This window comes from Artemia sp. Qi Xiang Cuo, chromosome 13 (assembly GCF_049724085.1).
Source record: "Artemia sp. Qi Xiang Cuo chromosome 13, ASM4972408v1, whole genome shotgun sequence".
In the NCBI taxonomy this organism is placed as follows: domain Eukaryota; kingdom Metazoa; phylum Arthropoda; class Branchiopoda; order Anostraca; family Artemiidae; genus Artemia; species Artemia sp. Qi Xiang Cuo.
Window position 1 is genome coordinate 31,930,296 of NC_142806.1, and position 144,179 is coordinate 32,074,474.

Genomic DNA, 144,179 nt, shown 5'->3' on the forward strand with positions numbered 1-144,179 from the left:
CTTTAGACTATTAAAAAGGGCACTAGGCCTTTCGATTTCCAATCGAATGATCACTTATGGAAACGACAACGCTTTCTATAAACACCTTATATGCCCCCAGGGCGTAAATTACAACCCTTACTCTGAGGTCATTCTCAAAGACCTAATTTCCAGAACTTTGTACTACATTGAACAAAATGACTATCTGAAAATTTTGATTGGATGTGTTTGGAGGAATGGTGGGGGTAAGAGGGAGGTTAGTTACGCTCCAATCACTTTCGACTATTACAAATGGCACTAGCCCTCTCGATTTCGAATTGAATGAGCCCCTTTTAAAGTTTTACGACAACTCTATCTCTAAAATCTTATATGCAACCAGGGCATAAACTACAACCTTTGCTCTTGGGGCTCTCAGGGGTTTGTCATCCTTAAATACATAATTTCTAGAACTTTCAACTATGTTGAACAAAATGGCTATCTCTAAACTTTGATTCAATGTTTTTGGGTAAATGGTAGTTGTAAGAGGGGGGTTAATTACTCTCCACTCACTTTCGACTATTAAAAAGGGCAATTTCAATTTCCAATCAAATGAGGCCTTTTTGAAATTTCTATAACAACTTTCGATATAAACTTTTTAATGCCCCCAGGGCATAACTTACAACCCTTGCACTTAGGACTCTGAGGGTGTTATCATCCTAAAACACCTAATTTCCAGAACTTTCAACTACGCTGAAAAGCATGAATATCTCAAAATTTTGATTGGATGTGTTTGGGAAAATGGTGGGCGTCAGTGGGGCGTTAGTCGCTATCAAATCACTTTCAACTATTAAAAAAGGCACTAGCCCTTTGAATTTCCAATTGAATGAGCCCTTTTGAAGTTTCTACGACAACACTTTCAATAAATACTTTATATGCCTCCAGGGCATAGCTTACGACCCTTGCCCTGAGGGCTGTGGGGGGGAGGTGTTGTCATCCTTTAAGACATAATTTTCAGAACTTTCAATTACGTTAAACAAAATAATTATCCAAAAATGTTGATTGGATGTGTTTGGGGAAAAGGTGGGCGTGAGAGGGGGGTAATTGTCCTCAAATCAGTTTCGACTATTAAAAAGAGTACTAGCCCTTTTGAATTTCAAATCGAATGCGCCCTTTTTCAAGTTTCTACGACAAAGATTTCAATGAAAACCTTATATGCCCCCAGGGCATAACTTATAATCCTTGCACTTATGGTTGTGGGGGAGTGTCTGGGGAAAAGTTGGGCGATAGAGGGGAGCTATTGCCCTAAAATCACTTTCGACTATTGAAAAGGGTACTAGCCCTTCGAATTTCAAATCGAATAAGCCCTTTTTCAAGTTTCTATGACAAAGATTTCAGTAAAAACCTTATCTCTATGTGTATCTATGTGTATTATCTCTCTGTGTGTCGTCTCTATGTGTGTATCGTCTCTATGTGTATGTGTCGTCTCTGTGTGTCTGTCGTCTATGTGTGTTTGTCGTCTCTGTGTGTGTGTCGTCTCTCTGTGTGTCTGTCGTCTCTGTGTGTGTGTCATCTTTATGTTTGTGTCATCTCTGTGTGTGTGTTGTCTCTGTTTGTTTATTGTCTGTCTGTACGTGTCATTTCTCTGGGTTTGTCTCCTCTTTGTGTTTATCTCCTGTCAGTGTTTTACGTCTTTGTGTGTGTGTCGTCTGTGTGTGTGTCGTCTCTGTTTGTGTTTCGTCTAGGTGTGTAATGTCTCTGTTTGTGTGTCGTCTGTGTGTGTGTCGTCTCTGTGTGTTTGTCGTCTCTATGTGTGTGTTGTCTCTGTGTGTGTCGTCTCTGGTTTGTGTTAGGTCAGGTTAGGGGGGTTAGTTGCCCTAACATCACTTTCGACTATTAAAAAGGGTACTAGTCCTTTGAATTTCAAATCGAATGAGCCCTTTTTCAATTTTCTACGACAAAGATTTCAATACTTATATGAGTATTGAAATATTTAGATTTCAATACTAAAGATTTCATAACTTATAATCCTTGCCCTGAGGGTTTTGGAGGAGTGTCCTTCTCAAAAATATGTTTTCTATCTGGAAATCAACTACGCTGAACAAAATGGCTATCTCATAATTTTTGTTGGATGTGTTTGGGGAATGATGGGTTTGTGTGTGTGTGGGGGGGGGGGGGGCTAGGCTGTTGCCCTTCAATTACTTTCGACTATTAAAAAGGGCACTAGCCCTTTGAATTTCCAATCGAATAAGCTTTTTTTGAATTTTCTACGACAACGCTTTCTTTAAAAGCCTTATATTCCCCCAGGGTATAACTTAAAACCCTTGCCCTGAGGGCTGTGGGGGAGTGTCCTCCTCAAAAACATATTTTCTGTCTGGAAATCAACTACGTTGAACAAAATGGCTGTCTCAAAACTTTAAGTGGATGTGTTTGAGGATATGATGGGCGTGGGAGGGGCTAGTTGCCCTCCAATCACTTTCGACTATTAAAAAGGGCACTAGCTCTTTGAATTTCCAATCGAATGAGCATTTTTGAAGTTTCTACTACAACGCCTTCTATAAAAACCTTATATGCCCCCAGGGCATAACTTAAAACCCTTGACCTGAGGGTTGTGGGGGAGTGTCCTCCTCAAAAACATATTTTCTATCTGGAAATCAACTACGCTGTACAAAATGGCTATCTAAAAATTTTGATTGGATGTGTTTGGGGAAATGATGGGAGTGGGGGGGGCATGTTGCCCTCCAATCACTTTCATCTATTAAAAAGGGCACTAGCTCTTTGAATTTCCAATTGAATGAGCATTTTTTGAAGTTTCTACGACAAAGCCTTCTATAAAAACCTTTTATGCCCCCAGGGCATAACTTAAAACCCTTGCCCTGAGGTTTTGGGGAAGTGTCCTCCTTAAAACATATTTTCTATCTAGAAATCAACTACGCTGAACAAAATGGCTATCTCAAAATTTTGATTGGATGTGTTTGGGGGAATGATGGGCGTGGGGGGGGGCTAGTTGCCCTCCAATCACTTTCGACTATTAAAAAGGATACAAGCCCTTTGAATTTCCAATCGAATGAGCCTCTTTTGAAGTTTCTACGACAATGCCTTCTATAAAAAACCTTACATGCCCCCAGGGCATAACTTAAAACCCTTGCCCCGAGGGTTGTGGGGGAGTGTCCTCCTCAAAAACTTTTTTCTATCTGGAAATCAAGTACGCTGAACAAAATGGCTATGTCAAAATTTTGATTGGATGTGTTTGGGGGAATGATGGTTGGGGGGGGGTTAGTTGCCCTCCAATCACTTTCGACTATCAAAAAGGGCACTAGCCGCTCCAATTTCCAATCAAATGAGCCCTTTTCAAAGTTTCTACGACAAAGCCTTCTATAAAAAACCTTACATGCCCCCAGGGTATAACTTAAAACCCTTGCCCTGAGGGTTGTGGGGGAGTGTCCTCCTCAAAAACTTTTTTTTCTATCTGGAAATCAAGTATGCTGAACAAAATGGCTATCTCAAAATTTTGATTGGATGTGTTTGTGGGAATGATGGGTGGAGGGGGGGGGTTAGTTGCCCTCCAATCACTTTCGACTATTAAAAAGGGCACTAGCCTCTCCAATTTCCAATCAAATGAGCCCTTTTCAAAGTTTCTACGACAAAGCCTTCTATAAAAATCTTACATGCCCCCGGGGCATAACTTAAAACCCTTGTTCTGAGGGTTGTGGGGGAGTGTCCTTCTCAAAAACTTTTTTCTATCTGGAAATCAACTACGCTGAACATGATGGCTATCTCAAATTTTGATTGGATGTGTTTGGGGGAATGATGGGTATGGGGGGGGGTTGTAGTTGCCCTCCAATCACTTTCGACTATTAAAAAGGGCACTAGCCTCTCCAATTTCCAGTCAAATGAGCCCTTTTCGAAGTTTCTACGACAACTCCTTCGATACAAAGTGCCCGTGTATGAAGAACAAAAAAAATACATTGTACCCACATCGTTCTTTACTTAGGCAGCCCTAGCGCGCTGCCTATGATATGAACTTTTAATTCTACAAAACAATCAAAGGACCCTAAAATCAAAAATCACGAAATTATAGGAGGACTTTAAAAACAACGAAGCAATTATTACTACACTAGGGGATCAACTATCAAAGTTCAGTAGTCCCAGCAAAAATTGCAAAATATTCCAAGAGAGTTTACAAATATCTACTTGTAGTATGGCTACGGATGAAGCTGTGGAGTCCGTGAATGGTTCAGTGACTTCCGGTTTGTTAAATAACTTAGCAGGGGATAATGAAACAAATGTTGTATTGAATAGCAAGGTTATTGAAAAATCGTTACAGGCGATGATATAATTAATATTTTAGAGAAAATTACGAAAGAGAAAGATAAAAGGAAAGGAAATGTAAAAATAAGCAGGAAAGAAAATGCGACCTTTAACCATTTAAATCGTGGTTTCTGCAAGTTTTGCAAGAAGTGCTAGTTTAACATATTGGGATGTTCATTTTGTTTCAGGAAAATATGTTTCAGATTAGTATATTCTGATTATGTTGACCTTTGTTTTTTTCTATCTTGTATTGAAAAGTCGTGTAATTTGCTCATATAGGCTATCATTAGATTTGGAGGGTAGGTTTAAAACCCAACCTTTTTTAGGGTGATTCCAAAAGCATTCACGACCCCTCCTCCCCTAGTTCCGGTTCCATTCGACTTTCAGCCTTATCCCTCTGCATACCAGACGCAGAGCAGTATACTCCAGAAATCCATCCCTCAAAATGTTCCTCCATCCCAGGTACTTACGCCTGTCCAGTCAGCCCGACCCTCAAATCACTTGACTTAATTTGTACAATCCCCAATCCCCTCCTTGCTCATATTTCTCCCAAGAGTTCTTTCGACTCCGGAGTTCTTTCGACTCCGTTCCTCTCCGTGCGTCCAAGAAATCACCAGCTGGTTCTGGACTCCACCCGTAATTTGCCAAATTAAGCCCGATCTCTCCCCTCTAAGACACTCTCCCCTCTACTTCCCTTCCCAGCACCTTCCCGCCTTCCCATCCGCCCCCCTCTATCATGAAGACTCACAATTTGAATTCTTGCCGGATCACCATGAATCCCCTCCCCCATCCCTTACGATTTATCCCACGTGGCTAGCCTACCATTTTAACTCTGCTTTGAGAGTTTTTACTTGCGAAAATTACCCTATAATTAATAGTCCGCCCAAAAAATATCCCCCCATCCCTTGGCCAAAAATTAAAACCCAGTTCAAAAACTACTAAAATTCATAAATAATCACGTTTTCCAAATCGCTTCAAATTTCCCAAACTTTTAATCACAAACACTGAAAGTGTAAATTTTGACATGAGTGCTGAACTCAAGGTGCTATCTGAATTAAATCAAATTAGTGTTATAGCTGTTACAAAAGTAAATTCCATGACCAAAGGTCTCTTCGTTTGTTAAATTATTCAAAGTTTACCAAACTTCGGCCTACAGATCACCCACCTGGAAAAAAGGAGGCGGTGTCCTTTTTTTTACGAAATGCAACCTTTACCCTAAAATTCTTCCCGTCCCTAATTTATCAGAGTATGATGGAATCCTTAGGCTAGCTATCAGGCCTAAAGTACTCCCACGTCCTTACAATATTATTGTACTTCTATTCCTCACCAAATTAAACTGTTGATGCGAAACGTAAATTTATCAAGCATATGCAGACCAGCGCTGATTTTGTTATCTCTAAGTATCCAAATGCCGGATTTTTTTGGTTGGTGATGCCAGAGACCTTAAGATAGATTCGATTTGCTCCTCTTTCAAAGTTAAGCAAATAGTTAAAATGCCAACCACTAGGGGGAAAACCTCTCTAGATGTGATTCATACTAGTATGAATAATTTTTACAGTCCTCTCTCAGCTTTACCTCTATTGGGTGGGACTTATCATCTTTATCTCCTCATGTCCCCCTCTTCTAATTTAAAACATTCCTTCTCAGTAACTTAAGGCTCTTGCCCGCCCTTGCAAATGCTGGCCTTCTTTCTTTTGGAGTATGGCTGAGTACTAAAGATTATTCCGATGTTTATAATTTGCATTACCTTGATGGGAAAATTACTACCTTTCACAAAAGTTAAAGGATAAATATTCAATTTCTTTCCAAAAAAAATGAAAAGTGCTCTAATGACAAAGTATTCATAACCAACCCATAAAAACACTAATTTGAAAATTTTGAATTTTTTTCAGAAATGGTAAACTGGATGAAGCTAATAAACTAAGAAAATCAATTAAAAAGGAAATACGTAAATCTGCTCGATCTTACTACAAGAATAATTTCAAAGAATTGTTTACTAATAAACCAAAAATTGGTATTGCGAGGTAAAAACGTTGTGTGGTAGGAATCTAGACCAGCTTAATTTCAACCTACCTGATGTTACCGCTAATAATCTTAACAGGTTCCTTGCTTCCATCGTCCAGAGTCTTCCGGCATTGTCTTACAAACTACCAACGGATGATCTCTTACCTTCTTTTCCCTCCGTCTCTCCATCCGAAATCGAAAGACGAAATGAAAAACTACGAAAAACAAGTGTCTGCTCGTTAGATATCCTGTTTCCTCTTGTTAGTGGGCTCAGTGACTAGGCGTTCAAACCCTAAGGGGTTCGTCCTGTTTCGCTCATCCCTATATCCTTGTGAGAATGTGGGAAAGCCATAATAACCTGACTAAATTGTAAAAATAGCAAAGTATGACTTTTTGAGTAATTATGAAGGAAACGAAGTATTAATTCGCTTTGTGTAAGGAAAACAAACAACATTACATTTGAATAAGAATACCCTTGATCCATCAAGGGCCATAAAATGCAAATACCAGACCTCCGTTTCAAACTCAAGGGGTCAACGTCAAGAAGTATTACGCGACTTGTATCACATGACAAAAACAGGGTTTTAAATAGAGAAAGTGGAAACTAACCGTTTGACAAAAGACTTATTATTAGGATTACATCAAAACTGGTCTCTGGCCAATGAGAAAAAACAATAACAAAATAAGACGAAACTTAAAATAGGGATTCGGGGACGAAAACTGGGTAGTCTTTTTTCGGATCAAACAAGGAGTAAGTGTTTTACTTTGTAATTACGATAAACTACCACTGTCTGTCTGAATTACCCTTGGAGACAAAAGTTTGAAGATAAAATTACAATAAAAAGAAAACCTCTAAATATTTCTGTCATTTAGAGATAACTTTAATACGTATATGGGAGAAAATAATAACAACTAGTGCTGAAATCTACATTTACTATAAAGTTGGTGATTTTGGGTTTAAGTAGTATTTCCACTTAGACAAGGCTTGAGCTATTTGGACAAAACAGCATTTTAAGGTTAAATAAGCTAAATTAAATTTCTTCCCAGAAATTTAAGCTTTGATTAAACTGAGGGTTCAAAGAGGGAAGGAACCTTAACCAAGAAGAGAACGCTAGGAGAGCCATTTGTGCTTCCCCTTTTCAGCCTCGAGTCCCTTGAGGCTTAGCTTGACTTTATAAAGACCTTTTATCCGAAAATTGGAATTTTTGGACAATAACATTAATTACCCCCCCCCCCCTTTGTGCAATCTTCAGACGTTTATACGAAGAGGAGCACCGTTCCCTTTTTCATCATTCTTTCCATTCGTTAAAACCATACTGCATGTTTATAAACAGGTGACCTTAATGTTTATACAGGTAGGTTAGGGGAAAAGGGAACAATATTGTCGACTTAAGAATTTCCAAACCTTTATGTCCAGATATTTTCAATTAAGAGTTTCCCTGCTAAAGTTAAAGCTTAATAAAGGCTCAAGGAATACACAGCCCTTTTCGAGAAATAATAAGAGAATCTCTTGGTTTGGGTTAATGAAAACTGAATTAAAATCAAGTACGGTTATTCTTAGCTTAGCTCAACAATAGTTTGAATTAAAGGATTTTAATAACCCAGAACTCAAGCCCTGACTAGCTGTTCAAGTGTAACTTTTTAAGTAGAAACATTCGATAGCCTAGAATTAACTTAATCTTTTTCTTTTCGGTAAACATTGGTGGATTGAACAAGTAGATCATTAGACATTAGATTTAGAAGAGGTTTAGAAAGATTCAACATAATCAGAATTAGAATATTTTTCTTTTTATCTTCTTTTGTAATAAAAATCAGTTGTCACTCAATTCTGAGTACCGATTTCTTACCCAATGCCTCAGTTTGTATCACGCTACCAAATATATTAGCCCTGTTAGTAGGGCAACCTTACACCCTCTAAAATATACGAAGGATCCCTTGCAGATAAGCTAAAAGAAAAAAAATCCTACCTCCCACTGACCTCATGCAATTCGGGAACCTCAAATTCACCTCTACTTTCCATCACCTTTTTTTTCTTATTGACTCAATTGGGAAAATTGTCAAAAAACCTAATTGATATCTAAATTTAATTTCCATTGCCCTTCAAAAGGCATTTGACCTTGTTGACCGCAATATACGTACTTTTTGAGAAACTTGCACTGATTTCAATATTGATTTTTTCATGTTTGAATTGGTTGCCTCCTTTATGTCAAGTAGATCACTGGTAGTCAAATATCTGACTCATTATTCCACTCCCTGTCCACAATGGAGTACCCCATGGTACTCTCCTAGGTCCCATCTTTTTTCAGTTATGATTAATTGCCTCATCAAGGAATTTACTGACAGATAAAAATTTGTGGATGACCAAACGGTTGTCGAAACCTGCTACAGAAACTTAATAAGCAACCCTACGAGCATCCTCAATGATATTGGAGACCCCACTGCGTACTGAGGCATGAGAGTAAACCCCTCTAGACCAATGATAATGCAATATGTTTTCTTAAAACCTCAACTCTTTTCCTCAACCCTATCCCCCCAGATATTTCTATGTCTTTATTTGAATTACTTGGGGTCGCAGTTTCTTCTACTTTACAGCGGAATATCCACGTTAAAGATTTTGTCTATGGAACTAATGTTTACATTTTTCTCCTTTAGCTCTTATACAAAATTTAAAGTCCAAACTCCCATTATTTAATGATTTATGCTTCCTTTGTCCATCCACATCTTGAATATGCTTGTCCAGTTTAGGATCCTGGCATATCCCGTAACGAATAAGAAAAAATGAATCCTTTCAAAAAAGAGCCCTGAGAATAAGCTTAAAAGAAGCTAAGGTACCGTACTCGCTCCTTCTAAAATAAAGGCTAGGCTGGACACGCTTGAGCACAAAAGAGGAAAGTTGTGACTCCTTTTTGCAAAAAATGCAATAACAAACCATCGGATGGAAAACATTTTCCCCAAAAGACACTCCCCACCCAGACAGCACCTGCCACGTACTGTTTTGGAACCAATTCCTATCTTGTCTCCCATTTGTTGTTTTACCTCCAGGTATAAAAAATCTTTGTCCCCTTTGTTACTGATAAAATAAACCGCTAATTTTCCTTTTTTATATTCGGTGCTGGTGATACCCAAGTTTTATGTTCGTTTGATTCTCTTGTTCCCTCTCTGTTTTTTAGGTGTCCTCTTTTTAACCTTTTTAACGTATATTTTATTTCAGTTTTTTTTTTAGTTTTATCAGTTTTTAGCTTTTTCAGTTTTTGACATTTTTCAGCTTATTATTTTTGACTATTAAATGGTTTTGTCATTCTGATAGTACCGTGAACATGAGTTACATCTTTTCCCGAAGGTACGACGGAGGACATCTCGTAGGCAAACAAATCCTTGAATAATTTTGCCTAGAGGTGTCTAATCCACTCAGCATCATGGCTTCCGAAGACTCTGGTGCGCCAACGAGTGATATCTAGGACGAAATGAAGTTAGTCCAAAAAAATTAAAACATAGGATCTCTGAAGAGACCATCAAACTGGTAACGAGGGAGCTTTAACTGCGCAATAATAGGACGTCGTCTGCCTTCAAAGACTCAGGAAGCAATGCCACAAATCAGCTTGCTAAGACCACCAGAAATACGAGAGTCAAATGGGAACGGTTATGGAGAAGGTCACAATCAACTCGGATTTAACTTGTCGAATCTCTTTGTTAAAAATAAGAAATATAAAGTTTCGATAAGAAGGAGTGATAGTACCTTCTGGCGCAAAATGATAATATCACAGAAATATGGATGATGAAATGTCAGAAACTGTATAATCCTTCAACATCAGCTAAGATCCTCCTATCTAGCATCCAATAGGAATAATGTTGTCTCAATAGCAATAGGTTTCCTATTGGCTCTCTTAATGGAAGACTGAACTAATCAACATAACTTCTAGGACTATGTCAATGTTGGACCACCAACTTTACAAGTAATCTGGGCAACCAGCATGAAACTCAAGAATCACAAGCTTTCTGGTATTGACTAGATCCCAGCAAAATTTACATAGCAATTGCAAGCGTAGATCCAGACTTCGGGAGCTTGGTACTGCGATTTGAATCAAGAAGCATTCCCCAAAAAATGCAATGACTCAATTGTCATCCCTATGTCCAAGAAGTGTTAAAAAATTGAATACAAATTCTAACGCGTTATATCCCTCATTAGTATAGCTGTTAAGATCTTTGCGATTGGGCTATTTAGTCACTTCAGATAGGAAGACACTCAACAACCTGACCCAATCAAGGTGGATTCAGAGTAGGCATGGAATGCATTGGTCGGCTGTTAACGCTAAGGCAGTTCGTCTAACATAGGGTAAAACATCGTTTAACATTGACAGGGACCTTTATCGACTTTTTCATCGCATCTCATTTGGTAGATTTTTGTGGGATTTGGACGACAATGCTGGAACGTGGATCAATAGCCTGGGTCACTTGCCTGTTAAGGTATACTCCAAAAACACAAGCTAGCATCAAAACAGATTAACTCTCGTCTTCGTTTTATGTTGACTTCGTTGTGAGACACGGTTGCATTCTCTCACCAGAGTTTTTCAACTTCATAACGGACTAGATCTCAAAGAGAGCCATGCAATACTACGTCAGAATTAACATGAGCTTTGGTTCCAACTTTAACAATATGAAATACACAGAAGAAGTCACTATGCTTGGTATTTATTCCCTGGAAATACAAAACATATTCCAGAGAGTATATGTTTCAGCTGTTCTACTAGGGTTGAAGTAGCTGACAATGACAATGACAAGCGATAAATCTCGCTCTTCTCTAGTACTAAATCGCTGCCAGATTGGGCTATTTAAGACCTATAAATTTATTGACTCTATTATAGAAATCAATGGCGGAACACAAACAAACATATAATAGCTTTTAACGTAAATGAATAAATAAATCTTAAAAAGAGTGAAACTTAAATTGAATATGCAAATCAAGCTTGAAATGAACAAAAATCACTACAAACAAGAGTTCGGGTATAGTCTCCTTATCTCACCGTAAAAGTCCAAAACTTACTGCGTCATTGGCGCTTTTACTGAAAACTATGTGCGTCTTGAACAGTCTTGGAAAGTATACACAACATCAAATTGAATATTTGATACATAATGATATTAGTTGTTGAAAGATCCATCAGTTTAAGAATTTATTTCACTTTAATTTTATTATAATTTTCAATAGTGTAAGAACTGTTAAAGAATATATTTGTAATATAATTTGTTTTCAATGAAGCATCAATGACGCAGTAGGCTTCTGGTTTTTATCTACTGTTAAGGAAGGGGGCAGTATCCAAATTCTTGTCTATAGTGAAACTAAATTCACCGTTAACAACTTTAGAAAGAACTAATAAATTAAACTGAATATTTGATGTATAATGATTGAATTGCTGAAAGCTCATCAGTTCAAAATTTTACTATAATTTTAATATTTATTTTCAATATTTAGTACAAAAAGAAAATATTTTTAATAAAATTGGTTTTCAGTGAAGCGCCAATGACGCAGTAGGTTTTAGACTTTTACAGCGAGAGAAGGAGGTGATACTGAAACTCTTGTTTGTAGTGATTTTTGTTCGTTTCAAGCTTGATTTGCATATTCAATCTAAGTTTTACTCGTTTTAAGATTTATTTATTCATTTACATTAATATCTATTGTAAGTATGTTTGCATTGATTGTTTACTTAATTTTTGTTCGTTTTAAATTTCATTTATACTTCAATAGCAAACCATTTTTTTCTTTTTAAGCTTGATTTTTCATTTTCAATCTAAGCATTACTCGCTTTAAGATCTATTTATTCATTTATATTATTATTTGTTGTATATTTTTCCTACGACTGTTTTTTTAATATCTGTTCGTTTTGGGTTTCATTTACTCTTTCATAGTAGTTTCTGGTCATTTTGAGTTTTGAATTTTAACAGGTATTTGTATCTGCTGAGCTTAAGTTTAAAATGGCCTTTACTTTTCTTTGAAAAACCTATTTTTCGGAAAGTTTTTTTTTAATTAATTTGAATAACAAGACAAATCTGTGGTCAGATATTTAACCTGGACACCATTGCTTGCCTCCTCCAACTCTCCTGCCCCGGCTATGTCTTTGCACACCTGATAATTCTTTTATTTCAAAGGCACTTCTTTGCAAAAAAAATCCCGAGCTTAAAAAAAATGCGTGGACGCCAGTCAAAATCCTGGATTATTACCATCAGATCCGATTGGACCTATTGGTAAGTTTAGACGACAAAGCCATCGATCGGAGATCTCCTGGCTTGAAACACCTCCTGGCTCAAAATTGTTGCCTTTTTACTCTTAACCGCACCCAATGGAATGTGATGCTCTACCACCTTCTAGCACCGGGAAGAGCTGCAAAGCTTCTGTCCTGATTTAAGTAAAAGTAAGTAAATAGATTCCCTCCCTGAGAAAAAAGTAAAAATGTGTTCTCCAAATAACAAATCTGTACATTACCACTCAACTAAAAAATAATTTGGATTAAAATGAATCTACTTAATAAAGGTGAACTGTATAAAGTTAATTCATAAAAAATATGTAAATCTGCTTTCTAATACTGAAAAAATAAAAACAAGAATTTATCTCTGCTAAACCAAAACAACAGTAACATAGAATAAAAAAGTTGGTGGGAAAACTCAAACCATGTTGACTCCCATCATACAAGTAAAGCTTATAGATACAGCTGATATTCTGAATAAAATTGTTATCTCCATCGTTCAAAGCCGATTATTTTTTCTGTCTGCTCACTCCTTATTATTTAACTTCTTCCAATTTTTGGGCTATTTTTTCCTTAGACAAGAAGACAAAATTAAGATGATAAAAAGCACAGTATTTGTCTACTGTACGTCCCGAAAGAAGTAGCTAAGGCCTTAGCAGACTACATTTTGAACCTTTGTCCCTGAATTTGAAGAGCTTGCCTTTGCTATTAAATTTGTAAATTCTTAGAAATTAGGTTCTGTTACCCCTGTGAAAAAAGGTGACAAGTAAGCTTTTGTCTCCAAATTGTGTACAAGCTTTTTAGTCGAATGGTAGGAAGTAATAATATTTCTAAGCATAGACCTTAGGCGGTTCAGAAAATGCATTCTGAATTCACCATGTTATTCGCATTATATACACAAAAAGTAATACATTTGAAGACCTATTGTCAAGATTAGAGCAGTGGATTTGCAAAAAAGTTTTGATTTAATTAACCATAATACATTGTTAAAAAAAACTCTTAAATTTATTTCAAGTTAACATTTGTTTAACTAGATTAATTGCGTCTTTCTTTTTCACTAAAACGCAAGTAGTTAAAGCACAAATATACATTTGTTTCCTCTCCCAATCTACAATGATGTACCCTCAAAAGCCCTGCTAGGCCCAAAGTCATTCCTTGCAATGATCAACAACCTTGATATTGATTTTTTGGATTGACAGAATTGCTTAAATGATCTAAATGTCTCAGAGTTAAATCCCACTGTCAAATATTTTATCAGTTTGGAAATTGGCCAAGTGGACATTCTGGACCAGATGTAAAATGAAGGTGTTATTAACGATATGAAAGTCAATCCTGTAAACTGGACTGGAATTAAACTTTTGACGCTCCTAGGCCCAAACGTTCTTGCCACTCCATTTTTGCGAGATTTTAGGGGAAATCCCCAAAAATTCGGAGATAGAGGAAGTATTGAAGAGACCACTAATGAGCAAAAAGTAATGAAAGAGAGAGGTGATACCAAGCTCTTAGCTGCCATTCTTGAGAGACATCTAACAGTTTATAAGTGGCAACATAATTCCTGTGATGTTTTAAAATCACTTTTCTGTGAATAGGTAGCGCCGCGGAGGAGTGAACCTGGCACTTTGACGATAAATCAAATCAGTCCAGTTTTTATTAAGAAAAAAAGTAATCACACATGAATAATTTATTGCGCCCCTAAACCTGGGACTATTGGTAAATTCAGGCCTGTAAAGTTAACAACTTTAAAGATTAATTTCCTTGAGACTCACTCTCCGTTCACTCATGCTATCCCTCTTGATTAGTCAATTAGCAATATAAAATATAGCAAATCCCATCTCTAGGGATCTGAAATGGAATTACTATTTTATTGATGTTTATTAACGTTTTATTCTCAGGTTCTGACAGCTTTCCTCGGCTGTCCAGCAATAGTGTCGCCTAAAAGGATTAAAGTCGAATTAAATTTGTTTTTCTGCTCTCCGAGAATCTAGCTTGGCAGCAGAGCTCACAAAGCAGGAAACTCTCAGCCCAGGCCAAAATGAGATACTAAGCGTGGAATATATTCGTTTTGCCAAGGCCAAAATGATTTATCGGATCTGGAATATTTTCAACAAGCCAAGGCTTAAGGCAATTATTGAACGTGGTAAACTTCAGATCAGCCCAGACAAAAAGGATTTACAGGACTTGGAATATTTTTGACCGAATCAGACCAAAAGAAATAGGCTACATTTTTGACATAGGTTTAAACCCACCACCAAAAAAGTTCCAGGAATTTTTCGGCGAAGGAAAAAAAAATATGAATGTCATGAAACTAAAAGGGAAACTTTGGGCTAAAGAGGGTTCAGAGCACAAGTTAATTCTACCCAAAAGGTGTAAGTATAAGTGCAGAAACTAAATCTTTGACATTCAAATGGCTCAAAATTTCAAAAGCACGGTCATTGTCTCTTCTAAAAGGACTGCACTACAAACAATTGATTCGTCAAAAGGCCCTAATGCAAACTGGAAAAAAGATGAAAAACACAAAAAAAGCTAAGAACGAACTAAATAACATTATTCAGCTAAAAAATATTCAAAAGGGAGAAATTAGTTAAATAATTGTTTTCTGATGGTTACTTTTAGGTAGTCAATCAAACCTCATTTTACCTTATTATTTATATTATGCTGTTGCAATGTGGAGCCACTATTAAGCATCGTTTCCATTCGAAAATTTACGGTTAAACCAGAAAGCAAATCAGCCTAATAAAACCGAGAAAAAGCCGTCTTTTGACATGGCATAGCACATTGGGGTGCTCGACCGTTTGGTTCAATCCGTTAAACCGCTTGTGAAATCTGTATAGATTGATGCTACTAGATGACGCTGGGATAATTAAAAATTCACTCTTTTGTAGAAGCAATACATTTTCACCACATGCTTCTGTTTACTTTTTTCCAGTGTAGAGTTACAAAACAAGGTTAACACTTGCTTTAAGATAGTATAGGACTAATAAATATTTAATTTTTACAAAATGGCTGGTGTTTTTGATATTGAACTACATGAACCAGATGACACTGCTCATCTTACTATTCAGGATGAACTACAATCAGATGAGGATTCAATTGAAGTGGAGGTAAAAATAGACATTTGTCTTTGTGGTTTGTTTAGCCTAATTATAATATCTTTGGGTAAAGTTTTGGATATCTTGTTTGATATGCTAGTCAGAAAATGAATCACAGTAATTGATAAGACCTTGAGGCTGTTGTCAGGTTGACAGTTTAGCATTCTCACTCTCCAGAATGAGAGTGTATAAAACTCAAAAACACTCTGAAATACTCATTTAAATATCATTTATAACACTAAGATTTACTGCCCCCTTAATGACAAGTATAGGCCTATAGCCCTAATTAGGTTAACATAGTGTTGTACAATTAGCCTATCATAGGGCCTAAAATAAAAACTTGGTAAGTAAAATTGGTAAAATAAGGAACTCCCTAGGAAATACAAGACTAAAATTGTTGTTTTAGAGTTGGCTTGTACATACAAGACCAGTAGAGCATTTCTTTTTAAGCACCACTTACAGCTTTTAATGACATTTTTTAATGATTCCAATTTTTCTGTAGCCTACTTAAAAGTTGATGCAACAGGATTGAAAGTCCTTATTTCACTCCAAGCTGTGATTTAAGGTAATATAAGGTAAAAAAGGTGATGCCCCTTAATATAGAGTTTCATCAATTTAGTTAAATGTATAGTTTATCCCTTTGGTAATCTTGGGTAAATATCTACCAAATCATATTGACTTGCACATAAAGTGAATATACCACTTGATGCTTTTTTTATGCTGATTACAAATATAATAATCATTTATATTGGAAATGAATTTCAGCCCCCCCCCCCCTATATATGTAAATTCAGGGTATATATTTCTACATTAGGGTGGGTGGGGGTAAATTTTAAAATTACCTCCAATTTAAATAAGAAAAAAAATTTGCCCCCCCCCCCCCTAATGTACAAAAATACCACCTGAATCTGTATATATAGGAGGGGGCTGAAATTCATTTCCAATAGAAATGATTATTATATTTGTAATCAGCATAAAAAAAGGCATTGAATGGTATATTCCCTTTTTGTAAGTCAATAATATGATTTGGTAGATATTTACCTAATCTTGTGCCTATAGTAATTCCTCAGTAATTGGACAGTGCCTGATTTTGGATAACCATTTTGTAAAAAAATAATTGAATAAAAAAAAAATCAAATTTACCATTATTTGGGAGTAAAATTATGTTAGTCCTTTTTAGTTCAATTCTATTTTAGCTACTTATGGCTATCTTGGAAAGTGGTTAGGTTAGGAAAATGAAACTTCCAGGGATGGGTCTACATGCCAAAGTATGTCCTGGGAAGGTATTTCAAAGTAGCTATTTCCACTTCACCGTGTTCATGTATTGGCAGAACATTTTGACAGCTTTTGTGAGTGTCCTCTTGTAGGGTGCTGGTGCTGACTTACCTTTGGTAAAAAGGGGGTTATTTGGTAGTGTGTTATACTTGTAGATCAGCATCATATCACAACAGCAGTGTCTGAAGACAAGTGATGGCAGCTGTATGTGTTCCAGTCTCTTGTTGTAGGGGAGATCTTGTAGGCCAGCTATGCACTCCATCTCACCATTCACAATCTGCTCAAGGGTTTTTTGCCATTGCTGAGGTCAGACTGATGGGTCTGTAGTTTTTGGCTTTGGAGTCAAGCAACAGTTGGAATATGTTGCACAGTGGTTGTGCAATTTCTTTGGCAAGCTCCTTCAATAGTCTTGGGTGCAAGTTATCAGGACTGGCAGACTTGTTGATGTCTATTGCTTCAAGTTCCTTTTGGATGACAGGGGGGGGGGAGAGTAGAATGAGGAAGAGGGCCATCTGGTTCATTGGTGAAAGTTGACACAAACTGCCTGTTGATGAGTTTGGCAATGTCCTTCAAGTTGGTCACTTCCTTGCTATCATCTGTACTGAGTGCTTTTATTGACCATCTGCTATGGTCCTTACTAGATACATACTTCTAGAACTTCTTTGGGTTATTCTTACTATCATCAGCTAGCTTAGACTTGTAACTTGCATAAAGTTATTTAGTTAGGCTTCTTAGTTTGTTTTGAGCTTTTGCAAACTTTTGGTAGTGTTCTTCTTTCCCTCCTTTATTGTACTTTCTCCAGTACCATCCCTTCCTGTTTCTTTCCTTGCATTTCTCAAGGGTCATGAATGGCAGTATTTTGGGCTTTGGTGTGAGTTTTACTGACATGTGCTTTTTTGTAGTGTAAGTAGCTTGTCCTTTAGGTTAGCCTCATTATTGGTTGATCCTTGAAGTAAAGACCATTATTGGTCTTTATCCTTGAAGTAAAAGTCACCAAACTACACCTTCCAGTACTTTTCTGATTGCCCTGTAATCTACATAAGTTTTCTTTATGTGATCATTTTTTATCTTACAAAATGACAGATTCACTTCTAGGATTAAATGATCACTCTTTCATAGAGGGGGTAAGTAATTTATGTTCTGAAGCTGGTCTTTATCCTGTAAAAACACTAGGTCCAGTAGAGTCTGTCTTTCAAAAAGTCAGCCTCTAGTAGCTTGTTTGACAATCTGGTAGAGATTAAGATTGTGAAGGTACTTTGTGAATAGATTTGTGCTTCTGCTTGTAACTTGACTTGACTTAAAGCTCTTGCTTGGCAGCATCACCAGCATAGAGGGAACCAGACGTCAGTGCTGTCAGTTGTCTTCAGAGTGGCCTGTTTTGAACCAGGGTAGGAGCTTCACTGGGGTCAATGCCCCATGCCATGAGTTGATCATGGATGATATCCACCCATCTCATAATTCTGGTTCCATTTGTAGCAACAGAAGTTTCAGGAGGAGGGCTGCCAACCCTCCCTAGATGCATTTGGTTCTCTGGTGGCTAGCCAGAGGCATATGGATGTTGTTCTTCATGCACCAATTTGCATGGGAACTAACTCTGGATGAGCATCATTACTTCTGCTTGTAAGTATAGGTATATATGGGTATCCCTCTTTCCATATAAGGTCAGGGAAGTTAAAATCACCAGCTATAAGTAGGTTCCCTATGTAATTCATAGTTGCTTTATGCAGCATTGTTGCTATTGTCCACTCAGTTTCTTGGCAATCTGAGGCAGATGGGCTTCTATAAATAAAGCCTACTCTGGTTATTACTCCACTGCCATCATCACACAGGTCTAATCATACAGATTCAACAAATTTTGAGGTACCTGGGAGACATAATGACTGTACACAATAACATAGTCTTGAATAGCACTAACATACCATGCCTGCATTCTGAAGACTGTAGGTTAGACTCAACACCATACCCTGGAATCTTAACAAGGGAATCTTCAAGCCTGTTGCTACTAGACATGGGACAAACCTCAGTCAATAGGACCAGATCATGATTTTTGGAATAAATCACAGATTTCAGCTCATTCAATTTGCTAGGAAGTGGGTCTATGTTAGTAATTAGAGCAGACAAATCAAGACTTACTCATTTTTGGCGTTGCTTACTCTGGTTGTTGGTCCTGTTGCTTGGCTGACCCAAATCCTCATTTGTTCCACTGAAAGTGGTCACTGGTGCTTTTGAGTTAGCAGTGTAGTAGCTTCCAGAGCTTGTTTTGCTTTCCAATGAGCTGTCACTAGTCATGGCTCTTGTTCTTTTTCAGCACAGATGATCTGTCATACTTTGGATTCTAATGACTGCTGAAAGTTAGCACTAAGTGCTTGAACTTCTGCTTGCACAATTTGCTTTGTTTCATCCATGCTACATTTCAAGGAAAGGGCTACTTCCATACTATTCACTTTGTCTTTTATAGGACCTAGCTCAGCTCTAAGTGCATTCTCAGTTTGCACAATGGTATTGGAGAGACTACTCTGAAGGTTTCCTATTGCTTGCATGATCACTGAAGTAATATCTTGGATAGTAGCTGTGGGGGGGATAATTGATTTAGGGGTGGTCTCATTTGATTTACACCAAGCACAGTCCCATTTGAAACCATTTTCTCCTGCATTTTCACAAGAAGTTCATACTCTGCATCGGATATTTTTAGGCAGTGACAACACATCCATTTCCCACACCCATCCCAAATTAATGCTTTAGAGTCTTCTACTAGTTCTAAAGTAGGCCTACCGTATATAACAGGTAACTTTCCACCTTTTTCTTGGGGCTCTCTCTGGGACGTTTTGGTTTTGGTGGCATTTCGGACACAAAGTGTTCCGAGAATTTTTGGGGGATTTTTTAGAAGAAAAACTGGGATTTTATTTTTGAGTTGGTGGCAACCCTGACGGGAGCCAAACACTGTTTTTTTTTTTTTTAAACAGGCTATAACAAGGGTAATTTTGAAGCTTAATATCAGAAAATTAGAATAATGTTAAAGAAATTCAGTTACTTTCTTCAGTGAGGGATTTTCTTCTCTGATCAACTCATTAGTGAAAGGTTTGTAATTATGTGACTGAATCTAGTTGAATTTTGATAGTTTGTTTACTGGTATTTCATTTCACTGTGAATGAATTGCATCACCATCATCATCTGGATTCTTTCAAAACAACTGCTGAAACACAAGGGCTGTTAAACTAGAATAAGAATTTTTTTTGATACTGTGGTCAATAACAACTCATTTGGTAGCAATTTGTTGAAAAACAGGATAAATCTTAGAATAGGGCACTGGAACTTTTGATTTTCAATTGACTGAGCCCCCCACAAAGCTTATTTTACCATCCCTTCTTCACAAAGTGCCTCTGGGAAAAATGGATGAACAAATATTAATACATTGAATCCTTATGGGTCTACCTTTTTTTATAGGTAATGTAATACAATTGCCCCTGACTTAAACAGGAGAGTAGAAATTTCAATTTCCCTTCTAATGAAAATTGTGGAATTATCCAAGGGTAAAATAGGGGGCAATTTTCCAGGGGGGGTATTCTGTGGGGGTATTTTCCTGAGGCAGAAGATAAACACCAGCTTGCAGGGAAAAGACAGCATGAATACACAATTTCTCTGAGATGTGAAATTTAAAATAAAATGAGGATATTGATTCTGCTTTAGCCCTCCACATTGTTGAAAATTCAGATCATGTAGTTCATTTTGATAAGGCAATCCATAAATGGAGACCTTGCTTTAAATAGATACTCCTATTAACCCAATTTGCAATAACTTAAAATTAAAAGATTCAAATAAAAAATTTTTAGTTTAAATTAAGATTATCTGTCCACACCTTTAATGAAAATTAGGTCAGTAGACAAGCTAAGTCAACCACTAAGCAGAGAATTTCTGCCCACTAATTGGTTAATAGTCTTTCATTTATTCTAGCTTTTTTTTTCTTTTTTTATTCAGTCTTCTGCTCAGTTAGAGTTAATTCAAAAGATTACTTCTTTTTTTGAGCACTGAAGATGACTGGGTGAAAATACATGAGAAAATATCTGCCTCTATAATTTTGCTTCTTTTTTGTCTGCTGGCTGACATTATCATCATTTTTCTTTGTGATTTAATTTTTTTTTTCCTTGTTGTCATGTTAATCCTGCTTCTAGCCCTTTCTGTCTTTTCTGACTAGCCCTTTCTGACAGTTCACAGAACTAATGCAATTTTAGGCTAATATACTTTATCATTCTGATAGCAAAAAACCAAAGTCAGATAGACCACCTTTTTAACCAAGCAACACACCTATACACAAAACAAAGTCATATTCAATCTTTTTTCTGACAGCCTCTTCATGCTTTTGTATTCTGAAAATTGCAAGGCATTGTAAATATGCGAATAAATTATGTGAGATACCAGTAAAATACATAATTACATAAAATAGGTAAAATACCAATTTTACAGGGATCTGTAAAATTATGGTAAAATACATAAAATACCTAATTTTACCAGTTGCAACACTAGGCTAGTAGGCCTAAGCTGGCCTATCAGTTTAGCTCTAAAATTCTAGTTTATGAGCTTCTTGCTATCCTGGATAATAGCCTAGTTGATTTGGTAAAATTCTAGACAAGCTACTTTTTGCTATTATGGAAAGGGGTTGGGTTATGAATATGAAACTTTCAGGGACAGATCTACAGACTAAAGTATGTCCTAGGAAGGTACTTTGAAGTATCTATCTCCACCCTTAAAGGGTACTAACGTTGAAAGATCTTTCTGTTATAAGACTGAAACCTCACAGAATACATCTTCTGCTCAAACAAAGTACAATAAATGTATCTTCAGCTTCATAACTTTGCTCAATCCCAATTTACCAGGTTTCAAAGATCTGCAAGTATATTTCCTAAATTGTGAGGGGAAAATCCATTGATAGGGCTTAAAATTCTACTCGAATAAAAGGAATTTTATTTTTAAAACTAAAACCAGAGAAAAAGAAACCAAAAACTGAAAATTAAGGTATAATACTGTTTTGTCAAAATCCTAATAGGTAAACTCTGAGGCAAATTTTTGAGGCTTTGAATTCAGAATAGGGTTAATATAGTAGCCTGGGAATACCCCCAAGATTAGGTTTTTGGCCCTGGATTCATTGCTGAAAGTTCCATTTTTCCTAACATAACCCCTTTCCAAGATAGTAAAAAGTAGCTTGTTCAGAATTTTACCATTGGTTCAGAGGAATAAAGTTTCAGGACTGAATCTAGGGCCAAAAATATATGCTAGGTTAAGTAAAATTACAGAATTATAGCTCTCCAGAAGGAGACATGTTAGAACACCGAGCTTTTTACCAATAGATTCCTTATTGTATGCTCCTTTTCAATATAATAATCATTACCCTGACAATGCACAACATCCCTCTCCCTCATGAACACACATACAGCACTAATAATATGCTTTGTTTGTTCTTGTCCTTTTCATTGATTGATCTGTTGTAAAACTGGTTACCCTGTGATATTTGAGATGTTCAGTTTAGCCTAAGTGCTTATACTTAATATTAGATAAAAATATTATTATAAATTAGTTATAACTACATATAATGATAGAAGGAAACATGTTAATCTTATTAATATAAATATGCTGTGTATAATAAAGTAAGAATTTCATTTGTTTTAGGTGATTTTTTTAGTTTTATTGCCTATATATCTCAACCTAAGTCTACATATGGGACCATCAGGGGGATGAGGATGAATTGCCACAAATGCAACTTCAACGATAAAAAGAGCATAAAATTAGCAATCTAAAAATAAGCCTATCTTTCTCTTTGTTCCAGTATGTCTTCTTCTGGAGAGCTGTTATTCTATAACATTTTGGAAATATACCCCAGGAAGGTATTGCCAAGCTATTATATCTACTTTTTTCTTATTTATAGGGGTTAGAAGATTGCATTTATGACAGGTCCATACTGACAAAGAATTTGGTGAATTCTGACAAATAATATTTTACCTCAATTTTGAGTTTTCGATTTTTTTTTTATCTTACAAACATTTTTTATTATTTCAGTAAAATTTTAAGCCATACCAAGGATATTTTGCAAAGTTATGAGACTCAAAACCTTTTTTTTGTGCATCATTTAAGCAGAAAACCTATTTTATAAGGTTTCACCTTAATGGCACAAATATTTCTATAACATATTTCTATAGAGGTAGGTGTTTCAAAATGTCTTCTTAGGAAATCTTGAAGGCTCTTGATATATGCTTGAGAGTTGCATTCTCCTAAATCAAGATTAAAAAAAAGCCACAAAACTAGAATTTCACCCTGCTCTCCAGAAGCACTAGGGGGATGTAAACCACCCAGGGTGGCACAGAGAGAAGAGAACGAAAAGAGTGGAGGGTTACTTAAAATATATTAAAACCACAGAAGGTTGAGCTCCAATTTGAGAAGACATCAAAACAACCATTTGAAACACTGGTAAAAGATGGTCTAGATTCATAAGTAATTGACAAAAATTAAAATCACCTGCTAATTCCAATACAACTCCAGAGTTCAAAGTTGAATGAAGCAAAGGGCCATTGAATCTTGAGGGCATAAAAGACATTAGATGGTTGCTTATAAATATCTCAGCAGGGATAGCTGCAACTTAGTAATGAGTGAACCATGGCCCATTGTAACCAGGAGTTTTAAAAAAAGACAGTGCACAAGCCCCCCACCTCCTGATGGTCTCACATATTGCTCTAAATAGTATATTTCTCAAATGTTTGCATCTGTGGATGCTTTGTTTTCTGTGTGAACAGGTTTCTTACCTATCAAAATCATTACACTCTAGCCTATATCTGATTGTAAAACAATTTCATATCTGTTGGATATTAAATATTATTTTTAAATGCAGATAACAATGTAAGGAAACATGATAATCTGATTAACTGCTGTATATTCTAAAGTAAGAAATTCATTGTTTTAACATTTTCGTTTAATTTTTTTATGTATCCTAGAGTATATGATGCAAAGAAAAAAAATAAATGAAAGATGAAATCAAATATGCAAGAAAACAAGGGTAGTTTTAACCAGTGGAAAAATCTATTGACAAGGACCTCTGCCAAGTCATCTTCAGTACTACCCTTGTTTTTCTTGCCTATTTGATTTTATTTTTCATTTATTAGTTTTGTTTTCTTCTTTGCTTTATATGTCATGTATAGCCAGTGTGGTCTTAGAATGTATTTATCCTAGGGTATATCTAAGATGATCAAAGGGGGGGGGGTTATTGTCAGAAAAACAACCATGATATTTGGAAAGAGCATAACATAAGAAATCAAATGGTACTACTTCTTTTAACATGTTTTTTAAGAGAATCCCAAATTCTCCACTGTTATGCTTACCTTACCTCCACCACCTCTTGTGGATAAATATATAGATCACTTTATATATTGCCATTATATTTTCAAAATGCTAGCGCTGTTTTGTCTTTGCTGCTGTAAAATGTTGCTGCAAAAGAAACTATAAACCCAGAGTTTTTTCCATTACTTAGCTAAGTAGAATGTGAACTCACTACATTAGGAGTCTTTTTATGTTCATTTCAAATATAGGCCACTAATTGCCTCTTTCAAGAATTTCTAAAGGGGGCTGGTTTGTTAGCTTCAAAAGGGGGGGCATCAAGCTATCTTAAAAAAAAGTTGAAGTAGGCAAATGAAATCTTCAGGAGCAAATTCAGGGCCTAGAATATTCACCAGGAAGGCATTGTCAAGCTTTATATCTACCCTTTCCTTATTTGTAGGGCTAAGAAAATTTCCTAGGCTAGATGGTATCTGTAAGCCTATACCTATCTAAATTTTGACAGAAAAAGCTTCACCTTAATTTTGGGTTTTTAGTCCTTTTTTCATTGGATCTAGTTTCTGAAAACTCAATTTCTCTAATACCAATGCTTTTTTAAGCATTGCTTTTTTCCTATACCTAAGAAATTGATTTAGCCTACAAATATTTAAAACATTATACATAAGTATTGAGCATTGAAACAAGGCTCAAAAACTTCCTTGTGTTTTATTTCAGCAGTAGATCTAAGGTTTTAATTTTATGACAAAAAGATATGTGTATATTAGATAAAGTGAACTGTATATTTATCCCTCCGAAGGGGGGGGGGAAGGAGTGAAGCAATATGCTCATAGGGATGATATAATTAAATATAAATGATTGTTGTAAGGTAGTTGTCAGAATTTCTGGAACTATCATAGGCAGCGCAATAGCACAGCCTAAGTAAAGAGCAATGTTGGCACAATGTATTCTTTATCTTTTAGATCAGGGCACTTTGTATCAAAGGAGTTGTCATAGTAACTTCGAAAAGGGCTCATTTGATCGAAAATTGGAAGGGCTTGTGCCCTTTTTAATAGTTAAAAGCGATTAGAGGAAAACTAACACCCCTCTCACACCCACCATTTCCCCAAACACATCCAATCAAAATTTAGAGATAGTCATTTTGTTTGATGTAGGGATTGGAAATTGAAAGGGCTAGTGCCTTTTTATTAGTCAAAAGTGATTGGAGGGCTACTAACCCCCCTCTCATGCCTACCACTTCCCCAAACACATCCAATCAAAATTTTGAGATAGCGATTTTGTTCAATGTAGTTGGAAGTTCTGAAAATTAGGTCTGATGACAACTCCCCCCCCCCCCCCCCGCCCTAGCGCTTAGGACAAGGGTTATAAGTTATGCCCTGGGGCTATAGGTTTTTATTAGAAAGCATTGCCACAAAATCTTCAGAACGGGCTCATTCGATTGGAAATTGAAAGGGCTAGTGCTATTCTTAATAGTTGAAAGTGATGCGATGGCAACTAACCCCCCTCTCACACCCACTATTTCCCTAAACACATCCAATCAAAAGTTTGAGATAGGCATTTTGTTCAATGTAGTTGAAAGGTCTGGAAATTATTTCTTTGAGGATGATGCTGTCCCCACAGCCCTCAGGGCAAGGGCTGTAAGTTATGCCATTGGGGCACATAAGGTATTTATAGAAAGCACTGTTATAGAAACTTCAAAAAGGGCTCATTCGATTGAAAATTGAAAGGGCTAGTGCCCTTTTTAATAGTCAAAAGTGGTTTGAGGGCAACTAACCCCCCCCCCCTCTCATGCCTACCACTTCCCCAAACACATCCAATCAAAATTTTGAGATAGCCATTTTTTTCAATGTAATTGGAAGTTCTGAAATTAGGTCTCATGACAACTTCCCACCCTAGCCCTTAGGACAAGGGTTATAAATTATGCCCTGGGGTATAGGTTTTTATTAGAAAGCATTGCCACAAAATCTTCAGAACGGGCTCATTCGATTGGAAATTGAAAGGGCTAGTGCTCTTCTTAATAGTTGAAAGTGATGGGAGGGCAACTAACCCCCTTTCACACCCACTATTTCCCTAAACACATCCAATCAGAATTTTGAGATAGGCATTTTGTTCAATGTAGTTGATAGGTCTGGAAATTATGTCTTTAAGGATGACACTCTCCCCACAGCCCTCAGGGCAGGGGCTGTAAGTTCTGCCCTGGGGGCACATAAGGTATTTATAGAAAGCGTTCATAAATACCTTCAAGAAAGTGTTCATAGACACTTCAGAAACGGCTCGTTCGATATTGAAATTGAAACGGCTAGTGCCCTTTTTAATAGTCAAAAGTGATTGGAGGGCAACTAACCCCCGCTCACACCCAACATTTCCCCAAACACATCCAATCAAAATTTTGAGATAGCCATTTTGTTCAACATAGTTGAAAGTTCAGGAAATTATGTCTTTGCGGATTATGCCCCCCTGCCCTGAGGGCAAGGGTCAAAAGTTACGCCCTGGGGGCATATAAGGTTTTTATAGAAAGTATTGTCACAGAAACTTCAAAAAGGGCTAATTCAATTGGAAATTGAAAGGGCTAGTGCCGTTTTTAATATTTGAAAGTGATTGGAGGTCCACTAATACCCCTCTCACATCCACCATTTCCGCTAACACATCCAATCAAAAGTTTGAGTTAGGCATTTCTTTCAATGTAGTTGAAAGGTCTGGAAATTATTTCTTTGAGGATGATGCTGTCCCCACAGCCCTCAGGGGAAGGGCTGTAAGTTATGCCATTGGGACACATAAGGTATTTATAGAAAGCACTGTCATTGAAAGTTCAAAAAGGGCTCATTCGATTGAAAATTGAAAGGACTAGTACCCTTTTTAATAGTCAAAAGTGATTGGAGGGCAACTAACCCCACTCTTACGACCACCATTTCCCCAAACACATCCAATCAAAATTTTGAGTTAGCCATTTTGTTCAACGTAGTTGAAAGGTCTGGAGAGAGGTCTGGAGGTCTTTGAGGATGACAAAGTCTCCACAGTGTAAGTTATGCCCTGGGGGCATATAAGATTTTTATAGAAAGTGTTGTAATAAAAACTTAAAAAAGGGTTCATTCAAGCAGAAATTGAGAGGGCTGTTGCCCTTTTAATAGTTAAAAGTAATCAGAGGGAGAATCCCTCCTCCCACACCCATCATTTCTTCAAACATTCCTGATCAACTTTTTAATATGGCCATTTTGTTCAACGTAATTGAAAGGTCTGGAAATTATGTCTTTGAGGATGGCAAATCCCCCCCCCCCCCATAACCCTCAGGACAAGGGTCATAAATTATGCTCTTGGGGCATAGAAGGTTTTATAGAAAGTTTTGCTGTAGAAGCTTCAAAAAGAGCTCATTCGATTCGAAATTGAGAGAACTAGTGTCTTTTTTAAAAGACCAAAGTGGTCAGAGGGTAATTGATCCCCCCCCCCTACTCACACATCCATCATTTCCCCAAAGACTTCCAATCAAAATTTTAAGATAGCCATTTTGTTCAACATATTTGAAAAAGTCTGTTAATTAAGTCTTTGAGGATAAAAAATCCCTCCAGCTCTCAGGGCAAGAGTTGTAAGTTATGCCCTGGGAGTATATAAGGTTTTTATAGAAATCGTGATCATATAAACTTCAGAGGGAGCTCATTGGATTGGTAATCAGACGCTCTAGTGCTCTTTTTAATAGTCAAAGTGATCAGAGGGCAGCTACCCCCTCCACACACACACACGTCGTATTATTCCAAAACGCATCTAATAGAATTTTGGGATAGCCATTCTAATCAAAATAGTCTAAATATCATATTACAAGGCGTTTGGGGAAAAACCCCAGAGATTAGGGGCAAGGGTTGCAAGTTATGCCCCGGGGTATTTAAGGTTTTTATGGAAGGGATGGTTGTTGGACTTTAGAAGAGGCTCATTTGGTTAAAAATTGGAAGTTCCAGTTCCTTTTTAACTGTCAAAAGTGATGGACGGCATTTAGCCCCCCCCCCCCTTTCAAAAGCCTTCCTTTCACCAAACGAATCTGATTAAAATTATGAGATAGCGATTTTTTTTTTCAAAATAGTCCAAAGAACATATAATAATGTCTCTACGGATGACACAACCCCCCAGTGCCCTGGGGATAGGGTTGTAAGTTATGAGGGCATATAAGGTTTTTATTGAATGAACAGTCGTATAAACACCAGATGGGGCTTATTTGATCTGAAATTGGAAGTTATAGTGTCCTTTTTAAGAGTCAAAGTGATTTGAAATCAAACAGCCCCCCTCCCCTCCACGCTCAGTATTTACCTTACCACCCCTAATCAAAATTTGAAGATAACAATTTTATTCATTGTAGTTGAAGGTTTCAGAAATTATGTCTGTGAGGAAGACAACTCCCCCCCCTCCTACAGCTCTCAGGGAAAGGGTTGTAAGTTATGCCTTGGGGCATATAAGGTTCTTTTAAAAAGGGTGGTTGTATATGCTTTGGGGGGGGGGAGTCATTGGATTGGTAATCATAAGTTCTAGTGACCTTTTTAAGAGTCAAAGTGATCAGAGTACAGCTACCCCCTCTCAACACACACACAAACATGTCGTATTTTCCTGAGATGTATCCAATAGATATTTTGAGACAGTTCTTTTATTCAAAATAGTCCAAATATCATATAACAGGGCTTTTGAGGTTGATACAAACTGTCAGAGCCTGAGGGCGAGGGTTGTAAGTTATGCCCCTGGGGTATTTAAGATTCTTATGGAAGGGATGGTTTTATAAGCTTTAGAGGTGGCTCATCTGGTTGAAATTGGAAGTTCTGGACCCCTTTTCAGAGTCAATAGTGATGGAGGTCAAGTAGCACCCCACCCAACTATCCCTCTTTTCACTAAATGCATCTGATTGAAATTTTGTGATGGCAATTTTATTTGAAATAGTTCAAAGAACATATAACAATGCTTCCAGGGTTGGCACCCCTCCCCCTAGAGCCCTAGGGCAAGGGCTTTAAGTTATGCCCTGGGGGCATATAAGATTTTTATGGAATGGGTGGCCATATTAAATTCAGATGCATCTCATTTGATTGTAAATTGGAAGTTATAGTGCCCTTTTTAAAAGTCAAAGTGATTTGAGAGATACCCCCCCCCCCCCAAGCTCATCATTTCCCATAACAAATATCCAAACAAAGTTTTGGGACATCGATTTTTCAGTATTGTTGACAGGTTCAGTAATTATGCGTCGCAATAGTTGTAGTAGTATTTTTAGCAATATGCAAATATCACCTTTTTTCAACATCCCCTTCAACACACAATGAAATTTTTAACTTAATACCATCAATCAGTCCTGAAGCATTGGTGGTCAGGGGCTTCCCAAGGGGGGGATTATGCCCCCCCCAACTTTTTTGCATTCGGTAAGTTTTCGCTAAATACGAAAATTTCGGCAGAAATTTTGCAAAATAAGCTGAAATTTAGCAAAATTCTTGATTCCTGCAGAAAATTCGGCATAAATCAGGTAGCCATTCAGTAAAATTTATGAAGATTGCCACACCCCCGCCCCCCAATAAAAGGAGCCTCAGGATGCCCCTGTTGGTGATAGTTCCTATTGACAACCTGTATTGGCATAGTGTGTTTCGATTTATTTCAATACACGAAACTGTTCTTAAGATATTGCTGATATGCCCTTTTGACAATCTGCATACGGATGGCAGGTTGTCATCTGTACAACATAAATATTACCTGAAAATTTCACCTTCATAGGTTGTGGATTTTGAGCTAGCGAGAAGACACTGTTCGTATTGATTTAGTGCTGCTTCTACGGTTACTGTAACTGACGACACTATTGGCATTAAGTTGAAACGTTTAGGGAACGCTTAGGAGAAGTTTCAATTAAACAAGAAACCTCTATATATGCAGGAAATCAAAGGGCATATAAGGACATAGGCAGCGATGCTCTGTCATAGCTAGTAATATCATTGATATTTTAAAGGAGCTAATTTGATAGAAAATTATAAGTTCTAGTGCCCTCTTAAGAGTCAAAAATGATTAGAGGGCAATCAGCCCTCTTTTAGCTCATAAATTTCCTGACATTTCCAATCAAAGTTTTAAGAAAGTCATTTTTTTTTCAGAATAGCTGAATGATCTAGTAGCTATATCTCTAGGATTATTGGGTAGGTCAACCCCCATGGTTATGTAATTTGCCCATTATTCTTAGAAAATAAATGTTGCTTTAAAATTAAATCAAAACACACTGTTTGTATGCTGGTTGCCAATAAGACATCTTAGCAATGTACCAAGAACAACTGAGGGTATTAAATTCATATTTTCTGGGCTACTTCTATTTCTACTTCTGGTCTTAAAATTTTACTAAATCACAAGAATGTAATTGTATCCAGGCTGTGAAAGAGCATAAATTTAATTTTTTGGGAATGGTATTAGGCCTAACTTTTATTTATCAGGTCAACTAGAGGATGTATATGACTTAATTAAACGCTACTATTTATGTCATGATTGACATAGCCTACTATTTATGTCAATAATGATAACTGATGGACTTCATCCACACTGTAAATAGAGTCTTATAGCCGAGTTTTTACTGGTAGGGGATTCCATACGGAGGAACAACAAAAACTGGATTAAAATCTGATCTCATGGTTTTGGTTTTATGAATGAAAATATCCATGTCATTTCTGAGAGAAAAAGGAACACAAGATTCCTTTCGTAGTTTAGAATTTAAAGATATAACTGTTTGAAGAAATTAGGGAGGAGTCTATGAAAATACTTAAAAATGAAACAAGAGGAAAGATAAATGTATGTAGATTGACTGTCCAATAAATTAACGCTGAGCTGGCCTGTCACCTCAGACACTAATTTGATTGCTCTGTTGTATATTTTGAAAACAGGGATGGTAAAAGAAGAGAATGTCGATAGCCATACCGTTGCGCAGTAGTACAGATAAGGTTGAATGAGAGAGTGAAAGAGGATCTTTATTATTGAACCAAGAAAACAATGATGAAGCTTCCAGAGAAATCCAGGGTTTCTGGAGAGCTTAAGTTTGACAAGAGCACAGTGATGCTTGAAAGAAAGATTAGTGTCCAATAAAATGCCCAGGAATCAAACATGTCTGTGAGGCGGACGAGTTATATGACCATGAGTGGTAGAAATAGTTGGAACCAAAGGACAAGAAGTACCTGATCTGGAAAAAATAAGTAGGCTAGATTTAGGGTATGGCGATTTGCATCAAACCAAGCAAAAGCTCTGTCTTGGACAGAATAGATTTTCATGATTTTCAGGGAAGATTCCTCAATTTCTGAACACCCAAGAGTACTGTCATCTGCAAATGTAAAAAGCACTAGGTCTTGAGCTACCTCACGAGGTGGAACAAAATTATGATCACAAATACTGCAGCGACCTCGTTTAGTTTGTCCAGATACAGCAATGAAGAGATCATTGATGGATATAAGGAATAAAACAGGTCCTAGCATAGACCCCAGGAGGGACACCAAAATCAACACGGAATTGATCTTGAAGCTTAGGGTCAATAGTGATAAACCTTTCAGATAAATAAGTTTCAAACCAATGATAACTGTTTCTCTGGAGGCCTATGTGTTCCATTTTAGAGAGTAGGATAGCATGTGATATGCGGTCAAATGCTTTTCTAACATCAAGGAAAATTGCAGCCGGAATTCTACCCCCCCCCCCCCTTGTGAATGAACTTCAGCAAGGCCAAGGCCAAGTATGTTCTATTGAGTTTTTAGGGCGAAAACCAAACTAATAGTAATGGAATTTATATATATATATATATATATATATATATATATATATATATATATATATATATATATATATATATATATGTATATTAGAATATATATCTCGATTAATTAGAATAAATAAAGGATAAAGCAGAGGATAAAAAGTCATAATAAGTTGTTGATGAACTCTTTAAAAGGTCAATATTGGATTCTTCTAAAAACAAAATTCCATAATTACTTCTGCATGTTTCAGACATAACCTTGTCAAAAATTCCTAGGAAAGAAGGAATCAATCCACTTTGCGGACGGTATATTTCCCCAGTGATGGTTTTCTTGTTGTCAATCAAAATTTCAATGAAAATAGACTCAAAATTCCATCCACATGTTTGCACAGATCACTGCACAAAGTAAAATCCAAGTAATCAGAAATTTAAAATGCTAAGCCATCTTTTGTTCTCCAATCTATTTACTGACTCTTAGTTATATATCTGGAAATATCTAAAAGCATATCATTGCCCTCCACTTCACAGAGTGAAGGGCACAGAGTCCAATACTTTGAGGAGAAGAATTATCTATGAGAGACTTCAAATTATTCAGAGAAGAACAGAGACCTTGAATGTTTAAATGAAGAACTGAGAAATTAATACCAGAATTTACGTTTTCGACCATATCATATCTATAGACACAATCTGCGGTAGAATCACTAGTCAAAATCCATGTTGTGGACTACGCATTCATAAAAGGGCTCCAAGAATTTGGCGAGTAGCCATCCAACTTTGTTGTCATCCTCGGACATTTTTTTCCTTAGGTTGCCTGCATGATGTTTACGTTTAGAATGCCAGAAAAAGAAAGCCGTCCCATGCAATATTTCCATTCAGCAGGTCCCAAGAAGGTGGCTGACGTTGGGTCCTGCTTTTCACTGAGGGATTGATCAGTGGCCGGCACTGATGTAATATTTTTTGCATTTCATGCCATCGGAGCAACATTTGAACCCTTGAAATACCTTAAGATCGTAAGTAACCTGAAAAGTACTTGCAGAACTCGACTTCGTGTATTCATTGTCTGTGCTTTTTACGAAATACACATCAGCGTTGCACAAGAACAGACCGCTTGTGCATGCTCTGCATGCCCAGCAAAAAAAAATCTACTTCACTCTTTTTGCAAAACTTCTGAAACTCAACATTATCATATCTGCTGATAAAATTTCTACCAGTTTGCTTGAGAACTCGTACAATTATTTGCAGCACACTATAGGTAAGCAGGTCGACCTTGCGTTAGATGCTCAGAAACTAACCTTGGCAGAAAGACAAGGGTACCATCAAAGGACAAGGCATTTCAAGGCAGCTGCCAAATACTTGATGAAAAAGAGTTCCATCTTTTCTAATAGCCTTCTCGAAGCGTTTAGGTATGGATCTCATGGGAAGGAAAAGAGCTAGAAGTCTGTCATATATAGCTGTACTTGCTCGAGAAATCCCTGTAGGAGTAAGTGTTGACGATGTTAGAAGTGAATGTATATTGCTACTACTACTAACTACTCACCGTAGCACCAAGCCGCCTGAGGCCAACACAGCTACGCGCGCTCCTCCTCCATCCCAATCTATTCCAAGCCTCCCTTTTTACACCCTCCCACGAAGTTCCCTTTTCCTTTAAATCTTTATTTATGACGTCATCCCACCCCATCTGTTTTCCGTTTAGCCCTAGGCGATTGGCCGAAAAAAACAATCTTCGGCAATCTGTCATCCTTCATCCGCACAACGTGCCCTAGCCATCTCAACCTTTCTTTCATTATAGCCCTAGAGAGTGGTACTGAACCACATTTTTCGTAAAGCCTATTGTTTGAAATACAGTCAGTCAGCCGGGTACCCAGAACAATCTTTAAGCAATTTCTCTGGAAAACATCTAGCAAATCTTCATCCGCTTTACGAAGCGCCCATGCTTCAGAGTCATATTTGACTACTGTCATCACTGTAGCATCTAATATTCTAATCTTGGTCTGCAGACTTATCTTTCTGTTCTTCCAAACTTTTTTTAATTGTGAAAAAATACCCTGAGCCTCGGCTAGTCTACTTTTAACATCTTCACTGATCCCATCCTCTTTACCAATAATACTACCAAGGTAAGTGAAGCTGACCACCTGATCAGTCTTTTCGTTACCCAACGTCACCTTTCCATCTTCACTTATTCCTAGCCTTAGCGACTTAGTCTTCTTAACATTAATTTTCAAACCTATTCTAGCACCATGAACTCGCAAAACCCCTAAAAATCGTTCATTTTGCTCACACTTCCTCTAGGATGCTAAAATCATCAGCATGATCTAAGTCCAGGACACTTTTTCCTCCCCATTTGATTCCGTGGTCTCCCATTGCCTTTGCTGTGCTCTTTAATACAAAGTCCATCAAAATAATCCATATAAAGGGGGATAGAACACAACCCTGCTTAACTCCTGATTTAATACAAAACGAGCTGATAACCTCATTTCCTACCTTAACCGCAGCAGTGTTATTCTCTTACATAGCACTAATCCCTTTAATGTATTTGTTTGGTATACCAGACAAGGATAAAACCTTTGCTAAATCTCTTCTATCAACAGAATCGAACGCTTGCTCATAATCTATAAAACTAAGGACCAAAGGTGTTTGACAACTCAGGCACTTCTCAATTATTAACCTAAGAGTGAAAATTTGGTCGATGCATCCTCTACCTTTTCTAAAACCGCACTGTTCTTCTCTTAAAACTTTGTCTACGGCATCTCTCAGTCTAATAAGTATCATATTACTAAGTAATTTGCTACATACAGAGACCAGACTAATGCCTCAATAATTACTACACTCACTTTTATCACCTTTCTTATAAAGTGGCTTAATTAATGTTTTCCTAAAACCATTTGGTACTTCCCCTTTTTCAAAAATTATATTCATAATTTTCAGTAACTAATTTCTAACCTCAGAGCCACTATATTTAAGAAACTCATTTACTACCCTATCAGCACCCGGAGCCATAGTATTTTTTAATGCTTTTAGTACTGTCATTAATTCCTCCTAGCAAAACAAATCTTCCTTCACATCCAAGGTATCACAAGCTTTTTCATTTTCCTCTATATCTTTTTCAACAACTCTATCTCGGTTTAGCAAATTCTCAAAATATTCTGCCCATCTCTCTTTAATTCTTTCCTTATCGCTAATTGGGGCATCAATTCCTATATTTAACTGGGTCAAGTCCAGATTGACTACTCCCTCTCAATTTATTGACATGCCAGTACAATATTTTACTATTATGCCGTCTAGCTGCATCTTCTAGATCCTTGGCAATTTTATCCAATGGCCTCCGCTTCTCACCTCCTTAGTTCATATTTCAATGCTTTCTCGACTTTCTTTACATTCCTTTTGTTTTCATATGACAGGGGAGGCTCCAGGATTTTTTTAGGGGGGGGCGCAAAATAGGTTGATTCGAAAAATAATTTTTAGGGGGGGGGGTACAAAATAGGTTATTCCGATAAACTTGTAAGTAAATTACACTACTTTGGACTACGCTAGGGGGGGGCGCCCCCGTGCCTCTCTGGATCCACCACTGTCATATGATCTATCACTCAGATAATTCTTGTACACGTCATTTCTCCGTCAAGCTTTTTCACTATATTCTTTGCTGCAGCCCTAGCTTTCTTCTCTATGACACCTTCAGCAACTTCACAAATTGTTTTTCTAAACTTATTCCAACTAAACTTATTATCCTTTTGTTTTCATATGACAGGGGAGGCTCCAGGATTTTTTTTTAGGGGGGAGGCGCAAAATAGGTTGATTCGAAAAATAATTTTTAGGGGGGGGGGTACAAAATAGGTTATTCCGATAAACTTGTAAGTAAATTACACTACTTTGGACTACGCTAGGGGGGGGGCGCCCCCGTGCCTCCCTGGATCCGCCACTGTTATATGATCTATCACTCAGATAATTCTTGTACACGTCATTTCTCCTTTCTATTAAACATAAAGCTTTTTCACTATATTCTTTGCTGCAGCCCTAGCTTTCTTCTCTATGACACCTTCAGCAACTTCACAAATTGTTTTTCTAAACTTATTCCAACCATCTTCCACAATATCAAATTTTAAACTCTTAAGTTTAGTATTCAACTGTTCCTGGAAAGTTTCTCTCAACTTCTTATCCTGGAGTCTAAAAATATCTTAACTTCTCAGGAGGTAGTTACTCTTCCGAAATTTGAGCTTAGGTTAACCCTTGACACTACAAGATGGTGATCTGGTATATTGCTACAAGCCAAGAACTCAGTAGAATCAACACCATCAAACGTTGACCATTATTTGGATCAAATCTTCTCAATGATGGATGATGCTTTTCGTGGGCAAAAGTGTATGCTTTTGTCGAAGCTTGTAAAAGCTGTGTTGACACTGTTGCACAGCAGTGCTTACGTAGAGAGGTTTTTTTGCTTCTTCCATCGGACAGAGCCTCCATATCAGAAAGAGTCCTGAATACGGAGATGTGTGTGATTGACGAATTTAACATATATGTTGGCAAACCCGAAAGATTTCCTACTCCCAAAGAATTGCTGACTTTAGCTAGGTTGGGCTTGTCAAAATGCCAAGACTATGTGGAGAGCAAGGCAAAAGAATAAGCTGCTGAATGAAGCATTCAAGACTAAGAGAAAGAAAGGGAGCTGAATCTAGTTGACATCTCTAGAAAAAAAGAGCTAAATAGACTTGAGGAATCATTGATAGAAAAGTGGGCGCTCTGAAAAAAATACAAAAAAAACAAGCAATTGTTGATGCCTTCTTGAAGGAGGCCACTGATCGCTTACAGAGTGGTGGCGGTTTCAAATGATTCCGTGGACATCGCCTCGGTGTATTCCCTACTAGAGAGTGGCATGAAAACGCAAGAAGATGAAAAAACAAAGCAGATGAAAAAGAGCGGGCAGAAAAGGACATACAAAAGAGGAAGTTGGTCCTGATGAGCAAGTTCATCAATCTCTCAAAGAAGTTGAAGAAGTGAATGAGTTAGCTTGCAAGCTGAAGTCTTATGGATTGCTTTAACTTGCTACTAGTCTTGAAGTTGTTTTTCTATTTTTGTTTTAAGTAAACATAACTGAAAGTTTGAACAGAAAGAAAATGGAAAAATAAAGACAATTGTCCATTTCCAGGGAAAGGCCACAGGTTTCTGATTCATGAGCAAAGGAATGTTTTGACCGTGAACGGCAATCAAAATCTTTCCCACTTTGGTCTCTATTGGTCCCTTTTCTCACCCTTAAAAATCCCTTGACTGGTCGTTAAGTCCCTTTTCTAATGAGCAGGAATCATTCCGAGCCCTGATATAGCCATTACTTGTTGATTAAAGTTGTACCCACAAAAGGATAATTTTAAAAATCATGTGTATACAAACTACAACAAGTTCAGGCAAGATTTAGATTCCAAAGATTGGTCCTTTTTTGAAAATAATAATATAGAGGAAGCTTGGCTCGAAATGAAAAGGGTGTCTGTGCAGACAACTGGAAAACATAAAACAGCCCCTAGGAAACAAAGAACAAGAATGCTCCCTTACATTACACAAGAAGTCAGGCTAGCAATCTGAAAGAAAAAGAAGCTCTTGGGAAGGTATAAGGACATTCCAACACAGACAAATTATGACAATTTTAAACTAATATGAAACAAAGTCTGGTACCTTGCAAGAGAACTTACAAGTAAGTATGAGGAGTCATTTGTATAAGCATCAAAAACCAATCCAAAGAAGTTTTCAAAATATGCCTCAGTTCGAAAGCCAAGTAGACACTTGGTAAAAGAACTCTCAGTTAATAGGGGTATCATAGGCAATCCTGATGATATAGCTGAATCTCTGAACATGTAGTTCAAGTCAGTTTTCTCACCTCCAGGTGATACTCCTCTGCTAGAAAAGCTGGAGTACAATATTGAATAGCCAATGCAAATTATCACCATCATGCCTCCAGATGTAGAACTACAGCTTAAAAGATAGAATCCAAACATGTCTGTTGGTCCTGATTGAGCTCATCGTCAGACCTTGAAAGAGGCCCATTCAGAACTTGCTCTTGCCTTTGCAAAACTGTTCCAAAAGTATCTGGATACCAAACAAATTCCTCAAGATCAGCAAAATGCAAATATTACGCCTGTCCACAAGGGTGAAAGTAGGAACAATGTTACCAATTACCAACCCATTAGCATTACTTCAACAGTTAGTAAAATTCACAAAGGAATCATGAATCCCACAATTATAAAAGTCAATTGGCAAGAAACTGCTCATTGACAGCCAACATTGTTTCATATCTGGATTCTTGGTTGAGACAAATTTTATAAATGTTTATTACTATGTCACCAAGTTGCTAGAACATCCATTTGGTGGTTCTAGAATGGGTGACGCAGTTCCTCACAGGAAGAAAGCAGAGAGTTAAGGTGTTTGAGGACAATGGGTAAGAACTCTTCTCAGATGTTGCAGAAGTTGACAGTGGAGTGCCTCAGGGAACAATCTTGGGTCTGATATTGTTCAAGATTTTTATGAATGATGCTCCAGGAGGTGTAAGAAATAAGATGAACCTTTATGCTGATGGTTCAAACTTATTGGGTCTGCAGAGTTGTTAGTTACAAGAGCTTCTATATAGGAAGACCTTGATTTGCTTTCACTTCGAGCCCGCAAGTGGAAGCTTGAATTTAACATTCGAAAGTGTAAGATGGTGTACTTAGGGGAAAAAGAACATAATGTGGCAGCACCGTATGAGGGGGGGGGGAGGGCTTCAGACAATTGATTGACTCTTCAGCAACTGGGAGAGATTTGGGGATTGTTCTTGATGATGAACTGAAATTCCACAAACACACACAAACAGCAGTTGCCCGAATATCTCAGATCCTTGGCACAATCAAGCACACAGTATGCAACAGATCATATGCAGCATTATGACCAAGCTGTGCAAAGGTCTTGTGCAGTTATTGCTAGAATTTGGGATGTATGTTGCAATGCCCCTGAGCAAGGGTATTCAGCAGACAATACAATCTATCCTAAGACAGGCACCAAAAGCTGTTGATGGATGCAAGAATCTTGATTGAATAAACTGTAGCTCCCAACGCTCTTGTACAGACATAAAAGAGGTGATGCCATAATGACTTATAAGCTTTTGATTGCTGACTCCTCATGTCAAACGCCCTTTGAATTTGATGAATCCTCTAGGACAAGGGGGCATAGCCAGAAGTTGTCCCAGAAGAGGGCCGATACCAGAGTTCATAACTACTACCTCTCCAATTGAGTGGTTGCCCATTGGAACAATCTTCCTGATATTGCTGTCACCACTCCTTCCGTTGATGCCTTTAAGATTGCCATTGACAAGAGATGGCCCATTAAACCAGGGAAGACAGAGTAGGATGTAATCAAGTTAATGGCTCCCCATCATCACTGGCCAGTTACTCCACAGGAGTATTCCTTATTTTGCTGGATAATGCAATTTAAGGTAATAAGATGACTTAATTACTAATGCTTCTAAGTGATGCCTAATAAGGTCTGACAAAATTACAAGGCAATGCTATAATTATGAAAATCTTTCCTGGTTTTATGCAGAGAGTTTTAATTAATCAGATTTTAAGGTTTTGTTTGATTTTTGTCACATTTAAAATCATTATTTAAATAATATATTATCCAACTGTTCTTATTATTTCATAATATTGTGATACTATAAACCATGCCAAAAATGAAAAGCCCATTAACAAAGAGATGCAGTGATTCAAGCAATGGATAAGCATAATATTTAGGGCTAATATACCCCTAATAGCAGTGACGTATTTAAAATTTCCGTTCAGGAGGGGGTACCAGCTAAAGACCACCAGAAGACCAGCAACTAAGTATATTACTATCATAGTCCCCTTTTTGAGCTTATGAAACTTACTAAGAGGGTTGGGAGGGGGAGTATACGTGACGGGTTCTTGTAAACCTCCAGTTAATGGTTTTGAACCATAATTATTACAATGGTACCGTCTTATACTTGCAAGCTTTTCCACTTAAGAAGTTGCACCAAAAGTGCCATTTTTAGTCCATATGGCACTTACGAATGGTAGTAATTGATAAGAAGCACGTATATAAAAGTAATAACTTTGAAATGAGCCATTAAACATCTCTCTACAAAGTTCTGGTAGCCCACTAACCCCAGCTTGTACACTTCAGACATGACACCAAAAGTGCCATTTGGTACTCTCAGATGGTGAAATTTATAGAAATCATGGAGATTTGAGCAATGACATTTACATAAGCTATTAAACATCCCTCTACAATTTTCTGGTAGCATGCCAGTGCCACCACTTAAGAAATGGCACAAAAAGTATAATTTTTAGTGCCATATGGCATTTGCAGATGGTGGAATCTATAAAAGCACGTATATATGAGAAATGGCTTTAAAATAAACTATTAAACATCTCTATGATGTTTCTGGTAACCCGCTAGCCCTGGGAAAAAAGGAGACACATCAGCACTATCGATGCAAAAAAGTGATTTTTCTTGTTGTTCAAGGTGGAGAGTAGTAATCTAGGTGCTGATTTGAGGGGAACATGAAAGGGTACATTCAACCGTACATTCACGCCTACAAGAATATGCTCAAAAGTGTAATAGATATGAAGCGTACAAGAAACTGGTTTTTTGTTATTGATAAGAATTGCACAAGATTGTACCCTTTGACACTATAGTTAGACATGGAAGCATGTTATGAAACAATTGGAGAGATTACGTTCAAAGAGAGTGAGTATCCTCTCACACCTATACTTCCTTGGCACCTTTTCAGAGCATCTACTCGTGGATACCTTTCCAAGCAACGTGATTAAACACGCTTTTACAATCGGAATTGTTTGATTGACATTTGCAAAAAAAGGGGTAATTAGTGATTGGATAATTTTTTAACATGAAATCTCTGAATAAAATATTTTTGAAGGGATGGGATGATGGGTGCGAGGTGTCTTAGAGTACTTATAATGGTGTTATTTGGGGAGATTACGTTCCTTGGCACCTTTTCTGAGCATGTACTAGTGGATACCTTTCCAAGCAACGTGATTAAACATGCTTTTACAATCGGAATTTTTTGATTGACATTTGCAAAAAAGGGATAATTAGTGATTGGATAATTTTTTAACATGAAATCTCTGAATAGAATATTTTTGGAGGGATGGGATGATGGGAGCGAGGTGTCTTAGAGTACTTATAATGGTGTTATTTGGGAAGATTACGTTCCTTGGCACCTTTTCAGAGCATGTAGTCGTGGATACCTTTCCAAGCAACGTGATTAAACACGCTTTTACAATCGGAATTGTTTGATTGACATTTGCAAAAAAGGGGTAATTAGTGCTTGGATAATTTTTTAAATGAAATCTCTGAATAAAATATTTTTGGAGGGATGGGATGATGGGAGCTAGGTGTCTGAGAGTACTTATAATGGTGTTATTTGGGGAGATTACGTTCCTTGGCACCTTTTCAGAGCATGTACTCGTGGATACCTTTCCAAGCAACGCGATTAAACACGCTTTACAATCGGAATTGTTTGATTGACATTTGCAAAAAGGGGTAATTAGTGATTGGATAATTTTTTAACCTGAAATCTCTGAATAAAATATTTTTGGAGGGATGGGATGATGGGAGGGAGGTGTCTTAGAGTACTTATAATGGTGTTATTTGGGGAGGTTACGTTCCTTGGCACCTTTTCAGAGCATGTACTTATGGATTTGCATACTTTATGTTCCTTCCTGTCCTATTTGGGTACTTTACGTTCCTTGACACCTTTCCAGAGCATGTACTTATGGATATGCTTGCCTTATGTTCCTTGACACCTTTTCAGGGTATGTACTTATGGATTTGGGTGGATTATGTTCCTTCCTGTGCTATTTGGTGAGATTGCGTTCCTTGACACTTTTTCAGGGCATGTACTTACGGATTTGGGAGGATTATGTTCCTTTCTATGCTATTCTAAGGGCTTATGTTCCTCCCATGCTATTCTATAGTGCTATGTTCCCTCCCCATACTATTCTAAGGGCTTATGTTTCATCCTATGCTATTCTAATGGTTTATGTTCCCTCCCATGCTATTCTAAGGGCTTATGTTCCCTCCTATGCTACTCTAAGGGATTATGTTCCCTCCTATGCTATTCTAAGGGTTTATGTTCCCTCATGCTCTTCTAAGGGCTTATTTTCCCTCCCATGCTATTCTAAGGGTTATGTTCCCTCCCATGCTATTATAAGGGCTTATGTTCCCTCCTATGCTATTCTAAGGGTTCATGTTCCCTCCCATGCTATTCTAAGGGTTTATGTTCCCTCTCATGCAATTCTATAGCACTATGTTCCTTCCTATGCTATTCTAAGGGTTTGTGTTCCCTCCCATGCTATTCTATAGCGCTATATTCCTTCCTATGTTATTCTATGGGACCTCTACACGTGATTAAACACGTTTTGAAACTACGTGCTATTTGCTTATGTCCCGTTGGTACCTTTCCAAACGAGCGGGGATTCCCCTCCGTTTCCTAAACATTGCAAAATAGCTGGCAAGCACTTTTACATTCAACCATACATTCATGCCTGTGAGATTAGAGTTACACGTGGACATTGCGAAAAAAGCTAGCAAGTATTTTTAAATTCAACCATACATTCACGCCTGTGAGATTAGAGTTACACGTGGACATTGCGAAAAAAGCTGGCAAGCATTTTTACATTCAACCATACATTCACGCCTGTGAGATTAGAGTTACACGTGGACATTGCAAAAAATTTCGGCAAGCATTTTTACATTCAACCATACATTCACGCCTGTGAGATTACAGTTACACGTGGACATTGCGAAAAAAGCTGGCAAGCATTTTTACATTCAACCATACATTCACGCCTGTGAGATTAGAGTTACACGTGGAGATTGCGAAAATAGCTGGCAAGCATTTTTACATTCAACCATACATTCACGCCTGTGAGATTAGAGTTACTCGTGGACATTGCGAAAAAATCTGGCAAGCATTTTTACATTCAACCATACATTCACGCCTGTGAGATTAGGGTTACACGTGGACATTGCGAAAAAAGCTGGCAAGCATTTTTACATTCAACCATACATTCACGCCTACAAGAAAATGAAATAATTTAGGTCGTATGATCAATTTAATTTTTTTTAACGCAGTAGTTTTTTAGTAAGGACACTCGATATCCTAAAAGTGTTTGATTCAAACTTTTACCTTGAGAATCGATGTTGTTAGCAGAATTTCAAAAGGATCGTTTATGAGTGCTAGCGTATCTGATGAAAAAATTTAGGTCGTATGATAAATTTAATTTATTTTTTTAACGCAGTAGTTTTTTAGTAAGGACACTCGATATCCTAAAAGTGTCTGTTTCAAACTTTTACCTTGAACATTGATGTTGTTAGCAGAATTTCAAAAGGATCGTTTATGAGTGCTGACCTGTCTTTGATGAAGTAATTCATGTCGCATGATAATTTTTTTTTTAATGCAGTAGTTTTTCAGAAAGGACACTCGTTATCCTAAAAGTGTTTGATTCAAACTTTTACCTTGAGAATCGATGTTGATAGCATAATTTCAAAAGGATTATTTACGAGTGCTGGCGTATCTGATGAAAAAATTTAGGTCGTATGATAAATTTAATTTATTTTTTTAACGCAGTAGTTTTGTAGTAAGGACACTCGATATCCTAAAAGTGTCTGTTTCAAACTTTTACCTTGAACATTGATGTTGTTAGCAGAATTTCAAAAGGATCGTTTATGAGTGCTGACCTTTTTTTGATGAACTAATTCATGTCGTATGATAATTTTTTTTAATGCAGTAGTTTTTCAGTAAGGACACTCGATATCTTAAAAGTGTTTGATTCAAACTTTTACCTTGAGAATCGATGTTGTTAGCAGAATTTCAAAAGGATCGTTTATTAGTGCTGGCGTATCTGATGAAAAAATTTAGGTCGTATGATAAATTTAATTTATTTTTTTAACGCAGTAGTTTTGTAGTAAGGACACTCGATATCCTAAAAGTGTCTGTTTCAAACTTTTACCTTGAACATTGATGTTGTTAGCAGAATTTCAAAAGGATCGTTTATGAGTGCTGACCTTTTTTTGATGAACTAATTCATGTCCCATGATAATTTTTTTTTAATGCAGTAGTTTTTCAGTAATGACACTCGATATCCTAAAAGTGTTTGATTCAAAATTTTACCTTGAGAATCGATGTTGTTAGCAGAATTTCAAAAGGATCGTTTATGAGTGCTGGCGTATTTGATGAAGTAATTTAGGTAGTATGAAAAATTTAATTTTTTTTTTAATGCAATAGTTTTTCAGTAAGGACACTCGATATGCTAAAAGTGTTTGATCCCAACTTTTACCTTGAGCATCGATGTTGTTAGCAGAATTTCAAAAGGATCGTTTATGAGTGCTGGCGTATCTGATGAAATAATTTAGGTCGTATGATAATTTTTTTTTTTTTAATGTAGTAGTTTTTCAGTAAGGGCACTCGATATCCTAAAAGTGTTTGTGTGTGTGTGTGTGTCTGTGTCTGTGTCTGTGTCTGTGTCTGTGTCTGTGTGTGTGTCTGTGTCTCTGTCTGTCTCTTTGTCTGTGTCTGTGTTTGTATGTGTGTGTGTGTGTATGTGTCTATGTGTGTGTCTTTGTGTTTGTGTGTGTGTGTCTGTCTATGTCTATCTGTTTGTGTGTCTGTGTGTGTGTGTTTGTGAGCGTGTGTGTATGTGTGTGTCTTTGTGTCTATTTCTGTATGTGTGTTTGTTAATGTATGTATATGTCTGTTTGTTTATATGTGTGTGTTTGTGTGTTGTTTTCTTCGTGGTTGTGTGTTTGTGTTTTGGTTTGTTTTTGTGTGAGGGTGTGGGTTGTTGGGTGGGTGTGTGTGGGTGGGTATGATGGTTTGTCTGTGTTTGTCTGTGTGTGTCTGTATCTGTCTGTGTGTCTGTATGTGTGTGTGTGTGTATGTGTGTGTGTGTGTGTGTCAGAGTCTGTCTGATTGTGTCTGTGTGGGTCTGTGTGTGTCTGTGTGTGTCTGTGTGTGTCTGTGTGTGTCTGTGTGTGTCTGTGTGTGTCTGTGGGTGTCTGGGTGTGTCTGTGTGTGTCTGTGTGTCTCTGTGTGTGTCTGTGTGTGTCTGAGTGTGTATGTGTGTGTCTTTGTGTGTCTGTTTGTGTCTGTGTGTGTCTTTGAGTGTATTTGTGTGTCTGTGTGTGTCTTTGTGGCTCTGTGTGTGTCTCTCTGTGTGTCTGTGTGTCTCTGTCTCTGTGTCTCTGTGTCTCTGTGTCTGTCTGTCTGTGTGTCTGTGTGTCTCTGTGTCTGTGTTTCTGGGTGTCTGTCATTGTGTGGGTGTGGCAGACTGGGGGTGTGTGTGTCTCTGCGTCTGTGAGTCTGTCTGTCTCTGTGTCTCTCAGTGTCTGCCGCTGGGTGTCTCTGTGTGTATCACTCTGTGTGTCGGTCTGTCTGTGTGTCTGTCTGTATGTGTCTCTATGAATCTCTGTGTGTGAATAGAACCCTTAGACACACACTTAGAGTGGCGTGCCACTCTAAGTGAACCTAGATCAAGCCAACTTTTTGGATATCTCTCTCACTATGACTCTGTTTGTGTGTCGTGACTTGTGGCGCGCCACTCTATGTGAACCTAGATCAACCCAACTTTTTGGATATCTCTCTCACTATGACTCTGTTTGTGTGTCGTGTCTGTGCCTGTTTCGTCTCAATGTGTGTGTCATCTCTGTGGGTGTGTCGTCTCTGTTTTTGTGTCTTCTCTGTATGTTTGTCGTCTCTGTGTGCGTGTGTGTGGTCTCTGTGTATGTGTCGTCTCTGTGTGTGTGTCGTCTCTGTGTCTGTGTTGTCTCTATGTGTGTGTCGTCTCTGTGTGTTTGTCCTCTCTGTGTGTGAGTCGTCTCTGTGTGTGTGTGTCCTCTCTGTGTGTGTGTCATCTCTGTGCGTGTGTCTTCTCTCTCTGTGTGTGTCGTCTCTGTGTGCGTGTCGTCTCTGTGCGTGTGTCGTCGGTATGGGTGTGTAGTCTCTGTGTGTGTTTCGTATCTGTGTGTGTGTTGTCTCTGTGTGTGTGTATCGTCTTTGTGCGTGTGTCGTCTCTCTGTGTGTTTCGTCTCTGTGTGTGTGTCATCTCTGTGTGTGTGTGTCGTCTTTGTGTGTGTGTGTCTTCTCTGCGTGTATGTCTTCTCTCTGTGTGTGTGTGTTGTTTCAGTGTGTGTGTCGTCGCTGCGTATGTGTCGTCTTTGTGTGTATGTTGTCTGTGTGTGTGTGTGTGTTGTCTGTGTGTGTGTGTGTGTGTATGTGTGTGTGTGTCTGTGTGTGTGTGTGTGTGTGAACATAGATGCTCAAGGTAAAAGTTTGAATCAAACACTTTCAGCATATCGAGTGTCCTTACTGAAAAACTACTGCATTAAAGAAGATAAATTAAATTCATCATACGACCTAAATTATTTCATCAGATACGCCAGCACTCATAAACAATCCTTTTGAAATTCTGCTAACAACATCGATTCTCAAGGTAAAAGTTTGAATCAAATACTTGTAGCATATCGAGTGTCCGTACTGAAAAACTACTGCATTAAAAAAAATTAATTAAATTTATCATACAACCTAAATTATTTCATCAGATACGACAGCACTCATAAACGATCCGTTTGAAATTCTGCTAACAACGTCGATTTTCAAGGTAAAAGTTTGAATCAGTCACTTTTAGGATATCGAGTGTCCTTACTAAAAAACTACTGCATTAAAAAAAAAAATTAAATTTATCATACGACCTAAATTATTTCATTATATACGCCAGTACTCATAAATGATCCTTTTGAAATTCTGCTTACAACATCGATTCTCAAGGTAAAAGTTTGAATCAAATACTTTTAGGATATCGAGTGTCCTTACTGAAAAACTACTGCATTAAAAAAAATTAAATTTATCATACGACCTAAATTATTTCATCAGATATGCCAGCACTCATAAACAATCCTTTTGAAATTCTGCTAACAACGTCGATGCTCAAGGTAAAAGTTTGAATTTAGTCACTTTTTTTGCCTCACCTGGCGTCTGAGACTCAGATGTTGTTGCTGTGACCATGATAGTACTAATCAAAATTAATAAATTGGGTGAAACCTATGAAATTTCTAAATAAGGATATTCAGAATATTAAACAGGAATTCATCTGCAAAGTCATTGTTTACAGTAACTAGAAAATCGAGAAATATTGAAGATTATTTTTATCTTGGAAAGTAGACGAGTTTTGTAAATAAAGCTTTAAAGAATGGATATATAACACAAATTAAAACATAAGAAGGTTTATTTTTATCTCTATACTTCCTCCAATCTATGACACTGCCTTTTCATCAGCTTAGAAAATTTATGTGTTTGGTGAATAGAACCCTTAGAAATGCAATCGAAATGATACTTGTAGCAAGACGTTTTTTGCCTCACCTGGCGTCTGAGACTCAGATGTTGTTTGGGAATTTATTTAGCCGTAAGCTCCCTTAGTTTACATGATGGGGGCTATTTTATATTTATAAATTTCGGTTTAAGATTCTTTTCTTGAGCATAAAACTAATAAAAAAAAATTTTTTTATGATTGTTTGTACTGTTCTTCAATTAATGCAACTGATAAATTCCCGATCTCTTTAATTAAGTTATCAATAGTGACGGACCAGTGCAAATTTTTTTTAATCCCAATTTATATCCTGATTCCATCATGATCTCTTGATCTGGATTCAATTCAGATTTTTGTTTGTTTGTTGTTTTTTTTATTAACAGTTATAAGACTTAAGTAGCAACATTATCTAGTCATGTCGTTATTAGACATGATTCTGGTGCAACAGTTGTCTATAAATCATTTGCTATTTCTGAATTTCAGGCTTAAAAACTAATAAAAAATCAACAAAAACTCAAAAGTTAATACCGTGCCAAGAAGGTATAGTTTCTTTCCATGAGTGGTACAGCTAGGACAACCAACATAGGACTGTGACCTCTCTAAAATATTGTATGTTAGGAATTTTTCCCAGTAAATGTACTTATATGTGTGCTGAAATGGACTGTGCCTCTCGGCTTTACCAAAAATTTTCCTCCTTTTTTGTATTTTACCACTGCAACGGGTTCCAAGTATGATCTAATTGTATTTCAAACAAAAGTTATAGGGCCGCTGGGTGTGGAGCAACTCCACTATCAAATATGAATAATTTGTGTGTCATTCATAAACTTATCTTTTCTAATCTTAGAGCTAGGTATTCAGAAACATTTTTTGGACCAGTCATGGCCAATCCCCAGCTACCTCCCAACAGGTACTTATGGCGCTGTGAATATGTCGTGTTTTTAAGCCTGTATTTCGCCAAATTCTCTGGAGGTCATACTGGCCAGCCTTGGGGAAATTTCTTTGCACCTGTGATACATCTATATTATATTGGAAATAACCATTTCTTGGGAATAAATCTTACCTCATCTTACATCTGCAGCACTTATACAAATCTTTAACTTCCGGAAGGCTGATTGCATCCCCTCCCCGCTCCTTCTTGTATATTCCAAGTGTGTATTGACACATATACCTGCTGATGATTTGTCATGCCTTTAGAAAGCTGTATGGTCTGCTAAAAGAGAACCGACCTTTGACTTATTTATTTTGATAAATTAATTATTTGTATCCCAACAAGGGCCCTCAAAAGTAAGGAATTATGAGAAAAGGACTTGCCATTTCCAGCCTGGGGCTAAAACGAAAGCTTCTTGCTTTAATTTATTTTTTTATAAATTTAAGGCTTCCTTGTGTAAAGTTTAAACATATTTTAGATCCAGTGATTTACTTATAGTAGTGGATTAGTATTGTTAAAAATCTCTAATCACCCAGGCCTTCAGCCTTTGAAGATTAAGACTGTAGCCAACGACTTTTGTAAGACCTGTTTTCAGGAGAGGGAGGAAGCAAATTCAAAAAAATATCAGCATAAATATGCAGAAATTTTTTTAGAAAAATGTACTTGGTACATACAGTGTTTTCGGTTTACATCGCCACTTCACTGGGAATAGATTTTAGTCCCAAAGGGAACATTGGACACCAAAACCTTTGGACCCTTCCATTCTGCCCCCTTCCCTCAAGTCAAGATTTTAGTTACACTTATTGTGAAACAAGATTTTAGTTTCACTCAAGATTTTAGGTTCTCACATACTTGAGAACCCTAGTGTAAAGATTTCAAGCTCCTATGTACAAAAATGTGGAATTTTGCATTTTTTACCAGAAGAAAAATCACGGATCCGTGTTTATATGTTTTTTTTCCCGAACCAGTGATAGTAGAAAATCGGGAGAGGGCTCATTTGATCGGATATAAAAAGTTCTAGTGTCCTTTTTATGTGACTAAAAATATTAGAAAACAGCTAGCATTCATTTTTTCCCAAAGTCACCTGAACAAAATTTTGAGATAACTATTTTGTTCAGCGTAGTCGAAAAATCTAATAACAATGTCTCTAAGGATGACTTGACCCCCCACAGTCCCCGGAAGAAGGGCTACTTCCCATTGTATACATATAATATTGTTTTTGGAGAAGTGTACAGACGTTTTCAGGGCCGATTTTCTGTCAAGAGGGGGGGCACGTGGGAGGATCTTCCATGGAGGAATGTTGTATTGGGAGAAGGGGATTTTCCATTGAGGATGAGCCTAATTTCCCTGTATTATTTAAAACAACGATCAGAAATTAAATTAAAAAACGAGGTTTTTCAACTGAAAGTAAGGAGTAACATTAAAACTTAAAACGAACAGAAATTTGTTTCGCAACCTCCCTCATATAAGCAACAATTTTTGTTCGTTTAAAAGTTTTAATGTTGCTCCTTACTTACAATTGAAGAACCTATTATTTTTGTTTATTTAATATATAAGTAAAGACCAACCCATACGAATGGTAACCGGAACTGTAAAAACAGAATTTAGATAGCAATATATAGGCCACATTATAGGAATATGCGTTTTATCACAGTTCCCAATATGTAAAATGCATATAATTTAATGAGCGACCCCACTCTCTTTGTTAGAAGTCTTACTTCTCCCCCTAATGCTTCAAGGATAAACTCTCCAGCACAAGGAAAATGGTATACAACATTTTTTTATGAATGCTTAAAACGAGAAGAAGTTACATTTTCTTAGAATATATTGTATGAAAAATTTTTCGTCGATCAGATAATGGAAACCATATTGCCTCTTTCATCCCATCGTATGTGAACAAAATAATTCTAAGAAACGGTGACTTTTTCTACCAAGTGGCTAGAACAAACAAGCTAAATATATAGGTATATTCCAGCTATATAACCAATAGCCATCCTTAGCAGTAAAGAAAAAACTAAGTAAAAATCACCGAAATAACTCAGAATTGAAAAGATCAGTAGAATTTTTCCTGAACTTCCTTGAAATGAGGATGTTGGCTCTTTTAGCAGCTTTTTTCGTGCAGATTTAATTGCAATTTCTTATTATGATTCTATTTTTTTCCCTTTTTGCTGAGAATGGCAATGGGTTACGTTGCAGAAATGTTTGTATTGATTTCAGACCTATACTCGCATCACACAAAATTAGTTAAAAATCAGCATTCGTTCAGCGAATAGGTCCAAGCTTGCATTCGAGGGTTTTTAAACATAAGTTTTATTGTGTATCTGAGCATTCATTATGATAATTTAGAAACTTTCTGAAAGGCTGGACATTATGCTTTGATATTAAGCAAGGAACCATATTTTCTATGATTTGAGTTTTGAATTGTGTTGCTAAAGGGCCTAATAGGCAGACCAGTGGTGGATCCAGGCCCCGCTCTCTTCCCTAACGTAAGTGCAGTTTGCTTTTTTCCAGTTTTCATTTACGTTTATATGAATCTGCAAAGTAAAAAGGAAATAAAAAAACACACAAAAAACTAACCAGCAAATATGCTGAGCAAAAAAAAAAAATGATTTAGCAAAATTCTGAGAAAACAGGAAACGGTTTGAAGATTAATCACAAGTTCCTAAGAAGAAATGAAAATAGAAAAATGACAGGGCTTCGATAAAATATAATTTTTTTTAGCTGAGTTATGAATGGTTTTAAAATCGATTTTTTTTTTTTTTTTTTTTTTTTTTTTTTTTTTTTTTTTAATAGTTATGATATGAAAAGCTATATTTTCCTAGGAGAAGCACACTATCACCTTCTCGTTGGGTGGGTGGGCTTCAGATTTCTGCTGGAGTTTCTGAATGTTTTATTGGAAATTTTTGTGTTTTACTGGGACTTTTTTGTTGTGATCATATTGACAGGAATTAAATGCTGATGTGTTGTTGTGTCGATTATGCCTTAGTTCACTGACCAGTGTCAAGATGACTTTCTTCATTTTAAAGGTATGGAGTTCATTTATCTGAATCTGGCTTTTGGGGCAGTTGGTAATCCCTTAAAGGGGCTGGCACTATCCCGTGTCTATGGTGTACTTAATGAGTAATTTCCCCCTCATCATCAGCCAGTCTTGCTAGAGTCATTGTCATGTATAACCTTTTTACTGTATCTATGCATGAATTTCAGCTTCTGCATTAGCGCCGGGAAATCCAGCTCATTAGCGCTGCCAAGCTCCAGAGTAGATTCCCTTTGTCGAATTCTTGTAAATCCCCTCAACCAAGTTTGGCAGACACTCACCCTGGGAATGATCCTGTTCCCAAGTGCTTCTGTAAACGAGGTAAAGAGCAATTCAAACTTTTTGTGAACTTGATGAAGTCTCACACTTGGATTAATTGTGTTATCACACCTAAAGTTCAAAATTTGTATTCTAAATGTTTTCCAAGAAACTTTATAGCGATGTGTTTGGATGATCCTAAGAAGGGTTAATTACCTCAGTGCAGGAAAGAACTGGAAATTCCAGATATTTTGGCGGCTACTTCTGGTTTAGAATAAGTGATTACTTGTCTACTTCTGTTATACCCCTCAATGAAAAATAATGTTTTATTATCATATGGTTCATTTTGTTATAATTTTTGGAATTCTTTTCAATATGTATAGATCCAATCCTAAGAAGAGCATCCAGTGGTGTTTCCTGGCAAGAGGTGTTAAAAACATGAAAAAGTTCTATCTTTAGGCATTAGTTTAGCGTGGAGGAGGGGAGCTGCTTTAAACCAACTTGGGAAAGGACTCCCTTCTTTTGGATAAACAATAGCCGTAGGCTATGATGAAAAGTGCGGTAAACGTAGGGGTTTATGCCCATACCTGTCAAATTTTCTGGGGCTTTGAATTAGCCTTGGAGATTAGAGATAGCTCCCTTCGTCTGTGGGGTATCTTTATGTTTGTTTTTCTGGATGGTTGTCTGCCTCACCGCGCCCTGTTCAGAAATGTCTAATATATTATCTTTTTGTATATTTTTAGGATGTCAGCATGCTCGATCATAGGATCCTATTATGAAACTTTTGTAAAGTAAGTTTTGTTTAGTTTGTTATGTTTTTATTACTCAATTTAATATTGAACGGTATTTAGCTCTACAATTTTTGATGAAAGGAAATGTTTGTCATCTACAAAACAGCAAAAATAAAATGTCAAACCTCATTTTGTCATAAACATGCTTGTCCTTGTTCTTTAGCGAAATATAATTTAAATTTTCTATTACATGGAACGAGATGCTTATCAAACAATGCGTGGTAACGAACTTTAAGTAATGAGCGACGTGGCTCAATGGTAATCGAAACTGTAAGAAACAGAGTCTTGATAACAACGGACACATCAAAAGAATCTAATTGTGATGCTTACTCAAGAAGTTTGATGTCAAGAAGCAAGATCACGGATGCGTGCTTATTTGTTTTTGTTGTTTTTCTGGTTTTTTTTCAGGGGTGGTCGTATCAAAACAGTCATCCTATAAGATCGGAAGAGGGCTCATTTTATCAGAAATCAAAATTTCTAGTGCTCTACTTAAGCGCAAAAATATTGAAGGGCAGCTTGGCTGTCCTCTGTCCAAACTACTACGTATCTACATGTTTCAAGTTTCCTAGAAATCGTAAAATAGTGAATTTGTTTTTCATTTACTAAGCTGGAATAGCTGATGATGATACACAACTTCGGCAATAGACAAATTTTATTTAAAAAAAAAATATCTTCAATTAACAATGAAGATAAACTGCTACTTCGATTAAAAAGAAAGGAGGATTGAACACATAGCTTATCAGAGAGGTTTATTCTTCGTATGGGTCGCCTTCATCCTTGATGACATCTAGGCTTTCGTCGGAAACCGGTAGCTCCTTCCAAAGTCTCCTTCGATTTGCTGGCATCATCGGACACATCTTGTTAACAATTGACTTTTTTCTTGCTTTGAACACCCCTCGGAACAGAGCTGGGCTCGGGAAGCTGCTTGATATTGAATTTTTTCTGAAGAAGCGAGCACTGCTTTTCCTCTCCGTCGAATTCTTGGAGGAATTTCATACCGCGGAACCGCTTTTGAAAGGTAACTGCAACAATTGACTGTAACTTTAGCAGGGATGAATCCTTTTTTCAGGGGTCCTTTTCTTGGATTTCCAATCCCTGAAATCCTTCAACTCAATTGCAGAAACCCCCTTCCTGCAGTTTGCAACACATTCAACAAAGTCGGGGAAGTCATATAGCATTTCCCTTTTTTTCTCATTTTCATTTCAATGTTGTCGTGTATGCTGTCTGCTGCATTGTACGTGTGCACTTTTGTCAGATACTTTAACTTTATCCTCTTGGGCCCTTCTTCTTTGTTGACCATCTTCACAAGAGAAGTATAAAGCGCCCAGTTCTTATTCTGACTTGAACAATTGTCCATCCAGAATATGAATTCCTGGACATCCCTCTCTGCTGTAACTACAGTATAAACAGAATCCACTTTGTTTCCGGCACCCCTGCCCCTCAAAGCTTCGAGCCACAGCGCACAAAAAGAACGGCCTTTTCCTACAGATGCTGCATCATACTGGTCGACACGGGCGAATGTTTCATTGAAGACAACAAGACGACTAAGGAATATTGCTTTCTTGTTCCCCGGCATGTCGGGTAACAGACTCACTTTTTGCAAGTCAACTGCGAATACATTTTCCAGTTTCTCCACTTTCGGCTGCGTCTGCTTCAAATTCTCCATTAACACCTTCATCGCTGCTATTTTCTTTGCTGCTATCATCGTTCTCCCTGAGTTTGTACTTTTCAAACTCAGGAGAAAAATCGCATGCTATCTTTAACGAAATATTCATTTCTTTCAACTGACGTCTGCAAGTTTCGTGCGACACAACGGTACTGGATTCTTAGCAACAAAGTCCTAATGTATCAGATCAACTGTCAAAGAAGATGGCAGATATATGATGTTTGGTGCATTTTTGCGACGGTATTGTGGCATAGAGGGTCAAAAAGAAATGTTATTATTTTTTACATTCTCAACTACTTCTGGTGGTAGCTTGTTGTGAGGACTCTGCCTACGCCTGAAATCCATTATACGCTTGCCAACTAGCCCAGTTTTCATCTTCTTGCTCAGTTCAGTTAGGTAAGAATCCGATTTAAACCCAAAAGTATTCCTGAACAGTTTCTTGCAAACTTCCGTCTTCACTACCATATTGTTATCTTTCTTCGGAAGGTAGTTGTGTCTAGTTTCATTTTTCGGTAGACTTTAACCGATTGAGGGTTACCTTCTACAGTCCGTCTGTTTATGCACTCCAGCCTGACACAACCGGCCAGAAATTTTGTTCTTCATGCATAGCCTTCTTTCCAAAAACTTTCCCAGATTTGTTTTTTTTTGTCACCATGTCAAGCTCCTTACATCTCTTTTTACATGTAATATCACTGTAGTTTTCAATAAAAGGATGCTTGCACTTAGTATTTTCTTTTTTTGTCTCTTCACTTCTGTTTCTTTTTCTTCTCGGGTGCTCTGTATTCACATTTTCTTGTTGTTCAGAATCATTTATTTCATGATTTGTGTTGCCTTTTGCTGACAGAATTCTTGCTTCCGTATTTTTTTGTTCTCGTATGTCTTGACTGTTTCCTTGCAGCTGATCTCTACCAGTACAAGAATCGGCTCTGTTTTCCTCATAACTACTGGCATTCCTCAAATCTTCACTATTATTGATCTGATCATTGGCTACAAGAGTTTAACTCACTCTACTGCATGGCGTGTCAAATGGCACAAATGACTCTAGTTCAGAGACATCATCAGTGAATAATGGTTGCAATTCATGAAACACTAGAAGTTCAGATTCATTAACAGAAGGGTCTTTGTCAACCTGGGTATCTTTGCAAGATCTCGTCTGCTCAGCTGAACTTCTTACACCAGTAGGTTGTCTTACGACTGCATCACTGCCTGCAGCTGCTTGACCAAACCAGAAATAGAAAATACATACTTTGTCTTTTACATCGTCTAATGCAGATATTTTATTGTACTGGATGCATAAATTTTGCGAAAATTCCTACAGGCTGCTGTGAGCCAGCACCTCCAATTGTAAAAACTCGACATCAGTGTTTTCTTGAGTTCTTAGCCTTTTCGAAATTGCCAAAAAATTTCCCGACAGGATTCAAACCTATGCGGCTTGGGATAAAAATGTTGCGCAGGAGGGAAAATATTTTGACATCTGGCGAAATTTATCAGAAATTCTCCAGCTAATGAAAAGAGTAAGACCCGACTGGAGCATAATATAGATGGAATGTAAGATGATTTCAGCTTAGTGCAAAAGCAAGCTCGAATCGCTGAAACCAAAAAACGGAAGAAATCTTTGAGTAACCCACAAAATGTAAACAAATTTTAAGACACAATATTGATACGAAATCCACTATGTAACCGTATCGATTTTAATGAAGTCAATTTACCTTAATATATTTTAGCCTATGCTGTATCAAGTCCAAAGGAGATTTGGTCAAAAGTTTGTGCTTAGAATCATTGGTTACTGCGTTTAGTTTCTATGAAACACAGGGTTCTATTTTATTATTGGCCATTTCCTCTCTTCCGAAAAATATTGTGTTTAAATTTTAAGTTGTTAGAATTCTTACACCAGCCTAAAATTTAGGATGATTTATTGTTGTTGTAATATATTTTATTAACGCTTCTGATAAGGGAATGTATTTGTTTTGGTCCTTAGTTACAAAATTAGCATTTTCTCTCGTCGACTTCTCTGCTTTTCTGTTGTGTGGGGTTGTGTGGGAGGCTAATGACGAAGCACGTGATTAGCCATCAACGGATTTGCTGTTCCTTAAAAATATGGATTTATGCTAAAAAAAAAAAAAAAAAAAAAATACAAAATTTCTTGCTATCAGACACTATATAATTTTTGGGAGCTAATTTGGCTAAGTAGATTCTAAAATGTACGTAGAACAACCTCTAAACTCATGCACTTTAAAACAAAACAAATTATTGTGGAATGTTACTTGTCAGGTGGCTATTTATTAAAATCGGAACCATCAAGGCATCTTTTTTTTATAAAGTTTATGTTTGCCTTTTTTCGGATTTGGATAAATTGACCCCTGAATGGTTCTATTGAATAACATACAATAATCCTATCATAGGATATCATCCAGGACAGAATTTATAATGCTAAAACTACATTTAAAGGATACCATTTTCCTTGAGTAGGGGTGTCTTTTTGATCATACCTATATATAGGTATGAGTAACTCAGTTTTTATGCTATGATGAAGTGAATATATGTATTAATTCTGTATTGTGTACCATTCTGTTAGTGTGATAAAATACTTACAGTGACAGCTTACCTCTTTCTAGTCAACCAGACGTTGAGGCTATTCCTATTTCTGAGCAAAATGTCAATCAAGGGAAAGAGAAGACTGGTCCTCAAGATTTTGAACTGAGAAAGGTTTTAGGCAAAGGAGGCTATGGAAAAGTATTTCAGGTATGTCAATTTTTAATTTATTTTCTAATTTATTTATTTTCGTGCCTAAAACAGTAGAGTCTATCTCGTATTTCCTAATCCTTCAGGAGCACAAAATAATCTTTTGAGTCTTTTTTGGTTATTTTTCTTTTTTTTTTTGCTCAGGAACTGAAATAAGAGAAATAAATTTAAGAAAAATATCCAGTATAGCTGAACAATAAGTTGCCTTCGAGCTAGAACGAATGGGCGCTCGTAAGCTGAACTTGGGGGAGGGGGGAGGGCTTACCTGGTCTAATCGGTACTTCCAATGCTGTATAATAGCAATCTCAAAACAAAAACGTAAAAATATAAGGTAGCATCATTCAGCCAGAAGGGGGCTAGAGCCTCCCATATAGGCACCCATGGCTAAAAGTAACGAAACATTATTCGACACAGTCATTTTTGGTCCCCACTATCTCGCAGGCAGTAAGTATTGTGCAAATGTAATGAGTGAACTAATGCGTAACCAGTGGCGATATCTTTTTGATGTGGGGGTTTCAAGGACGGAAGGAAGGTAACAGATTTTACCACCTGGCTGAAAATATCATCGATCAACATCGAGATATGTAATCGTGATGTAAAATCGTGATCAAATTGATTAACCAAAGTAAACTTGTACAACAATGATGACATTACTTATTTTAACTTGAAACTCTTACTCGCCAAGATTAGGAAATAGGTCCTTCTGTTTCTGCACAAAAGTACCGTACATCGATTGCCACGTCGGGGTTTTCAATGGCACATGTCTTTAGTTCTTGGTAGTTTTTCCAGAGCAAAAAAAGGGTACTGAAGTTCGATTAAACATAACCGTAGATGTTGTTAATGTTGTTTAAAGGGATGGACTTCTAACTCGAAGTAAGAAGACTGTAAATTCAAGCCTGTCTTATGTTGATGAAATCCTGAGCAGGATTGCTGCTAGACTAGGAAAAAAGATTTCCAAACTTCCTAGATAAAAGAAAAACAATCAAAATGGATTTAACTGTTTTGAGAGGTTTAAAATAGGGAATATAAAATAATTTATTTCAATTGTAACTTCTATGAATGTCAACGGAAAAGTGTATGTGCAAATTAAAAATCTAAGAACTGTTCAAAATAAGTTCTGGAAAAAAAAGTTATGTGAACAAATTATCAGGGAGAAAAATGACTTAAAAGAACTAGTGAAAAACCCCTTCGGTTCAAAAGCCTTAATCTGGGGAGATGCTGTTTCTACTGAAGATGTGGAAGAAATAGTTTTGCTAAGGAAAAATATAGTTTTGCTAAGGAAGACTGCGTTTGAAAAAAGTTGAAGCCATCGAAGGATACACGAGCTCTTAAAATTCAGCCCATGGTTTTTTTTATGTTTTTTTTTTTCTCGAATTGCCTTCTAAACTTGATAGATTAATTATTTTTTGAGTTGGTAACATTTTTTTTTTATTCTTGCTTCCTTTTATTTCCTGTTATTATACGTTCACAGGTTTCCTACATTCTGTGTTATGTGAGTTTTTTTTTTGTTTTTTTTTCGTCGGATGATTTGCCCCCAACCATGCAATGCACTCCCTGCCGAAGCCAGTGTCAGGAGGTCGGTACCTGCGGTACGGAGACCATTGGTCACCATGCGAAAAAGTTTAAGTTTGGGTGATTTTTCTGGTGAAATACAGATTCATATGCGAGTATTATACAAGAAGTGAAAATTGTTTTAAGTCTTTTATTAATAAATTGTACACAATGAACTCGTTAAATAGTTTCACTAAATATTTTAAGATTCATAAGGAAAGAAGGCTGAACTTTAATGTATTACATTGGATTCACACTTGATGCGAAAGAAGGATGAGAAAAGAAAAAGAGAGGAAACAAAAGGTGAAAGTAATAACTGTCTTTATGAAAATTAAAGCATCCGGATTCAAATTAGCGATCCGAAAAATATATGTATGTTTGTGAATGAAGCACTATGAAGTCACATATTATGATTCTTGGTAACTAAATCAAAAGACTTCTAGATATACTAGGTGTAATTATTATAATATGCATAAGTACAGGTACACGCTATCCCCCTCCCTTTGTTTGCTACTATGTTTATATAATATAACAGGGTGTTGTTACGTCATAAAGGTTTTTAGGTTTCGAAAGTAATTGAGGTGTGCTGACTCAAGTACCACTGACTGTCGCTTGGACCTTTAGGTAAAGTGACAAAAGGGATTTAGATCGATTCTATAGGAAAATCATAGGGGCAATCCAAGGAGTGGGGAACACAGATTTTATTTTTTAGTCTGTTTATTTGTAATTTGCACAACAAAAAAGGTTTAACTTCTATTTTCTTGCACTGCTAAATTGGATTTTGGTTCAAAGTATGTGGGTTCGAGAATGTGGAATAATTTTCCAGTTGGTGTTAATTGAAGTTCTAGTTGACATTTTCAAATTCAATTTAAATAGGATTTTTCACGGTATTCGTTATATATCTATTTTTTTTATGATGATGGGAGACATGGCATTGAGGATAAATAGTTGCTTTGTATCATTATAATAAGTTTTTTTTTTTTTTTTTTTTATATCCGATGTTTTTCTGATTGTTTGGATTGTAATTAATCATGTTACAAGCCCTCATTGATCTTGTTACAAGCCTGATTTTGTACCTTTTTACATGTTCGCTCATATAGTAGGTATAAGTACCTCGGTTCTAGGCCTTTACCCCTCTCCGCGGAAATACCCCCCCCCCCTCCATGGAAAACGAGGTTTCCAAATTTGAGAATTTTATTTGAATTTTTTTGTTGAAAAGTGCTTAGGAACGGGAAAAAGAGAAATTTACACACCAAAAGTATCTTAAAAACTCAGAAGAAAAAAAAACCGTAAATCCATTTTTGTTGAAAAGACCTCCATATGAACTTCTGCAATTTTTGGTAGTAGCGGGCACGAGATAAAAAAAATGTAGGCGAACAGTCATCAAAATTAAGCTAAAAACAAATGACTGTTTTGAGTTTTTACAGACGAAAGCGTTTTCAAATTCTACGTATTTGTTAGTTTTATCTTCCAAGTGTAAAACTACCACAAATCATCATTAATTGCTAGAACTAAATCATCAATTTAGCTCTGCTAGAATGGAGTCTTGCTTACGGCCTAGAACAATTTGTTAAATTCGACATTTACATTGGCCCTCATGGATCATCCAGACTTCATCTCTTCTTAACTGATCATTCGGCTTCCTTTAGTGTTGAAAGCTATCCTTTTGCCAGCGACCAGGTGGCAGTTATAGCTCGTAGAAATCTCAAAATACCTCCACATTTAAAGCACGAGTGGATCATCAGGCAGTATCACCGCATAGACTGGGATGATCTGCGAAACTTCTAATCGGCAAAGCCGTGGAGTAAATTTTTTTAAAGAAGCTCCACATAAAGCAGCGGCACTTTACGAAACAGCGATTACAGAGGCTATCGGGCAATTCGTCCCATCAAAAACAGTAAAAGTCTCATCTTGGGATAAGCCATGGTTCAATGCTGGTTGTAGAAAGGCAATCAGGGCCAGAAAGAAGGCTCACAAGAAATGGCGTTCAACTGAATCCGACGAGAATCGGGCTGCTTTTATTAGCACTCGAAACGAATCTGTTAAAGCTCTACGTCAAGCTAGAGCCGATTACAAGCACAAGTTTGTAGACAAACTGAAAAGTGTCCCTGCAAAGCGGTGGTGGAGGGTCGTCAAAGAAGCCCTATCGTCATCTAAATCAATATCAATTCCCTCGCTTCATGTTGAAGGGACAGTGATCCAGTCAGGCCAGGAAAAGGCAGATGCTCTTGCACATGCCTTTTCAAAGGTCTCCCAACTTGATGAGGACGGAGTCTCCCCTCCCCCTTTCCGCCACGAACAAATGTAAAATTCACCACCGTTAACATAACTACTAGGAAGGTGCACAGAACGCTAAGCCAGCTGGATGTCACCAAACCTTCAGGACCTGACAAGATTTCCAATCTCATCCTTAAAAGATGTGCCCCTGAACTTGCTGGTCCTCTCGCCTCTCTTTATAGAAAATGCTTTGCAGAGGGATTATTCCTGAAAGACTGGAAAACTGCGCATGTGATCCCTGTTCCAAAGGCAGAGTCTGGCCTTACTAATGAAGGATCATATCGTCCAATAAGTCTGCTGTCCTACATGGGTAAATTTTATGAAATAAGACCCTTTACCAATACCTGAGTCACATCTTTTGTTGGCTGACACGCAATACGTTTTTCACAGAAAACGGTCTACGTTAGACTGTCGGATTACACAGTATCAAGAGTGGTTTTAGCTCCTCTCTCAGGGACACGATTTTCGCCTTCTCTCACAAGACTCATAACGGAGAAGGCGATATTCGCCTTATCCGATATAAGCCTTTGATCATGTATGGCACAAGGGACTTCTTTGTAAACTGAAAGCTTATGGAATTCATGGTCGACTATTTGACGTGCTTGCTGACTTTCTTCGTCAATGATCCTTGCAAGTTGTCCTCGATGGCTTCATATCAAAAGAACACTCTGTTTTATCAGGAGTACCACAAGGAAGTATTCTTGGGCCAACTCTTTTCTTGGTGTTAATAAACGGCCTAGGGAACAACCTTGTGAAAAAACCTCGCCACTTTGCGGATGACACAACAACAAAAACATCAATCGCAAAGACGAAGATCCCAGTGAACCCTACAAGGAGCTCCAAGCTGACCTGATGAAAATTGAGGCATGGGTAGATGCATGGCTTGTAAGTTTTAACACATCGAAAACGAAAGTGCTCCTAATTTTTAAGGCGCGTAAGTCTTCAAAGGAGAGGTAATAAAGAAAGTTGATACACTGCGCCTACTTGGAGTTAATTTCTCTTCGGATCTCTCATGGACTGAGCATCTCAGTAACATTAGATCCTCTTGCATAAGAAGTTAGGAGTTATCCTAAGATGTAAAAGTCTTCTTCCTGATGAATTCTATTCTGCCACTTTTCAGTTCGTGCATCAGACCTGTCATGGAATATGCATGTCCTCTCTTTGCTGGTGCACTAAAAAGTCACATCGCTCCACTCCAACATATTCAAAATAGAGAAGTGCGTGCAGCAACCTCTGGCAACACGAAATTTAAAACCCTACAGCTGATCCAATTCGTTTCGATGTGGCGTCCATGTCGGTTTTCTATATGTACTTGTATAACCCTCCATCAAAGGAGCTGTCGAAGCTCGTTCCTGATAAAGCAAAGCCCTTGCGATCAACTCGCCGAAGTACAGCTCGTCAGGACTACCTTGAGCAGGACTACCGCCAAGAATATCTAAAAACTAGTTTCGCCCGGGGATCGGTTGCCACATGGAATAGATTGTCGACAGAGGTAATCCAAAAAAATCCTTCCCTTGACGCGTTCAAGAAAAGGTATAACAAATACTTCCGTGTTGGAAAATGAAGTAACTATCAGGACTAGCAGCAATTCATTATTTGTGACGGAGCCGTAAAGCCTGTAATAAATATATATATATATATATATATATATATATATATATATATATATATATATATATATATATATATTCTGATATTTAGTCCTTATAGTCTTAATACTTCTTTATTTATTAAAGTAAAAAAAAAGTGAAAGCATTTAAATGTATTTTGTTTTCACTAAATTGCTAATTATGTTCTAGTCTTGAGGAGGCGTGGGGATGTGTCAGAACTACTCATGTTAATGTTTGCTTGTTTTGAGTTTGAATCGGTTAGTTATTGTAATTTCTGTTCGTTTTTGGTTTTATTCATTTATCGATAGTAATTTGTGGTAGTTTTACGCTTTGAAAATTGTTTGAATTTATTTCTTCTCATTTTTGGCTTAGTGAGGCTTTTTACTATTCTTTGACAAACTTGTTTTCTGGAAAAAGATTTTTAAATAAATTCCTGTTCATTTTTTTATTGATATTTTTTTTCTATTAGACTCCATAGTTTTTACTTTGAAGATTATTTAACTTTATTTCTGTTCATTTTTGGCTTAATGAGGCTCTTTACTCTTCTTTAAAAAACTTGTTTCTTATGTTTTGTATTAACAAATACTATCTGTAAGCAATTGAATAAAAAAAAACAAGTTTTTCAACAGAAAGTAAGGAGCAGCATCAGACCTTCAAATGATTAGAAATTATTACGTATATGAAAGGGGTTGCCTCCTCCTCAAGACCTCGCTCTTTACGTTAAAGTTTTTATAAAATTTTAAAACAACGCTTATTATTCTAATTAAACCGTCATTATGTTTCAGGACTTGTTCTTAAAGAATCAGGACAAAAAGTCAAAACTTTAACGTAAAGAGCAAGGTCTTGTGGAAGGGGCAACTCCTTTCATATGCATAATAATTTCTGTTCGTTTGAAGTTTTGATGTTGCTCCTTGGTTACAGTTGACAAAACTTGTTGTTTTTTTTAATTTAATTTCTGATCGTTTTTAAATAACACCGGGAAATCCTGAAATCTGGCAGTTCTGCATGCAAAATGCGTTACAATTATTTTGCATATTATGAAGTAAGGATTGTTTTCTGACTTACAACTGTCCAAACACTTTACCTCCCCCCCCTTTTGTGTGCAAATATTTAGCCCAAATTATATATTTCCCATCTATTCTGTCACTTGTCTTTGTCTTGTTTAACTCTAAGCTGAAAGAATGAAAGAAACTAGCGAAGAAACCGACTTGTTCTCGAATTTTACACAGTGTAAACTTGAGTGAGTGGCGTATAATACACAAGTACCAAAATTTCTTCCTCCTACGGAAAAAAAATCTAATAAAAATCTGAAATTTGATAAGCCACGGGGGGGAGGGGACGCCAGCCACCCAGTACCTCATTTTATAGGTATAAAGTAAGTGCCAGGAAAGAGAAGTAGTATAAAGTAACTGCCCCAAAAGAATCTGGAGTTTGTTATGCTTTCCTCGATGATTTGGTATGTTTTAAGCTTAATTTAAGGGATTTTCTTATCTAGTGTAGGAGCTCCCAATTGACAGAAACACAGAGGAGGGGGTGTATTTTTCAAAATCTACGGGGGGGGGGGGTACAATTTGTTTTTTCTTCGTTTTTTTTCCTGTAAGAGTACCTGAAAAAATATTTTTTTCAAAGAAACTACAAAAAAATATATTGTTCGATATCTTGGGAAAGGGCTATAGTCCCCTTCCCCCAATTAACATGCCTGACACGGTTTCCTAAAAATTACCCGACTAACGGAGCTTACACTTTCAAGTTTGGAAATTTGGGAAATAAGACTGGAATTTCGGTGAAATAATGAGATAGAAAATAGGGATTTTCTTAGCTAGGAGTATCAGAAACATAAAATGGTGACTACATTTGACAACTACTAGCCGTGAATTATTGTTGTTGATCTGTTTAGTCACGAATTGTGACACCCCATAATTGATTTGGTATTATTGGAACACAAATAATTCGATTGTTTTGTGGGGACTTTGTTCTTCTTAAGGATATCCAGCGTATTGAGCTTTAAAATTACAGAAGTAGCTGTTCCATTCAAACACTCTACAAAGTCAGGGACATTAACATATACTGCACAGTTAATCTACGGTCCAGTTATATTTAATTAGATCGAGTTAGATCTACGAAAAAGACCTTGATAATATCTACTATACACATCGAAAATACAATTTTAATGTTTTTTTCATGGAATTTTTTATAGAGAATTCCAGGTCGTCTGTTTTGTCAAATCCTTCCCACACAAAACAAGGAAGATATTTTCGAGATTAAAGTTAAGGCCAGACATAAGAAATATGTGGAATATCGAACTACCAACAAAGAAAGAAAGCAGATTATTGAGTGAAACTATCCACTTATTAAGGCGTAATGATATGGTCACCCCTAACCATAAGACCCGTTTCATTTATGTTAATTTTGCCTTGCAAAAAGTAGATGAAAAGCGAAGAACTTTACCCGGAAATCCTGTGAAGTTGAAAGAAGTCTGGTCGATTTTCAGACGAAACAAATTGAACCAAGAAAAACAGTATTCCAGTCATCTTCTATATCTTTGTTAACGGGATTCAATAACCCTATTGAACTTTTTCGTGTTAGAAGTTCGTTCAAATCCTAATTTATGAATGATCGTTCAATGTTTTTATTTATCGCCATGGAAAGACAGTGTGGTCTTTGAAATTATCTATACGAGTATACTATATACGAGTTTACGAGTATTATTATATCGTATACTATATCGTATAATTATATATATATATATATATATATATATATATATATATATATATATATATATATATATATATATATATATATATATATATATATATATATATATATATTATTAATATAATATAAATAACCTAATGTGTTGTTTTTCATCCTTATTCCTCTTTTCCCATGGATCAGTTTCAAAATGTTAGTTATTATGATTGTTTTTGTATGTTTGAAAGGTAAGGAAACTAACTGGACAAGATTCTGGGCACACGTTTGCGATGAAAGTATTAAAGAAGGCAACAATAGTGAGAAATCAGAAAGATACAGCGCATACGAAGGCAGAAAGGAATATCCTTGAGGCTGTTAAGGTGAGATTTTTGTATTTGTTTGGATTCACGACGGATGCTTTGTGCTTTCTTTGTTCTCCTGCTTTCTAATGAATGATCAAAACTTGTTTCTCTTTGTAATTTAATTAATCTGGTTTTGGTGGTTATTGGAAGACTATATATTTATTTAAAGACAATGCTAGGTTCGAATTAAGTCCCTTTGAATCCATGAAACTTATTAGAAAACAATACTTTGGAAAACCCAAATTGAATGGTCCGACCTACTGGATATTTTCAATATGTCCTTTATCCTAGACCCGATTTTATATCTGTGTCTTTTCCCTTAGCCCCACCTTACACGAATTGATTTATTTCGCAGTCCTCTAAGGATTTGATTGGAAATATAATTGTCATGGTCTGGAAATATTGAAGTTTCTTCAAAAATCCCCCTTCGTTCCAAATAAAGGAATTCAGGTAGATGGATTGAAGCTTTCATTTAAAAAAAGTGCTAGCGTATCTGATAAATAAGCGCTATATGCTTCAGTGATGTATAATAATAAAACAGAGAAACTATCAAGAACAATTATATAAGCCTGGTTCGTCAAATTTGTATGCTAGAAAAGATAACAATGAAGACTTGACTTGACTTGCTTTATTTACTACTAATTACAAAATAAACTATATACAAGCAACCGCCCGGATAAGGCTCAAAAAGCCTGATGAAAGACGGCTGCAATCCTCTAATTCTAAACCTCTCAAAATTCTAATTCTCAGAAAAAAAAAGACATGAAAAAAAAAAAACTTGAACACTCTCTCAAATTAAACAATAATACCAAAAACTATGAAGAAAAGAAAAGAAAAAAACATTAATGATGACAATTATAATAAATTACCTCCCCTCTCCCAATAAATGTTTTTTTTTATTTTTACTTTAAACGACCCAATGTGTTCAGCTTCCCGAACGCCAACTGGGATATCATTCCAAATAGCCGGAGCCAAATACCGAATCCCGAAGCCTGCACGTGTGGTGTCTCGATACTCAACCGTAAAATTTTCCGCCTCTCTAGTCGCATACCTGTGGAGTGAACTATTTACGCGAAAAAATTTGTAAAAACTGGAGGACATACATCATTCCAACATCTATAGGCAAAAATAGCAGCTTGGTAATCGCGAATCTGACCAATATTAAGCACTCTTAATTTTTTAAAACATGACGCAGTATCATTCACATTTTCTATATAATTCCCAAGAAGACGTACTGTTTTATTTTGTAAAATCTGCACTCTTTTGAAATTTGCATAAAAATGGCTAGACGAAATGACACAACCATAAGACATATAAGGCGCAACAATACTATGATACAATAATAAAAGAACATATAATGGTAAAAAATGCTTCAAACGACGCAAAATTCCCAGACCTCTAGCAACTTTAGCTGCAACAAGATCACTATGGTGCTTCCAAGACAAATTACAATCAAGCTGGAAGCCCAAATAACGCACCTCATGCACCTGTGACAAAGGCTTACCATTAAAAAAAATCTCTCCATCAACACTCGGAGGCTTACCAACTCTCCTAAAAATCATAAAATTCGTTTTTTTAACATTCACTGACAAAAGGCTTAAACTTGTAAATACATAAAATGACTTTAAAACCCTATTTACTTTCAACAATAGATCATCAATCATTCGAATAGACATAGTTAAAGCAGTATCATCCGCGAAAGTCGTGATAAAACACTCCGGTAAGTAAAAACGCATTGAATCAACATACACAAGGTACAGAAGTGGTCCCAAGACAGATCCCTGAGGTACACCACACTTCACTTGCTAGGGAGAAGAAAATGCATCATTTAAAACAACTTTAATAGATCTTCCGGTTAAAAAACTATCAAACCATTTCAGATAATTACCACGAACTCCAAGGGACTGTAGACGTTTGAGTAAAATTTTAAAATCCACTGTATCAAACGACTTTCTAAAATCAATAAAAACAGTCAAAGGGATTTCACCACGATCAAAGCATCTATTTACAATATCACAGGGAGAATGCACGGCGTCCGACGTCGAGTGACCTTTCCTAAAGTCGAACTGAGTTTCACTTAACATCCCTGTTTTCGTAAGGTCATATTTTGGAAAGTTGAAAGCTTTTTGAAACCAATTTTTATCAAAATTGGTTTATATTTTATTCCTTTTACAGCATCCATTTATCGTCGACTTAATATATGCCTTTCAAACTGGTGGCAAGCTTTACCTGATCTTGGAGTACTTGAGTGGCGGTGAACTTTTCATGCATCTTGAGAGAGAAGGAATTTTTATGGAAGATACTGCAGGGTAAGTTGTTTTTTCGTTTTTACCACAGGAGTTGATTAAAAATGTCCAAGCCATTTTAGTGATAGATGTTGTGCACTGGGTTGCCACCTGGTGAGGGAAAAAAAATCTCTAGGTTTTAGTAATTTTTTGGTCGATTTATTTATTTTCTTCAATAATCTAGTGATTTATGTCCTGATTTATTGATTCTTTTGTTTAGGTAACATAAAAAACCACTAGAAATAGTGATAAGTTACTAGAGATGGCAACCGTGGTGGTGTAATGCAAAAATAAACCCCTCCGAAAAAGTTTGTAAAAGCAGTTGGTGTTAACGTTTTTCAAGCAGAATAAAAGCCTTGCTGATTTTGGCACTTTTGCATTCACATAAACCTCTTCTTTCCTCTTCTTCTTGCATTCATGTAAGATTCCTCTATGGTCACTGTTACTTTTTATGACAACAGCTGCCTTTCTGATCCTAAATATTCCATGACTTATAGTTTGAACACTGTTTTGTTTTTATAGATTGAGGGACGTGTGTCAAATGTTACTGAAGCGTCTTGTGCAGAAAAATATCTTAAATTGCTAAGCTTATCAATCAATAGGTTTAATAAACGATTATTAGGTTCAAAATACCAAGAAAGATATCCTTTAGAGAGGAGGCAGAGGGTTATCTGCAATGGTAAGCTTTTTGCACCTCAGTTTTTTCTAAATATTTTACCTGTTGTAATAAGAAAAGATGATTATAAAAAATAGGAGAGAGAGAAAGGAAAAAAGACAAAGTTGATAAAAAGAGGGCAAAGGGATCCCTTGACTCTGCAACAGAACTAAGCAAACTATACATACATCAATAGTATAGATGTACACCTAAAAAGGGTAATGAATCTTGGTTCTACGTATATCGTTTTCTTTTGAAAAAGTAGATCAAAGCCGTATCCAGGGTGGCCGGTTTACCCCCCCCCCCCCAAAAAAAAAAAAGAAGAAAAAAAAAATCGTCCGACTCGTAAAATGGGAACAATATGCATTTGTATATAAACACATTTTTTATGCATTTTGTAGTTTTTTTTAACCCCTCCACCTCCCAAACAAAAATCCTGGATACATCCTTCGTCTTGACACGCTGGAAAAACAGTCTCACATCCTATAAAAATATTTCCTTGGTCCGGTATTGTCTGTTATTGTCATAACTTCTCATTGTCTACCCTCTTTCCTGCAGAAACATATATTAGCTGTCTTGTCGTTTAGCTGTCCGTTTTCTGTCTTGTCGTACCCGATTTGGACTGTTACGACAATTCAAGGATCTTAGAACTTACTCGTATTTCTGTATTGTCAAAAGCATGTGTTTCTATGTCAAGGCCGTGTCCAGGGGGTGGGGTTAGGGGGTTCAAACCCCCCTCCCACTCGAATTGTTTGTCCAACTCGTAAAAACGTAACAAAAGTGAATATAAATCAATTTTTGATGTGTTTTTAAGTTTTTTGTCACCCCCCCCTTCTGCAAAAAAACCCCTTTTGCAAACCCTCCCCAAAAAAAATCTTGGAGACGTTTCTGGTCTATGATACCTCTCATTCCGATTTCAAATATTCAATTGTTAGAGGATTAACGCTCCAGCGCTTAACAGACTGAGATAGCGTTTCGACAGTGTATTTAAACTTCGCATAGCTTATAATGCCCAAGGCTTTTTTTACTGGCCAAATTTACAAAGGTCTGAAAGTTTTCGTTTAAGCATCCTTAATGGACTCTTTGATGTTTTCGTAAAAAGAAAGCAAAATTTGACGATTGTTTTTTCTTGTAGAATCTTCTAAGTTTGTTTTAGAAGAAAACCCTTAGAAAGACACCCAATTTGCTTAGGATTGATGCTGGCATTATTTGCAGGTGCAAGCAAATTGGACTGTTGTGTTTGTGTGTGGGGAGGGGGTGGGATAAGACTGAAAAAAATTGCGCCACAGTTTTTTCCAGGATAGGCGTCCTTTGGATTGATCCCACAGGAATCCACCCCCTTGTTTGATGGGATGGTATTACTATATTGATACGTTAAGAATATTTTTCGAATAACAGAGTATCAGCCTTAGCATCTGGGGATTGGCATACAATTTTTGAAACAAAAGAAGAATGCCACTTTCGTAAAATAAGGCAACACTTTCCAACAAGTGACATAATTTGTAATGACTATCATTTATGCATCGATATGGAAACCAACGAGACCGGACTCCTCTCTCAGCAAGAAGATCTAGTCAGTTTTATAATGAAATTTTTGTTTTACATTTGTTTAGAGAAAATTTCATATATATATATATATATATATATATATATATATATATATATATATATATATATATATATATATATATATATATATATATATATATATATATATATATATATATATATATATATATATATATATATATATATATATATATATATATATATATATATATATTAAACTAGATGAATATATAAAAATCTAGTATTAAACTAGATTTCAAAGTGAAAACACCTATGTGAATTGTTTGTATCTCAAAAGGATTAAAGCGACTTTCCATTCTGACGCAATCTGGTACTGCTTATATTTTTTGGACTGACTTAATGCAGCAATTAAGGTTGATGAAAAATCAACCTAAAGGTGGATTTTTGGATATAAATTTGTGATTAATGATTATAAAATATAGACATGGAAGACATCATTTGGAAGGCGGTGTTAAATTTTGTTTCAAGAGCAATGCTAGCCGGAATAAAACATCAATTGATTATTAATCGCGCTGTGGATTTTTTATCCAGATATAATATACTGAGTGCGAAAAAATTGATCCTATAAAAATCTGGCCTATCGGACCCCTTCCGTAAATCGTTAAAGATGAAGAAAATGTCGTGGAGATTGTGAAATTCTTTGCCAAATCAGCTAAAGAAAAGCGTCAACTTCCTACATTCGTCATTTTTGAGCCAACCTAAGAGGTCCCTGCATGTGGAGAAGAGATAAGTGCATGCGTAACTACCTAAGTAAATGATATGTGCCGTCGTTTTGAAGGCTTCATGGAACGACTGAATAAAGGTGACTTAAATATTTTTACTTGAACTAGTTTCCCTACCCAACCAAATGCCCCCATAAAGCTGTCTTACTCTGTAGTTGTTACAAACCCTCCGCCACTGAAAACTCCATCGGAGCGGAAAGCGTTTATAGAATCTGCGTGTGGCGAATCCCTTGATGCTTCTAAGGTTGAGCTCAGACCAGGAAAAAATGGGTGGCGGTTAGCCATTGCGCAGAAGGCTACTGCAGAGAAATTGGCTCATGGGATTATTAATCAAAACCAGGGTTCCAACGCAAAAATCAGAACTCCCTCACACATTGGTATAGTTAAAGGGATTCTCGAGTCTCTTAATGCTGAGGATTTACAAAGATTAATAGCCGGCTGTGAGAAAGCCGAACAATGTGGGAAATCACGCACCTTCAAGCTGTATTTTTCAAGTAGAGATGCTTTTGACACCGCCGCACAAATGACAATTAAAATTGACTTCGAGCGTTTCAAAATACAAGAATTTATTTTTCTCCCGAAACGTTGTTTTAATTGTCATGAATTCGGCCATCTGTCGACACAGTGCAAAAATACCAAGAAATGCGGCCGTTGTGCCAAAAATTACCACGGTGCGACGAAAGAAAGCTCATGCCAGAACCCGATCTGCTGTTTGATTGGTCAAAGTCCCAAACACGCGTGCTGCCAGGCTAACTGCCCGTTCAACAAGACTTTGAAGCCAAAAAGCCAATTTGTTCGAAATGGTTGAGCCCTATATGAAAAAGAGCGTCTTCTCATGGAACGTAAATGGTAGTCTCAGTGCAAAAATCACCGTGGTGGAAAAACTTTGCCTTACTCAAGAAATCATATGCATACAGGAACATTTTCTCTCTGCTGATAATATGAAACTACTGGATATAGTGCCATCACATGCGCTCCACTTTGTAGCCGCTAAAAGGCCCAGAAAACGATGCCGCCCCTCAGGTGAGTATAGTTGCTCGTCTGGATTCTATGGGGCCCCTGTACCAAACAGGTTTTTCTGGTAGGTAATTCTAATCTAGAGGTCAATACATCTTTCAAAGAGGAACGAGTACGCAATACCGGTCCTAGTGTGATTGATTTTTTGGACAATTGCCTTTAGTCAAGACTAGTTTGTTATGAATGTGTCGTTGCCAAAGCTAACTCTCATTGGAAAAAAGGGGTATAAAGCTTTTTGTTTTTGATAAGAATTGCACAATGAATGTATCGTTTGACGTGGGCATTTTTATGAGCCAATCAGAGGTTGTTCAATATACGATAACTTGATTTGCGGTCGGGATTTGAATAAAAGAAACGGTCTCGTTATGTGCGCGCATTTAGATGTAGTCCCAGGCGAAGTACTTTCTTATATAAATATCCCCTTGTTATTTGCTTGTATATAGGACTACCAATGGAATCCTCTTGCATGTATAGCACTCCCATGGCTATTTTCTAGCATGTCTAGGACTTACATGTTAAAATTCTTGCGTGTATAGGAATTACCATGATATTTGCTTGCATGAATAGGAATTCCGTTGTTATTTGCTTGCATGTATAGGAATTCCCAGGTTATTTGCTTGCATGTATAGGAATTCCTATGATATTTGCTTTCATTTATAGGAATTCCCAAGTTAGTGTATTTATTGTTGATTAATTACGAGTTTATGGTCTTTGACTTACATTATGTTACTTTTTATTTTATTGCGTGTATATTAATTCCCATGTTATTTTCTTGAATGTATAGGAAATCATATGTAATATCCATCCAATAATAGGAATACCATTGATATTTGCTTGCGTGAATAGGAATTCCCATGTTATTTGGTTGCGTGTATAGGAATTCCCATGTTATTTGCTTGCATGTATAGGAAATCCCATGTTATTTGCTTGCATGTATAGGAATTGCCACGTTATTTTGCTTGCTTGTATAGGAATTCCCAGGTTATTTGATGGAAGGTATAGGAAAACACATGGTATTTGCTTGATTGTATAGAAAGACAGTAGTAATTTGATATATTTTATAGGAATACTAATGTTATTTGCTTGCGTGTATAGGAATTCCCATTTTATTTGCTTGCATGTATAGTAATTCCCATGTTATTTGCTTGCTTGTATAGGAATTCACATGTTATTTGATTGCATGTATATGAATTCCCTTGTTTTTGCTTTCTTGTATAGGAATTCCCATGTTATTTGCTTGCATGTATAGTAATTCCTATGTTATTTGCTTGCTTGTATAGGAATTCCCATGTTATTTGCTTGCGTGTATAGGAAGTCCCATGTTATTTGCTTACTTGTATAGGAATTCCCATGTTCTTTTTTTGCTTGTATCGGATTTGCATTGTTATTTGCTTGCTTGTATATGAATTTCCTGGTTATTTGCTTGCTTGTATAGGAATTCCCATGTTATTTGCTTGCATGTATATGAATTCCACTGTTATTTGCTTGCGTGTATAGGAATTCCCATGTGATTTGCTTGCATGTATAGGAACTCCCATGTTATTTGCTTGCATGTATATGTATTGCCCCGTTATTTTGCTTGTGTGTATAGGAATACACATTTTATTTGATTGCGTGTATAGGAATTCCCGTGCTATTTGCTTGCATGTCTGTGTGAGCCTCTTTTGGCTGTTTGTGTCTTTTCGGGCATTGTCTCTCTTTGTTGGATGTGGCCGGCTCTCGTCCGTGTGGAGCGTGTGTCACTGGGTGATTTAGTAGTCTTTTTGGTCGGTTTGTGTGTCTATTTGTCCTTTTTGGTTCTGTTTGATCGGTTTGTATATCTGTTTGCTGTGTGTGCCTTTTTTGGGCGGTTTTTTCCTATGCTTTAGTAGGTCTCTTTGTGCGTGTTTTTTGTCTTTGAGCTATTTGTATCTCTTTGGGATGTTTGAGTCTTTTTGGTCTGTGGGTATTTCTTTTGGCTGTGTGTGTCTCTTTGGGGTCGTGTGTGCCTCTTTGGGCTATGTGTGTCTGTTTGGGACGTTTGAATCTGTTGGTCTGTGTGTCAGTATGAGTGTTTTTTTTTTTTTGTCTGTTTTTGTTTCTTTGGGCTTTGTGTGTATCTTTTGGGTGTTCTTATCGTTTGACTGTGTGAGTCTCTTTGATCTGTTTTTTTCTCTTTTAGCTGTTTTAGTATTTTTTGGACTGTGTTTGTCTGTTTGGGCTTCTGTCCCTTTGGGCTGTTTGTGTTTATTTGGGATATGTGTATCTCTTTTGGCTGTTTGAGTCATTTTGGTCTGTGTGTGTGTGTCTCTTTAGGCTGTATGTCTCTTTGGGCAGTTTGAATCTTTTTGGTCTGTGTGAGTTTCTTTTGACTGTTTGTGTCTCTTAGAGGCCATGTGTGTCTCTTTGGGCAATGTGTGTTTCTTTGGTGGGTTTGTATCCTTTTGGTATGTATGTCTCTGTATGGGTGTTTTTTTGTCTCTTTGAGCTGTGTGTGTCTCTTTTTGGTCTTTGTGTATCTCTTCTGTATCTGTTTTATGTCCCTTTAGCCTGGCTGTGTCTCTTTGGGCAGTGTGTTTCTCTTTAGGCTGTATATCTCTTTGTGCAGTTTGAATCTTTATGGTCTGTGTGTGCCTCTTTTGGCTGTTTGTGTCGTTTTGGGCTTTGTGTCTCTCTTTTTGATGTGTTCGTATCTTTGGGACGTGTACGTATCTTTGATCTGTATGTGTATATTTGGGCTGTGGGTTTCTATTTGTGATGTGTGTGTCTATTTAGGCTGTGTGTTTGTCTCGTTGGTGTGTGTGTTTTTTTGGGGTGTCTGAGTCTTTTTGGTCTATGTTTGTCTCTTTGGGCTGTTTGTATCTCTTTGAGCTGTGTATGTTTCTTTGGGCCTTGTGTGTCTCTTTGAGCTATGTGTCAATACGTTTAAGCAATAAATATCTTTAAGCTTAACCCGTCTTTATTCTTTAGAATAGTTCTATTGTAAGCATGTAACAAGCTCGTTCCTGAAGTCACCTCTTGGATAGACAATGTAGAAACTTCATTTAAGAAACTGTTAAAAAAATGTAAGTAAGTAACAAATTCTTTCTTGAGGTCACCTTTTGGATACACAATACAGAAATTTCATTAAATAAATTATGAAAAAATTGTAAGTAAATAGCAAATTGTTTCTTGAATTCACCAGATGGATAAACAAAAAGACATTTATTTCAATAAATTATGATAAAATTCTAAGTAAGTAACAAACTCTATCTTGAAGTTAGATCATGGATACACAATACAGAAATTTAATTTAAGAAATTATGAAAAAATTTTAAGCAAGTAACAAATTCTTTCATGAAGTCACCTCGTTGATATGAAAACATTGTTAGTAAGTAGCAAACTCTTTTTTGAACTCACCTGCTGGATAAACAAAAAAAGACATTTCGTTCAAGAAACTATGACAAAATTCCAAGTAAGTAACAAACTCTTTATTGTTTTCATGACTTAGATTCACGATGTCGAAATTAAATTCAAGAAATTGTGAAAAAAAATTCTCAGTCTAAGTAGCAAATTCTTTCTTTAATTAAACTGTTTGATAAAAAAAAAAGACATTTTATTCAAGAAATTATGACAAAATTCTAAGTTAGTAACAAACTTTTTATTGTTTTCACGAATCAGATAAATAATGTAGAAATTAATTTAAAGAAATTATGAAAAATTCACAGTAAGGAACCATTTCTTTCTTGAAGTCAACTCTTGGATACACAGTACGGAAATTTCATTCAAAAAACTTTGAAAATATTTGTAAGTAAGTAACAAACTCTTGATTGATTCAACCTCTTGGATATACAGTACAGATACTTCATTCAAGAAATTATGAAAAAATCGCAAGTAAGTTACTTTTTTTCTCTTTATCACAAACAATTTTCACTTAGCTAAATGATGCGGAAATTTAATTCAATAAATTATGAAAAAATTCTCAGTAAGTAACAATTTCTTTCTTGAAGTCAACTCTTAGATACACAATACGGGAATTTCATTCAAGAAATTATGAAAAAATTGTAACTAAGTAGCAAATTCTTTCTTGAATTCACTTGTTGAATAAACAAAGACATTCCATTCAAGAAATTATGACAAAATTCTAAGTAAGTAACAAACTCTTTATTGTTTTCAAGAGTTAGATATACGACGTAGAAATTAAATTCAAGAAATTATGAAAAAATTCTCAGTCTAAGTAGCAAATTCTTTCTTGAATTCACCTGTTGGATAAACGAAAAAGACATTTCGTTGAAGAAATTATGACAAAATTCTAAGTAAGTAACAAACTCTTTATTGTTTTCACGAGTTAGATAAACGATTTAGAAATTAAATTCAAGAAATTATGAAAAAAGTCTCAGTCTAAGTAGAAAATTCCTTCTGGAATTCACCTGTTTGATAAACAAAAAAGACATTTTGTTCAAGAAATTATGACAAAATTCTTAGTAAGTAACACACTCTTTGTAGTTTTCAGGAGTTAGATAAAAGTTTTAGAAATTAATTCAAAATCTTATGAAAAAAGTCTCATTAAGTAACCATTTTTCTTGAAGTCAACTCTTGGATAAACAGTAGGGAAATTTCATTCAAGAAATTATTAAAATATTTGTAAGTAAGTAACAAACTCTTTATTGATTCCACCTCTTGGATATACAGTACAGATACTTCATTCAAGAAATTATGAAAAAATCGCAAGTAAGTAACTTTTTTCTCTTTATCACAAACAATTTTCACATAGCTACATGATGCAGAAATTTAATTAAAGAAATTATGAAAAAATTCTCATTACGTAACAATTTCATTCTTGAAGTCAACTCTTAGATACACAATACGGTATTTTAGTTCAAGAAATTTTGAAAAAATTGTAACTAAGTAGCAAATTCTTTCTTGAATTCACTTGTTGAATAAACAAAAAGACATTTCATTCAAGAAATTATGACAAAATTCTAAGTAAGTAACAAACTCTTTTTTGTTTTCACGAGTTAGATATACGATGTAGAAATTAAATTCAACGTTACGTGTGTGTACATCCCTCCAACTTACGGAACCTTAAAAAAAAAGAACGTAAGCTATTTTGAAGTTACTTATCTGACCTTATTGATCCCTAAAAAACCAGTCTGGTTGACAACGTGGGGCTTTCGTAATGCTCACTTTTTGCACGGGTTAGGACTACGGGGGGAATCCCCCGCTCGTTTTGAAAGGTGCCAAGGACAATCATACAAATAGTATGCAGTTTAAAAACGTGTTTAATCACGTTTCTTGAATGGAGTGTCTGTACTGTATATTCAAGGGGTGAAATCAATAAAGAGATTGTTACTTACTTACAAATATTTTTTATAATTTCTTGAATGAAATTTAATTATTGTGTTTATCCAAGAGTTGACTTAAATAAATAAATTTTTAATTACTGATAACTTTATAATAATTTCTCGAATTAAATGTATAAATTTCGTATCTAATTTAAATTTTTTTTTTATAAATATAGAAAAAAAAAGCTACTTAATTGACATTTTTTAATAATTTATTGAATGAAGTATCTGTAGTTTATATCAAAGAGGTGAAATTAACAAAAATATTTTGTTACCTACTTAGAATTATTTTCATAATTTATTTAATGAAATTTCAGTATTGTGTATCCAAGAGTTGAATTCAAGAATGAAATGGTTACTTACTCATCATTTTTTAATAATTTCATTAATTTAATTTCTAGATCGTATACCTAGATTGTGAAAACAATAAATTTTGTTAATTAATTATCATTTTGTAATAATTTATTGAACGAAATGTATTTTTTTTTTTTTTTTTGTTTATACAAAAGTTGAATTAAAGTTGGACTTTGATACTTAGACTGAGAATTTTTTCATAATTTAATGAATTTAATTTCTAGTTCGTATATCTAACTCGTTAAAACAATAAAGTTTGTTACTTACTTAGAATTTTTTCATAATTTCTTGAACTAAATTTTTTTTTTGTTTATCCAACCACTCTAAGTGAACCTAGATCAACCCAACTTTTTGGATATCTCTCTCACTATGACTCTGTTTGTGTGTCGTGTCTGTGCATGTCTCGTCTCTATGTGTGTTTGTCATCTCTGTGGGTGTGTTGTCTAAAAAAACCAGTCTGGTTGAAAACGTGGAGTTTTCGTACTGCTCACTTTTTGCAATGTGTAGGAAGCAGTGGGGAATCCCTGCTCATTTGGAAAGGTGCCAAGGACAGGCATGCAAATAGTATGTAGTTTCAAAACGTGTTTAATCACGTTTCTTGAACTAAGTATCTGTACTGTATATTCAAGAGGTGAAATCAATAAAGAGATTGTTACTTACTTACTTACAAATACTTTCATAATTTCTTGAATGAAATTTCCGTATTGTCTATCTAAGAGTTGACTTCAAGAAAGAAATTTTTGATTACTGAGATTTTCTTCGTGATTTCTTGAAATAAATTTCCACAACATGTAGCTAAGTGAAAATTGCTTATGATAAAGAGAAAAAAAAGTTACTTACTTGTAATTTTTTCATAATATTTTGAATGAAGTATCTGTACTGTATATCCAAGAGCTGGAATCAATAAAGAATTTGTTACTTACAAATATTTTCATAATTTCTTGAATAAAATTTACTTACTGTGTATCCAAGAGTTGACTTCAAGAAATAAATTGTTACTTACTGAGAATTTTTTCCTAATTTCTTGAAATTAATTTCTACATCGTTTATCTAACTCGTGAAAACAATAAAAAGTTTGTTACTTACTTAGAATTTTGCCATAATTTCTTGAACGAAATGTCTTTTTGTTTATCCAACAGGTGAATTCAAGAAAGAATTTGCTACTTAGACTGAGAATCTTTTCATAATTTCTTGAATTTAATTTCTACATCATATATCTAACTCGTGAAAACAACAAAGAGTTTGTTACTTACCTAGAATTTTGTCATAATTTCTTGAACGAAATGTCTTTTTGTTTATTAAACAATTGAATTCAAGAAAGAATTTGCTACTTAGTTACAATTTTTTCAAAATTTCTTGAACGAAATTCCCATATTGTGTGTCTAAGAGTTGACTTCAAGAATTAAATTGTTACGTACTGATAATTTTTTCATAATTTCTTGAATTAAATTTCTGCATCATGTAGCTAAGTGAAAATTGTTTGTGATAAAGAGAAAAAAAAGTTACTTACTTGCGATTTTTTCATAATTTCTTGAATGAAGTATCTGTACTGTATATCCAAGAGGTAGAATCAATAAAGTGTTTGTTACTTACTTACAAATATTTTCATAATTTCTTGAATGAAATTTCCGTACTGTGTATCCAAGATTTGACTTCAAGAAAGAAATGGTTACTTACTGAGAATTTTTTCATAATTTCTTGAAATTAATTTCTACAACGTTTATCTAACTCGTGAAAACCATAAAGAGTTTGTTACTTACTTAGAATTTTGTCATAATTTCTTGAACGAAATGTCTTTTTGTTTATCCAACAGGTGAATTCAAGAAAGAATTTTCTACTTAGACTGAGAATTTTTTCATAATTTCTTGAATTTAATTTCTACATCGTATATCTAACTCGTGAAAACAATAAAGAGTTTGTTACTTACTTAGAATTTTTTCATAATTTCTTGAAAGAAATGTATTTGTTTATCCAAAATGTGAATTCAAGAAAGAATTTGCTACTTAGAATGATAATATTTTAATAATTTCTTGAATTTAATTTCTACATCGTATATCTAACTCGTGAAAAAAATAAATAGTTTTTTAATTAATTAGAATATTGTAATAATTTATATAACGAAATTTCTTTTTGTTTATTCAACAAGTGAAATCAAGAAAGAATTTGCTACTTAGTTACAATTTTTTCATAATTTATTGAATGAATGTAACTTATCATGTATATAAGAGTTTAAGACAATTATGAAAGTTTTACTTACTGATAATTTTCTCATAGTTTCCTGAATTTAATTTCTGCATCATGTAGCTAAGTAAGAAGTATTTTTTATAAAGAGAAAAAAAAGGTACTTAATTGAGATTTTTTCACAATTTCTTGAATGAAGAATATGTACTGTATATCCAAGAGGTGGAATCAATAAAGATTTTGTTTCTTACTTACAAATATTTTCATAATTTATTGAATGAAATGTCAGTACTGTGTATCAAAGAGTTGACTTCAAGAAAGAAATTGTTCCTTACTGAGAATTTTTCATAATTTCTTGAAATTAATTTATACATCATTTTTCCGACTCGTGAAAAAAATAAAGAGTTTATTACTTACTTAGAATTTTTTCATAATTTATTGAACGAAATGTCTTTTTTGTTTATCCAAAAGGTGAATTCAAGAGAGAATTTGCTACTTAGACTGAGAATTTTTTAAAAGTTTCTTGAATTTAATTTCTAAATCGTGTATCTAAGTCAAGAAAACAATAAATAGTTTGTTACTTACTTTGAATTTTGTCATAGTTTCTTGAACGAAATGTCTTTTTTTGTTTATCCAGCAGGTGAATTCAAAAAAGAATTTGCTACTTACTAACAATTTTTTCATATCCACGAGGTGACTTCATGAAAGAGTTTGTTACTTGCTTAAAAATTTTTCATAATTTCTTAAATGAAATTTCTGCATTGTTTATCCATGAGGTAACTTCAAGAAAGAGTTTGTTACTTACTTAGAATTTTGTCATAATTTCTTGAACGATATTTATTTTTTTTTATCAATATGGGGAATTCAAGAAATAATTTGATACTTACTTACAATTTTTTCATAATTTATTTAATGAAATTTCTGTATTTTGTATCCAACAGGTGACCTCAAGAAAGAATTTGTTACTTACTTACAATTTTTTCATAGTTTCTTAAATGAAGTTTCTACATTGTGTATCCAAGAGGTGACTTCAGGAACGAGTTTGTTACATGCTTACAATAGAACTATTCTAAAGAATAAAGACGGGTTAAGCTTAAAGATATTTATTGCTTAAACGTATTGACACATAGCTCAAAGAGACACACAAAGCCCAAAGAAACATACACAGCTCAAAGAGACACAAACAGCCCAAAGAGACAAACATAGACCAAAAAGACTCAGACACCCCAAAAAGACACACAGTCCAACGAGACATACACACAGCCTAAATAGACACACACATCACAAAGAGACACCCACAGCTCAAAGAGACACATACAGCTAAAAGAGACGTACACGGCCCAAAGAGAAGCACACATCCAACAGAGAGACACAAAGCCCAAAACGACACAAACAGCCAAAAGAGGCACACACAGACCATAAAGATTCAAACTGCCCAAAGAGATATACAGCCTAAAGAGACACACACTGCCCAAAGAGACACACACAGTCTATAGGGACATACACATAGACCGAAGAGACACACAAAGCCCAAAGAGAGACACACACAGCTCAAAGAGACAAAAAAACACCCAGACAGAGACAGACATACCAAAAAGATACAAACCCTCCAAAGAGACACACATTGCCCAAAGAGACACACATGGCCTCTAAGATACACAAACAACCAAATGAAACACACACAGAACAAAAAAAATCAAACAGGCCAAAGATACATACATCCAAAAGAGACACACACAGACCAAAAAGACTCAAACAGCCCAAAGAGACACACATAACCCAAAGAAACACAAACAGCACATAGACACAGAAGCCAAAATAGAAAAACACTTCCAAAAAAAGATGCAAACAGATAAAAGATAAAAAAACATATCAAAAAGACTAAAACATTCAAAAGAGAAGAACTGCCAAAATAGACGAAAAACGACAAAAGAACCCCAACAAGACAAAAAAAAAAAACTGCTCAAAAATACCCATACATACCAAAATATTCAAATTCCCCAAACAGACAGACATAGCCCAAAGATGCACACATAACCCCAAAGATACACAAACATCAAAAAGAAAGAAACACAGACCAAAATGACTCAAACAGCCCAAAGAGATACACATAGCTCAAAGAAACACAAACAGCCCAAAGAGACAGAAGTCCAAAGAGACAAACACAGCCCAAAAAAGACACAAACAGCCCAAAGAGACACAAACAGATCAAAAAGACTCAAACAGCTCAAAGAGACACACAAACAGACCAAAAAGACTCAAACAGCACAAAGACACGCAAAGCCCACGCAGACACGAGACGCACACAACCAACAAAGAGACACAATGCCCGAAAACACAAAAACATCCAAAAGAGGCTCACACAGACATGCAAGCAAAGAACATGGGAATTCCGATACACGCAAGCAAATAACATGGGAATTCCTATACCCGCAAGCAAAATAACATGGTAATACATATCCATTCACGCAAATAACTTGGGATTTCCTAAACATGCAAGAAAATAAATTGGGACTTCATAGACAAGCACGCAAATAACTTGGGAATTCCTATACATGCAAGCAAATAACATGGGAATTCCTATACACGCAAGCAAATAACATTGGAATTCCTATACAAGCAATCAAATAAACTGTTGATTACTATACACGCAAGAAAATAACTTGGAAATTCCTATACATGCAAGCAAATAACAAGGGAATTCCTATGCACGCAAGCAAATAACATGGGAATTCCTATACACGCAAGCAAATAACATGGGAATTCCTATACAAGCAAGCAAATAACAAGGGGATTCCTATACACGCAATCAAATAACATGTGATTTCATATAAAGGTAATAAAAGAACAATGGATTTCCTATACATGCAAGCAAATAACATGGGAATTCCTATACATGCAAGCAAATAACATGGGAATTCCTATACATGCAAGCACATAAGATTGCACTTAATAATCAAGCAATCAATTAACAAGGTACATCCTAAACACGCCAGCACAGACCTTAGGACTTCCTCTAAACGCTCGCAAATAACATGGGAATTCCTATACATGCAAGCAAATAACAAGGGAATTCCTATACAAGCAAGCAAAAAAGCTGGGAATTCCTATACATGCAAGCAAATAACAAGGGAATTCCTATACATGCAAGCAAATAACATGGGAATTCCTATACACGCAAGCAAATAACATGGGAATTCCTATACAAGCAAGCAAAATAACTTGGCAATTCCTATACATGCAAGCAAATAACCTGGGATTTACTATACATGCAAGCAAATAACATGGGAATTCCTATACACGCAATCAAATAACCTGGGAATTCCTATACATGCAAGCAGATAACATGTGAATTCCTATACACGCAAGCAAATAACATGGGAATTCCTATACATGCAAGCAAATAACAAGGGAATTCCTATACACGCAAGCAAATAACTTGGGAATTCCTATACATGTAAGCAAATAACAAGGGAATTCCTATACACGCAAGCAAATAACATGAGAATTCCTATACACGCAAGCAAATAACATAGGAATTCCTATACATGCAAGCAAATAACATGGGAATTCCTATACATGCAAGCAAATAACAAGGGAATTCCTATGCATGCAACAAATAACATGGGAATTCCTATACCCGCAAGCAAATAACATGGGAATTCCTATACATGCAAGCAAATAACATGGGAATTCCTACACTCGCAAGCAAATAACATGGGAATTCCTATACATGCAAGCAAATAACAAGGGACTATCTATACCTGCAAGCAAATAACATGGGAATTCCTATACACGCAAGCAAATAACATAACCATTTCTTTTATTCAAATCGCAACCACAAATCAAGTTATCGTACGTTGAACAGACTCTGATTGGCTCATAAAAATGTCCACGTCAAACGATACATTAATTGTTCACTTCTTATCAAAAAAAAAAAGTCTTATACCCCTTTTTTCCAATGAGAGTTAGCTTTAGCAACGACACACTCATAACAAACTAGTCTTGACTAAAGGCAATTGTCCAAAAAATCAATCACACTAGGACCGGTAGTGCGTACTCGTTCCTCTTTGAAAGATGTATTGACCTCTAGATTAGAATTACCTACCAGAAAAACCTGTTTGGTACAGGGGCCCCATAGAATCCAGACGAGCAACTATACTCAGGTGGACTTGCTACAATAATAGATAGAAATACTAACTCCGAACTGTTTGCAAAATCTGACCATTTCCTTGCAGTTAAAGTGGGTGATACTGTCATTGTTAATGTATACCTGCCGACAGACTATGGAGACAAAAAGTCTAAAACGAAGTTTTCTCTAGCATGCAGAAAATTTGGTAAATGTTTGAGTAAAATCAGAGCCTCGTACCCCCATTGGTTTTTGTCGAGGGTTTTTAGTTGTGACCTACTAAAAAATGAAAATCCACCTACGGCTCTGCTTCTTAGCCTGATTCCCAATGAAATTGCTATCTTACCGAAATCTGCTGATTTCACACATAAACACCCCTCAGGATAAGTATCAAACCTTGATCATGTGCTTGTTTCCGGTAGTATTGCCAGTTGTGCAGTAAGTGTAAGCGTACTTATGATTTTGTAGTATCTGACCATTTGCCGTTGTCTTCCAGTATTGTGGCTCCATTTAACCGAGCACGGGTAATCCAAGATTCTAAGTGGTCTACTGTGGTAGAATGGAATAAGCTTGATATACCCTAGTACCAGCATTGTATTTATAATATTCTCGCAAAGATAAAATTGCCATTTGAGCTTCTCCAGAACTCGGTTCCGTCTTCAATTAATGAAACTCTTATTAAATTAAATATATATGCGTCACTTATTTCACACGCTTTACTACAAGCAGAAAAGCAGTTTGTCCCTTGCACTAAAGTACGATTCGGATCCTAAGTGAAGGGCTGGTCCCAGAATTCTTTACTTGTGGAGGCTTGGAATAGGGCCAAATTCTGGCTAAGTATCTGGATAAATTGCGACCGTCCCAGAACTGGTATCGTAAACCAGATCCGTTTATCCACCAAACGCCGTTTTTCAAAAGAGCTAGATAAACATAGAGCTACTATTCGTTCCAATTTTTCTGAAATGATTTTTAATAACCCAGGACTTTTGTGGAAAAATTTAACACATAAACAAAAGCCAAACCAGTCATTTTATATCCCTCCCGAACTGTGGGAACAACATTTCTCCAGAGAGTTTTCAGAACCAGACCCACTAATAGAAAATCCCTCCAAAGTTCACTCGAAAAGATACTTTCGATAGGGGACATATCAATGTTTACTGTATCAGTTTTGGATGTTTATAATATAATTCGTAAAATTAAGAAACCTTTTTCAAGAGGTATAGATCACGTTTGCGCCAAACACCTCCTATATGGGACCCCTTTTCTTTTTTCCCACCTTGCCCTACTTTTCCAAATGGTGTTTACAAAAGGAATAGTTCCTGCCTCGTTTTTCAACTGGCCGTCTTACTCCTGTAAACCCCTAAATGAGTGCTCATCATATCGGCCAATAACGAGAGCTACAACTTTTTGTAAAATTTTTAAGAAGTTGATAATACCTGAGCTGGTTGATAAATGACATATGCCCCCACACCAATTTGGGTTCCAGAAAGGAATAGGGTGCGCTCATGCACTGACGGCACTGTCGTCGGTCTTGATTGGCGCTGATAAATCTGGAGAGCCGCTTATTCTAGGGAGCCATGATGTCAGTCGTGCTTTTGAATCGACAATTAACGCGGATATCCACACTGAATTGTATAAACTCGATGTCATTAACAGTATTATTCGTGCTTTGTATGATATGTATAATAATTTAACTGTCATTGTTAATCTGCCTCATGGAATAATTACAAAGATATCCATACTTGTTCGTCGCGGAGTAAGGCAAGGCACCCTTACATCCCCAATTGTGTTTAACAACTGTATTCTCGACGCACAATCTCAAGCAGTTTCTTCCTGTATTTTAGAAGGGATAGATGTGTCTCTTATTGCTTATGCGGACGATGTCTTTAACCCCAGCCGAACAGTACTGGCGTTTGAGAAAAATTTTTCCATTGTGAGTCGAGAGTATTCAAAAATAAATCCTAAATTTATTGCTGAAAAGTTGGAAATGGTACTATTCAACTGGGGCCCGGTTCCCGAAGGATTTAATATTGATCTTAATGGAGTATTCGTTGCTCCTAAATTGGAAATGAATTATCTTAGCCTCCCAACCGGTAACTCCCTTAAAGCAACTAAAAAGCTTCTCATTCGCCATTTCCAGTGCCGGACGTCCAGTGCCTACGGTGGCATAGTTTCCAATAAACTTCGTTTTAATCGCCACCTGCTCGCTAAATTATATAACTCATATGCGCTCCAAAATTTTTTATACCTTGCACCTTTTTGGCGTACCTTTTCGGCAACGGAATTGAAGCACATCCGACGAATTTATTACCGGTATGCTAAATATCTTGTGAGCCTCCCCCCCTGGGCAAGTAATTCTTGGGCCAATAGGAAATACGGTCTAATTGACCCCAATGCTGTCATCGGCAGATGCATTGCAGCTTACAATAGGGGAATAAATGGACACCCATGGTGTTCCATTTTAAAACAATAGGTCTTTCACGTTTACTGTTTTTGTGTTTGTTATATATACTGTATGATTGTTTGGTTTATTATTATGCTTGCGTGCTTGTTCCATAAGTTTTATCTTTGTTTTATTCGTGCTTGTCTATGTGCTTGTTACATTGGCTTTATCTGTCATTTTCTGGTTTATTACTATGCATGTGCATTTAATGAGTTTTAATTTCGTTTTATTTGTCATTATTCGTCTTTTTCTTTTGCTTTTGTTTTTTCTTTTCTTCTTCTTTTTTCTTTTTTTTTATGCTCCGCTCATCATTGTATTTCAACGGGTTATAAACAAATTTATATATATATATATATATATATATATATATATATATATATATATATATATATATATATATATATATATATATATATATATATATATATATATATATATATATATATATATATATATATATATATATATAGCTATCTTGTTTCATATCGGATTCTCTGTTATGTTTTATCATTGCAGATAATCCATTATTTCCACCAGATGGCTTATATATCAAAATCAAATCCAGCAATATTTCTTCTTTTTCAGTTTTCTTCGTTGCCTTTTTATGGACTTATTTGATTTACTTTTTTTTTCTGCAATAGAAGTGACGCAACAATTTAGGAGCTTGATTGTTCGGAATCATGCTTTTTCTTAAGGTTTATTGGGTCTGTGTTTTTTTTTCCATTCATCTCGAGAAGCACCTCGTCAAACATCTTTGGTCCTCAGTTTTATAGATTATGAGCAAGCGTTCAATTCTGTTGATAGAGGAGCTTTAGCGAAGATTTTATCCTTGTATGATATACCAGACACATACATTAAAGTGATTGGTGATAGACACAAGAATAACACTGCCGTGGTTAAGGTAGGAAATGAGGTTAGCAGCTGGTCTCGTATTAAATCAGGAGTTAAGCAGGGTTGTGCTCTATCCGCCTTTATATGGATCGTTTTGATGGACTTCGTCTTAGGAGCACAGGAAAGGCAATGGGAGAAAAGACTGTGGGAGCAGTGGAAATGTTAAAAGTAAAAAGCCAAGCTCAGGATGTTTTTTTTTCCACAGTTAAAAAAAAGTTCGGAAGAATATGAAGATAAATCTGCAAACCAAGATTGGAATTTTGCGAGCTACAATGATGGCAGTGGTCAAGTATGGCTCTGAAGCATGGGCGCTCCGGAAAGCGGATGAAGATTTGCTAGATGTTTTCCAAAGAAATTGCCTACGGATTGTTCTGGGTATCCGGCTGACTGACCGTATTTCTAACTGTAACCTCTACGAAAAGTGTGGTTCAAACCCGCTTTCTAGGGCTATAATGAGAGAAAGGTTAAGATGGCTAGGGCACGTTTAGCGAATGAAGGATGACAGATTGCCGAAGATTATCCTTTTCGGCCAACTGTCTAGGGCTAAACGGAAAGCAGATGTTCCGCGGTTGGGGTGGGAGGATGTCAAAAAAAATTTTTTTAAGGAAATGGGAAATTCCTGGTAGTGTGTAAAGAGGAAGGTTTTGAATAGATTGGGATGGAGGAGGAGCGTGCGTAGCTGTGTTGGCCTCGGGCTGCTTGGTGCTTTCGATATGTTGTTAGTAGCAGTAGTCGTCCTGAAGCTGGCCTTATTTATACTTGTAATGAATTTTTGTCCTTTTTCCCTTGCGTTTTTTCTACTTTAGTTGTTAAATTCTATTTAAAAATGGTAATAAAACTTGTTGCTATTATTTGATTTCTAAAAGAAATATCTGATGATGCTTGTTTATCTGGAATTGCCAAAAAGAAACTACTACGTAATATTGTCTTTAGTCAGCTACTCAATTTAATAAATTTCTATTCTAGTTTTTATCTATCAGAGATAATATTGGCATTAGAGCATTTGCATCATCAAGGAATAATTTACAGAGATTTAAAGCCAGAGAATATACTGTTAGACGCTCAAGGTCATGTAAAACTGACAGACTTTGGCCTTTGTAAGGAATCTGTTATAGAAGGCTCGGTAACGCACACATTCTGTGGAACAATTGAATATATGTAAGTATATCTTTTTTTTACTTCGAGGTAAGGATATTGAAAGTCCGCGGACCATAACCAAACTGAAAAAAAAAATAAAAATAGCACAAAAACAAATAAAACGAAAAGGAATCAACTGGGAATTTAGGAAATTACGGTAGAGCGGAAGGTACAAAGTACTCAGGTATGTTTGTTCAGTACCAATAAAAATTTCATGGGATAGGTACGTTGTTGACAAGTACTTCAATCTATGTACTTAATTACGGATTAGTAGAAATATGAATTTAGACGATTGTATGTTGGTTTATGCCTTGCAGTGTCTTCTCTCTTGAAAACTTAGGCATGGAAAGTGGTAGAGATGATATCTCTTTACAATTTAGTGGACAAGAGTACATATCTTCAAATGTATCTGGACATGGGTGCATCTGTTAAAAATGTGTATGCTATTTATTTGCAAGTAGTTTTCGTAAAAATCTGGCAATATTTTCATTATTGACCCTGGTAGCTTTTGCCTGAAATCCATTTTTAAACTGGTATGGGTCTATTTGTCACCCTTGGAATGTAAGGAAGATAAAGTTGGAATTGGTAAGTTAGTTTGTATCTAACCCCCAACTTCTAGTAAAAAAATGGACTGAATAGCCTCCAGAATCGCTACTGAAAAATCGTCATATTGCTAGCCATTCGAAGTTGGTTCGCTATCTAACACCTCACGGTCGCCAAATCCTGTTTTAAACTTTTCGCTTTTCGACTTGGTTTCATCTCAGGAAATCTCCAAAGGTTTTGGATAATTTATAGTTTTTTAGCATTTTTAATCCAGCCTTTCCCTACCGGGGTATTTATAAATGTGTATCAGAAGTGGTCTTCCATTAGCCCACTGAGCAAACTCGAGCCACTTCCTTAATAAAGTGTCATTTGGCTCCTCCTCGCTAACCTTTGTGCCTAAAATTATCCTTCAACTATTTCTCCAAGTAATTTATAGCGCATTCTTCTCTTTTTCTTCAGTGGTTATGCTTTGTGACATAATTTGCAATGCGGGTCACTATTAGGTTATTATACCAGATTGCAAATCAGTAGTAATTCTGCTAATTACTCTGTGTTAATTATAGGGCAAGAGCTTGGTCTTTGGAAATTAAAACAATTTTTTCAGTTTTAAATACCTATATAATTTGTCTGAAATATACTTTAATGGAGCTAATTTGATATCAACCCAAGCTGTTTCTTTCCTGTCTTTCAAATGCTTCGCCAGTTTTTTATGTCATGCAGAAGGATCAGCATTGCTACTTTCTGAAAGGCACTGTCTGTTACAGGAAGCTTAACTTTGTTTATCTATTTGTTAATACTATTGCAAAGCTTGACTTTCCTTTTGTTGAAGCAGAGATATTGAATTTTTTTCTATGACGTTAGTGTTCTAACTAAACATAATTGTTTACTAAGAAATGTCTAGAAATCTTTTTCTTTCTCAAATAATAATGTTTTTCTCAAGAAAATCACATTTTGAAGAGCACACAAACTCTTTCACTCCACAAGACCAGACAGGAAGCAAGAGGAATGCTACAGTTTTAAATTGCCCACTTCTGTTTTAGCGGCCATTTCCTTGGACTTGACGAATTTTTATGTAATTGGCATAAAGAAAAAGTGGGAAATATTCATTTGCTGTTGTTACAACTAATACTAATCCCGGGGTTAACTTATCGCCGATAATTTAATTACACGCTTATAATGTCGTTGAATATTATCCCCTTTTACTGAGCGTGTATTAACCATAGACGTAGCTAGGGGACAAAGTTGACAGAGATAAAGGCTATACACCCACCCCCGCGGGGTGTCTTCTCATGACCACCGGGTCCGGTGGAGGGGGGGGCAAGATATAGGTAAAAATCGCAGGGGACTTAAAATTTTGCGTTTTTTTTTAATTTTTCCTAAATATAATAATATAAAAGTATTTTTAAATTAAAAAAAAAAAAAAGAAGTTTTTTTAGAAAAAAATGGTGACGGAAAAAAATTATGGGGCGGGTGGTCCCCCCCCCCAATTGATGACGCTGCCCATATTTCTCTCCCTGCCGGAGATAGTATAGGGAAATTTGTTGTTTCATACGAAATTTTCCCAGATCCCATCCTGATAAGTTGTACGACATAAGTATAAAATTACTGTTACAGTAATTTCCTATACCATTATGTCTGCTCTGAGCAATACCACTTTTTTGTTTTTAATTTTATCAGGTCTGATCTTATCTAATCTTATTTGGGACAGCATCTTTAGGTAACATCTGTATTTTCTATTGCTTCAGGTAAAGGACGCAATACAAAATGACCAAAACATGGGTTGGTTTCTTCATTTGTTTTTCAACGCGGTACTTCACCGTTTTGATGTTGAAACAAACAAAATCCGTATTATTGTTATTTTCATCCAGCTTGATATGTCCCTAAAAGTATATTTTTGTAGGTATGTACACAGGTTTCTGTCGGGGTGATGAAGCCAATTTTGAAAAAGAGGTTTGATAAGGATCTGTTGCATGCAGCATCTTATCAAGTTTAACATATTATAAGAGTTTAGCATATGAATTTCATTGTCGTTAAAGCATGTTAGATTTTTTTTTTGGTTAAATTCAGATTTGAATATTTACTATAATTTCTATTTAATAGAGAAATGATAAATTAAGAAGTAAAATAGTAAGGTGAAATTAATGAAATAATAAATAATACTGTTTCCAACTCTTTGTTTTTGAACTCCTTGAAGCTGACACCTTCGCGAAAACTTCTCCATTCCAACATGTTTGAAGTTCTGCTTTCGTCAACGTGGTTTCATAACTCATCTGGGCCGTCTTTTTTTTTCATTTACCTACTTGCGGAATATTTAGTTGAACTTTTTAGGGTCACGGATGTTTTTAATCCTGGGGTCATTTCTAATCCATGCTAGCCGCTCTTTCACGATACATGTAGTGAGTCGAATCGAATCATTTGCTCAGAAAATGTAGAGTTAGACACTCCGTCATTAGCCATGCTTAAAATTACTCTTAAACAGTTTCTTTGAATAATTATATCTCCCTCTTGTTTCTTTGATACTAATAGTTAAATATATTAATTACAACAGACTGTTATAATTATGGTTTTTGCAGAGGACAGTTATTCTATGAAGAACTACAACTTTTAAATCACCAGGGAATTAAAGGCTCAAGAAATCGTGTGTGTTTATTCCTTCTTTGGCTCTGCAGCAAACATGCTTAGATCCCATTCGCAATGACATTTTACAAATACCAACATTTGACTAGTGCTAAATTGAGCCAATCAGAAGTCCAACAGAATTTTTTTGATTTGATGAAAAATTCTCATTGGCTCAACCTAGCGCTAATTAAATCTTAGCATTAGTAAAATCTCATTGTGAATGGGTCTTTAATGAGAAAGATGTGAAATATTTAGTATATTATGAACAAAAATGCAATTGCATGGACGCTAAAATGAGTTCAGAATTTGCTGAGAAAATTGAGACCTTAATCTCAACCCATAGAGTTGTCTACAAGTAATAATTCAGGGTATGTAGCGAGGATTAAAAACCCCAATTCTATTAATGGATTTAAGTCTAGTATTTTCAACAAAGATTGAATTCTTAAGTATCTATGATCAAAGTAAATAGTCTTTCTTAATGATATTTTAATTTTTTTTTTTGTTTTTATTTTTTTTTATCATACTTTCACGTTTTTTTTTTGTTATGTTTGCTCCCCCCCCCCTTCAAGTAGCCTTCATATGTAATGACTTTGGTAGCTTAATTGATTCTAAAAGTTTTATTTGTTTTATCTTACTCTTATTTAGTTTAATTGGAATTAATTTCGTTTTTTTTTGTTCAAGGGCTCCTGAAATTTTGACAAGGTCAGGTCACGGTAAAGCGGTTGACAGGTGGTCTCTCGGTGCTTTAATGTATGACATGCTCACTGGTGCTGTAAGTTATTCACCTTTCAATTCTTTTTTTCTATATACTTTCTTCTTTGTTTAATTTTCAGTAATTCCTATATGTTGAACTATTGTTTGATATTAAATTATGTTGTTTCAGCGATGTCCCTTCGAAGGAAGTGTTGTTTCAGTGAGGAATTATGTTGTTTCAGTGACGTCCCTTCATCTAGGGGGTGTGGCAAATTTGGTATTTCTTTCTTCTTCTTTTTTCAATTAAAATATAGAACAAAGACATTTCCCAACGAAAATACCCAAAAAACGTATTTTCAAATATCTGGGAGGGGGTCAGAGTCCCCTCTCCCTCTTAGTTGACGCCACTGTGTAGTTGCAGTTATATTTTAATGATTAGTTCTCATAATATAATGGTTAGTTTCTATAACCATTCTCGTCTCGGAACTTTTCAGTCGTAGAAAATGTTTCGTCAGGGTGGGGTTTAACTTCGGGAGTAAGTCCTTTGTTTCCTTATATCCCACCTTCCTATGCCAATTTTGTTCCGCTCTCTCACTGCTCTAACTCCTCACAGCCGCCTTCCAGCAATTCTGAGAATTTGGGATGAAATGTTCTGGACCATAATTTCTCAGTGATGTCCCAGCCTTAGTTGCTTCATCTGCCATCTCACTACTATATTCCAGAGTGCCGTGGGACCCACATCAGGGTAATGTGGTTTCCTTTGGTTGCCAAGTTATTCAAAGCTTCGTAACATTCCAATTCACTATTTTGCCGGCTCTTTACATTCTAAAGAGTCTCTATGCATGCTTGATTGTCAGTCAAGATACATACATCTTTTCCTGTACTTCCCATTTCCAACAGTGTTCCAGCTGCCAATTTTATTCTGAAAATTTCAGACTGCAAAATCGCAGCAAATTTTCCCAGGTGATAACTGATTACTTCCTTGTTCACGTCAAAAGTATTCTGATATATTATTTCTCCTGTCCCCGATTTTCCATCAAATCGTGAACCATCAGTATAACAGATTATCGCAATACTTTGGAGGAGCAGCTCTATCTCCTGCTCCATTTCCTTTCTGTGCTTCATCACAATTTGGAATTATCTCTCCGGTTTTATTGTTGGGATAGTATTATCTTTAGGCACCTGCAGCTCCTTGCACTGAAGCAATGAGCTACAGATGCCAACATGGTCTTTACTTTTCCCATTTCGCATCTGCTGTCTTTGGTTCCATTGACCGTTTATCTGTAGTCGTGACAGCACTTTTTACTGCTTCTTCCTCTTGAAAATTTTCTACGGGTAGAATTCCCAAGATAAGCTCCATGGATGCTGTAGCGGTTCCATGATATTCTGATGTAATCATTAGGCATGCTAGCCTTTGCATCCTTATTAAGGGGGTTATGTGGCTCACAATTCGAGTTGAGTTGACCCAAACCACTATTCTATATGACAGAATCGGTTTAATTATCGTCTTATATAAATACATCATCTTATTGAGAGTCAAGCCCCAATTCTTTCTCACCATTCGTTGACATTTAATTAGGGAATCTGTGGCTTTCCGTGTCTTTTCAAGACAATGAGCGTTCCAGCTTAGTTTTTGATCGCTTATGAACCCTAGGTATTTCACCTGCTTTTTCAGGGATAATGGGTGGTCATATATTTTTATTGCAAAGGGAGTTTGTCATTTCCTCTTTTTTGTTAATACTTCTACTTCACTCTTTTCAGGTGATAAGCGCAGTTTATGATTCTGTGACCATATTTGGATTTTGTCCAGCCTGTGCTGTCCCATTTCAAACAGTAGCCTTAGACATTCTCCTCTCAGTATGGATAGCAGCTCATCTGTATATGCCTGGCTATATCTTGATTGCTGTTTTAATAAATTCAGCAGGCTGTTCATGACCAGATCCCACTTATATGGGGAGATTACCCACCTCTTTCCCTGTTTTAGGTATGAAAACGTCCCTCGCCTTGAGCCATGTACGGGGGACATAGCCCAAAGCAAGGCTTCTCTTCGCAATACCAATATAATAGGTTTTTATTTTCTTCCATCTTTTCTGGAGCATTATAGAGTATATCCTATCAATTCCAGGGGTCTTTATAAGGTTGAAAATCATCTACGGCTTTTTTTTACCTAGTCATCCCTTATAATTCTGGACGACAGCTCCTCTCCCATATTTGGACTTATAAAATATGTTGGCATGGAACAATTGTCTTCAGGGTCTTTTACATGTATTTCGAGCATGCGGTTCACGGTTTCTTCTGGTTCCGCTTTGACAGTGCCATCTACTTTCCACACTTCCCAAGGGTACCAGGTGATCTTTCTTTAGTCATTAGCAGCCTACTACTAGCTTCATCTGACTATATATTTCGCAAAAAGCCCTCCATGAGGATCTCTTTTCTCTCCTTATCTCCTTTTTTAGGAGTTTTAGCCCTTCCGAGTAACCGTCCCAGTCTTCGGGATTATTTGTTTGGATAGCAGTTCTTGGCAGCCTTCGGGTCAGTTTTCTTCTATGACTTAATTCCGAAGTCCACCAGTTATTGGCTTGGTTCCCTCCATAAATAAAAATGGATAGATCCCCAGAAATAATGTTAGTAAAGCAAGTTGACTTTTTCTTTGAGCCATGTACTAGAAAGGATCGTAGTTTCTCGACTAAACTTGGTGGTCTATTAGAACTACTGTCCTAATTATTCTCTTTGTGAACCAGAACCTAGCCTGATCTCTATGGGAGACGGGGAGGGTGGAGGGTGTTCAGAAATTCATGTCATCAGGATAGCTATCAGGAAAGGTAGTTGGATCTCAACCAAACTATGTTGGAAGTTAAAGCTAGTGTTCTAGTTATGCTTTTTAAGGATCTAGATATTCCAGACCCATAGCAGCCTTTCCGGGTCAGGAATAGGGGGCATATCCCCAGATTCTTGTCATCAGGGTATTTAGCTGGAGGGCTTATCGAATCAAAACCGAACTTAATCAGAGTAACAGGAAGTGTCCCTAAATTCTTGTCATCATGACATTCACTCGAAAGATGCTGTTGAGTCCTAACTACTGAGACCTTTCAGGAATGAGAGCTAATATCCTAATTATGCCTGGTGTGTATTAGAGCCCGATCAGATCTTTTTCAGTGGAGTGAAAGCGAAACTATATAAATAATAAGTAATAGTAGTTAAACAAACATAGGTAATAGTTATCAGGAGATCTACCTGAATGGCTTAATAAATCTCAATCAAACATGGTCCCAGATTGAACTAAATATTCTAGATGTGGTTTTGGTTGGGGGGGGGTCTTTATCCTTTCGAACTCTGTGACAACCATTTTCCTAATATAGCAGCTGGAGGATAATAAGAATATTGGGTCGTACAGGAACTACATTTTGTGGATTTTTCGGCTCATAAGCATGTTTGTCGAATAAAATGTCTATATTTTTTTACTATATGAGCATTTTTTTATGTCTGAGAATGAAGGTCCTAATCCAAAAAAATGAGGGGCTTGCTGTTTTATCCGAGCAATGATGAACTAAAAACGCCCGAAATGTTTGTTTTTATTTGATGACTACTCTTAATTGTTCTACCCATCCCTTTTAAAATTGAATTTTTAATTTATACATTTCGTGTTTTAGCCACCCTTCACTGCTGAAAACAGAAAAAAGACAATTGAGAAGATATTGAAAGGCAAGTTAAATCTGCCACCGTACCTGTCGCCCGATGCAAGAGATCTTATACGTAAATTGCTTAAAGTAAGTACTTTATTATAAGTAGTATTTTTAAATGTTTTTCCGTTCTTTTTCTGCCAGAAAACTCTAATGATCTTTTCTTCTTATCTTTTTTTAGTTCGACAGGTTTTCATAAATATGAGAGAGAACTGCACGAAATTAAAAATAATTCACCATTATCACAAATTTTTGCGCTTCTGAAATGTATATATTTACATCCTAAAATTTAATTATTCTGGTGAGTTTCAAAGGGATAAAGTAGTAAGTAATTTAAGCTTCCGTATCATATGAAAAAAAAATCATACTGGAATCTGGAGATTGTATATGAAATAACAGGTAAAATTTCAGTAACATTTGGATCGAAAAAAAAATACATTTGGAAACTTGGTTGCATTACCCTGTTCGATTTCGAAATATATTTGGTAAGAGTGGTTGTATATGGTCACTTCATCATTCTTATCCAAGGGCGTACATGTCGCAGTTGGACTGCAGACTGATTTCGTAGAACCCTTTAATGGGTTAACTTCTGTAATTTTTGAAACCTAAACTTTTCCGATTTTTTAATTAATTTTTTTTTTCACAAAACGAGATTTTCAAAGAAAAGTAAAAAGCTTTATTAATCCAAAAATTAGCAGTAATAAAGTCAAACAATCTTCCAAGCGTAAAAATACGACAAATCACTATTAATAAATAAATGAAACTCAAAACGAGCAAAAATTAACATGAGTAGGGTTTATAATTCCCATGCCTTCTCAAGACCAGAACATAATTTGCAAATTAATGAAGAAAAAAAAACACAAACAAATGACCGTGGATTGTCAGTTTAATTGACATATACTGATATTTATTACATGAAGTTTTTTTCAATTTTTTACTTATGAAAGGAAAAAAAGGTAAAAACATTTAAAAACCTATTTTGTTTTGAGCAAAGTGTTTTGTTTTGAGTATTTAAATAGTGAAAGCAGAAATGGTAAAAGTAATAGCCCCAAAAGTTTCAACTTAATACCCCCAGTCGTTCCCGATATATTGTTTATGGTCGCCTTACTGGCGACCATAAACCCTGTGTGTTTTGATTTAGTTTCAAGCAACATTTAGTTTTAAAGCATAATAGATCAATTGCATAATTGTGGGGAGTTGACATTCCAATATCCCTAGAGATATATTTGCTGGACCGTTCTACTGTACTGAACAAAATGGCTGTCTCAAAGTTTTGACTGGATGCGTTTGGAAAATGAATGGGCTTAAGAGGGAACTAGAACTATACATTTCGAATCAAATGAGCCTCTTCTAAAGTTCACACGGCCACCCTTCCATAAAAACCTTATATACCCCTAAGGTATCAATTTTAATCCTTACTCCCAGACTTTGGGGATTCAGTCAACCCCAAAGGCCTTGTTATGCGATCTTTGGATTATTTTTGAACAAATGACTGTCTCAAAATTTCTATCGGATGCATTTAGGGAAAACACGACGTGGGGGTGGCTGCTACCCGATCACTTTGACTCTTAAAAAGGGCACTAGAAGCTAGAACATCTAATTTCCAATCCAATGAGCCCCCTCCGGAATTTATACGACCACCTTTTTCATAAGAACCTTATATACCTAGGAGGCATAACTTACAACCCTTGCGCTGAAGGTTGTGGGGGGAGCTGTCATCCTCAAAGACATAATTTCCAGACCTTTCAGTTACACTTAACAAACTAGCTAACTCAAAATTTTGATTATATGTGTTTTGGGAATTGATGGGCGGTGGGGGGGGGGAGGCTTGAAGGGCACTAGCTCTTTCAATTGACAATCCAATGAGCCTTTTTCGACGTTTCTACGACAAAAAATGGCCAAATTAAAAAAAATTTCAGACATTTCAGGAAAAAACGAGGAAGGGGGTTATCCGCCCTCCGATCACTTTGAATCTTATAAAGGGCACTACAACTTCTGATTGCCAATCCAATGAGCCACCTCCGAAGTTTATACGACGACTCTTTCTATAAAGTTCTTAGGCCTATATGCCTCCAGGGCATAATTTACAACCCTTGCCCTGAGGGCTGTGAGGGAGTTGTCATCCTTAAAGACATAGTTTAAGGGCCTTTTAATTACCCTGAACAAAACGGCTATCAAAAAAATTTTATTAGCGGTGTGTGTATACCTAAGGGGCGTGGGGGGGGGGGGATTGGTTGCCCTCAAATCACTTTCGAAGATTAAAAAGGGCACTAGCCCTTTCAATTTCCGATCGAATGAGCCTTTTTCAAAGTTTTACGACAACTCCTTGGACACGAAGTGCCCTGGTCTAAAAAAGTAAATAATACATCATTCTTTACTTAGGCAGCGCTATTGCGCTGCCTATGAAGGCGTGACATTTAATTGAACATTACTGAAATATATGTAGGAAACGGGTTATTTTTATGACCATAGGTTAAGATACCCTCCCCCCCCCAAAAAAAAAACAAACTAATATAACGTCTGTGCTTCGAGTGGTTAGCAAGCTAGATTTGAAATCCTTTGTCCGTGAGGAGAGGGGGCGAGGCCTGGTGTCTTTGGTTATATGGTCTGGAACGGTTACTCTGGTCGCTGGTGTTACTCTGAAAGCTCAGCCTGAGTCGACATAGCTGTAAATGGGGACCTGGATAAATCTGGGGAAGGAAGGCTGTGCGAAACAGGATAGCTGTACAGCTGTACGGAACAGGATATCTAGCCTCCAACCCCCATTACACCTCCTGGCGGAAGGGCCATGAAACAGAGATCAGAACTGCCGGTAGGGACTGTAAATTCCAATCCCACATTTGTTACTTTTATTTTCAACTATGCGATCGATGTTTTTACTTTCGATATATAAATATCGATATTTCGGATCAGTTTTTTTTTGCTATCGTGGATTTGCCGAAATTCAGTAACGCAAATGGGGCACCGGATAAAGGATATTTTGTATATATTTTTTCAAAATTCAAATAATATAAAATCAAACAATAAAATAAAATTCGATTACATAAATGAATATAATAAAAACCCAGATTTAGAATTATTCGGGCTCAGGAAAGGGGAAAAATGAACTACCGGCTATCCGAAAACAGCAGCATGTCAATGTTTTTCCCTGAGAGTTGTTTCCGCCGTTCACAATTATCTGGCCTGTCTTGGAAAAAACTCTTTCAGATGGGACACTGGTAACAGGCACAGACATGAATTTCATTGCAATTTCATACAGTTGTTTTTGGGACCCCGTAGCACGAGACTTTCACAATTTGAGTGTACAAGTTTCTCTTGAAACTATTGGTTCCCTATTGAAAGTTTGCAGAGTGATGATATATTCGGCTACTGTCGAAGCATTTCCTGCATTGACTATAAGGACTTCATCGTGTGAACCCCACAAACTGGCTTGATTCTGATATGATTGCATCGCAGGGACTGCGATGGTACTTGTATCTTTGGATAGAGATTCAGCAGACAGCAAGGCCAACTCTATCTCGTTTAGAATTTTGCTCTTAACTTGTAGAAGATCGTCTGGTGACATATATATGTTCTTGAGACGCGGGTCAAGATATGTGGCAATTGTGACGGGTGTGACTTGACCAAAACTTGTAGGCCTACAATACATTTTCTTCAGCAAAGTCTTTCGAAGCTCATCAGCCACATTAAAGAACCCACCAAAATTTACCTGAGCAAGGTGGCGTCTCAAAATCTTGGACAAAGGCAGAACTTTCGAGATGGGAGCTTTACAAGGGAGCTCCATAGTCGCCTCTTCAAAGGGTGTAAGCACCGCAATCACGTTTGAAATAACACTCCACTCACTATCAGTGAGTATATCTTTGGATCGAGATTCAGCAGCCAGCTAGGCCAAATCTATCTCGTTTAGAATTTTGCTCTCAACTTGTAGAAGATCGTCTGGTGCCATATATATTTTCTTGAGAAGCGGGTCATGATATGTGGCAATTGCGACGGGTGTGACTTGACCAAGACTTGTAAGCCTACAATACATTTTCTTCAGCAAAGGCTTTCGAAGCTCATCAGCCACATCTAAGAACCCACCAAAATTTACCTGAGCAAGGTGGCGTCTCAAAATCTTGGACAAAGGCAGAACTTTCGAGATGGGAGCTTTACAAGAGAGCTCCATAGTCGCCTCTTCAAAGGGTGTAAGCACCGCAATCACGTTTGAAATAACACCCCACTCACTATCAGTGAGTATAAGGTCGACTTTACCGAGAAGCGCGAGCGAGCTTGTTACCAATTCTTTCAAAGCTTGTAGACTACGCAACATAGTGAGAAGCGAATTCCATCTAGTGGTCAGATCAGGTTTTACTTTTTTGGTGCAAACACTGTCAATAGAGATTTGAAAAAGCTTACAATATGTCTAGCCTTTTGGACGAGAGGTAACAATTCAGCAGTATCATTAATAGCACCCCCCACATCAAATTTAGAGTATACGCGAAGCACAAATCATGTGTCCATCCTGCACCTACTTGGGATGCAGCATCCTTTACGTCCTAAACTACATTTGCTCGATTATCAGTTACTACGGCAACAACCTTTTCCTTGATCCCCCACTCAGTGGCAATTTTCATAAGGTGAGTCTTAATAGCATCAGCAGTATCTATTATATATATATATATATATTATACGTGTATAGTTACAATTAAGCCAGATTACCTTATCTTAATTTATCTGTGACAGATAGCTCCTTTTACTTGACAGAATTTTTCAGACTGAGAAAATGCACACTGTCTGATCGGCTAGTTTAGCTTTGATAACATTCAAAATGCGAACTTTTCATTATAACATCATTTGTTGTGGACTTTTCCTTCTCAGTTGGTAATAATTCACACGTATCTCACTCGGAAGCCGGAAGTGAATTCTTGCAAAAAAGATGACAGGGTAACATGTAAGTTATGAAATCAATTATGGATGAAAAAATTCAAACCTGAAAAGAATCTCGAAGATGTATGCTGAAAATTTGCAGAATTTTCCGCGGTGGATTTTTATAGGGGTTTAGAGACCCCAAAAAAATATCGGTTTCGATAATACACTCCGATATTCGATATCGATATTTGATCCGATATATCGATGTATCAATATCGATATCAAATATCGCCAACAATATTTATATATATATATATATATATATATATATATATATATATATATATATATATATATATATATATATATATATATATATATATATATATATATATATATATATATATATATTGACTTTTTGAAAAAAGTTACATTTGTGGGGAAAAAATGACTAGACTATTTTTCGCGTGCAGACAAATATTTTTATAAATGAGTATTTCTATAGTTATTATAAGTCTACCCTGTTTTGTCTCAGCTGGCGATAGAGTTGAAACCTTCAGATCCTTTTAGTTGAGAAAAGGGGTGTAAGCGCCTTCCGGTTTTGTGTTTGGGGCTGGGGGACATCTTTTCTCTGATCCTCGCAATAGAACATATGCCACGGTTTTTTCTTTCTTATGTCTCCCGTTCGAAAGACTTAGCTGCTAGTTTGTAATAAAAATAAAGCAATTAAAAATAATTGCGTGGGAAAATCGCTGCTGGGGCTGAACCCAAGATTCTCCGGCGGCTAGCCGGATCTTCCAACCGTGGATCAACAGGCACACCTACCGATCTTTCCATAGCTTATAATTATACCATTCTATACGTATCAAATAACTTGAAATTTCAAATTATCTTATTTGTAAAAGAAAAAATAGCTAGTAAGGACATTGACGGAAGGAATACTCTTGCGCCATTGCTGGCGCATATGACGTCTACCCAACGTTAATACTTATGTACTTATGTCTTTTTTTTTCTTTCTTTTTTTTGTATACAATGTAGGCAACCTGACTGAAGGCAACAAGTTCGGCAGTTTTTTATGTTGTGAGAGTTTGCATGATAATAAAGTACTATTCATTCATTCATTCACGTTTCAGTTGCTGGGTCTTTCTTACAGGGACAAGTAGCAAGCTTGTCGCCCAACCTTGCTGTAGCGGGGATCGAACCCTGGGCCCCGTATTACCAAGCAGAGCAACAATCCACTGTGCTACAACAAGGTGCTGGAAGGGATATAGCCGGCTTTAATCTGTTCAGATGAACTGGACTTCACTTTCTTCTCAGACACGGATAGAGGAGAATACGAAAAAATCTAGATTTACAATGAACCAGTATTTGAAAAACATGTTGAACTAACGGATGATAACGAAAACGATAATGTAGATATGTTTGAGAATTTTTCTACATATAGATAGGACTCAAAACAAGAAATTTACAAGAAAAACTGTAAAAGTGGAAATGTTGCTTTGCTATTCAGATGGCAAATCGACTCGACTATACAAATGCGGATACAAAGTATATATATTTGCTGTTATAGTTATGGACGTATAGGGCACAATTTCTTTGATTATTGTTATGCGTGAGTGTGGAGCAAGTCAGTCAAATTGGTCTTTAAAATTATTTGAGACATTCAGTGACTGACTTTCTTGTTATGAGAGGAGGGCGGCTAACTCTTATATTTAGTTTCTTTCATTGTAAATGTACAATTACTCAAATGTTTTGATGCAAGCGAGTCGATCAGTTTGAAAAGTATGCTGAATTGATCTGACCTTTGACTGGCTCAATTGATGCATCTCAGGCTTATTCTCGAGTCTGTGTTAGATAATGATTCTTTTCATTTGGTAAAGTCAGTGGTGTGTAATTTGTTGCTATTCAGAATACAAAATTTATTCTTTGTTTCAGAGGACTGTAAATCAACGTTTAGGATCTGGTCCAGAAGATGGTGAATCGTTGAAAGATCACCCTTTCTTCAGACTCGTGAATTGGAATGACGTCCTTATGAGAAGAGTTGATCCTCCTTTCAAGCCAGCTTTGGTGAGCCCTTCTTTCTTCTCTCTCGTCTCATCTTCATTTATTATCGAGAACATCCAGGTTCAACTCGGAGTAGTTTCCCAACTCTCATGCATACGCCAACAAATCTCCACTCTGTTGTGTATTGATTGGCTTGATCGGGTAACAATCCCAAAGGGACAAAGATTTAAGCACTGCACCATATATTAATCTAAAACTTAAGCTTCCTATTTTATTTAACCCTCGGTTTAATAAACAATAAAGACCAAAAACGGAACTATTCGAATTGTTCAATATTTGCAAATCAATCTGAACATACCTGAAGGAGGTGATTGTCACTGCCTCCCCTTGACATTGGTCAGAAGACTCTACCACCAACATCCTTCTGTGAAAATTGTAATCTGAAAATTTGTTTCTATTTTGACCCCCTCCCCCTCAGTGGGAAGAATCTTTGGTCCGAAAATACGGGTCTCCTTAAACTTCTAAATAAATTGAGACATCTTGAATTGCATTCACTAAGCATTTGCTTATCTTTTGACCTCTTGTTGTCCGGCCGGATAGAAACTATTCATAAGAAGTCATTAAGATAAATTTAAGATTTATTAAAATATTCGCGTTTCTTTTGGAGAGCTAAATGTGGAAGCTCCGGGTGCAATTTGTGAACAGTGTGCTTCAGAATCAAACCACAGAAAATTCGTTTTTTAACCATCATTTTAGATTAGACCTTGGATCCCTTACGTAGCCTGACAAGCAAAGCCCACGTTTTCCCTTTTTTTTATCACGTTCATCGTTCCTATTTGTGCTTTTACCTTCTTGTTCCTCTTCCTTTCTTGTTCAGTGATGTTATAATTTGCATATTTATGTCATTATTTTCTTTTCACTTGTTTTACTTTTTTCTTTTCTCTTTTTTTTAACTTTTTTTTACCTGTTAATTTTTTGACTGGGAAATTTTGTTCTCTATAGCTAATGATTTTTAATTAATTAAATGTATTTCCATTCTGTTCCATGGTAGCCCCTACCAAAAGGAACTTCATTTAAACGTTACTTTTTATTTTAGACATCCGAAGATGACGTATCACAGTTTGACACTCGATTTACAAAGCAGATGAATCAAAATTAAGCGAAAGTGCAAATCTTGTGTTCCAGGTAAGCTTTCTCCCGAATCCTTTAGACACTCCTTTTCCAGAAACCTAGAACCAGAAGCCGTTTTTTTCAAGGAGTTGATGGACTCCTTAGGCTTGAGAAGCAGTTAAAATGAGGATTAACACTTGCATAATAGAATAAAACTGGTAATTCCGTAATAAAAAATTACAATACAAATTTGTATATGAATTCGCCCCAGCTAGGCAATAGCTATGTTATGAAATAAATATTATCTTATCTAATAAAAATTACTGAACAAAAAATATCTGTGTTCGAACGAAACTGTAAAGGAAAAGCCTTTTTTCTATCACTTGAGGTTCAGTAAAATAAAAACGTGTATTGCCTCGCCGTCAAAATATTTGTTCTATAGCTTGTTTTGAGGCGTTTTTTCATATGACATCTTAGCCACGAATATCACTTGGTCTCTTATTTTTTCTGTTTTTGCCCTCCTGAATCTTAAAGAGTCCAGTATTTTTTCAAGGACGTTTGCAATCTATTTACAGTCTTTCTGTACGCCACATTTTCCTGGGATTTGCAAAATCATTTTCAATGGGTATGATAGTATCTCAAAACAATATATTTAATTTTTTAGCAAACTAGCCTCAAGCATGAGTTTCACAGTTTTGACTATCGCAAAGAAACACGATGTAATCTAAAATGTATCTATGTCTACAGTCAACTAATCCCTGAGGAAAGGGCTGTAAGTTACGCAATTTTCCATTGTTTGCATATAGTATTTGTTCATGGAAAATGCACGAAGATTCTTTGAGGGGGAGGGGGGGGTCAGCAGAATGTTCCGTGAGGAGTAACGTCGCAAGACCGATATAACCTGAAATATATATGTCTATAATTAACCGTCATGATTTGTAGATATCTATATGCTAAACTACTCAAGCTAGAAACGTGAAATATTTTCACAATAAGCTTGGAACTGTGTCATTGTTTTTGGCTATACAGGTTTAAAAGAAAACACACAACTCTTCTTAAATGACGTCATACGATGGTACATTTGCGAGAGTCGATCGTAGCGAGCAGAAGAAGGCGAAGCAAAAATTGCTCAGAAAAAAGCAAATAAAACCCACTTGTCTGTATATACTTATAAGATTCAATGTTTATTGGGTCAGTGCTTGTTGGTACATACATATATATGCTAAGACTAGCTTTTAGGGTTTTTTGGCGCTTCATCCACTCGTTTTGATCAGGCGGTGTTCGTGTCTTCGGCTTTTGCATGACCTAGTCATTGCGTCAGCCATTGATCCAAGGTATATAAATAAAAGTAAAGAAAATTTTGCTTAGAATAAGATCATAACTTTTATTTTTAGCATTAAAAGTGAAACCGAAATTCATTTCAATTAACATCAACCTCAAGTTATACATAATGTGATCCCCCTTTGAGCATAAACAGCGTATTTTTTTCAAGGGATTTTTTTTAAGTTATCAAGCAAGTGACACATTCGAGCCAACTTAGGTTGGCTATTATATGAATATATGGTATGTTGAAGGACTACATTTCTAGGTTACCCACCCCCTTCGAAGCTTCGGACTTGTATGCATCTATGATTTTAACCAAGATTTTTGTATTTCAGGGTTTTACATATGTAGCACCATCAGTTCTAGAAGATGTTAATAGACCGCATGTAATTAAAGCTCGGTCCCCCAGGAAGCCCACTTTTCATTTAACTCGAATGAACTCCCAGCCTTTTTCTCCTCGTCAGACTACCTATCAACATTTTCCTTGCTTCAACAGCGCCACGCGCAGTAGTGTTGACATTGGAGATACAATGGACACAGGAATGCCATCTGTTGTAAATAATATCACTACGGATTTTCAACAGCAGCGCTTTATGCCCATGCTATGACTTGTGTGATTAATAATTAGGGATAATTTTGTAGGAAATAAATTTTGAATCCTCTTCCTGATTTGGAGATCGCATTGATACCTTTTTGAAGAGGATGACAATGGTTTGATTGACCTGGGTTAAGCAAGAATTAGTTTTTTTTTTATATTAAAATTAATTGTGTTTGCTCACGATTTGAATCAAAGATTATTTTCTTTTAGTTGGTCAGTCACATTACAAAACTTGAGCAAACAGTTATTTCAAAAATCTTCAATGCTATTAGTATTTAGTAGCAATAGAAATCAACTATGGACTTAACATGAGCAATAGTTTATGCTATAGATTTAAGTCTTGGACACAGATTACATCTTGAGTGAACATAGATGTCTCCTAATACCCATGTTATAAATTATGAACCCCAGCTAAGTATTTATATAAACTCAAATGAAAAAATATGGATACAGAGTAGCTGGAATTTTGTATAATTACAAAAAAAAAATCCTCAAATCATATCCGTATTCATCTATAACAGATACTGATCACACCATCGCGATTAGAATTATTTAAACAGAGTTCGTTTTTCATGTTCTTTTTAATTAGTATCACAGATTCCTTATTGTTATTTTGCGTGTCTAAGTGCCTATCATCTCTCCCCTCTCTCTGTAAAAATTCCTTAACTTCCGCCAAAACAAAGGAAATGCAAGAGAAAAAACTATTTTCATGTAATTACTATCCCACGACTCTAAGAAAATCCTCATCAACAGAAAGGGCACAAGTAAAGGCGCTATATTTTACATGATTTAATTCATTACTTATTGGGATTAAGCAAGGTCGGCCGGTTTTTTTCTACTGGTTATTCCATTGCTTGTTCCTTCCTTTAATATTCAAAATGCCTTGTTACCAACCATTATATGGTAACATCGTCTACGATGTTGCAAGAATTTTTCCCCTTTTCCCCCAATGCTTGCTATTGTGTATAAATTTGTGTATGTAGATGCTATGGATTGTGTTGCAATTATATTTTTAAAAAAGGATTACAAATGTTGGCTACTTTTATTTGTTCTTTTTGAATTAAAATAAATACTGATTCTTTTGGAGTTTTTGTAAGATCCTGTCTGCAAGGACGTGACTTCAATTTAATTCAGACTCTAACAGTATATTGTAATCTTAGCACTTATGAGCTAAAGACAGTTGAATTTGGCCATCAATTGCGTCAAGACACTTTTTCCATTTGAATTTTTTTGTGGATTTAAAAAATAATGTATTTTAAGTATTACACTATTTTGCACTATATATGATGTATTCTTAACCTCTTAAGGTGGGGGTAGGCAGGAATCTCCCTAACCATTTGTTCTAGGAACACCTCTAGACATTGCCCTTGGAGGGAACATTTTCGACTTCTTTCTAAAAGTGTTAACTTTTAAAATTTGTAACAGTTACGTCTTTGAAGTATGGATTAATTAGTTGAGCATTGTTTTCTTCTTTTATTTTATCATACTGAGTCTATAATAGACTAAAATTTTTAAAAAAATAACTATTATATATTTAATTAAAACGGCTTTAGCAGCGTTAGCCTTACGACTTTTGATGCTAATATAGATTTTAACTGCTATTATTTAAGTTTAAAAGTTCATAATTTTTTTTACTTTTACTTGGTTTATTGTTACATTAAAGTCGGCTCATAAGCTATTGTATTTATTTGAAAAGTCGGGTAATTTTTCCGAAACAACTGCGGTTTCTCAGTATGTCTCATGCATTACATATATTATTGAAAAGGAACAACTGAATTTACATATGGTTTCTGTATTTAGCTCTATTTTGATAAAATAATAGGGGTCGAGTAAGGTCAGAGCAAGTTAGTGGCGTGGCAATATAATTATAGCGTCAACCTGGTGATTAAATTGTTAGGCTACTGATCATTGGCGTACGTAGCTTCTTGTCTAGAGGGGGAGGGACAGCCGATTCTATGATGAAAAACGGGAGGGGGGGCTGAAGTTATATTGGCAGTCCAAAAAACCTTACATTGCCAGCAAGTTCTCTCATACCTATGGAATCTTTATTAATAAGTAATCATCAATAAGCTTCAGCATTAATCTTGTTGTGTTAGAGCTAAAAATTTCAAAGACATTATGGATTTGATAATTTCCGTTTTTTTACTTTTATTTTGTCATTTCTAGCTTTTTCAACCATTTACCATTTATAAACTGCTATTTCAACCTTCTGCTTTGACAGCCATATCTAATGTAAATTTGAAGTTCTAGGTGGGCAGCTACCCCCTCCCTTCCTCCGTACGCCCATGTTACTGATGCATGGTTCAATTGAATGAATCTGATAGTTTTTCAAAGGATCCAATATGATGCCACCAATTATTGACTAGTTAGTCCAAGGATCAATAAAAGAAGAAAAGACGGTCAATATATCCAATTTTAAATCAAAGCTCATGAAAGAATGTTAGCAACAAGTTATGCAACCAGTACCTGGTTCAAATATAGGAAATTTTCCTTGGCGCAAATATTCAAGTTTCCAAGAAGAATCCTAGTATTTATTGAAATTTTCATTATGAGATTTTTCCTTTCGTTTGGCTGAAATTGCATATAAACTACGCTATTCATGAGGTGTTAGATTTTCTTCTTTTCATTTATAAGCTTAATGTCCAATCTCGTAGGGATTTTGAAACGATAAATGAACAACCAAATTAAGCAACGATTTATTTATAAGCCGTTTCGAAATCAAATCGTTTAACTCTAGTTTTTAACTTTTGCCTCAGTGTAAAAGCTCTTGATTCCCCAAGAATAATATTAACATCGTAAAATGTCAATTGAGTATTAAAACATTTCTTGAACGCAAGTTAAATTACTCTATGCCCACACCGTGTTGAATATCGCTTACGCAGTCATTTTCTTGTATATTGCAAGTTTAGACAATAGAAATGGCCGTAAAGGTTATCTCATTGCTATTACAATATATTATCTTGTTTTGTCCTGTACCTAACCAAGTCGAGTTTATTCCCTGTTCTGACTAAATACTATAATAACATTTCTTACTTCATTACATTCAAAAAGTTTCTATTTAATACATTTTCATAGTTAATCCTATTTTAAGACCATGATAAATACTAAATCACTTGGAATTGTATCAACAAAGTTGCACCTGATATGACTTGGAGGAACAATCCCCACAAAATCAGACAAACTTTGTTATTATCATACATAGGATTGGTAAAAATTCGAAGTAGTAATGTATATTCTTTATCACTTTTTCCGCTTGTTTTATGGAGTTAAACAAATGCTTCAAGCAATTGAATCATTTACTACATAGGAAATGTGTGAAAACCTGAATCTGAATAAAATATAACTGTAAATTTTTAAAAGTAATTAATAAATTTCAGACTCCAATTTCGCCAATCTGTTAATCCAACATTTCTCGCCTCAATTGTGTTTTCCAGTCTCCCTGGTTACACCTACGATTGCAAGTCCTTTGAGTACCAATGGGAAGTCACTTGTAAATGAGATCGGTTCAATAATTAGTGCTTAGTAGATTAATCAGTTTTATTAACCTTATATGTTGGATCAAGTGAATGAGATTATGCTGGATGGCCAGAGTGCCTTACTAGAGCTAGTTTCTAAACTGATAATGGCACAAAATTATTCTTGTATTTGTGTATTTGTAGGAGGGTGATTTTTATTGTTAGCCCGTAAAACTGTGAATAAAATCAAAAATAAAATTATAATCAATGGACTTTGTTTGTTTTAATTTAGGTGAAGACACAAGAGTATTTCGCTAGATGGAAAAAAGACAAAATAATAGGCATTACGGAATGTTAAACGTGCGTTCGAAATATTTCAATGGGTTACTTCAATAATATTTTACTAATTTTTTTTTATATGCTCAAACTATGTATTAGGTTTCCGAAGCAGTGTTTAACGCCATTTCTTTGATGTTTCCGTCAAATAACTAGTGATGTAAACTTCGAGAAAATAATATAAAGCAATGTCCTACTAGTTATGCACTATTTTAAAAGAAATGAAAAAGGTTTATTTTTTGGTAAAATATTTTTGGTCGTGATTTCTTCTTGTTTTAAGTCATTCAACATAATTATAAAAGAGTGGGAATCTAGGAATTTTCGGAAATATAATTTCTATCATTTTATTTTAAGATTGCACAAATAATTAATTGCACTAAATAAAATTGCCTTCTTAAAGGCTGAACCAATGAGTATAGGAGACTTTTAGTATTTGGCGACTTTGTTTGACCTAAAATTGTTACATAACTGCGATTTCGAGTACTTTAAAATACAGGAGAGCTTAAAGTCTACTAGTCTACTTAACCTGCCAAGGTTTTCCAAAGCTAACCTAAGCCTACTACTTTGCGACGACTGGATTTTGACTTGAAATAATTCTTGAAAAGAAAAATTGCTGACCAAATTATTAGTTGCAGAGAAATTCCAGCTTTAGTCCCATTGCATTGTAGATTAATCATATCAAAAAGCTTCTTTAAAAATTTTCACTTGTTTAATGAAGTCACCAGACACTACACTGTAAGTGTCGCTACTAGTTTTTAATCCCTATCTTTCCATGTAAAATCGCATAAGATCTAACTCTTTTATGTTCCATTCTCTTTAAGATTTACTCGCAAGAACTAAGAAACGTAAATATACTTTACCTTGCCAACTAAAATAGATGGCTGGAATTGGGGCTAAAATAAAATAAAAAAGTACATTCTTAGGGCATTATTTTTAATCTTTCCAGGGGGGATTCTTCACACAAGTCTTTATCCTTATTAAGCCCTCATAAAGAGGCGTCATAGCCGAGTGGTTGCCAAGCTAGACTTGCAATCCATTGCCCATTAGGACAGGAGTTCGAGTCCTGGTCATTTGGTTTAGAAAGGGGGTCAGTGGCACGACTCTGTAAGCTCAGCCGGAGTTGATTCAACCCTAACTGGGTATCTGGGGAAGGTAAGCTGAAAGGGTGTGTGAGAGCACAAGATAATACATGCCATCTATAGTATATTCAATACTATTCTGTCTGAGTTTGCATCTTTGCTGGTAACTTGAAATAGTTTCTGAATTATTTTGAGGTCTTTTCCTGTTTTTGTTTACCCTCTAAAGATAAATTTTTTGTTAAGTATTGTTTGTATGACCTTCTCCAATTATTAGAATAAGACCTTTTCCGGGTATTTTCACAAGGGCTATCTTTTCTGTCGGGTAGATTGGCACGCCATCGATAATATAAATTTTTTATAGCGCCACTTTTGATTTTTTATCGTTAAGAAGCGTACTGGGAACTAGCAGAAGAGGGGAAGGAACCTCCCGCAAGTGATGTATTGTACCCGCCGGTATTAAGTTATCCGTAAATTGAGGGGGTCCTTACACTTCCCTTGTTCTTAGGTTCCTTCATTCTGCGTGTATTCAGCATTCGGTGATGATGGCGTGGACCGCTGGAATGCTCGTTTATAGATTAGATTTTAAATTTTAGATTAGACCTTGGATCCCTTACGTAGCCTGACAAACAAAGCCCATGTTTTCCCTTTTTTTTTCTCTATCTTCTTTTCAGCTTTTAATACCCACCTCTAATACCCCACCTCTATTTTGAAGACTAGAAGGTAGAAATTTCTTAACATCAACAGGTAGAAACATCGAAGGTAGAAACATCAACAGGGTTTTTTATTTTATATGCATTCATTAAAAAAATATTTGATTCAGATTTAGAAAAGCAGCACAGTTTTTTTTTTTTTCTCTATATTATTTTCAGCTTTTAATACCCACCTCTAATACCCCACCTCTATTTTGAAGACTAGAAGGTAGAAATTTCTTAGTGTAAATGAATTCAAGTTTTGTTCAAATACTATTTAGTTTTTCGATTTTTTCATTTAAGACATCTTGAGACATCTTGAATTGCATTGCTTAGTGAATGCAATTCAAGATGTCTCAAGATGTCTTAAATGAAAAAATACTATTTAGTTTTTCGATTTTTTCATTTAAGACATATTGAGACATCTTGAATTGCATTCACTAAGCATTTGCTTATCTTTTGACCTCTTGTTGTCCGGCTGGATAGAAACTATTCATAAGAAGTCATTAAGATAAATTTAAGATTTATTAAAGTATTCGCGTTTCTTTTGGAGAGCTAAATGTGGAAGCTTCGGGTGCAATTTGTGAACAGTGTGCTTCAGAATCCAACCCCAGAAAATTCGTTTTTTAACCATCATTTTAGATTAGACATTGGATCCCTTACGTAGCCTGACAAACAAAGCCCACGTTTTCCCTTTTTTTTATCAAGTTCATCGTTCCTATTTGTGCTTTTACCTTCTTGTTCCTCTTTAATAAGCGTCGAAATTTGACACTTTTGATGCATCTATTGTTATTAAGACGCTCATTCTTAGAGTTTTGGTTACTAATGAGCCGCATCACTCCTTACTTACAGTTCGCTACCACGAACTGTTTGATAAGACATTTGGCAGTTAAGAGCTTTTAGTTAAGAGCATAAGACATTTGTGCAGCTCTATATAAATTATGAGAAAAAAACATTTAATTTGGATAAAAAATTCTTTTGCTTTTTCTCCAAAACATCAACAGGGTTTTTTATTTTATATGCATTCATTAAAAAAATATTTGATTCAGATTTAGAAAAGCAGCACATTTTTTTTTTTTCTCTCTATCTTCTTTTCAGCTTTTAATAAAAATTTTTATTAAACAGGGAAATTTTAACTGGGAAATTTTGTTCTCTATAGCTAATGATTTTTAATTAATTAAATGTATTTCCATTCTGTTCCATGGTAGCCCCTACCACCCTCTAGAGGTGGGAATAATATGCATGTCTGAATGTGCAAAGGAACTTCATTTAAACGTTACTTTTTATTTTAGACATCCGAAGATGACGTATCACAGTTTGACACTCGATTTACAAAGCAGACGCCTGTGGATTCCCCTGATGAATCAAAATTAAGCGAAAGTGCAAATCTTGTGTTCCAGGTAAGCTTTCTCCCGAATCCTTTAGACACTTCTTTTCCAGAAACCTAGAACCAGAAGCCGTTTTTTCATCCACTCGTTTTGATCAGGCGGTGTTCGTGTCTTCGGCTTTTGCATGACCTAGTCATTGCGTCAGCCATTGATCCAAGGTATATAAATAAAAGTAAATAAAATTTTTCTTATAATAAGATAATAATTTGTATTTTTAGCATTAAAAGTGAAACCGAAATTCAGTTAAATTAACATCAACCTCAAGTTATACATAGGGGGATTGGAGGATTGGGAGGGGGATGTAGGTCTAATTGGGATTAATAGCATTCATGCAGTATTTAAACATCCTTTTTGCCAGCTCATTTTTGAGTATAGCTGCATTCCATTTTAGTTTAATAGAGAAAAATTATTTTTGTCATTTTGACATTCCTTTCAAACTATAAACCGATAAATTATATATAATATAAAAACACTTCTCAATATTATTACTCTTTACATTAGTCCTCTACAATTCACAAAAAAAACACAATCGTAAATGTTAAAACCTCAAGTCCAAAATGCAACAAGCATTGCTGTGCTTTAGCAGCATATTTTTTGTATTTGCACAGGGATAATTAGGCTAAATTACCAAGTTTAAATACTATATTTTAATATCTTTGTGCTGTGCGATCCTTTCTTTTCACCTTGGAATATCCCGTGGCCAATCCTCCTTGACATGGATATTTAATTCGAGGATGACAGAGATATTTAATTCGAATAAAATACTTGATTTATTCTTTAGAATCGGTGAAGTTACATATTGATTTTAAGTAGTGACTGCTCTTTTTTCATAAGCTAAAAATGGACTGTGTCAAGAAGCACTCTCATGATTCGGATATTTTACCATGATTAAATATTTGCCATGGATTAAATCAGACATAATTCGGACATACAGAAAGCCTCCATGGACCCTGTGGTTGAAAACGCAATAATAGCAGTCTTTTCAAAGGATAATAGTTCATTTTCTTAAAAGTATCGGATATAGTCGGAGGATTTAGGTATGACATTATTTCCGAACTATGCTTGAGGCTAATATTGCAAAATAGACAAAGTAAAACACGGTGTATAACTTAAAAGTTGATGTTGATTAAAAACTAGTTAAACAGGAAAACAAAGTTTTCCCACAAAAAGAAAAAGCAACATCAAAACTTAAAACGAGCATAAATTAGCTTAGCTTGCATAACACTTCAAACTCTAAATAAGCTAAACTTCTATGAAAGAAGAAATAAGACTTAAAACGAAATGAAAGTACAATGAACAATAATATCCACCTTATAACATACATAGACTTTAAAAAAAAGTGCGGTGTCACCGCACTTAAACTAGCTTAAACTAGCTAGTTTAAGTGAAACTAACATTACTTAGGGCCAAGAAAAGAAGATATGATCCTTTAAACCGAAGGTTGTATATAATATTATCCGGAATAAAAGACACAGTTCTCCTCTTTAGAGTCGTTCGATGGGTCTTAATCCATATGCGTATCTGTGTCATAGCTCATCGCCTCACATTATTTTTTTTAATATTTTAATTATAGACAAAGATATTAAAAATACTGGAAAGAAGGAATAGATATAACACAATATAACACAATCTAAAATTACAACCTTAACTGGGTATCTGGGGAAGGTAAGCTGAAAGGGTGTGTGAGAGCAAAAGATAATACATGCCATCTATAGTATATTCAATACTATTCTGTCTGAGTTTGCATCTTTGCTGGTAACTTGAAATAGTTTCTGAATTATTTTGAGGTCTTTTCCTGTTTTTGTTTACCCTCTAAAGATAAATTTTTTGTTAAGTATTGTTTGTATGACCTTCTCCAATTATTAGAATAAGCCCTTTTCCGGGTCTTTTCACCAGGGCTATCTTTTCTGTCGGGTAGATTGGCACGCCATCGATAATATAAATTTTTTATAGCGCCACTTTTGATTTTTTATCGTTAAGAAGCGTACTGGGAACTAGCAGAAGAGGGGAAGGAACCTCCCGCAAGTGATGTATTGTACCCGCCGGTATTAAGTTATCCGTAAATTGAGGGGGTCCTTACACTTCCCTTGTTCTTAGGTTCCTTCATTCTGCGTGTATTCAGCATTCGGTGATGATGGCGTGGACCGCTGGAATGCTCGTTTATTGTCCTGTTCTGAATTTTGTCCAAAACAGTATCGACAAAGGCTTTTCTGCAGATATTATGAAGAAACATGTCTGAATTTTTCACGCTCGCCCAGATTTCTGAAGTAAGGAGGCAAATCTTCCAGTTTTGCCATCCTGGGGACATTCAGCCTAAGAGAGTGGGTACAAATGCATTTATTAATAGTGTCTCTTTTATTATCGATACTATTGCAAAGTATGATGCTGATGATGTTGGTCTGCCAGTCTTCGTTATACACCACCCTAGTGAAGTACCACTTATTCCGGCCGATGCTTTTTGTGCGTTGAGTTGCCGTGTAAACTCCTGTTTGTCTGAGTGTGTTAGAACTCTCCTGCCTGGAACAATTGGATGTCCTCTGTCGTTAATGCAAGAATGTACTGTCTCTTCAAAACCGTCCTATCTAGTTATTCTAAAAAACCCACCTACTGACCTCAAAGAGACCCTTGATACCCTGGATGGTCATGATGGTATTGTAAGTGTGAGATATGATCCTGTCAAGAATAGGTGGGTAGTCCATACCCGAGATAAAGCCTCAGCCGTCTCTCTCTCCGCCGCTGCAACTAGTCAGCTAAATGTATCCACTCATGTCCTTAATCAAAAAGTGCTTGGTATTGTGAGTAACATCCCTGTTGTTGTGCAAAAATCAGAGCTTATTAATATGATTCCCGGTCTCATTGATGCAACTAAAGTTGGAAGTTCCGGATCCTTCCGCCTTGAATTTCTAGACGATGCTGCCTTAAATAAAGCTATAAATGAGGACTTTTGTTTGGGATACCATCTTTTTCAAATTAGACCTTTCATGAAGCTACCTTCTAGATGTTACCATTGTCAATCGCCAAACCTCATTGTTAGAAATTACTCACTCCCATCGACTAATCAAAAGTGTCCACGGTGCGCTGCTGCACATTGTAACACACGTGATAATCTTTGCACTGAAAGCCCGAATTGTGTCAACTGCGGGGGAAATCATGTTTCCTATAGTATCAGATGCCCAGTGTTAAAAAAAGCTCTGAACAAGGATAAAAAATGATTGTTAGTGGGAATAGATTTCGCTTTGTTTCACTTAATATTAACGGAAGCGAAGACAAAAGATCTTCTTATTGATGAGCTTCTTGATTATGATATATTTTTCATGGAGTAACACATTCTAGCTAAGGCTAATACAGACGCTCTTAACAGATCCGCCACCCCTCATATTTATTTACGTTAAGCTAAAAAAAACGCACGGTCGATCAGCTGAGGGACTTTGCACCTGTAGTTTGCCTTACTCATAAGTTTGTGCTTATCTCCTATGTTAATAATTTACTGGCAATAAATTGCGGTAATATGGTTCTCTTCAATGTCTGTATGCCATGCAATCGCAAGAACATGTCTTCCCTATCTGTCTTCGCGGGTTCTTGCAAGCAACTCAGGACACTTCTGCTAAGAGTGGCCAATCAGGAATTAAATTGGATTGTGGCTGGTGATATTAATGCCAATCTTCTGTCCCAATCTGAAAGAAGTGACCTGTTTTTTGATGCTTTGCCTAGTGGCTATCAGTTAGTCAATAAAGATAAACAGTTTACCTACATTCATAACCGAGGTGGTTCTAGATATAACCTTGACCATATTATAGTTTCAAGGGGATCTCTCGTGGTTCCTCCTGTCATTGTTTTGGATGATCACTTGCCTTTAACTTGTGAAATTGAGTCGCCTGCTCTACTGGCTTAAAACCGTTTTTCTTACCATAACAAATGTTTTCTAAAGCCAAATTGGAAACGAGTAAATTCTGAAGTTTATTTGTATGTTCTTTGCTCGTTATTATCAAGCCTGAAAGTGCCTTTTCGCCTTTTACAAACCTCTGTAAGGTCACAGACAGCTAAGATTGATTTAAATTGTTTCTATTACCAGATCGTGCATTGCTTGAAGTCAGCTGCTTCAGTTTCAGTTCCTGTTGAACGTGTTAGATTTGACACCAGAAAACCGTTATGGAATGTGTGCCCAAATGGAAAAAAAGCTAGGCACCTTGCGAGGTCTTGGCTTCATTTTTGGATTGCTGTCGATTAACCCAAGCTTAAAGAAGCATTAGAAATTAGACAACATTTAAGCTGTTAGTTTAGATCTTCTTTGTACCAAGGCCGCCAGGCTGTTGTGGATGGCACTTTGGCTCGGAAGTCTTGGTTCAATGTAATTAATAGCAGCAGTGTGTTCCAGCTACCATTTTGATTATCAAAGTCAGTGATTTTGTTGCTCAGTTTACTTGTGTTTTTTCTGCATTTAAACATTCTATCCAGTCCATGTTTTCTTCCTTATTGCATAATACTCTTCCTCGAGTTCTTCGGCAAGTCCATATATTGTCAATATCTAGTGGTTATATGTATTGGGCTTTTAAGAGTGTTAAGAAATCAAGTGCTCCTGATATGGATGGTCTGTGTTACAATCACTTCACCATTAAGTGTCCATTATTGTTAACACACATTCAGCTCCTATTCCAGATGTGTTTAGCCCAGTCGTTAGTTCCAGATAGTTTTCTTTCGGGAATCGTAACATCTGTTTTGAAAAAAGGACAGGGCACAGATCAGTCTTACAGTTATCGACCAAATACAGTGTCCTGCTTCAGGAGCAAGCTGTTTAAGCGTGCCGCATAGCCTGTAATTTGGACTAAATGGGATTTTTCTGATTACCAAGTTGGGTTCAGAGATGGGGTTGGTTTTTATCATTTCCAACATAAAATTTGCCAGGTGCTAGTCTCGGCAAAAATTCAAGAAAAGGAGACATTATTTTTTCTCGGTTGATATCTCGGGCGCTTTTGACAACGTTTTTCATTCGTAAGCGCTTCACTGCTTAGTTAAAGCAGGAATTAATTAGTCCGCAGTAAAAGTTTTTCAATATTGGTATTCCAATTCGTTGGTTTGGTTAAAATGGATGTCTGATATACCCGAGCCTATCTCAGTAAAGAAGGGAGTCAGGCAAGGTGGTGTGTTGTCTCCATATACTTTTAAAACTGTGCTTGCGGACTGTTTGCGAATGCTGCCTCCTACTGTGTTTTTAGAAGATACTGCTTTTAGTCACATTACCTATACTGATGATGTTCTGCTACTTAGTCATACTAGGTCAGGCCTCACAAAGAACCTAAGATGTTCTGATTAATGCTTTGAGTATGATTGGGCTTTCCGTAAATGCTTCAAAATGCGAGTTTCTGTGTTTTAATACTAACCCTGCTCCTTCTTTAAATGTGGGCACAATGCTACTCAAGTGTTTCCAAAAGTTGAAATGGCTTGGGATTACTTTTTCCGATATACTTTTGGCTACATACTCGTCTCTGGCTGCTAGCGCTCTGCAGTGCATTTAATCCTCGCATGATAAAATCTGTCCTAGTAGAGGGGGCTAATGCCGTTACGGCTTATGTAAATTTTACCATAGTTTGCGTTCTCCTGCAGTTCTTTTTCTTTCCGGTTTTTAGCCTCTAAAGCGCTAAAAGTACCGTCTTCAGCTAAGGAGCGACCGTCTTCAGCCTCTTCAGCTGAAAATGTTAAATATTGTAAATTCCTGCAATATTTGCCAAGGTGGTACAGAAATCACAAGATTATTTCTCATTTTGGACTTATCGACCCTGTAGTACTGCTTGACAACATCGCTAAGGATCTGAGGACCAGTACTCCAAGGAAGATATGTGCCAGTGACCCCCTCAATCATTTTTTTCCAGATTAGTGATTCTATGGATATTTTAAGTTATTTATGTTGTGTTTTCCTTATCATTTCCTTGCGGATAATATTATTTTGTTTTTTCTTTTTTTACTCCGCATTTATTTTATATTTAAGGTTACAAATAAACTTACTTACTTACTTACAAACTACAATTGCTCTTTCTGGCTAAAGGGCCGTGAAGCGGAGATCAGGCCCGCTGGTAGGGACTGTATAGACCAATGCCGTATTCTTTACTTACTTCTTAATATATCCGATGTAGTTGTATTGTTCTGAAGCTGCATCAGTTCAACGACTTGAAAATGGCTACCTGGCTGTTAGGAGCTGTTTTGTAACTCGAATCAAAAGACTATGTATAACAGGCTGAGTTGAAAGTTTCAGAATACTTTGATTTATAAAGTAACCTGAGACATATAATAAATAAAGAACATTTTACCATTTGATCTTTTTGTAGGCACATCGTATATGCATCCATGGCGGCTCCAAAACCTTTTACGTAACCCATGAATGAAAACTTTTCGGTTGGGAGTTGCAGAATTTCCTCTCCTGATTTTTTTTTTTACAAATCTTAGTTTTTTTTTTGAGAACTCTTACCTCCAAAAAAGATACAAGAATCTGTAGTCAATTTTTCTGTTCGACATCCTGCCCCAACTGTTTCTATATAAAAATAATAACGCCCAGTGTACCTCAGCGGTGTCCTTATTTCTTTACCCCCCCCCCCCCACACCCCTTTGTTTTAAAAAAAGAGGGCTAATAGTAGGCCCTTTACCGGAATGTAGAGGACAAAACGCCTTCCCCCTTTTTTTTACTCTAATTGTATATAATTGTATTCTATATTGGGTTTTGTAAGATAGTCCCTGCGGAAAATTAGCTTAACAACTGGTCTTATGATATCTACTCATAAACATGAAAAATAGACTGCTCACGAACTGTTGTTTTAGATAGAGTGGCTTCATACTAACGGAAAGACACATATTGGGGCTTCCAAAGGTCCCAGCACCCAGAGTATAAAACATATCCACAATTTTGGGAAAATCTTAAACATATAACATCCATCAAATCTATTTTATTGGTGTTAAATCAAGCACCTCATCAGAGTTTTCCTTATTTTTTTTTTTAAAACAGAAATACTCGCCTTGCAAGTCTGAATTGAATAACCTGTTCTTTGAATCCGTAAGATACATGACCTCTTAGAAATCAGCAAGTTGAAAACCACGTATCTTAGGTTAAAATAGTAAACTGTTAACCACTCTCAGTACTTTCAGATAAAAAAAGCCGATAACCCCTGGAATATAAATTTTCAGCAATATTACAGAAAGCAAGATTTTTTTTTTGGTCTACTTAGAATGAAAAAGCATAACGAAACCGTCCTAGGTTTGAAGGTAAGCTTTTTAGGGCGTATATAGTGGTGGATTCATATCGAACATGAGGTAGTATTTTTTTAAGCGGAAATCAAAATTTAGTTCTCTTCTAGATATCCAGTACATAATTTTTGAAACATGTATCTCGAAATTCCAAATTCTAGGTTTTTATAAGATTTTGATAGTGGTATACCCAAAATAAAATAATGAATTGAATCGGTATCTATAGAATCAACCAATATAACCCGCGCAATTCAGCTGTCGGGATTTATTCTGGATGAGAAAAGAGGATATCAAATGCATTTCGGAAAAACGGAAACTCCTAAACACATTGAGAACTAAATTAGATATTGGAAAACGTAGAAAATCTATAAGGCTTACTTCGTTCGGTGGAGTGTACTTCAAATCTGATTTTACAAAACCTGTCACATGACCTTATACCCTAACAAATATTTTCCTGTTAAAATGATGCCGTTATTAAACTCTTACAACTAGATAGTCCATACTTATAGTCAATCACAGCCGAGGGTAAAAATGGGGGTGTTAAATTTATTGGCTTCAAAAAAATTTAACAAAATACAGAAAAGAAGCATTTTGGATTTAATCGCATGTGCGACGTTGACAATCGCCTGAAAAAAAAAGTAAAAAATATTTAAAAGAGAAAAAATAGAACATTTTATGTTGTAATAACAATTAACCGAGGGAGATTTTTTTTAAATACTAAAAACATGATACTGATATTATAAGCCCAATTCCAAGCCAAGAGGCGTGACTTAGCAAAAAAATTTTTATTTTAATTTCAAAATAATATTATAATTTTCCATAGTACAAAGTTTCGCTTGATTTTTTTCAAGCATTTTTTTCATAACTCATTTTTATATCATCAAAAAAACTTATTAAAATTTAATTTTAAATGTTTAAATTCTATTTTTCCGAAAATTTGAACAACCCAAACTTCATTCCAAAAAAATCATAAAAAATGATTTTACAGAAGCTGTAAAAAAAAAATTATTATTTTATTTTGAAATATACCATAAAAAGCTACTTACAAGGTACAATAAAATTGGTTTGAACCAAATCTGTTATATCAGTATTAATAGATAATAAATTAAACATTTTTAAATAACACAGAAATAATCACCCAGAGAAAAGCGAATTATTTAAAAGACTGAAAACTGCAATAATAACGAGGACTTAAATTTATTAATAAGTTAAATTAGAGAAGCATCACTTTAAGACAACCTCGCACCATAAGCTCCTTGAAGCCGCGGCTCCAGAAGCCGCGAAAGTATGGTCCCAATATTAGGAATTTGCCTGGTACTTAGGGTCTTTAGGGTCCTAGGCAATCTGGAAGCCCCTGCACGCGTCCATCCGGGCGTTTTAAGCCCCACTATCAACAAACCCCATGGAACTTTCTAATGATTATGCTTCTTTCTTTTAAAAAGGATGATCGTGGAATAAAAAATATTTTTGGCTAAAGGACATCGTAGTTACTCCAGAACGAAATAATAGTCGTATATTTCCGAATCAGGGGATCCTAAATTGGAAAATCATCCTTTTCTTGTGGAAATGGATATGCAGTATTGGTCCAGAGACCGACCTAACGCCACGGACGCGAAATATATTTTCCTTCTTGTGAGTCTTCTGAAAAACCTCTATGCTATAAAAAAAAAAAATCAATTTCTTGTTTAAATGGATATGAAGTTTTGGTCCAGAGACCTACCTACCGCCACGGACGCGAAAGCTATTTTCCTTCTTGTGAGTCTTCGCAAAAACCTCTCTGCTGGAACAAAATAAACCATCAGTTTTGAAATCAAATTGTTCAAGCAGGCGATTCGAAATCCTCTGGGACTAATTTTGCTTGACTAAGAATCGCAAGTGTTGGTCAATGGTCTTGGCATCTGTGTAAGAACTTCGGCATGACTTAAGAAAACAATCTCCCCCAAAAGCCGTCACATTAGTTTGTTTTTTATTTCTATTTCATTCGGGGAGGCTCATCACTCCTACTTTACTCGCAAAAACTTTCTCACCCGCTTCGATTCTTTCTTTCTTACAGATTAAAAAAATCATCACTATAGACTAGAATTTCACCCCATAAAATGACTTAACGAGGCAATATAAGCTAAAATAAAACCGAACTAATTTTAAAATTTTCAGGCATTTTTCTAGTTTGAATAAAAAAATTATCACTTAGACCCCATAAATATATTTGCAGCTTACATAATAACTTCAGCGATTCTGTTAAAAAATTTTCAATAAATATTCTATTTTCAATTGACAAACCAGATTTTTTTTTAATTCTTTTACCTCAAATCTACCTCTATATCTACCGCAAAACTTTACCAGCATCAGTTAGAAAGTAGAATTTTGAGACAAAGAATCGGAGACGCAAAAAACTTTCGAAAGTCTTGGACGATGACGATTTTCGAAAAAGTCCGACTTTTATGTACCTCAAATTTGCCTAACAGACTACCTCACCCTCTCCAAGTTACTTTAACGTTCTGATGTATGTTAAATCGAACCCCTAAACCACGTACTAACTTCGGAATTGTGTTTTCAGAACGGCAATCTCTACATCAAAAAATTCACCCTCTACCTAAGAAAACTCGAATGTGTGAAAGAAATAGAACGGTACCCTTCTCGGTTTGGCATTAGCACATTTTTTTAATCAGCTAGTGAAAGAATCATTTGTATAGCAATCTGGTTGAGTTCAAACCACATTTTTACTAGACTAGTAGTGAATATTGTTTGTTTCCTTTTTTTTACTATGAACAGGTAGTGATATATCCAAAGTTATATATCCCCTATTTTATGTGTAGGAGTAAAAGTAAAGATACAATTTTTTTCTTACCAACCCTGATGTTACCCTTTTCACTGACACGGGATTGAGAAACCTTTTTATTAGAAGCTTTGGTTCTTGCTTTTTATGTCAAAGAAAATAAAGATTTCTTATAGTCCATAGTACTGTTTATCACGCAGCATTTACAAATGGACTGGCAATGAATCATATTGAAAATTAGTGGTTATAGGATTAAATTAAATGAAATTAATTTTGAGAAATGTTAAAATAGAAATATTTCAAAATGTATAAAACTTAATAATTGTCTGTGTGTTTATGCGCCAATAAAGGCTAAGATATTTTAATAGTTACTGAAAGGGCTCTAAAAAAGAAGCCCTTGTTCATAGAAGGGACCAAGACAGCTTGAGTAGGGCATCCGTTTTGAAAAAGACTAGCTTGCTAAGTCCAATGATTGCTGACGCCGCAATTTATGGATATTGTTTCATGTTTTAGCACAATTTACGAACATGTTTAATGGGGAGGGACTCAAGATGCTCTGCACTCCAACTTCTTGTGTGGAAGAGTGAAGGAATAAAGAGAACACACTTTGGAGAAGACAATGACAACTATTCTAATGAGACTTTATAAACCAAAAAAGTTTTTAAGTCAAGACTATGTCTAATAAAATAAAATAAAAATATGGCTCATTGATTTCCCATTCGATTTATTACAGATATCTTACCTAAGTTCTTTAGTATCGGGGTGGTTGGTAAGACCAGCCAGGAGTTCCACCAAACCTAGAATATCTAGGAGGCGGTCGTGGTTGAAACCTTGGTGAAGACGTATGATGTATGGAGGATGATGCTACATTCATATCAGACTGTTGTTGGTTTTCATAAAAGTGATCAAATCTTGGGGGATGTAATACCGACATTTCTGTGGAACGATTAAAGTTTTGTGGAGATTGATATCTTGGTACATAGCCTCCACGGGTTCTAACTGGACTCTGATAATGTAGGCCCGAATTCTGTAGCGACTGAGAGTTTGGATCATAGAGTCGTTGCTGCCTAAAGTGATCAAATCTTGGGGGATGTAATACCGACATTTCTGTGGAACGATTAAAGTTTTGTGGAGATTGATATCTTGGTACATAGCCTCCACGGGTTCTAACTGGACTCTGATAATGTAGGCCCGAATTCTGTAGCGACTGAGAGTTTGGTTCATAGAGTCCTTGCTGCCTAATTTGTGGCTGATAATTTGAACCCACAATTTCCACAGACTGGAAATTTACACTATGCCCTTCTTGCGGTCTAAACGTCAATTGAGAATTATAAGTCGTATTTTGTGGAGGTTGGAATCTTGGCACATATTCCCTCTGAGGTACGGATGTGTGTTGATAATTTGAACCAAATTGGTTTTTACTGACCCTTGGGCGGTAGGATTCAGTGGATTGACCCCTGCCTCTGCCCCTTTTTTGGGGAGGTCTTTCACCTTCATAGGCTATTTCTATTCTATTGTTATGGTTTTGGGATTTCTTTTTACGCCTGGCTTCTCTTTCTTTTTCATCATCTGAGAACTCTTGGAGACTTGGAGGAAGCTCCATATCATTTTTACCCGATGCATCAGAGCCTTTCATGCTGAAAAGAAAATTCAATAATGAATATCATTTAAGAAACAAACTTTTCTTATACCAATACTAAGCAAAAAATTGTTCTCATCTTGTATTTGAGAAAAAAACCTTTAAACTCTCAGATTGTGATTACCATATTGTCCGCATACTACTACTACTACTACTAAAAACTCACCACAGCACCAAGCCACCTGAGCCCAACACAGCTACGCACGCTCCTCCTCCACCCCAATCTATTCAAAGCCTCCTTTTTTACACCCGCCCACGAAGTTCCCATTTCCTTTAAATCTTTCTTTATGACGTCCTCCCATCCCAGACGGGGGCGACCTGCTTTCCGTTTAGCCCTAGATGGTTGGCCGAAAAGAACAATCTTCGGCAATCTGTCATCCTTCATCCGCACAACGTGCCCTAACCACCTCAACCTTTCTTTCATTATAGACCTAGAGAGCGGTATTGAACCACATTTTTCGCATAGCCTATTGTTTGAAATACGGTCAGTCAGCCGGGTACCCCGAACCTTAAGCAATTTCTCTGGAAAACATCTAGCAAATCTTCATCCGCTTTTCGGAGCGTCCATGCTTCAGAGCCATATTTGACCACTGTCATCACTGTAGCTTCTAATATTCTAATCTTGGTTTGCAGACTACTGCATGAGCTTGAAGGGCCTCAAATCTACTGCCTGAGCTTAAAGGGCCTCAAATCTACTGCCTGAGCTTGAAGGGCCTCAAATGTACTGCACGAGCTTAAAGGGCCACAAATCTACTGCCTGAGCTTAAAGGGCCTCAAATGTACTGCCCGAGATTAAAGGGCCTCAAATCTACTGCCTGAGCTTAAAGGGCCTCAAATCTACTGCCTGAGCTTAAAGGGCCTCAAATCTACTGCCTGAGCTTGAAGGGCATAAATGGATATTTTCGTTTTTAATTTTTGTAAACTAATTTTTATCCCTAGGAAGATCCCCTATGTTTCCACCAACAAAATCTATATAAAAAAAAAAAGAACCCACCAAGAATTCCTAGAATAAAAAAAAAACTATTTTAGAGAATTATCATTTATTTCAGAATTTCAACTGTTCCTCAACCTTTTTTTCTTGTTTATTTCTTTTACCGTGACAGAAATAAGAGAGAACTTACACAGCGTATTTTTTATTGTGTCTGGCTACAATTTCTTCTCAAAATTACTCCTCTTGATTTTAGAAATAATGCGTTAGAGAGGAATCTCTCAATCTAGATTCCTTAAAACCCTAAAAGTGACTCTTAAAAAGTGAACTAGAACTTTCAATTTCCAATCAAATGAGCCCTCTATGAAGTTTATACGAGCATCCCTTTCATAAAAACCATAAATGCCCTTAAGGCATAACTTAGAACGCCGTCCCCTGTGCCCTGGGGGGTTCTATTGACACCGGATTTTCTCTTACCCGACCTTTGAACTATTTTTAACTGAACTTTATTTTGAACTAATTTTGACATCTCAAAATTTTCATCAGATGGGTTGGGGGATAGCTGCCTGCGGATCTCTTTTGACTATTAAAAAGTGAGCTCGAATTTTCAATATCCAATCAAATGAGCCATCTCTGAAGTTTATACAAGCATCTCTTTCATACGAACAATAGATGCACTAGGGCACGACTTACAAGGCCGTCCCCCGGGCCCTGGGGGGGTGTGACGACACCGGAGTTTTTTTTGTCTGTCTTTTTACAAATTTTTAAATTAATACCTATCTCAAAATTTTTATTGGATGCATTTGGGGAAAAAGGGGCGTGAGGGGGGCTAGTTGCCCTCCAATATCTTTTGACTCGAAGAAACTTAACTAGAACTTTCAATTTCCAATCAAATGAGCCATCTCTGAAGTTTTTACGAGCATCCTTTCAATAAGAACCATATATTCCCCAAGGGCATAAGTTACAACGCCTGCCCTCAGGCCCTGTGTTGACCCCTGAGTTTTCGTTATATGGTCTTTGAACTATTAAAAAAAAGCTATCTCTAAGTTCTTATCGGATAGGCTTGAGGAAAAAAGGGCGTGGAGGGGGAATAGGTGCCCTCCAATCTCTTTTTGCTCTTAAAAAGTGAACTAGAACTTTCAATTTCTAATCAAATGATCCCCTTTGAAGTTTATACGAACATCCCTTCCATAAGACCAATATATGCTCCCGAGGCATAACTTACAACGCCTGCCCCCGGGCCCTGGTGGGTTGTGTCAACACCAGAATTTTTGTTACATGATCTTTGAACTATTTTAAACAAAGTAGCTATTTAAAAACTTTTATTGGAGGTCTGTGGGAAAATAGGGTTTAGGGGGGGGGGAGGGGGTTACCCTCCTCTACCTTTTGACGCTTAAACATCATTTTATCATTTTATTGACGCTTAAACATCATTTTATCATTTATTATTTTATCATATTAAACGTCAATTTTATCTTTTGACGCCGTAGAAACTTCAAAACAGGCTCATTTGATTGGAAATTCAAAGGGCGTTTGCCCTTTTTAATAGTAGAAAGTGATTGGAGGGCAGCTAGCCCCCCCCTACGCCCACCATTCCCCCAAACACATCCAATCAAAATTGTGAGATAGCCATTTTGTTCAGCGTAGCTGATTTCCAGAAAAAAAATGTTTCTGAGGAGGACACTCCCCCCGCAACCCTCAGGGCAAAGGTTCTAAGTTAAACCCTGGTGGCATATAAGGTTTTTATAGACGGTGTTGTCATAGAAAATTCAAACCTGGCTCATTTAATTGGAAATTCACAGGGCCCGTGCCCTTTTTCATAGTTGTCAGTGATTGGTGGGCACCTAGCCCCCCGACGCCCCTCAGTCCCCCACACACATCCAATCAGAATTTTGAGATAGCTATTTTGTTCAGCATAGGCTAGTTGATTTCCACAGAGAAAATATATTTTTTAGGAGGACACTCGCCGAGAGGACACTCCCCATAACCCTCAGGGCAAGGGTTTTATGTTATACCATTGGAGCCTATAAGGATTTATTAGAAGGTGTTGTCGTAGAAACTTCAAAACATGCTCATTCGATTGGAAATTCAAAGGGCTAGTTCCCTTCTTAATAGTCGGAAGTGATGGAGGGAAACAAGCCCCTCCCCCAAGCTCATCATTCCTTCAAACACTTCCAATCACAATTTTGATATACCATTTTGTTCAGCGTAGTTGATTTCCAGATAGAAAATATATTTTTGAGGAAGAAACTAACAGACAACCCTCAGGGCAAGGGTTTTGAGTTATGTCCCGGGTTATATAAGGTTTTTATAGAAGGTGTTGTCATAGAAACTTCAAAAAGGGCTCATTTGATTGGAAATTCAAAGGGCACGTGCCCTTTTTAATAGTTGAAAGTGATTGGAGGGCAACTAGCCCCCCGACGCCCCATCATTCCCCCAAACACATCCAATCAGAATTTTGAGATAGCTATTTTGTTCAGCATAGGCTAGTTGAGTTCCAGATAGAAAATATATTTTTTAGGAGGACACTCGCCGAGAGGACACTCCCCATAACCCTCAGGGCAAGGGTTTTATGTTATGCCATTGGAGCCTATAAGGATTTATTAGAAGGTGTTGTCGTAGACACTTCAAAACATGTTCATTCGATTGGAAATTCAAAGGGCTAGGTCCCTTCTTAATAGTCGAAAGTGATGGAGGGAAACAAGCCCCTCCCCCAAGCTCATCATTCCTTCAAACACATGCAATCACAATTTTGATATAGCCATTTTGTTCAGCGTAGTTGATTTCCAGATAGAAAATATATTTTTGAGGAAGAAACTAACCAACAACCCTCAGGGCAAGGGTTTTGAGTTATGTCCCGGGGTATATAAGGTTTTTATAGAAGGTGTTGTCATAGAAACTTCAAAAAAGGCTCATTTGATTGGAAATTCAAAGGGCTAGTGCCCTTTTCCATAGTCGAAACTGGTTGGAGGGCAACTAGCCCCCCTCCCACGTCCATCATTCACCCAAACACATCCAATCAAAATTTTGAGATAGCCATTTTGTTTAGCGTAGGCTAGTTGATTTCCAGATAGAAATATGTTTTTGAGAAAGACACTCCCCCACAACTCTCAGGGCAAGGGTTTTAAGTTATGCCCTGGACGCATATAAAGTTTTTATAGAAGGCGTTGTCGTAGAAACTTCAAAAAAGGCTAATTCGATTGGAAATTCAAAGGCTAGTGCCTTTTTTAATAGTCGAAAGTGATCAGTAATATTTTTTGTTGTGATTGCTGTTTAGACCAGGGCACTTCGTATCGAAGGAGTTGTCTTGGGAACTTCGAAAGGGGCTCATTCGATTGAAAATAGAAAGGGCTGATGCCCTTTTTAATAGTCGAAAGTGGTTGGAGGGCAACTAATCCCCCTTCCACTCCCACCCTCCTATTTGCACATTATGTTTAAAAACTAAATGTTGCCTTAAGATTAAATCAAAATGCACTGTGATAATGCTAATTCCCAATAAGGTTTCTCAACAGTATCCCAAGAACGACTGAGGTTATTATGTTCAAACTTTCGAGGCTACTTCTGCTCTTAAAATTTAACCAAATCAAAATAGTGTAAGTGTATCCAAGCTATCATAGAGAGTAAACAGATTTTTTTGCGAATGGAATCAAGTTTTCCATTTCAGGTCAACAAGAGGAGGTATGAAACTAAGTTAAACAGCACTATTTGTGTCTAGATTTTTCAAATGGTGTATGTTGTAAAAAATTGCTGAAAATTTTTCTCCAGCATACAAATAGCAGGCCAAACTATTAAAAAACGAAACAAGTCTTAAAAAACGAAAAGATTTAAAGTGTTATTTTCTTTTTCCCTGAAAAGACTATATCAATATAAAACGAACAGAAATTAATTAAAAAAAACTTTTTCCACAAAAAAAGTTTTTCAGAGAAAAGTAAATAACTACATTAAACAAAAAATGAGCAAAAATAAAATCAAATAATCTACCAAGCTTGAAACTGCCACAAATCAGCATCGATAATTAAATGAAGCCCAAAACGAACAGAAATTACAAAAAAATAACCGAGTCAAACTCAAAACCAGCACAAATTAACATATGTTGGGTGCAAAACCCCTATGCCTTCCTAAGGCCAGAATAAAATTTGCCCTTTACTGAAAAAATACAAATGAAAGTTCATTGTCATTTTAATATAAAAATATACATATACTGATATTTATTAATCAAAATGTTGAAATTATTTGATTTATTAAAGTTATAAAAGTAAAAACATTTATATTTTGTTCAGTAAAGTGCAAATTTTTTTCTTGCCTTGGGAAGGCATGGGGGTTTTGATGAAGAACTCTGGTTTTAACCTTGCTTTTTAGTATCTCAATATCATTTTATAATTTTGGAGAGGATGGAAAGAAATCAGAATGACATTGAATTTTTTTGGTTTTTTTTTCTTGGAGCAATGATGCTTGAGGATTCAAGTTTTCTCAAAATGACTGACAATTAAATACGACGCTGGTTTAATCAGCTGAGAAGCAATTACGACATATGTGAGAATGATGAATACCCCGATTAAATAGGTCTTTATTTAGCAGAGGGTTCCTGGTCTCTTAAAATAAACTAGGATAAAATTAAGAACGTTGGAACCGAAAATTTCAAAACAGATTTTCAAAACATATATTCAACAACAAAAAATCAGGTTTTTATAGCGATTCTAAAAATGTAAAATTCATTAAATTAAAATTAATTACCACAAGTAACGAGTCTCAGAAACTTTACATCATTTTCAAAAAAGGGTGCAAAACATCCCCCAAGAGAGCAAATGATCTTGATGAAAATTACCACATCAAATTCAACATATAATAGAACACTATTATAAAGTCTTCAAGCCACTGCTAACAAAAACGTGAATTTTGTATATTTCTTTAAAAGAATGGTCAGGGATGCGTGTTCGTTTGTTTGTATTTTATTTCCTTTTTTCAGATAGAAGATGGCTGTTGAAAATCCGGAGGACTTATTCGGACAGAAATTAAAATTTCTATCCACCTAAAGTAACGAGCATGAGCAAATTTACCTCATTTTCGAAAAGGGGACTCAGCATATAAGAGAAACGTGTTATCTACAAAAATACGAAATTTTGTGTCTTTTCTTAGATGAATGATCCCAGATATGTGTTTGTTTGTTTGTTTGATTTTCCCAGACCTATTGTTCTAGAAAATCGGGGGCAGACTTATTCCAACACAAATTAAAATGTATACTGCCCTGTTTTAAGATTTAAATAAGTCTGTCCCTTAGCAAAGTGACATTTTCAGCCATTTTCTGACACAAAGCAGCAACTTAGCTCCAAAGAGGGAGAAAAGGCTATTGACTGGAAATTCTGATATAGCCAATGAATTTAAAATACCAAGCTTCTCAGTTTCAGAAGCAGTAATACCGCGCGGGGCGAATTCGTTCCTAAAGATGCATCAAGTTCATACAAAACAAATTAATAGACCGTTAACATAGACACTTATTTTGAAGCTTTGTTTCAGTAAGTTGATTCACTTAAGGCTTAATAAAATCATGCGCAGTGATGGGTACTTGCACATCAGTTATTAGGAAGGAGGGCCGGTGGATCTTTTTGCAGGTGGAGGGGGGAAGGAAGGAGAAAGTCTACCTGGAGCCTTAGTAGAATATTTTTATGCCCAAATTTTCAAACTCACCGTTAGCCTTCAGATAAATGTAGGAGGTTTCGAGAGGATAGGAGGTACAAAAATTTCTCAAAATCCCTTCATTCCTGGTAATGTTTTTAACTAAGCCTGTAATATGGTTTTTGCAGGGTGAAAGCTCCCTTTTTATTTCGAACTATTTTTTCGGCGGAGCATAAATATTATATTCATATGCTTATCAGCAAAAAAAGGGAAGACGCAGAGAGATCATGAGTGCCTCCAGGCAATTTCTCAGGAGAGGGGTCAAATCCTTCCAGGAGCTCCGCCTTGACAAAGATATAATCGGATTATTTCTCCTTTTATCTTCATTAACATTTTTTTCAATGTCTTCTTAGTTTCCGGGAAGGGGGCTTCAGGTAAAAAAAGGAGGAGCTTTGGAGGAGGAATAGGAATTAATCGCCAATCTCCCTTGATTCTTGGGAATATTTTTGGGCTAAGATGGAAGCTGTTGGGGATAGCTCCCCTCTTATTGCAGAAAAGTTTCTCTGTGAAACAAAAAAGATTACATTCATATTCTCATCAGTAAATTGTGGAGAGTGGAAAGAAGGTCTTAATGAGCACAATTAGGAAATTCCCCAGGTGGAGGGGAAAGAGGACAAGTGCTGCCATGAGCTTCATTTTACCGATATTTAAACGAAAGTAATTATCATTTTCTTATTCATATACACATCGTCTTCTTGTTTCGTAGGGGAGGATTTGGGAGGGTCGATTGCCTCCCATCCCTGCCCCATAGCAAATTATGCCCCTGCATGAGTTCCTATCGACAAAATATGAAATTTCTTACCTTTCCAGAAAAGGATTGTCATACATGTGACCATCCATAGTCAGAGTTATCAGTTATCCAAAACTTGAATGAACATTTAGATATATAGGACGCTTTTTGAGTAAAAAAAAAAAAAGATCGAGCAAAAGAAAATCACCATATTCCATGATGTTGCCTGCATAACGGTAATTTTAGCCTGAACAGGGCCAAAATTTTATCAATAGAAAATTCAAAGAGCTACTAAAGGGTACTTATTTATATCAGATGCCATATTGGCGTTCAGTATACCATTTACTCCTAAACATAATTGCAGTCCATAAAAAACAGGTATCACTTATCGTTTATCCAATAAACCAACGGCTATGGAGTATCGCTAAGTTGCAAATTATATACTACGGCGTAGGCCAATGGAGTCTTATAGAGAGGGGGATACTTAACCCATCGAAAGCTATTTAGGCCCATGTTTTCAAACTTTCTATGAGAAGTGATTCAGACATATTGAACGAATATTTAAATAACTACGGATTTTTTTAACCTTTGATCTTCTTTCGTTTTTTAGAATATATATATATATATATATATATATATATATATATATATATATATATATATATATATGAGAGAGAGAGAGAGAGAGAGAGAGAGAGAGAGAGAGAGAGAGAGAGAGAGAGAGAGAGAGAGAGAGAGAGAGAGAGAGAGAGAGAGAGAGAGAGAGAGAGAGAGAGAGAATGAAGTATTCAGCATAAGCGCTGGGGGGGGGGGCTTCCCTTTTATTGCGGACACAAAAGTTAATTTTTGACACTTGAACAATATTTAGACAAGTATATGCACTAACTGAGCTCTTTTTATTGAAGTATTGTTTTACAGAAGCTTTGTTTGATTTAAAGGACGGGTTTGAGGGATGGGTATCTCTCCTTGTATTCAGGGCTCGTATTTAGGGTAACCTGGGTATGTTTTTAAAAACGAACAAAAATTAAATATCAAAAAAGCTAATGTTTACCAATAAAAGTAAAGGGAGTCGAAAAAAATTGAATAAAAATTATTTCATATATTAATCTTCAAGGCTCGTTGTCTTTAATACTTTTTTTGACAATAATTTAAAAGCGATTGCTCTAGCACAAGAGCGATTGGAATGGAATATACAGTATTTTTCACAATTTCTCGAGAATTGAAGATCTTATTGCGGGGCATTTGCTTTAAAAAAATAAACCTTTCAGTTCTAATGGTTTAAGAAGCAATCAACTGCATATTTCCACTCATAAATGCTTTCAGCATTTATTCAAAACTTCAGCGTAAAGAAGGGGAAGGGGGGTTGATGAAGAGGTAGTCCACCTCATATACGGAATAATTCCTTTCGTTACAAGTTTTAATATCACTCTTTACTTTCATCTGAAAAAAAAATTTAATTTAATGAAACAACATAGGTAACAGCTTAATACGTTATTAAGAAACTAGGATTGGCATATCAAACATAAATTAACGTAAACTTATTTCAGTAGTAATTCTAGAGCATTTTGAGTGAGGTGTGCCTTTTTTGTGGGAAAAAATACTGTAATCGTTCAATCCAATTCTAAACCTAAAAGGAATTTTTTAGAAGCTAACTCTAGGCAATACGCATCTTAATGTTACCTCCCACATCCACTCAAGAAGGGACTTGCAACGCTAGTAATCTTGAACCTATCCTAAGAGGAGTATGGTTTACCTATTGAGAAAAAAGTGGAGCGACTCCTCGATGTATATATATATGCAGAAATTGTCAGAAGAAATTATGAAAAGGACGAGCTATAAGAATCTCCAAAATCCTCAGTACCGCAAGACTTTTGCACCACAAGATTTTTTTAAATAGAAATATTCAGTCGAAATATTGTAAGTAATGGTACTTTTTAATGAAAATACCATGGAAACATATTTTTAGAACCTAGGAGAGGAAGTAAAATTTGGAGGACCTTCACCCTTCCCCTCTAATTGATGCTGTTGTACATATTCAAACAGTATGTTTCGATGGCGCGACTCTTTTCTTCTTTGTTGTTTTATGGCGAACACTGTCAATTCGTGGGAAAAAAGAGTCGTGCTATTCTAAAAATATTCGTATTAATATTAACAATATTGATAATATTTATAGTGGGGTGCATAAATTTCCATAGGGTGGGCAGGGGGTCCAATGAACCAATGCACTTTTTGGAATGAAATATTAAGTGTTTACGATTATTTTATAGTAGTTTTCTGAATTTTCGGTAACCACTTTCTACTTACAAATAATAAGAAACAGGCTGTCACTTTAAGAGTCCCTCTAAGTCTCAAAATAAAAGCAAATAAAGGCACGAAAAAAGCGCAAAACTTGAAGAGCCTAAAAATAAACATCGAGTGGGGTCTTCACCTTCAACCTAGCCAAGTAAAGGAATAAAAAACCTCTGGATTTACATAAATCTCCAGCATATGATAAACTATTACAAACTAAAATTAAGATCATTCTGAATAAGCAGGTTATGGGCACCCATAAGCTGAATTGTAGGGGGAGGGCTTACCAGGTTTTATTGGCACTTCCAATGCTGTATAACAGAAATCTCAAAACAAAAATATGAAAATATAAGGCTGCATCATTACCCCCCCCCCCATATGGGCGCCCATGTAAGCAGCTACAAACAAGTTTTAATGACTTGAATTCAAAGTTGCAAAGACCTTGGTAGGTATTTTATCTCAACTTTTTTCCTACTTGTAATGCGTAAATAAAATATTTTTTCCGCTTAATATTCGTTTGAGTCTTCTTTTCATTAACTTGGGTTTGAAAATTCAATTCCGAGGATTTTGGCAGAAATCTAAGATATATTTTTTTTCAAACTTAAAACAAAATAATTTTTTTTTATAACCTTCTGAATCACAACTTAGCAAAGGTATTAGACTCGAAACATTTTCCTTAACCTCATTTTTCTGCATATCTAATTCTGAAAGTAGCGCTTTAAAGCACAAAGTTTATCTAAGTTCGTCGAAGGTCAGTATCTTCTGGAGGAGAAACAATAGATGTAGATATTCAAAAAAATCCGTGGGGCGCAATCTTAAGCTCTAGATCGATTTCATTTCATCACATAGAATTGTACCGGAAACTAATCCCCCACATTTCGACAGAAACATCTTAAGGAATAAAAACCAGGCAAGATAACCGAAGGGGTAAACAGTCCCTTAAAATTCTGAAATTAATTGAAAATACACCAGAAATTGGAATTTTTTCAGGATTAGAAGAAAAATAGGCATTTTCCAGTTTTACAACTTTAAAAATTTTAGGCTTACACCCCCCCCCCCCCAAAAAAAAAATATATTCCAACTGATCGAAATCTCCCTATGACATAAAAGGGTTATAAAATATATATTTACATTCGCACTTCACATATTTTATTCTTGAAAATTAAATTTATATGTTGCTATTCTAAATTTACTATATTTTCTAGCCTTTCCATGTAAAGCCACACTTGGCCAACCGGTCTATATCTTTTGCAGGTAACCATTAGGAAAATAAAATTTTCCTGTTAGAAACTACAGAAAAGTAAGACAAATAATTCACTTGTAAGTGAAGTTAGGTCACAAATTAATTTACAATCGTACTCAGTAATTACCTAAATTTCTTACCTCGTTTTATCATTTATTTTTAAAACTCCGTGTAACTCAAGCACCGAGCAGCTGAACCGTCATGTAACTGAACCCTCGTGCAACTCAACCCCACTTAATTGAACCCTGGTATAACTGCACCGTCGTGCAACTCAACCCCACTTAATAGAACCCTGGTAAAACTGAACCCTCGTGCAACTCAACCCCGCTTAATAGAACCCTGGTACAACTGAACCCCCGTAAGACTCAATCCTATTTAACTGAACCCTCGTGCAACTGAACCCCCGTTTAACTCAAGCGCCAAGAAGCTGAACCCTCATGTAACTGAGTCCTCGTGCAACTCAACCCCAATTAATTCAACCCTGCTACTGAACCCTCGTGCAACTTAACCCACGAAAAACTCAATCCCATTTAACTGAACCCTCGTGCAACTAAACTCCCGTTTAGCTGGACCCCCGTGCAACTCAAACCCGTTTGACTGAACCCCCTTCTCAATCAATCCCCGCTTAACTCAACTACAGAAAAATAAGACAAATAATTCGATTGTAAGTGAAGTTACGTCCCAAATTAACTTCTAAGACCTGTAGAAAAAAAGTTGAAAAAATATATCATGTTAAAAAAATTAAAAAAAAAACTTCAAAAAAATTGGGGGAGGGGCCAAAACGTTGGAGGGGAGGGAACCCCCTTAAAGTTTGGAGATAGGGGATCTTTGGGGGTTGAGGTCCCTGGTGCTTAGGGTCGTTGGTGCTTATGATCCTTGACGGTTCATACTCATATACACCTAACAACATGATTTGTAAGGATTTCTATGGATTGTTCTGAATTTCCTTATTAAAATTCTTTTCTTGCCATCTACATCTCTCTTAGTATCAACATATTAGTATACTATAACCTTAGACCCTATTTTAAATTGACAACACTGTTCAAACGCCACTTGTGTATTATACAGAACACATCGAAGAAGTAAAGCCAGGTTAAGTCACAAGGTCATTCTATCATCGTTAACCATTTTCATAGATTGATGTTGTTCCAAATTTATAACAAATTGCCTGAGTTAACAAGCCCTTCGAGGTTACCTTAACCAATAATCTGTTTAGCTCTTTTTTTACCACCTTCATACAGTTAAATCACTGATTGGAGTAATTCACACACCTATTATTAAAACAACAATTAATATTGTTCATATAGTTCAATTCGCTAATTCTAAACACTTTTTCGCAAATAGAGTTATTTTCTTGGTAAATGAGTTAACACCACATGCAAGTCAATTCTTGACAAGATGCTAGGTACCTTCAGCCTAGAGGTTATTAGTGTCTGACAATTTTTGAGTCAGAAACATGCGCGGCTTGGATGTATCTTTAGTAAAAAACATTATTTATACGAAGAACATGATTTTCTTACCCTATGATTGAAACCAGTACTTTTTACAGAAGGCGCAATAAACCTTTTGAACACGTATATGTGACGATCAAAAGTTTTGACTTAGAAACCTGTGTCTAAACCAGTCTGATTGCATTACACAATCTCATCCATAGTTCCAAATATAACGTGTTTGATCACTTTATAGCAAAATAATATAGAGGGCTTGGTTGCTTTTTGCAATGTGTTCGTCAAACTGCACTGTATATTCATGCCCCAGGCTTGTAGTCGTGAAAATACACTGTATATTCATGCCTCAAGCGTATAGTTGATATATATAGATAGATCACTACTCCTTTCTACTAGAGTTGGAGTGGAGAGGAGCCGGATGTGTTGGACAAGGCAATGCCTGTTTGATTGATTCATCGCACGGATTGGAGATCCTTGCTTGTTTTCGGTTCAAACAAGGGGCAACATGTCTGAGGCTGTGCTAAAAAAATGGCGTTAGAAGGGGCGGGGAGGTGGTATGTTTTAGTGCCAAGGATCCACATTATGCCTCCATTAACACAGATAGTAAATACTTGCGCGATTCTACTTCAAACATTCCACTTCAAACTTTTCTGCTAAGACGTTTATGAGGAGAGGGACGGAATTGTCTCTGACACAAGATTGTAGACGCAATTTCAGCTAAAACACTGCAGGCCTTGAGCTCATGGACAAGAGAAAACAGTCCTTTTTGTCCCCAGGTAAGATGTTTACGCAGCTTTCCAAAATACGATGACATTTCCATCAATCTAACCAGAAGTCCAAACTTTCCTTGAAAACCACAGAGGTTAGACCCTTACCACTTTTTCGCAATAAACTGGAGTTGGCGGCAGAAAAAAACAAAGTATTACTCGCGCAGCCCGATTTTAGAAATATGAAAAACGCAATTGTTCATTTGAGTTCAAAACAAGTCAATACAGTAATCTTATTTGGTGGACTTAATCCAAAGTAATCATCTATTTAACAATTATATTAAGCCATTGGGTATTTTATAAAATACTTCCTTCCCCGTTAAAAAATAAATCAAACAAAGGGGCTGGCCTCTAAAAAAGTTCTCATTAAAATGGCTATCCAAATCACCGTGGCGGATCCAGGGGGCAGGGGGGGGGTCGCGCCCCCCTTGCGTAGTCTAAAGTAGTGTAATATTACTTAATTAACCCAAGTTTGTGTTAATTAAAAGTGATACAAACGCAAGTTTATCGGATCAACCTATTTTGAGCCCCCCCCCCAAAAAAAATCCTGCATCCACCCCTGCCAAATCACCACCCAAATTTAAATTATATTTTCCGAAACTGCGATATTTTTTTTAAAGTAAGCAATTGTCGGGTAAGCATTAAATGGGCAATGGCCATTTAAAATGCGGAATATTATACAACATAAATTTTCTAGGGACCAAAAAATCAGAAAAATAGTTTATTTTTGTTTTTATTTTTGGGATAGAGTTGTCTGAAAAACGAAGGTTTACAGGGAAAGTGAAACAAGTTCTGATGTAAAAAGCTTCAAATTCGAACCGTTTCTGCATTTGAAAAAGGGAGATTAAATACCTTTCAGAAAAAAAAGAAACTTCTAATTACCTTGATAGCGAAATACGATACCGGAAAACAGACTGTGCCAATCGATCAAACGTATTTTCAAAGTCAGGAGAAAGGTATGGTCCCTTAATTCTCCCACACTCCTGAATTTACAAGCGTATGATTTGCTTTTTAATAAAATCTTTTAAAATCAAAGCAGAAAACAGCTTTTTTTCCCTTTACTTTACTACCTATCTACCTTACCTCTTACTCGGCATTCCATAGCTTTTTACCTTTCTAATTCCTCACATACATAATTTTTTCTCTCCTAATACATTTATCTACCTTTTATTTTTTTTTTATCCACGGATTTCAAGTAGAATTTTCCAAAGGATTATTTACATATATAACTGAGTGCGCCGGTTCCCGACATTCATCAAAATTGACAGTAGCAATAATTATAGTTATAAAAATTATAATGAGAAATTGTTACGGATTTTGCTCAAAACCCAATAAAAGATCTCTGAACATTATCTTGCATCATATGATCGGGTCAATGCTTACAATTAACACGAGGCTATTCATTAATCTCGTTTTCAGGGAGGTATTTAACTGCGTTTCAGCCAAGGAATATAGCCTGCATTTAATAGAATTAATTTGATAGTGCATTTGATAGATTTTTGAACATTATCTTGCATCATATGATCGGATCAATGCTTACAATTAGCACAAGGAGGGTTTACAAACATTTTCTTCTTTGGGGGGGGGGGGGTACAAAAAACTTTTAAAAAAAACTAAAACATTTTTTATATTAATGGTTGTTACGTTTTTACGAGTCAGACACCCATTTGAGGGGGGGCTTCGAATACCCTACCCCCCTGGATACAGCCTTGGCCAAATAGATAAGCCGTTGAATCCTCGAGACACTGCAGCTTTTTTTATGGTTCTTTTGTTATAACATTCGTTCTTGAAGCATTGGTGCAAACAAATTGAAACTTTTGTCACAGTCAAACGGTCAAAAGTAAAAAAAAGGTACACAAAAATAACACTATACATAATTTTAGGAAGCCTCAGAATGAATAAACTCAGCTAAATGAAGCTTAAAATAATGGTCTACATTAACTGTTTATGTATGACCCACGTACACTATATTTAAGGAACGGATATGCCAGCGCACGGCATTATGGCCTCGTGCTAACACCTAGCATTATGACCTCTGAAACTGAGAAGCTGAATAGAAAGCTTTTCGGTATTCTCAAATCAACTGGCTCTCCCAAAGTTTCATTCGGTATCATTTTGGCCTTCTTTAGGCCAAAATTTTGGTTTTGCAACACAATTGGCAGAAAGCACTTTGAAATATCAGTTACTACTTAAAAGGGCACTAGAACACTCAGTTTCCATTTAGATCAACCCTCTTCTGATATTCGCAGGAATTTGTTTAATACGATTACAATTGAAAAAAAAAAAACAGCAAAAACAAGCGTCTATGACCATCTTTATCCAAAATCCCCCCACCCTTTTTAGGGATGTTTATGCTTTTTCTAAAATTTGGCAAAGTTTCTTTGTCTCATAACTTTGATGATTAGCTTAATGAATGTTAAATATTTGCGTTTATTATAAAAAAGAAAGCGAAACATTTTTAAGCATGTGTCGTTTCCAGTCTTGTTACCATTAGTATTAGTTGTTCTTTGCTTACAATTCAATATCACGTTTCCTTTTTATTTGTGTGAGGAGAAACATTTACATTTTTAAGAAAAATAAATTTTAAATTTGTGAGTCCTCTTAAGAGGTTACAAAAAAGTCAATAACCGAGGTTACTCGATTATCGTATGAGCAAATAGAGGTTACAAAACCTGATTTATAAATGAAATTTACCGGAAATAATATTAATGACCGAGGAGTTATGTGGTGACGAAGGTGGAAGAAAATAGTCCTTCTTTAACGTAACGCCCCTTATCCCTACCCTCTCAATAGCTCTGTTAACATCTTTCAAACTCAGTTTTGACAAAGGACGGTAAATCTTTAGAACACCAAAACCACTAAGCAGCGTTGTCATGTAAAATCCGGTGATATGTCAAGCTAGTAGCGTCCGACTGGTCCAAAATACCACTGGTAACCATCAACCGGTCCGAAATCCGGCTGGTAGCAAAATTTACTCAAGCCTTTCTAGAACTTCCCCAATCTAAAACACTATTTTTTTTATTTTAGAAATTTATTTTTGACATTTTTCTTAAAAAAAATACGCTTTTACTCGATCACAAATAGGAGCCTGGGATCTCGACTGAATATGGGTAGGGAAAATGCTGTGTAAATTTTGACTGAAAAAGGCATAACATTCAGTCAAAATTAATGGTTTCAGTCTTATGTTTATTTTTTTCGACAGAAATTAAATAAAAAAAGGCTTTCGGTTAGAGGCACGGAGCTTTGTTTCGTCGGTTGACTTGTTGTCTTAACCATTGCTGCTGTATCAGTTCCAGAAAATTTTCACTTAGAAAATTAAAAAAGAATTCATGAAAACATTAGAAGTGTGCTCTTAAACATAGTTTTTTTTACCATCAAAGAGCATTCTTCAACTCTGACTCGAACCAAATATACCACATCCATTTTAAGACTATTTTTCAGACTCTGTAAACCTGGAGAAGTAAAAAATTCAATATTTGGGAGTTAGGCCTACATCGGGAAACTAAAAGATGAAGAATTAAAAAAAAGACAAAAAAAGATGAAAAACTCAAAATAAAAAGAAGAAGGGGGATCTAGGTGTCGAAGGTACATTTAATTTCTTTTAGAACCTAGCTACAAAGAGCTTACCGTTTAGTGAAATTGAAGTTAATCATAGGCTCGATAAATCTCCATTTAGCTGTAAACAGATCGTCTATATACTCTTCCCTTTCCATATCATGTCCTCTTGCATTATTGAACCCTGAAATCATAAAATTGTTGAGGATAAAAAGATAAACATTTAAATCAGTGATGTCAATGCACGAAAATTAAGTGAGGGGGGGGGGGCAAAAAATATATTATTTTTTTAATACCTTCTAATTAAGAATAAAAATAGATATTGTTCTGTGAAAATACCAACACAGTATCTTGAAAATCCAAAGCGGGTAGGGCGAATGCCCCCTCTCCATTCCATACTATTGACTTAAATAGCCTACCAACGTTTTCTTTTAAAAAAGGTCTTTGAAAAGCAGGAATTGGCAATTAAATGGCTTTCAGGGGCGTATCCAGGATGTTTTTCGGGGGATGGGGACAAAAAAAAATTCAAAACACATCAAAAACTTGTTTATATGCGTTAATGTTACATTTTTACGAGTCGGGTAAAATTTTCAGGGGGGGGAGTCAAACAATGAGCCTCCACCCCTGAATACGGTATTGGTGGCAGTAAAAACACCGCTGCTTTCCTGCACAATTGCTGTATATAGAATTAGAATTCGTTATTTGAACCTAATTGAATTGTTTTCAATGCAGAAACATAGAAACAAAAAAGGGGAAGGTAAAGCGATTCCCCTTCAGTATCAAGTTACCCTATAATAAAATGAGACAGTTGAAATTGCTATGCAGTTAATACCTAAGGTATTTTAGAATACGAAGGACATTTTTTGCCCCCTAGGTCACTTCACACCTGAGAACACGCGATTTTCTTAAGTTTTCTTTTCGTTGTTTAGTTTGGGGCAGAGCCACACTTTCTCGGCGTTGCCACGTTACATTGTGGAAACAGATAAGGAGAACTAGTTAAATTTGACAATACTTTTAGTCCGTAAAAATTCAAATATTAACAACCTGTTCACTCCCAATTAAAACTGCACGTTCAAAGGAAGGTTACATCCACTACAGTTGTTTGGGGTCATATGTTTTTAAATTATTATTTCCTGAATTTTCACCCACATGTCTTTTTTTCTAATTTGGTACCCAATACTGCTAAGGACTGCATTACTTCATATTGATCCCTATATTAGAAATGTTATCCCTTAGGAATTAGAAATTTCATCTCTTTTTCAATAGAAATTTAATCCCTAATTTTCCTAATTTATTGAGCTATATGTATGGTTGTTTAAGTTTCCGCTTAAACAATAAAATACTACTTTTCCAGTGTCCTTGGTACTTTCACAGTAACGCCCGGGTCATATTATAGTCACCTTTGATAAAAGAAGAAGAAGAAGAAGAAGAAAAAAAAATCAAAATTACGCATTTTAGTGTCTACAGATTTACTACAGTGCCGATTATGCATCCCCTTTGTACAATTAGTCAAGTTCAGCAATGTTCAGCTTACAAGGATAATTTTCTTTTTAGGTTTAAAGGACGCTTTTTTTTAATTAGGAGAGACGAAAGCTAAAAGCAGTAATTTCATTTTCGGTATGATGAATTTGGCAAAATACATAATATTGGTAGGTATTAGTTGAAGACAAATTACTCTTGATGCAAGCTTTCAAATTCTATTTCATGTCATTTTATATTTCTGCTTCTTTAATACAACTCTGACTTTAGAATAAAAAAATATATTATTAACAATTCTTGGTTTTTGTCAAGAGGTTTGGCTACACCTCGGTTAGAGCATAATTCGTTCCAACAAAATTTTCTGATCGTTGGTAAGGGAATAGACTGCAACAGCTGGAGGATTTGTTCCTCCAAGATATTCAAAACGATCTGTTATGTAAAAAAAAAGATAAAAAGAAAAGTTAAACAATACAGCTTTTCATAGTGCTAAATTTACTTCCAAAATTGGCAATGCTGATAATTACACACGGGAAGAATCTTCCAGAAAAGTCTGATATTTAAAAAAAAGGAAAAAATGAGCTGCCTTTTGCTATCAAATTCCCTTATCTGTTGACATTTTTTTAAACTAAGTTAATGATATTTAAACCATAAAGTCTATTTTAACGTTTACAGTTTTACACTGTCAAATTACTCATTTCCAAAACGATGCCTCCACAGATTAATCTACAAGAATGGAACAAGTGGCGTAGGAATTGAAACCAGTGCCAGAAATTCGACGACTGGGCCAGTCGGCACCCCTAATATTGGTTTAGTCTTTCACTTAAGTAAATATAGCGCCTGATATGTTTCATTGGGGGGAGGGGTCACTTTACACCAACTGGTGTACATCCCAAAACATCATAATTTCCTCATTTATTAACTAACAAAAGTTGAAGAACTAACGGCGTTAGAAACTAACGCCATATCAATGGCGTCAATTTAAGAAAACTTAGAGCGGAGATTTATTTTACAAAATCTAGGAGGGATCTAGGGGCACATGACGTCCCTTAACGCCTTCCCCACCCAATTGACAGACTCTGATACTTGAATCACATATGTCAGAACCGAATAGCAGGAATAGCGAAGAAGGTTTTCTCAGAACTCCTGCTCCAGGTTGTGCAAAAAAGTGCTCTTTCTAATATACTTTTTCCACTTTAGCTAAACTACAATGAATTATGTATGCATAGATATTAGAAAATGGTTTCAAAAAAAAAAAAAAATCAAGCGATCTGACTGGTTGGCTTGAAAATACTTCCAACAACTCATTAAATAGGAAAAAAAAACCCAACGAATACCCTCCAATCCATTTACCAGCCCTCAAAATGTTGGAGGGATGATGCTTCATCTAATTTGACCAAATATCGCCACCAATTTAAAAAAAAGTAAATTACAAATATTACAAATACTAGGTGGAAAGAGAACGTTAAACAAGACAGCCAATATAATTACAGCGATCTTTTTTCAGTGGTATTAAAAAAAAGGTGCAATAATCTGCACCCGCAGACTTTTAAACCCTTAAATTTTGAACAAGTGCTAAAATTACTGTTTTCAATATTATCAAATAGCTGAATAATTAAAAATAATACATCTGAAACAGGAGCTATACAAAAAAAAAAAAAAAAAAAATAAGAGGCTCACCTAAAAATGAAACACGTGGTTTTTAGCCCATGCTTTTTTTAATGTACCTTAATATAAGATAACCTGACCGGTTGAATCCATGCGTGCATTGCCCCACCACCACTTTTTCATGAATGTCATGCAGAAAGCTATCAACAATCGAAAAAAATCTACATAAAAAAGGAAAATTAGTTCTATTACATTGTTGGGAATTGAATTTTCCTAGAAACAGACAAGAGAATTGGAAATATGAAAACAAGAAAAGACAATCAATTCCAAGAATCTTTATCGTGCCATGGTAGTATTGCTTCTTTTACCATTTGAAGTTTTCGACTAAAAATTCTTAGCCTTATATTTGAAACAAAAAGAATGTTAATGTATCTGGACCACATTTTGCTCTCTAAAAAGATGAATAGGCTGTTCTTCTTGAAATGAAGTATTTTATATCAAATTTGTCTTGTTCAAAATTCATTCAATGGCAAAAATAAGTTAGACTGGAAACCTCATTTTTTGGAAAT

At 36.1% G+C, this 144,179-nt stretch overlaps 2 protein-coding genes across 2 annotated transcripts in view; one reads left to right on the forward strand and one right to left on the reverse strand.

Annotated features, from left to right (window-relative positions):
- Positions 1–15,406: 15,406 nt before the first annotated feature.
- On the forward strand, positions 15,407–109,028 carry LOC148945196 (ribosomal protein S6 kinase beta-1-like). The gene is given in 13 exon segments (XM_089099281.1): positions 15,407–15,607; positions 52,227–52,247; positions 52,249–52,274; positions 56,556–56,682; positions 65,063–65,194; positions 67,352–67,485; positions 87,713–87,904; positions 91,727–91,817; positions 95,389–95,505; positions 102,202–102,333; positions 103,367–103,409; positions 103,412–103,455; positions 105,039–109,028. Coding segments are annotated over 13 exon segments (1,434 nt in total). The 5' UTR covers positions 15,407–15,505; the 3' UTR covers positions 105,312–109,028.
- A 10,978-nt stretch (positions 109,029–120,006) lies between these two features.
- LOC148945197 (uncharacterized) overlaps positions 120,007–144,179 on the reverse strand; it is a 350,765-nt gene continuing 326,592 nt past the window's right edge. Inside the window, exon 5 of the mRNA XM_089099121.1 lies at positions 120,007–120,104. The gene's annotated coding sequence lies outside the window, so the exon portion shown is untranslated. The remainder of the gene's footprint in view (positions 120,105–144,179) is intronic.